Source organism: Triticum aestivum, chromosome 5A (genome assembly GCF_018294505.1).
Source record: "Triticum aestivum cultivar Chinese Spring chromosome 5A, IWGSC CS RefSeq v2.1, whole genome shotgun sequence".
NCBI classification, from domain to species: domain Eukaryota; kingdom Viridiplantae; phylum Streptophyta; class Magnoliopsida; order Poales; family Poaceae; genus Triticum; species Triticum aestivum.
This window is the reverse complement of record NC_057806.1, coordinates 35,007,127-35,151,305: the sequence shown is the minus strand read 5'-3', so window position 1 is coordinate 35,151,305 and position 144,179 is coordinate 35,007,127. Positions and strand designations below refer to the sequence as shown.

The following is a 144,179-nucleotide window of genomic DNA, read 5'->3' as shown; positions in this document are numbered from 1 at the left end:
AGGGTGTGGGCCCCCTGGTCTTCATCTTTGGCGAGGATGTTTTATTATTTTTTTCTAAGATGTTCCGTGGAGTTTCAGGTCATTCCGAGAATATTTGTTTTCTACACATAAAACAACATCATGGCAATTCTGCTGAAAATAACGTCAGTCCGGGTTAGTTCCATTCAAATCATACAAGTTAGAGTCCAAAACAAGGGCAAAAGTGTTTGGAAAAGTAGATACGACGAAGACGTATCATTCTACTATCAAGACATATCACCAGCTCATGAAAAACCACTGCCAGGTTATCGCGTGGAGCGTCTTGATTCTAAGTTTGTGCTCCTTGACAAGCTTACTGATGTTGAACGCAAGAAGCTTATCCCGTCTGTCAAAAGGATTCAAGCCTTATTGGGAAATGGCTTAACTGGAGTTGACCTGCTCCATTGCGGGTCATCCGATCCAAGTTGATGTATAAATATGGCGGAGGCCCAAATGATTCTCTGCGCCACAGCTCTGTCCAACTAACTGAAGAAGACATTGTTGCAATGTCAACCATCCTCGTGAACGGTAAATACGAGGACTGCAGTAAGGTTGGATTAAACCCCTTCTGCAAACTTAATCTGGCACCAGAGGTGAACCCCCTTGACCTCTTTTTTTTGTTTTCTTCAGTAGTTAAATACTTGCATGGCTTTTTAACCTGTTATTTGCTTACAGGACAAATCTGATTTCTGGAAGGCCAAATATGATCATGAAGCTGCCAAGAAGGCTAGAGCCACTGCCATAACCGCCAGGAGAATGACCCAGAAGCCCAAGAAGAAGAAGATTGCATCTGACATGTTCCAGCTGGATGATGTTTCTGAGTCGGAGGAAGCACTTGACTCCCTTGGCCAGTTTTTTAACAACCTTATTGACACTGACTATTGCCAAGACGACACGGGGGCCAGCCAGATTGTAGAAGAAGAGGTAACTATTTCCTCCGACTCAGCCCCTTTGCCAAGACAGAAACTTCAGCTGGTAACCCAGAAAGTAAGGTTTTCACACCCTTTGGCTTATTTGGACCCTCATTTTCTTTTGAAAAAGCAGCAACATGAGAGCCGCCATCAAGCTCGGACTAATGACGACAATGAACTGCCCTACGACTTACAAAAAACTCCTCGAAAACGCCAGAATGTGGTTTCTTTCACCTTTGTCTTTTGCTATTATCCATGAATCTATTTACTTACTCTCTTAACTTTATTTTACCTTTGCAGGAGGTTTCTCGCTCTTCTGGCGACTCGTCACAAACTCAATTTCTGGCTTTCAAGGCTGCCCCTGGGTAAGGAAAATCATCTTTCTTCTGCATCTTTAAAAGTGCATCATTATACTGATTGTCTCATAAAACCTTTTTTAGCGGTCAAGAAAAGTCCATAAGGTAATATGACCCATTGTTCAAGTTCTTGCTGACCACAAAGGGTCCTTCCCAAGGTGGTGATAGCTTGTGTGCATCAGACTGATCCTGGATAAGCCGGAGCACCAGGTCACCTTCTTGAAAGGTTCTGGACCTAACCCGGCGGCTGTGATAGCGGCGCGGGTCCTGTTGATAAATTGATGATCGGGCTGCTACCAAATCTCGCTCCTCATCTAACAAATCAAGTGCATCTTGTTGGGCTTGTTCATTATTAGCTTCAACGTAAGCCGCCACGCGGGGCGAGTCATGACGAATATCACTAGGCAGGACTGCTTCTGCTCCATAAACCATGAAGAAAGGCGTATAACCCGTAGACCTGTTAGCAGTGGTATTGATTCTCCATAGCAATGATGGTAACTCCTCTACCCAACAACCCGGCGTCCATTGTAAAGGAACCATAAGCCGGGGCTTGAGACCTTTTAAGATTTCCCGATTTACTCTCTCAGCTTGACCATTGGATTGGGGTGAGCTACTGATGAAACATCAAGCCGGATATGTTCATGTTGACAAAATTCCTCCATAGCGCCTTTGGACAGATTAGTACCATTGTCAGTTATAATGTTGTGTGGAAAACCAAAATGAAAGATCACCTTTTTCATGAACTGAACTGACGTGGCTGCATCACACTTACTAACCGGCTCTGCCTCAACCCATTTTGTGAATTTATCAACTGCCACCAAAAGATGTGTCTTTTTATCCTTGGATCTTTTGAAAGGTCCAACCATGTCAAGCCCCCAGACTACAAACGGCCAAGTGATTGGAATCATCCGCAATTCTTGAGTCGGCACGTGCGCTTGTCATGCAAATTTTTGACACCCATCACACCTACTGTCGGTGTCAAAACCGGTGGATCTCGGGTAGGGGTCCCGAACTATGCGTCTAAGGCGGATGGTAACAGGAGGCAGGGGACACGATGTTTACCCAGGTTCGGGCCCTCTTGATGGAGGTAATACCCTACGTCCTGCTTGATTGTTCTTGATGATATGAGTATTACAAGAGCTGATCTACCATGAGATCGTAGACGCTAAACCCTAGATGCTAGACTATGGTATGATTGTATGTTGTCCTACGAACTAAACCCTCTGGTTTATATAGACACCGGAGGGGGCTAGGGTTACACAAGGTCGGTTACAAGGGAGGAGATCTACATATCCGTATTTCGTAGCTTGCCTTCCACGCCAAGGAGAGTCCCATCCGGACACGGGAAGAAGTCTTCAATCTTGTATCTTCATAGTCCAACAATCTGGCCAAAGGATATAGTTCGGCTATCTGGAGACCCCCTAATCCAGGACTCCCTCAGTGGCCCCTGAACCAAGCTTCAATGATGATGAGTCCGGCGCACAGTATTTGTCTTCGGAATTGCAAGGTGGGTTCTTCTCCAAATCCTGAATATCTGCTAAGTAGTGTCCAAATCCCATAAATGTTGGACTTCTTGGCTTCTGCTCCCAATAAGGGCTATCTTCCACGTGTCGAGTGAATGCGAGGAGCCAGGGCGTTTTTACATTCGCCCCCCTAGCCAGGTAAATAAATCATCTATTAAAGGGATGGGGATTCTTGGATCCAATCCACACCATCCTCCCACGGCGAGAATCCATCGGAGCGTGCTCGGAAAAATCCATCCATCATGGTCGGCCATCGCAGCTCCTCCTCTCGCTCCCGTAGCCCTAAGCCTGGTGATTGGGAGAAGTGTTCCATCCCGCACAACCGATTAGTAGAGCTGCAGACCCAGGGATTTCTCCCTCCAGCGTATATGGTCCCCATCCGAGCCGGGCTCGCCACCTATAATGGCGGGGAGCAAGCGGAGAGCTTCCCCAATCCCTCCAAGGGGGAGCAGGTATGCCTTGTCCCTTACTTACTAAGCGGACTTGGATTTCCAATCCATCCGTTCCTCCGTGGACTCCTGGAGTTTTACGGCCTCCAGTTGCATAATTTCACCCCTGCTTCCATATTACACATCGCCAGTTATGTTGCCCTTTGTGAGCTGTTTCTGGGCTGCGAGGCTCATTTCGAGCTGTGGAAGAGGCTATTCTTCCTTGTGCCCCGTACACAGGAGGGGTCACTTTATCAAGTGGGCGGAGCCGAAATATGGCGCATCGCCGAGACCGGATACCTGTCCGGTACCCCGAAAGACGTCCGAAGACTGGCCTTCGGAGTGGTTTTACATGGAGGACGTCCCCCTTCCGGACCCTGTTCGGTGGGGTCTTCCTGAGTTCAACAATGCTCCTCTGAAGAAACGCCGAAGTTGGCGCCCACGAAGCCCCCACGTGGAAGACAACGGAGAAGTCCTTTACCTCATGGACTAGATTAAAGTTCTGGCTCAATCATGATTGATGATAATCGAGGTTATGTCAATATGCATAATGCGGGGGGTGCAGCCACTTCAATATCAAGGGCACCCCCTGTGGTGTTTTAACGAGGAAGATGATGCCACCCGCTGCGGGCATAAGGGACCGGACTCTGTTGCTGCCTTAGCAAAAATTCTGTCCGAGTTGTTCAAGGGAGAGGAAGAGGAGTTCATCCATATTAAGCCACGGGATGGATTCTCCATGTACAACCCTCCAAACTGGGTGAGTTGTCACTCTTTACTCCCAACCTTCCCGCATTCTTCGTCGTAGATACTCACCTTTTCATTTCACGGCAGGAACTGCGAAAAGCTGTAAGGGAGGTCAACAGCCCACCTCCACAACTGGAGGACCCTAGCCGGGCTGAGGGAGTCCTGGATTAGGGGGTGTTCGGGTAGCCGGACTATACCTTCAGCCGGACTCCAGGACTATGAAGATACAAGATTGAAGACTTCGTCCTGTGTCCGGATGGGACTTTCCTTGGCGTGGAAGGCAAGCTTGGCGATGCGAATATTCAAGATCTCCTACCATTGTAACCGACTCTGTGTAACCCTAACCCGATCCGGTGTCTATATAAACCGGAGGGTTGTAGTCCGTAGGACATCAACTCCATATACAACAAGCATACCATAGGCTAGCTTTTAGGGTTTAGCCTACTTGATCTCGTGGTAGATCTACTCTTGTACTACCCATATCATCAATATTAATCAAGCAGGAGTAGGGTATTACCTCCATCGAGAGGGCCCGAACCTAGGTAAAAACATCGTGTCCCTTGTCTCCTGTTACCTTCCGGCCTTGACGCACAGTTCGGGACCCCCTACCCGAGATCCGCCGGTTTTGACACCGACATTGGTGCTTTCATTGAGAGTTCCTCTGTGTCGTCGCCTTTAGGCCCGATGGCTCCCTTGATCATCTATAATGATGAGGTCCAGGGTGAGACTTTTCTCCCCGGATAGATCTTCGTCTTCGGCGGTTCCGCACTGTGGGACGATTCGCTTGGCCACCTGGAGCAGATCGAAAGCTACGCCCCTGGCCATCAAGTCTGGTTTGGAAGCTTAAACTACACGGCTGACATCCGCGGAGACTTGATCTTCGACGGGTTCGAGCCACGGCCAAGCGCGCCGCACTATCTCGAGGGGCATGATCTAACTCTGCCTCCGGACAGTGTCCTGGAGGCCGCACACGCACCGGTTCCCACCCCTAACTCGGAGCCTATTGCGCCAATCGAGGATGAGCGGTTGGACGTCACCTTGGGGGCTGCGATCTCAAAGGCGATCGAGCCGAACGCCAGCCCCGCACTCTGCATGACCCGTGACTCCGAGGATCCAGACTCCTCCCCGGACTCTGAACCCCCCGCGCCTCGGCCAAACGAATCCGATTGGGCGCCGATAATGGAGTTCACCGCCGCGGACATCTTTCAGCACTCGCCTTTTGGCGACATCCTGAATTCTCTCAAGTCTCTCTTTTTATCAGGAGAGCCCTGGCCGGATTACGGTCAGCGAGGATGGGATACGGACGATGAAGAAGTTCAAAGCCCACCCACCACCCACTTTGTAGCCACTATCGACGATTTAACCGACATGCTTGAACTCGGCTCTGAAGACATCGACGGTATGGACGACGATGTAGGAGACGAACAGGAACCAGCACCTGTAGGGCGCTGGAAGGCCACCTCGTCATATGACATATATATGGTGGATACTCCAAAAGATGGAGATGGCGATGGAACAGCGGGGGATGACACCTCCAAGAAACAGCCAAAGCGCCGGCGTCAGCGGCGCCGCTCTAAATCCCGCCAAAGCAAAAATGGTGATTCCGGCACGGAGATAATACTACCCCGGATAGCACCGAAGAACACCCACCCCAGCAAGATTCGGCACAGGAAGATGGAGAAGCTAGCCCTCATGAGAGAGCGGCAGACCGAGAGGTCGAGGATGATAACTATATGCCTCCCTCCGAAGACGAGGCAAGCCTCGATGACGACGAATTCGTCATACCATCAGACCCCGCCGAACAAGAGCATTTCAAACGCAGGCTTTTAGCCACGGCAAGCAGCCTTGAGAAAAAGCAGCAATAGCTTAGAGCTGACCAAGATTTGCTAGCTACCAGATGGACTGAAGTCCTTGCGGACGAAGAGTATGAACTCGAACGCCCCTCCAAGAGTTACCCAAAGCGCAGGCCGCTACCCCGATCAGAGGAGGAAGCACCTACATCACCAGCGCACGACATGGCAGACCGGCCACCTCGCGGCCGTGACAGAGAGGCCTCTCCGCCCTCCACCCAAGCCATGCCCCGACGCCGCTCAACTAAGGCACGGGAAAATGCGCCAGACATGCGAGACGTACTGGAGGATAAGGCAAGACAAACAATATCGATCTACGAATCGCGCAAGCGCCCTACGGCACGTGACGATGATCTTCACTCCGGATACAACAAATCCGGCCGGGCCGAACACAACAGACATAGCTCTTTCGAGCTGCGTCATGATATAGCCCAGTACTGAGGCGCCACACACCCGCTATGCTTCACGGATGAAATAATGGATCAAAAAATCCCAGAGGGTTTCAAACCCGTAAACATCGAATCATACGATGGCACAACAGATCCGGTGGTATGGATCGAGGATTATCTCCTTCACATCCACATGGCACGCGGCGATGATCTACACGCCATCAAATACCTCCCGCTCAAACTTAAAGGACTAGCCCGGCATTGGCTTAACAGCTTGCCAGCAGACTCAATCGTTTCTTGGGAGGACCTGGAAGCCGCATTCCTCGACAACTTCCAGGGCACTTACGTGCGACCACCGGATGCCGACGACTTAAGCCACATAATTCAGCAGCCAGAGGAATCGGCCAGGCAATTCTGGACACGGTTCATAACAAAGAAAAACCAGATAGTCGACTGTCCGGACGCAGAGGCCCTAGCAGCCTTCAAGCATAACATCCGCGACGAGTGGCTCGCCCGGCACCTGGGACAGGAAAAGCCGAAATCTATGGCAGCCCTCACGACACTCATGACCCGCTTTTGCGCGGGAGAAGACAGCTGGCTAGCTCGCAGTAACAACTTATCAAAGAACCCTGGTAATTCGGATACCGAGGACAAAAGTGGCAGGACACGTTGGAATAAGCAAAAACGCCACGTTAGCAGCGACAGCAATGAAGACACGGCAGTCAATGCCGGATTCAGAGGCTATAAATCCGGTCAGCAGAAAAAGCCATTCAAAAAGATTACTCAGGGCCCGTCCAGTTTGGACCGAATACTCGACCGCTTGTGCCAGATACATGGCACCCCCGAAAGGTCAGCCAATCACACTAACAGGGATTGTTGGGTGTTCAAGCAGGCAGGCAAGTTAAGAGCCAAAAACAAAGACATGGGGCTGCACAGCGACGAGGAGGAGGAGCCCAGGCCGCTGAACAACAATGGACAGAAGGGCTTTCCCCCACAAGTGTGGACGGTGAACATGATATACACAACCCACATTCCCAAGAGGGAGCGGAAGCGTGCGCTACGGGACGTATACGCGATGGAGCCAGTCGTCCCAAAGTTCAACCCATGGTCCTCCTGCCCGATCACTTTTGATCGAAGGGACCATCCCACTAGCATCCGTCATGGCGACTTCGCCGCATTGGTTCTCGACCCAATCATCGACGGATTTCATATCACAAGATTCCTCATGGACGGCGGCAGTAGCCTGAACCTGCTTTACCAGGATACAGTGCGGAAAATGGGCATTGATCCCTCAAGGATTAAGCCCACAAAAACGACCTTTAAAGGCGTTATACCAGGTGTAGAAGCCAACTGTACAGGCTCAGTAACACTTGACGTGGTCTTTGGATCCCCGGACAATTTCCGAAGCGAAGAGTTAATCTTCGATATAGTCCCGTTTCGCACTGGCTATCACGCCCTGCTCGGACGAACCGCATTCGCAAAGTTCAATGCGGTGCCGCACTACGCATATCTCAAGCTCAAGATGCGAGGCCCTCGAGGAGTAATCACGGTCAATGGAAACACCGAACGCTCCCTTCGTACGGAGGAGCACACGGCGGCTCTCGCAGCGGAACTACAAAGTAGCCTTAGGCAATTCTCCAGTCCGGCCGTTAAAAAGCCAGACACTGCCAAGCGCGCGAGAAGTAACCCACAGCAGGACCACCTGGCATGCTCTGAGCAAGCGTAGCAATGCGGCCCCAAACCCAGCTCTCGCGACATAGCGAAACCAGTGCCTCACGTACATAACTACGCCCTTGAAATACCATGGGCACAGGGGAAGGGGCACAATAACGGCACGCCCAAAATACGGCTTAAAACGTACTAGGGGCTGCCGGATTCCTTTTTTTTATTTCTTTTCTTACTTTCAGGACTCCATACTTCGGACGACCTGTTCGGCAATTCGACTGCCGCACAAATGATGCAAGATCCAGGGAGGCACACAAGCCATGCCGCATTATGGAACTCCCAGGTGGTCTCTGTTACGAGCGGTATACCTGTTTTGAATACAATTCCGCGGCCTGCCCCTGGTCAGGACATGTTAAATAGTCCAATATCTTTTTGCTTATCGCACTATTTGTATCATTCAGCTTTGACAAATAGCCTCTCTATAAACAATGCATAGCTTTTTGTCTATTTTTTGCATTATCCTTTTTTCACATATATGTTTATTAAATGACATGATTGCACCCGTACACCATGGTACGGCAAACACGCCAGGGGCTTCAGTACCCCTCATTATGGTGTGAGAAGTCCCTACACTTTCACAAGTGCGGCACCCCGAACTTATAGCACTATATGCATCGGCTCCGAATCATGATTTGGGTCAATAGTTGGGTTTGCCCGGCTCCTATGTTTTGGTGCCTTACGTTCTGCTATATCGGCTAAGGTAGCACTACGAGAATCACTATGATTGTGCCCCGGTTCAGCTGGGTTAAGCACCTCAGTGGAGAAAGCTAAAACTGACTGTCATGATGAGGCGAGAGACCGGTCGCTGTTCGAGAGGTTTTTCGAGTCCCTAAAAACTTATGCCGCTTCGAGCGAGGAGCTGGCTTTGTCCGGCCAAGGCGTGGATAGCACCCCGAACTCGGTCTTCCGAACTAGGGGCTTCGCCAAAATTTAAAATTATAGAGTTCTATGGCTAAGTGAGAGTGTTCAAGCATTATAGTCCGATTGCCTGGTTCGTTGTGTTGAGTGCCTCCCTCGAAGGACCCAACTATGGGAAAAAGAGCGCTTAGGTTTATCCCGAACACCCCAGCACTAGTGGCATGGGGGCAGAAGCCGACGACTGGCCATCTCTCAATTTTTTGATAAACAGCCGCACAGAAAGTAATATTTTAAATTCAATAAGCATTGCTTAGCGCATATGAACAAGTTTTCAGCGCACAGGATAAACACGAGCGAGTTCATTCAAAAATAACATCCTTGGTACATTCATCTGCCACAAGGCGGGCACCTGCAAGAACATCCTTGTAGTAGTTCTCAGGCTTGCGATGCTCCTTCCCCGGCGGCAGCCCGTCCTTCACAAGCTTCTCACCGTCCAGCTTACCCCAGTGCACCTTTGCACGGGCAAGGGCCCGACGGGCACCTTCGATGCAGATGGAGTGCTTGATGACCTCGAGCCTCGGACATGCCTCCACCAGCCGCCGCACCAGCCCGAAATAGCTCCCAGGCAGGGCCTCTCCGCGCCACAGCCGAACTATGAAGCCCTTCATGGCCTGTTCGGCCGCCTTGTGGAGCTCGACCAGCTGTTTCAGCTGGTCGCTCAAGGGCACAGGGTGTCCGGCCTCAGAATACTGAGACCAGAACACCTTCTCCGTCGAGCTGCCCTCTTCAGCTCGGTAGAATGCGGCAGCATCGGATACGCTGCGGGGAAGATCTGCGAATGCCCCTGGAGAGCTCCGGATTCGGGTAAGTAACAAGTAGTTTACTTTTATATTTCTGCTTTGCATAAAGAATGCCTTACCCACTGCTATCTTCCTCATCTCCCGCAACTCTTGGAGGGCCTTTTGGGCTTTGGCCTTGGCAGACTTGGCAGTCTCAAGGGCCGTCGCGAGCTCGGATGCTTGCGCCTTTGACTCAAGCTCCAAACTCTCATGTTTTTTCATGAGAGCCTGAAGCTCTTACTGTGCCTCGCCGACCTGAGTCCCAAGTCTATCTCGCTCGGTGCGCTCCGCGGCCGTTTTCTTTTCGGCCTCAGACAGTGCCTGCTTAAGGGTCGCCACCTCAGTCGTGGCCCCTATAATAAGTAGTACAATCCTGTTATTTTTTTTGCAATCACGCCTTTTTATAGGCACTTTCTCTGTAAGGTATTTCTTACCTTCTTTCTCCTCGAGCCGCCGCTTGGCAAGGCCGAGCTCTTGCTCGGTCCGCTCGAGGTCCTGCTTCAGGACACCCACCTCCGCAGTCAGTGCGGCGGTGGATAGCAGTGAAGCCTGCATACGCATATTGACTCTTTTTTTGTTAGACTCCTGCGATATTTAATAGATCCTCTATTCAGTTTTCTTTCCGGACGTCAAACAGAGCATCGGGGGCTACTGTCTATGCGGTAATATTTTTACATATTTTTACTTACATTGAAGCCTATTAGAAGGCTAGCACAAGCTTCAGTCAGTCCGCTCTTGGCGGACCGAACCTTCTAGATCACCGTACTCATAATAGTACGGTGCCCCTCGTCGATGGAGGCGCCGTCAAGCACCTCTAGCAGATTGTCCGGCACCTCCGGTTGGACGGAGGCCGCCGGCTCAAAAGGCTTGCTCCTCTTGGAAGGAGTTCGCCTACCGCGGTCCGGAACTGTGGAAGATTCCGGCGCGGTGTCCGGCACGAAGCCGGACTTGGAGCCCTGGGGGGCCTTATCCCCTTCACTACCGGAGTCCGGGAGGTTGCCTTGCGGCTCCTCCGGGACCACCTCCTCCTGCCCCGGAGCTTGTCGCGACACCACTTCGGCGTCGTCTACAGTGCGGGGGGAGATAGCGGGTGGAACTGAGTTCACATCCGATGAGTCCAGGGAGCCGCCCGACGATTCGTTGAATTCGGCCCGGGGCAGGCTGCATAATTACGTTCGACATTAGGGAAAGCTGTGCAACAAAGGAACATCATGAGTTACTCTGATATCCGAACTTACGATTTTGTCGGACGCTTGGCCCTGTTTGGCCACTCCTCTTCGCCCTCTTCGGCGTCGGGGGAGTAGTCCGGCGGAGGGGTCTTCCTTTTCCTAGACCCCTCGGCCTCCCCCATTGGGGCGGCCTTCCTCTTCTCTCCTTCCTCCACTGGGGGGGAGAGTTTTCTTCTTCCTCCTCCTCGTTTTCACGGGAAGAGGGCGTCTCAGACTCGTCAGATGACGAGTCCGACACCACCACGTTACGGGCACTCTTTCGAGTCCCCGTGGTCTTTTTCTTCTTGCACTTCTTCTCCAGCACCACATAAGGCGCCGGAACCAGCAGCTTCACTAGTAGAGTTGGGGCTGGGTCTTCGGGCAGCGGAGCCGGACAGTTAATCGGTCCGGATATCGCCTGCCAAGCCTGTCAAAGGTAAGGGAGTTTAGATCCCGCATAGAGTCAAACTATGAAAAAAGCTCAACATCCTGTAAAAGGTGAAGGTAGCTTACCTCGCTAGCGTGACGCTGCGAGCTGTATCCGCGGTCCTTGGAAGCGGATGCGGGAGCCTCGACGCCCTTGAATAGCACCTTCCAGGCATCTTCGTATGTCGTGTCGAAGAGCCTGCTAAGGGTTTGGTGCTGCGCCGGGTCGAACTCCCACAGATTAAAATCCCGTTGTTGGCACGGGAGGATCCGGCGGACGAGCATAACCTGGATTACATTAACAAGCCAGATTGGCTTTTTCACCAGGGACTGGATGCATGTTTGCAATCCGGTCACCTCTTTTTCTTCACCCCACGACAGGCCCGTCTCTTTCCAGGACATAAGCCGCGTGGGGGGTCCGGATCGGAACTCGGGGGCTGCGATCCATTTTGGGTCGTGTGGCTCGATGATGTAAAACCACCCGGATTGCCACCCCTTTAGGGTCTCCACAAAAGAGCCCTCGAACCATAGGACGTTGGCCATCTTGCCATCCATGGCGCCTCCGCACTCCGCCTGGCTGCCGCGCACCACCTTGGGCTTGACGTTGAAGGTCTTGAGCCAGAGGCCGAAATGAGGGCGGACGTGGAGGAAAGCCTCGCACACGACGATAAACGCCGAGATGTTGAGGATGAAGTTCAGGGCCAGATCGTGGAAATCCAGGTCGTAGTAGAACATGAACCCCCGGACAAATGGGTGCAGTGGAAAACCAGTCCGCGGAGGAAGTGGGGAAGAAATACTACCCTCTCATGGGGCCTTGGGGTGGGGAGAAGCTGCCCCTTTTCGGGAAGCCGGTGCGCGATGTCCTTAGACAGGTATCCGGCCTTCCTTAGCTTCTTGACTTGGCACTCCGTGGCGGAGGAGACCATCCACTTGCCTCCCGCTCCGGACATTGCTGGAGAAGGTTGAGGTGGGAAGTGCGGGCTTGGGCGCTGGAGCTCGAGTGCGCAGGAGATGGATAGTCAAAGGAGGAAGAAGGCATAGGTAAAAAGGTGGATCCTTATCCCCTTATATGGGCGGATGCGATTATGCGTCCCCACCAGCCTAGTAAAACTCGCTTGCCTCCCAAGCGCCGTGATAAATGGCGCGGTTGGGTTACCCACGTCCGTATTGATGAGAATCCCATAAAAGGGGTACATGATCTCTGCTTTGACAAGACGTGCCAAGGAAACCGCCTCGCAAAACGTGCTAAGGTGGAAAAGTAAAAACGATTCGAGTAAAGGACTTGGCCGTAGTGTGATGACGCACTGCGGAATACGTCAGCAGATTTGATTTGTGTTAATATTATTCTCTCTATGGCAATATGTGGAAACTTGTTTTGCAGAGCCGGACACTACTCTTGGTGTTTACAATCTTCTGTGAAGGACTTGGAGGAGGAACCCACCTTGCAATGCCGAAGACAATCTGCACGCCGGACTCATTGTCATTGAAGCCTGGTTTAGGGGCTATTGAGGGAGTCCTGGATTAGGGGGTGTTCGGGTAGCCGGACTATACCTTCAGCCGGACTCCAGGACTATGAAGATACAAGATTGAAGACTTCGTCCCGTGTCCGGATGGGACTTTCCTTGGCGTGGAAGGCAAGCTTGGCGATGCGAATATTCAAGATCTCCTACCATTGTAACCGACTCTGTGTAACCCTAACCCTATCCGGTGTCTACATAAACCGGAGGGTTGTAGTCCGTAGGACATCAACTCCATATACAACAATCATACCATAGGCTAGCTTCTAGGGTTTAGCCTCCTTGATCTCGTGGTAGATCTACTCTTGTACTACCCATATCATCAATATTAATCAAGCAGGAGTAGGGTATTACCTCCATCGAGAGGGCCCGAACCTAGGTAAAAACATCGTGTCCCTTGTCTCCTATTACCATCCGGCCTTGACGCACAGTTCGGGACCCCCTACCCGAGATCCGCCGGTTTTGACACCGACACGGGCCCTCGATCCCAGACTCGAAGAGTATCCGGACATATTGGTGGAGCTGATAGACAGGCAATTCTATCAATTGAGTTGCGATGACGCCATGGTGGCCGTAATGACCGACTATCCTGGACTACTCCCTGCATCGCACGTAAGAAAAAACCACAGTCTCAACTCCCAAAAAGGATCCCCTTTTATGCACTTCACCTACCGTACACATACGGTGTTTTACACGGAAGGCCTTTGGGACACCATGCCGAACCCGCAGCAACTCGCCAACAAGGGGCCCCAAAGCTGGGTAGGCCAAAAAGGAAGGTGGTCAGGACGGAGACGCCGGCGCAGAGGTATGACAAAAAACCTTGCTCCATGGTTGTCGTCTTTCTTAAAATATAATGATGTCCATGTTTCCTAGCAGAAAAAACGCTCGCCAGACTATATCCGGAGAGCCTTCGGATCAAGCCTCGACTAGTCGGGCTCCAGGGCCGGACATAGAGGCGGAAGCTAATGCGGGGCAGATGCTGGATGTTCCTCCTACAGAGGTTGCGGACAGATTATCTGCTACAAATTCCGAAGTGGAGAGTGCCATGAATCATAGGCGTCGCCAGGCCGTACTCTGTGACGCTTTTTTTCTCCCAAGAGGTGTTCGATGCCTTCAACTCAGGAGATGCGTACATCCGTGCTGCTCAAAATGATCTTGCCAGAGCCACGAACCAGTATGTAAAGGATATACGGGTAGGAAAATCTGACAATTATGTATATCAGTAGCCCATGAGACTTGAAATAGTTGACGCAACTGATTTAAGGATCATTATTTGTGCAGGTTCTTACAGAGAAGAATTCCCGACTGTCTCAAGAGCTGGAAGAGTGCAAGGCCCAGCTAGGGGCCGCTGTTGCTGTGTTGAAGGAGTCCGGGAAGGGCCCCTCTGGTAATACTTGTTTCCATTGCAAAGAATACAGGTACCCGGTAGTATACGGCATGCATGCAAATCTAACAATAGATGTTGCAGATGACCCCGGAGTGAATCCGGAGGCCGTGGCGGTGAATGCGGTACATGCTGATCGACAGCTAAATGCTGGCAAGTGCGTGCTTAAGTGAGTCAGGCAGGAGAAAAATAATCTCCAAGACGCCAATATCCAGCTGGGCGTAGAACTGAAAGATGTCCGAGCCCAGCTTGCGGACTCCGTGAAGGAGAATAAGCGGCTTTGGCGCGGCATTTTTAGTAAGTGCTTGAACGAACTTTTAAAGGAGTTCGGCAAAGAAGCCGGCTAATAGAGTTATGTCTGCAGGTATGCTGACGGGTCGTCTCGCGGAGGAGATGCCCGGGTCTTCGGGTGATCTTCTACTAGAGCTCTCATAACTGCACGAGCAAGTTCGGCGGGTGATGCAGGGTATTGCCCAAGCCTTGTGGCCGTCCACGTCCCCGCCAGGAGGCGTGGGGGAGCTGGTAGAGAAGCTCAAGGGAGCGCGGCGGTGCTTCCGATTATGGAAGATATCAGCCTACCGACAAGGTGCAAGGGAAGCCTGGGCTATGGTAAAGACGTGATATACCAAAACGGACCCAAACCGCATGGCCGAGGTCGGACCCATGGGGCCCGCTGGGAAAGAGATCCCCGTCAGTTTAGTGTATGATCAAGTAGAATTAGCCGCAAAGTATTCCCAATGGGATTGTAGGATAGACAGCTTGTTGGATGGTATAGAAGAAGAATTTAATCAGTCTCAGTGACTGTGTACTTCAAATGACATATGTAATGTCCCTAGCCGGATTGTAAATCATTTGTCATGGCGGACCATTTCGCTTCGACCTCAGGACCCGATAGTCCAGAATGTATCCGAATACCCGCTCGGTTATGTAGAAACCGGGGTATGCATGGAGACCGGGCGTAGGGGACATAAGTGCTTGAACAGACAAGTACCAAACTAGCTATGTTATATTACATGGGTTGTAAGAAACATCTTCCAGGGAGAATAGTTCCATTAGGGGTTCCTTTCCCTGGGTATGCATGCCCTAATGTGCATGTCCAAACTGCGAACAAAGACGCAGGCTATAAACATCTGGGGGCATGTGTCAAATTTAAATAAAAGTCATCTTTTATTCACCGACCGAATATTCTCTTAAGAACACTAGCTTTCAGCTTCACCCAGTCTGAGGTACACATCTGGCTGACCCGGCAGTAACAATCGCAGAGGTGCTCCCCTTATGCCCTAGCCGAATTAACGGGAACGTAGGGCATAAATACAAGAGCCAGGCAACCCAGCTTGGCCAAAACTTAAGTCATATCGATGCATATAATGGCAAAAAAGGTACATGCAGAAGAATAACACATGTGCGGGGCATAAAGCTCGGAAAAATAATTAGATTATGCTTCTGTATAAGAAGCCCCCAGGTATAATGAGCGCGTCTAGCGCGTCAAGATTGTGTAACCAAGACACAAGTTTAGCCCTTTAGGGCCTTGAAGAGAATAAATAAAAAAAGAGAGAGAAAGAGAGAAAAGACAGATATGCAAAAAATTGAAGGAGGTGAGGAGACGAACATAGAGTCCGGCGCTAGGCGTAGAATCCTCGGAGTCTGGCTGCGTTCCATGGGTTTGGCTAGAGTCGATTATCCAATGCATCCCGCAGACGGTACGCTCCGCTGGTCAGAACCTGTTCAGTAATGAAGGGACCTTCCCATTTGGGCTTGAGCTTGTTCTTTTTCTTCTTCGGTAGGCGTAGAACTAGTTCACCAACGTTATAGGCTTTGGCCCGTACTTCTCTGCTTTGATACCTTCGAGCATGTTCCTGATAGAATGTGGAACGGGCTTTTGCCACGTCGCGCTCCTCCTCCAGGGTGTCCAAACTGTCATGCCGATCGAGCTCGGCCTCTTTTTCTTCGTACATGTGCACTCGAGGTGAGTCATGAATTATATCGTAGGGAAGAACCGCCTCTGCGCCGTACACCATGAAAACCAGTGTGTATCTATTAGTGCGATTCAATGTGGTCCGTAGCCCCCATAGTGTGGAGTCGAGCTCCTCTACCCAGTGCATGTTTGATTCCTTTAAGGACCGCACTAATCTGGGTTTAATGCCGCTCATGATAAGACCATTCGCTTGCTCGACTTGACCGTTAGTTTGCGGGTGATAGACAGAAGCATAATCGAGCTTGATGCCCATGTTGCGGCACCAAAGTTTCACTTCGTCGGCTGTAAAGTTTGTGCCGTTGTCAGTGATGATGTTGTGAGGGACACCGTAATGGTGTACGACCCCGGATATGAAGTCTATCACTGGTCCGGATTCAGCCGTTTTGACAGGTTTGGCTTCTATCCATTTGGTGAATTTATCCACCATGACCAGTAAGTATTTTTTTCTTATGGGTTCCCCCTTTAAGGGGTCCGACCATATCAAGCCCCCAGACCGCAAAGGGCCAAGTAATGGGGATTGTTTGGAGAGTGGTAGGCGGCATATGGCTTTGGTTTGCAAAAGGCTGGCAATCAGCACAATGTTGGACCAGATGTTGCGCATCTGCCCGGGCCGTCGGCCAATAGAAACTTGTACTGAAGGCCTTGCTTACAAGGGCCCGGGCTGCGGCGTGATGGCCGCCGAGTCCGGCATGGATTTCTGCCAAAAGCTTCCGCCCTTCCTCTTCGAAGATGCACCTTTGAAGGACTCCGATAGTGCTTTTCTTATAAAGCTCTCCCTCGTGAACCTTGTAAGATTTAGATCGCCGCACTATGCAGCGTGCCTCATTTTGGTCCTCGGGTAGTTCCTGCCTAGTTAGGTAGGTCAGGAATGGTTCTGTCCACGGGGCGATGACGGCCATTATTACGTGGGCTGAAGGTGTTATTTCGATGGAAGAGCCTCCGATTGTGTCAGAGTGTTCGGTATCTGGTGTTGTGGCCGGGTCCGGACTATTGTTGCCAGTGTCCCCTTCCCATACCACGGATGGCTTAAACAATTTTTCCAGGAAGATGTTAGGTGGGATAGGGTCGCGTTTAGCGCCGATACAGGCAAGGATGTCTGCCGCCTGGTTGTTTTCTCGAGCCACGTGGCGGAATTCAAGCCCCTCGAATAGAGCTGACATTTTGAGGACGGCGTTGTGATATGCCACCATTTTCGGATCCTTGGCATCAAAGTCTCCATTTATTTGGGATATTGTGAGGTTCGAGTCCCCACGCACCTCCAGGCGTTGAATGCCCATGGAAACTGCCATTCGGAGACTGTGTAATAGGGCCTCGTATTCGGCTGCGTTATTGGAGTCTGTATATAGTATTTGGAGTACGTATTGCACTGTATCTCCGGTGGGGGACGTCAGGACGACGCCAGCCCCCAGACCAGCCAGCATTTTAGAGCCGTCGAAGTGCATGATCCAATTGGAGTATGTGTCGTACTCTTTAGGGAGTTCGGCTTCTATCCATTCGGCTACGAAATCGGCCAATACTTGCGACTTAATGGATCGCCGTGGTTTATATGTTATGTAGAACGGGAGGAGCTCGATAGCCCATTTGGCAATCCGGCCCATGGCATCGCGGTTGTTTATTATGTCATTGAGTGGTACTTCGGAGGCCACCGTAATTGAACACTCTTGAAAGTAGTGTCATAATTTTTGGGATGCCATGAATACTGCGTATGCTATCTTTTGATAATGTGGGTACCATGATTTGCATGGAGTGAGGACGGTGGATACATAATATACCGGCTTTTGAAGTGGCAATTTATGTCCGTCCATCTCTTGTTCGACGACGAGCACTGCGCTTACAAGTTGGTGAGTTGCTGCTATATATAATAGCATTGGTTCGCCGACATTTGGCGCGGCCAAGATTGGGTTGGTGGCCAGGATGGCTTTTAGTTCTTCCAATCCGGTCGTGGCTGCGTCTGTCCACTTCAAGTGTTCGGTGCACCGAAGAAGGCAATAAAGGGGGACTGCCTTTTCTCCTAATTGGGAGATAAAGCGGCTTAAAGCCGCCACACATCCAGTTAACTTCTGGATTTGCTTGAGGTCAGTTGGGATAGCCAACTGTGACAAAGCCCGGATTTTGGCCGGATTTGCTTCAATTCCTCTGCTGGAGACGATAAAGCCCAGGAGCTTTCCGGTGGGTACGCTGAAAACGCATTTTTCCGGATTGAGCTTAATGTCGTATGTTCGGAGATTGTCGAACGTGAGCCTCAAGTCGTCTATTAAGGAGTCGACATGTCTGGTTTTAACGACCACATCATCGACATATGGCTCCACTGTTTTGTTGATCTGCTTTTCCAGACATGTCTGAATCATGTGGTGATACATTGCGCCGGCGTTTTTGAGCCCGAAGGGCATTGTGTTAAAACAGAAGGGGCCATATGGGGTGATAAATGCCGTTGCGGCTTGGTCGGACTCCGCCATCTTAATTCGGTGGTAACCGGAGTATGTGTCGAGGAAGCACAATGAGTCGTGTCCTGTGGTAGCGTCGATAATTTGATCGATGCGAGGGAGGGGGAAGGGATCCTTTGGGCAAGCCTTATTGAAGTCCTTGAAGTCGAAGCATAGGCGCCAGGATTTTTCCTTCTTTGGCACCATCACCAGGTTTTCTAGCCAGTCCGGATGCTTTATTTATCTAATGAATCCGGCCTCCAGTAATTTGGCTAGCTCCTCTCCCATGGCTTTTCACTTAGGTTCGGAGAAACACCGAAGGGTCTGTTTGACCGGCTTGAATCCTTTTAGAATGTTAAGGCTATGCTCGGCCAGCCTGCGTGGGATTCCTAGCATGTCTGAAGGATGCCAGGCGAATATGTCCCAGTTCTTGTGCAGGAACTCCTGTAGTGCGGCGTCTACGGCGGGGTTTAACTGTGCCCCAATGGATGTTGTTTTTGTTGGGTCCGTTGGATGGACTTGGAATTTGCCTATTTCATCCGTTGGTTTAAAGGAGGCAGACTTGGATCTTTTTTCTAGTATCACGTCATCCATGTTCACTGTGGAGCGCAGCGCGGTTAACTCCGCCGCCACAAGGGCTTCGGATAATGCCTCGAGGGCTAGTGTGGCTGTTTTGTTCTCGGTGCGGAGTGCTATGTCTGGATCACTAGCTAGAGTGATGATTCCATTGGGTCCGGGCATTTTGAGCTTCATGTACCCATAATGGGGTATGGCTTGAAAAATCGTGAATGCCTCCCGCTCTAGAAGGGCGTGGTATCCGCTACTGAACTGGGCCACTTGGAATGTGATTTCCTCGGTCCTGTAATTCTCCGGAGTGCCGAATACCACATCTAGTGTGATTTTCCCAGCGCAACGTGCCTCCCGACTGGGGATGATTCCTCGGAAGGTCGTGCTGCTTTGCTCAATATGGTTGATGTCTATTTCCATTTTTTGAAGAGTCTCCTCATAAATGAGGTTCAATCCGCTGTCGCCGTCCATGAGCACTTTAGTGAGCCGAAAGCCGTCCACAACTGGACTGAGGACCAAAGCGGCTGGTGCTCGGGCTGTTCAGAATTTAGGTTCGTCACTGGCATTGAAGGTGATAGCCGTGTCGCTCCATGGATTTATTGCTGCCACGTGGCAGACTTTGGCAAGGCTGTGGAGTGTTCGCTTATGCCTATATTTGAGGCGAAGGTCTCGAAGACCATCAATACCGTATTGTTATCCACGGGAAGGTGTTCTGAGGTATTTTGGATGAGGAGATCCTCACCGCTCTTGGCCACCTGCCGGAGTACCCAACATGCTCTAAGGCTGTGTGTTGATATGGTATCCGTTGTACTATGAATTTTGCAGGGCCCGTTAAGCCATCCCTCCAATACGGTTCCACGCCCTGTAGTGGGCTTTTGCTTCTTTGTAATTGAGTCGGGCGACTTATGAGAGTGCACCCTTTTAGTTCGGACTGGGGGTTTTGTCAGAGCTGGATTATCCCAAAATTGTGTTTGGGTTTTTCGGGCACTTTCCATTGCACAGTATTTCCATACTATGGCTGCCAAGTCAGCGAAGTGTGCTATGATCACGGCGACTTATGGCGTTGAGGATTCCCTTGTCTGTGCAATTGTTGCAAAAGAACGAAATTGCGTCTTCCTCGCGACAGTCCTTGACCTTGTTCATTACAAGGAGGAATCTGGCCCAGTAGTGATGTACTGTCTCTTGGGGCACTTGCCTAATGTGGGAAACATTGTTTGTATCTGGGTGGGTGGGTGGATTTAAGTCCAGACCTTGACCCAATCTGAGATCCCGGGGCAGGGGAGTTTCCGATCTTGGAAGTTCGGGCTCCGGGATGTTGCCCCGCGAGTTCGGTATGCAACCTGATTCTAGGTTCAGGGTTAGGGCGATGTCCTCCCGTGAGACGGTATCCGGCTCGGAGAGCTCGGGAATCCGGACATAGTTTGTCCTCGGGATAGAGGGAGAATCGCCACATTGCTCCTCCACCACCGCTATCTGATGGGTGACCGGCGGAGAGTTAATCTCCCTTTGGTCGGGTTTAAGCCCGATCCGATCGTAGTCCGTAGCGACTCCCAAAGCGGCAATGCGATCCAAGAGCTCGTTCAAAGAGGAGAGATCCATTGGATCCATCTACTCGGCGAATTTCGAGCCGATGTGGATGCTATTTTCGATGAGCCGAGAAGTCATCGTCGGCGCAGCGGCCGAGCGGGCGGTCATGACGAAGCCGCCTATTCGGAGAGTTTGGCCTACAGCCAGAGCTCCTCCAGAGGTGATGTTGTCCTTGACAACGAGACGAGCCATCCCTCCTTATGATGATGACATAGTGGAACTCTCAATGAAAGCACCAATGTCGGTGTCAAAACCGGCGGATCTCGGGTAGGGGGTCCCGAACTGTGTGTCTAAGGCGGATGGTAACAGGAGGCAGGGGACACGATGTTTACCCAGGTTCGGGCCCTCTTGATGGAGGTAATACCCTACGTCCTGCTTGATTGTTCTTGATGATATGAGTATTACAAGAGTTGATCTACCACGAGATCGTAGAGGCTAAACCCTAGAAGCTAGCCTATGGTATGATTGTATGTTGTCCTACGGACTAAACCCTCCGGTTTATATAGACACCGGAGGGGGCTAGGGTTACACAAGCTCGATTACAAGGGAGGAGATCTACATATCCGTATTGCCTAGCTTGCCTTCCACGCCAAGGAGAGTCCCATCCGGACACGGGACGAAGGCTTCGATCTTGTATCTTCATAGTCCAACAGTCCAGCTAAAGGATATAGTCCGGCTGTCCGGAGACCCCCTAATCCAGGACTCCCTCACCTACTGACCAGATCCTCTGCATCGGTGTGAGCCATTAGCCAGTAAAAACCATGACGAAAAGCTTTGGCCACAAGAGACTTTGAACTGCCGTGATGGCCACAATCCCCTTCATGGATCTCACGAAGAATTTCTTGACCTTCTTCAGGAGAGACACAACATTGAAACGCTCTAGTGAAATTGCGATGATACAACTCGCCATTAGAAATTGTCATTGACTTAGACCGCCGAGTTATCTGTCTAGCCAAGGTCTCATCCTCTGGCAACTAGCCCTGGGTCATGTAAGCCAAAAACAGTACTGTCCAATCTGGAATGACATGAAGAGTCGCCACCAACTGTGCCTCTGGGTCTGGAACGGCCAAATCTTCCTCTGTGGGCAACTTAATAGAAGGGTTATGCAGAACATCTAAAAAGGTGTTAGGCGGCACCGGCTTACGCTGAGATCCCAGCCGTCTTAGAGCGCCAGCTGCTTCGTTCTTTCTGCGGTCAATGTGCTCCACTTGATAACCTTTGAAGTGTCCAGCCACAGCATCAACCTCACGGCGATAAGCCACCATGAGAGGATCCTTGGAATCCCACTTGCCTGACACTTGCTGAGCCACTAAATCTGAGTTGCTAAGGCACCGTACCCGGCTTAAACTCATTTCTTTAGCCTTGCGAAGACCATGGAGCAAAGCCTCATATTCTACTGTGTTGTTAGTACAAGGAAACATCAATCGCAACACGTAACAAAACTTGTCACCTCGAGGAGAAGTTAAAACAACTCCAGCCCCCGAGCCTTCCAACTGTCTGGACCCATCAAAATGAATCGTCCAATATGTGTTGTCTGGCTTCTCTTCAGGTGTCTGCAACTCCGTCCAATCGTTAATGAAATCAACCAGCGCTTGAGATTTGATCGTGGTACGTGGCACATACTTTAAACCATGAGACCCAAGTTCAATGGCCCACTTGGCGACTCGTCCTGTGGCTTCTCTATTTTGAATAATATCTCCTAAAGGAGCAAAGCTAACCACAGTGATAGGATGACCCTGGAAGTAATGCTTGAGCTTCCGGCTTGCCATGAACACCCCATAAACAAGCTTCTGCCAATGTGGATACCTTTGCTTAGATTCAATGAGCACCTCACTGACATAGTAAATCGGCTGCTGAACCGGATGTTCCTTGCCAGCCTCCTTGCGCTCCACAACAATGGCCACACTGACAGAACGTGAGTTAGCGGCCACATATAACAACAGCGGTTCTTTCTCAACGGGAGCAGCTAGAACCGATGGCTCAGCGAGCTGCCTCTTCAGATCTTCAAAGGCACAATCAGCAGCGTCACTCCAGACAAAGCCATCCGTCTTTTTCATCATCTGATACAACGGCATAGCCTTCTCACCTAACCGGCTTATGAACCGGCTTAAAGCCGCGACACGGCCGCCGGCCTTTGAACGTCATTGATGCACGCCGGCTTAGCCAGAGATGTAATTGCCTTAATTTTCTCTGGGTTAGCATCAATGCCTCTGTTAGACACCAAAAAATACCCAAAAGCTTGCCAGCTGGGACTCCAAGAACGTATTTGGCCGGGTTAAGCATCATCTTGTAGACCCGGAGGTTATCAAAAGTCTCCTTCAGATCATCTACCAGAGTTTCCTTTGCTCTGGATTTAACCACTATATCATCCATAAAAGCATGAACATTACGCCCAATCTGGTCATGAAGACAGTTCTGCACACATCACTGATAAGTCGCCTGGGCACTCTTAAGCCCAAAAGGCATAGATACATAGCAGAAGGCTCCAAACGGAGCGATGAAAGTTGTCTTCTCCTGGTCCTTAACTGCCATTTTGATTTGATGATAGATAGAATAAGCATCCAAAAAGCTCAGACGCTCACAACCCGCCATAGCATCAATGATTTGATCAATACGAGGGAGAGCAAATGGATCAGCCGGACAAGCCTTGTTTAAATCCGTGTAATGCACACATATACACCAGGTGCCGTTCTTTTTTAGTATAAGTACCGGGTTAGCCAACCACTCTGGGTGAAAGACTTCAACAATAAACCCAGCTGCCAAAAGCCGGGCCACCTCTTCTCCAATAGCCTTGCACCTTTCCTCATTAAACCGCCAAAGAAACCGTCTGACCGGTTTAAACTTTGGATCAATGTTAAGAGTGTGCTCAGCGAGTTCTCTCGGTATACCCGGCATGTAAGAAGGCTTCCATGCAAAGATGTCCCGGTTCTCATGGATGAACTCGATGAGCGCGCGTTCCTATTTTGGATCCAAGTTAGCTTTGATAATGAACTGTTTGGATGAGTCGCCAGGCACAAAATCAATCATCTTGGTATCATCAGCTGACTTAAATTTTAGCGTCGGCTCATGCTCCAAAGTTGGCTTCTTCAAAGACGTCATGTCCACCGGGTCAACATTATCCTTGTAAAACTTCAATTCCTCTGTTGCACAAATAGACTCGGCGTAAGAAGCATCGCCTTCTTCACATTCCAGGGCTACCTTCCAGCTTCCATGCACTGTGATGGTGCCCTTATAACCCGGCATTTTGAGTTGCAGATAAACATAACACGGTCGTGCCATGAACGTAGCATAAGCCGGCCGTCCAAACAGAGCGTGATACGGGCTTTTGATTTTAACCACTTCAAAAGTTAACTTCTCAGCCCTAGAATCATACTCATCCCCAAAGGCTACTTCCAGCTCAATCCTACCAACTTGGTATGCCGACTTACCAGGCACAACTCCATGACAAACAATATTGGACGTTTTAAGACTTTTGTCAATCAACCCCATGCGACGGAACGTCTCATAATAGAGGATATTGATGCTACTGCCTCCGTCCTTGAGAACTATAGTGAACTTATACCCAGCAACCTGAGGTGCCACCACCAAAGCCAGATGACCCGGATTATCAACCCGGGGAGGGTGATCTTCCCTACTCCACACAATAGGCTGCTCAGACCATCTCAAATAACGTGGAACCGCTGGTTCAACATCATTCACAGCCCTCTTATGAAGTTTCTGGTCCCTTTTGCACAAACTGGTGGTGAATACGTGATACTGCCCACTGTTCAACTGCTTTGGGTTACTCTGATACTCGGACTACTGTTGATGTTGATTACCTTGGCCGAATTGCTGATTATAGCCGCCCTGACTGCCTTGAGGGCCCTGGCCGTGAAAGCCGCCACCACCTGAGCCGATGCCCGGGCCATGAAAGCCGCCACCGCCTGGTCCACCGACAGGTCCATGGTTACCATCAAACATGTTAGAATTCTTAAACGCCTTCATGATTGTACAGTCTTTCCATAGATGGGTAGTTGGCTTCTCCCGAGTGCCGTGTCTCGGACAGGGTTCATTTAGCAGCTGCTCGAGGGTGGGACCTGGCCCACCTGACCAAGGAGGCGGCCTCCCCTTGTGCCATTGACTGTTGCCCTACGCATTGGTGTTAGCCACAAACTCCTGACCACTGTCAGCCTTACGTTTATTAGCTCCTTGATTTCCCAGGTTATGCTGGTGACCCTTGTCGTTGTCGTTCTTCTTTCCCTTCCCTGTCTTCTCTTCATCAGATGCGGGATCCTCGGAACTATCAGAATCGGCGTATTTGACCAAAGCCGCCATCAGCTGGCCCATGTCATTACAATCACGCTTGAGCCGCCCCAGCTTCTGTTTCAGAGGTTCAAAATGGCAATTTTTCTCCAACATTAAGACCGCGGATCTGGCATCCATCCTCTCAGATGAATGTATTATTTCCTTGACCCGGCGCACCCAATGACTTGTGGATTCACCTTCCTCTTGCTTACATTTAGTCAAGTCCACGATCGACATGGGTTGCTTACACGTATCTTTGAAGTTCTGAATGAACCGGGCCTTTAACTCCGCCTATGAGCGATGGAATTGGGTGGCAACCCTTTCAACCAAGTGCGAGTTGTTCCATCTAACATCATACTGAAGTACTTGGCCATTGCTGTGTCGCTGACCTCCCGTAACTCCATGGCCATCTCATAACTTTCAATCCATGCCCCGGGCTGCAAGTCGGCTGTGTAATTAGGCACCTTACGAGGCCCCTTAAAGTCCTTTGGTAAACGCTCATTATGTAGAGCCGGCACCAGACAAGGGACACCTCCTGTCTTGTGGCCATACCTGCCTCAACAGAGGTCACTGGATAAACCAGAAAAGCCAGGTGAGCCGCCAGCTCAGCTGCCTGTTGAACCGCCCGCTCAGCCTCTTGATGGATCCTCTCCTGGTCCACTAAGTTAAGAGCTCCATCCTACGCCGGGTCATGCCTGCGTGGTTGGTTGCGGCGTTGGCTGTTACTTGACATGGCCACTGAGTCCATATGCCTGCTATAGCATGGGCTCCGTCTTGGGCAAGGGGTTGAATGGATTCTGTCTCGACTATAAAAGTACGCATCCTACTGTGCTAGAGCCGTCTGAAGAAGTTCTCTGACCCTTCATGTTTCAATCGCCGTTGGAGAGTCGCCTTCCATTGGGAGAGCCGCCAAATGAGCCGACGCATCGATCAGATTCTCCAAAAGGGTTATAAAAATGACCCGGTGGTATTGGTGTGTAATGAGGCGGAGCAGTATTCACACGAGGGGGTTCCATGGCCCGCGGTTGAACCAGCGCCCCGATCCCGGGTGTTGTGATCCGGTTTGCCTCCGGCAGGTTACTGGGACCAGCACCCGGTGTGTGGAAGAGGTTTCTAGGATCATAAGTCAGAGGCAGACGTGATTGAGCCTTTTAGTGCCTTCTCCTCATGACCTTGTTTGATGCGTTTAGATCCACCGATAGCCGGAAAGTCTCTGCTTGAAGCTGTTGAGCACGAGCATCCAGAGCCACCCGCTCTGCAGCCATCCTTACGTCCTCCGCTGGCAAATTTTCCTTGGCTTGTGCTACCTCCCGACGTAACCGTGCCACCTCTGCATCGTGCTGAGCTTTGTCTGCCGGTTCAACCACGGCAGTCAACAAGGACGTCATCCTATCCATGAGATCCATCAGCACCTGAGCCGGCGGGCGCACGGGGTCTCCTGACCCGGCGGTTGCCGATCCGGTGGTTACTGCCGCCACGGCCATAGAATTCTGGTCGGGTTGAGTGCCATCCATCAAAACTCTGGCTCGATTCGGCGGCTCAAAGGGGTCCAGAATACTGCTGCCATTGGAACAGCCCCCAAGCCCACCATCTTGTAGTTGATACCAAGAATCTATCTCGCATGTGGATGACTCACTGTCGGAGTAGATGGTCGTCTCACCGCTGTCCACTAACTCTTCAGAAAGTTCCCCTCCATGGATGCAACCCACGAAGGCACGCCTCGGGGCGGGTTGAGCCCGGGTGGGTCTCGCGCGCTGAGCCGCCTCGATGAGGTTGGTGCAGATGTCCGGCTCAGGGCCCGACTTGTCGATCCGGCCGATGAAGACGTGGATTCCTCCGAAGGGGACCCGGTACCAGTACTCGATTGAGCCGGCGTCGGGGCCCCAGTCTGCGTCATCAATGTAGAGCTTGCCGCGATGACTCTTGGTTATCCGGCCCACAGTGTATCCCTTGAGCCCTTCGAAGCTGCCCTTCAAGAACTCAAATCCACTGTGCGCTGGCCCCACAGTGGGCACCAACTGTCATGGAATTGTCACGGCAGATGTCCTAGTGAAAGGACTTAGTCATGGAGCCATCGCAACTAGGAAGCTTAAAGGGGTTAATCGGGACAAAGGACACGAGAAGGTTTATACTGGTTCGGCCCCTTACGGTGAAGGTAAAGCCTAGTCCAGTTGTTGTGGTATTGCTAGGTTTTGATGACCAAGGAGCGAAATACGCTAGCTTGGCTATCGATCTGTTATTTCTTGCCCTAAGCCGCCGCCCGGTCGTCCCCTGATATACACGGGTTGACGCCCTGCGGCCTACAGAGTCCCGGCCGGCTCATACAACGTGTCCGGCTCGGTGACGTCTTTTACATGCCTTACTTTACAAGTATTAACATACATGGCGGTTTACAATTATGGGCCTTAAGCCGCCTCTGGGCTTGGGCCTGCTAACATTCTTATAACGAACCGTCGCCTTGTATACTCGTCGGGCTTCTTTGAGTAACCCGCCATTAAAATTGACCCGACCCCTCCTGGGAGGGTCATACCTAGTAGTTATATCCCCAACAGTTAGGTAGTTCCCCTTTTTATAACCTAAGTACTAGCACTAGTACAAATACCTGCATAGTGGGAACACGTTCAGGTTTGGTACGTACTAGTAGGTGTGAGCAGGCTTGCACTTAATTGTAGCACTAGTACTTTCGAATGTGATGGGAACAAGGTAAAGATAAATTGATGGGTTTTGGTTTCGAGGCCTGAAACGGCTCCCAATGAGTTTAGTGGAACATAAATTTCAAGTAGACTACACTGCTCAGATGCATAAATATTATGTTACTGTCAAAAATTGGCACAAAATACAAAGGAGACCAATGTAAGTGCTACTAGCAACCCATGACTTAACTACTCGCATGCACGCAGTGGAGTAGTAATGTCTTTCTTCCGCCTTCACGTCCACTCAATTTGCATGCGATGTATTAATTGACCATCAATGAAGTGAAGGACTTTACACGCGTCAAATTATCACATGGGGTGGATCTTGGTACAAAATTGCGTTCGCCCGTGTACCCGCGTGTGCGTGCGAGCGAATGAGTGCATGCGTGGCGTGCGTGCACATCTTCGCTTCGTGCATGTACCGCCAGTGTGGCTCAGGGAGGACGAGTATATTCTTACATGTGCCAATCACGTCATTGTGATCAATCCACACAAGGATGTTGCGATAACGCCTCCACATGTGCCACATGGCTTCATGAACTGTAAGACACTGTGTAGCGTGCCATTGTGTTTTGCACATACTCGAAGTACTAGTAAGGTACACGTGCATTGCACGCGTCAGATTTTGCAACCAAATTATGAATAAATACCACACTATAGCATGTAAGCTCTGAGTCATATATGCCTGATGTAGACCTTCGTTTAATTCTTATAGTTCATCTCATTCAAAATCAATTATTTTTATAAAAACCCTAGGGCCTCTTTGATTCGTAGGATTTCCAAAAAGAGGGAATAGGAAGAACATGGGATTAGAGTGGAATGTCGTCTTGAATCCTACAGGATTGTACGAGTGTTTGATTGTGCATAGAAAAAATACATAATTATTTCAAAGAGGTTTGAGTGGATGGGATGTTTCCTATGAAATCTAGTGCAAATGAATCATATGGAAAAATTCCTATGGTTTACAATCCTACGAATCAAGCAACCAAGATAGGAAAAAATCCTAAGGATTAGAAAACAAATAATGGAAATTCAACTAGAAAAAAAGTTTGGGCAGTTATGATACAGAAGATTCTAGAACAAAGGAGAACCACTATTGCTTTGAGATTTGTGCATTATGCTTAAGTTCAACCATGTAGTCTGCTAGATTGTACATGTGGCAAAATCCGGTGGGGGGCTAGAAGATGGTGTGAGTGGCCAAGTGGAGGGATACTATGAAGGAGTGCACAACTGCGAGATCGATATTTAGAGAGAGGGGGCGAGAACGTGTGCTATTGCGCAGTGGCGGAGCCATGAAAAATGTCCCATGAGCTAGGGGGCCAAGCATTGCTAATCCTTTACGAGGAGGGCCAATTCATCAACTTAAACCATTTTTACCAGCAATTGTCTAATGATCACATTCATATTAGCCTCGATATATAGTGATGTTAGGGGGGACCTTGCTGCCCCCTGTCTTCGCCATTGTGCGCGTGTCTGAGAGATGATGCGGAAGGCATGGATGATGAGAGGGGGGCGTTGGATATATAATTAATGTGGGTGTATTAGCTATATATGTAACCCTATATAGAGAAGTATAGATTGATCGATGTGGACGTGGGAAAGAGGATGAGACCTCACTAGATCTATAGATTGATCGGTTTATGTGGAAAACTATGAAAGACCTAGCTATATACACACACACATAGAGGAACATCGATCATTGTGCATGCACATGAGAGATAAAGAATGCCCGATATGATGGAGAGGGGGATGTGTGTGTGTGTGTGCCTTCATGGGAGACCGACCTGAAGAAAAAGATTGCATGTGTGCGATGGATAATGCCGACTGGTAGTGTGTGTGCATGCATGCATGAGAGAAAGTTAGTGCTACAATTATAAAGAGAAGACCAATGTGTGGGTGTAAAAGACTAGGTGGGGTCATAATCAATGTAAAGTTGAATTCAAATATTTGAATAAGAGAGCATGATGTTTGAAACCCATGCATGCATGAATATAACGGAGATCTGCGCGGTGTGGTTTGGAAATGAGCATGTCATAATGTATACACATTGAACAAGGTCGGACTGGTTTGAATTTGAGATACCGATGGCAGACATCGTTTGGCCACATTGCATCCGTGCATGGACACACTATTCTAATTGGAGATGATGGGTGGCTTTCGCATCACATATCTATATATATACCCCTATTTATATTATATTTTTTATATAGTGTGCGGATAACTTTAACTTTGAAAGATGGTCGTTGGATTAGGCCAATCTGATGGTGCAGAGCTGGCAAATTTGAGCACTACTGGCCGTTGGATATCATCTAGATTCCACCAGATTTTGCCACAGGTACAATCTAGAAGACTCTATGGTTGAACTTAAACATAATGCACAAACCTCAAAACACAAGCACTTTTTCTTTGTTCTAGAATCTTCCGTATCAAAATTGCCCAAATGTTTTTCTACATGATTTGTTTTTACTTTATGCCTTACAACGCACAATTCCATGAATCTTAAAATAGATTAGCTTTCTTATAAAAACTAGATGATTTTGAATGAAATGAACTATAAGAATTAAACGAACATCTACATCATGCATATATGACTCAAAGCTTACATGCTATAATGTGGTATTTATTCATAATTTGGTTGCCAAATCTCATGCACGCAATGCACGTGTACCTTACTAGTCTAAATGGTGTCTGTGTGTGTTGTGAGTGTTAAACACATTGTACGTAGTATATCATACTAGTCTAAATTGTCTTTTTTGGTACACGTTAAGCTTGTTCTTCCGAAATTTCAAGCCACGCCTTGTTATGCCGAAATATCAAGCTAGTGTCTCTGTCTATCCTGCTGCGAAACTCCCGCCTCTTCAACCCACGCCTAGTTACCCCGAAATATTTAAGATAAATCTTTGTCTCGTTGTGCTCCGACAACTCCCTCCATCTCAACCCACGCCTTGCTATTCAAAAATTGCAACGCGCGCGAAAACTCCCACCTCCTATGAAATCCCGACACGCGAAATGCCTGTGATACCCCTGAGCCGAAAGAACCGCCTCAAATCGGTGGGGGTACTTTCATAACTTACCCCACATTTCAGACAAGCGCGTCCCTAAGCCATGGTTCCCCACTCTCATCCCATCCACCCACCCATGCGTACACCGAGGCTGGGAAAACCCGCGAAGCCCCACACCCTCCTTCATTCGCCACCCAGCCGGAGCCTCTTCCCCGACGATGTCATCCACAACAACACCTCGACGTCCCTCATCCACCATATCGGATGAGGATCCGTTGTCAATATGGTCGTCCCGCCAGTTCAGCCACCCTGTCCTCCACCTCTAAGGAGCTGCCCTGACGTTCCCTCGTGTTTTGCGCCACCTCCATTTCCACACCGCCGTCTTCACCTGCACCACCAGAAGAGCATCATCATCACCGTTTCCTCGGATGAAGCCGCGGCCTAATCGGCGCCACCAAAGAGGTTGTACACTAATCACTGCATTTTCTTCTTGATTCGATCTCACGGTGTTGCCGGCGCTCGGTCCCGAGCCGACACGGCGCGGCTCCATCCACGGCGGCGGCGGCGGCCACTTCCTCCACGGCATCGCTCCCTTGGCGGCGACGTCCACATCAGTAGGAGCTGCTGCTGCTTTATCTCTCGCTCGCGCTGCTGGTCTGCTCTTTCTCTTGGTCCACTGCCTTGTCTGCTCTTGCTCTTGCTCGCGCTACTACTCTCGCTCTTGCTCTTGCTTGTGATGCTACTCCAATTTAGCTACACTTCAGTCGACTGAATTGACTTTTGGGTCAGTCGATTTTCAAGGGTGGGGGGCTCGCTAGAGTTAAGGAAGAACCAGCCGCATCGGGGAGGGGGGCTCGCCTGAGAGGTACCCCACTATCTATCTTAGGGTCCAGGGTGGGGGCGATGGTCTCCGGCGGTGGTGGGGTGATGGCATGGGGATCGCCGGAGAAAAAGCTCGGAACAGGGGGCCTAGAGGGATGGCCGGGGCGGAGGCGGACCGGCGGTGGGGAGTGCCTTCGGGGCGGGCGGGGCGGTGGACCACCGGCCGCGGGCAGCTGTTTGGCCGGTGGTGGCTGGCGGCTCAGGGGGGTGGAGGTTGAAGATGAACTGCAGGCCCTTGATTTCGTATCCAACGGCTGCAAAATCGACTGACCAGAGATGAAAAAGTCAGTCGACTAACGAGTAGCCTCACCTCTAGTGCGTTTAGTTTAGACAGTAAAATTCAGTTTCGACAGCAAAATTCAGCTTCGACAGTCAAGTTCAGTTTCGGCAGTTAAATTCAGTTTCGATAGTTAAGTTCAGAGATGAGCGGCTGATGTATTTTACATCTAGCACTTTGTGGTTATGTATTTTACGTCATCTATTCGAGATGCTAGTAGAATTCCACTCAGGTTAACGTTGTCTCTTTTGTCCTGCTTCGGCCTCGGCATCGTACAACTCACCGGAGCTGCTCCAATGACGAAACCCTCCATCACAGCGGAGCAGTACCTCGGGCTCCATCTCCAGACGCCTAAGATCTTCTTCCCCTCCTCTGACAGCCAAATCAGCCGGAGCATCCTCACCGGCCAACCCAATCATGCTGAGATCAACATGGCTTCACCAAAGTGGTTGTACACTTGTTGCATATCTTTTTTACTCTACATGTTATATATATTGTCCAATGAGGACATGGAGTAACAGGAAATACGATTATTTTATCCTACTATATGACAAGCAGTGAGGTACCAGGCAACTTAGCTATCCGTGATGGACTCTCTTGAATGCCATCATTATTTATCTCTGTGCGTTTGAGCTATGAATTTGTCGATGGCCCTGGGAGTTGAGCTAGTAGGGTAGTGGCCTGGGTCCAAAGTAATAGAAGTAGCACAAAACATTTTTTAGTGTAGGCTTTCCCTTGCTCAAGCCTGCCTACTAGAATCGCCAGTGCTTGGAAGGAAAGGTGAATGAAAAACATAGGAATTGGAAAGTTTCCTATGGTACTACTTTTCATGAATTTGGTGCACAGGAATGGAGCAAAGGAAAACTGTAGGATTTGTTCCTTTAGTGTCTCCTTGAAAGAAAAACCGTAGGAATGTTAATTTCCACTTGTCCTCCTTTTCAAATGCCTATTCATGAAGCACAAGACTAAGAGATAGTAGCATAATAGCATTATAATCATACATTTTCTTGTGGTTTGACTTAATCTCACCATGCTTCTTTGCATCATGTGAACTTCCAATTCTTGTGAACCAAACACCCAGATTGGTAGAAATCCTGTGTTTTTAAATTCTCTATTTTGCATGTGCATTCCTTTCCTATTCCTGTCTATTTCCTATACCTGCATTGCTAGAATCCTCAAATTCAAACAAACCCTTACACAATTACTTCTGTTACAGATATGTGTCAAAGAAAACCTTGTGTGGTTTGTCCTGCTCCTGCGGTGTTGTGTTCCACCCCAGCTCAGCTGCTCCAACGACGGAAGGGTTCACCATAGTAGGGATCCGCTCTCTAGACTGTCTTTCGCTGCCTCAGACCTTCTTCCTCGCCGTCGGCAGCCACAACAACTGCACTACCATCATCAACTGAGCAGATGACCTTGAGGACTACACGGGTCTGCAAGAGAGGTCGCACTCTTCCATGTATGCTTACGTTATGCATCGCTTAATATGATGGCATGCTACTTTATCATCGTGTTCACCTATTAGACTCTGAGTTAGGTCCAAACTTATGCTGAAACTTGAGTTTTTAAATGGTTGTGGAGTACATATTGGGGCAGCAATCAGTACTATATGTCTACTATCTAGTTAATCTCGGGTGTCTACTATGAGTTTCATGTTGGGTGCAAACAAACATTAAAGGAGCCATTATCTGTATTTTTGAACTAAAGCTATTATCTGCCTGCTATCATTGGTTTTGGGTCTATCCACAGTTTGCTACCATCACTCTGGATTTGTGCATGCACTCCTTACATAATCTCACTATGTTTTATTCCTATGCATGTCATTTATTGTACACAATGGAACTGAACATGTAGAGAAAAAGAGACGAGCCTTGCGTGGCAATAAAATTTCATGCAGACATCGCTCCATGTTGGGTGCAAAGGCAGCCCCCCTCCACCCATTTTGGATCGTAATCAAGAGGAAGATAACTGTTCTGAGGGGGATTCAAAAGCAGAAGACCACTCCTATTTACCCCATGAGGTCTTCGCTCTAACTTGGCATGCTGATGTTGGTAATATCATGCATATGGTGCCTTGCATTGCTTACTGTATACATCAAAGATGTCATCTGCTTAGTTTAGACATGCTTTGTGTCAATGCCATCTGTTTAGTTTCTTTATCGTATATGTGAATCATGCAATGCCATCTTGTTTAGCCACACATTATATATGTGAATTTTGCAATGCCACCCTGGTTAGCCAGTCATCTTATATGTGAATTATATCATGACATCATTTTTTATTACGTGTTAAATTTGTCAACAATTTTAGTACATTCGATTACTCTTCCTATGCATCAGTTGTTCGGGACGATCATGGAAAAATCTGGAGTGGAAACAAGGTCTTCAGAGCAGACAATGCTATCTGACGAAGCGCATGTCTTGCTGGTTACAGATAGCCCCTCAGAGGAGGATTCAAAGACAGATGACCAGTCTTATCCCCCCCCCCCCCGAGGTGCATGCTCTAACTTGGCAGGGTTGTGTTGCTCATATTGTGTGTATGGTATCTTGCATTGCTATGTCATTTGCTTAGTTTAGACATGCTTTGTGTGAATGCCACCTTTTTAGTGTCTAATTACCATATATGTGAATTATGCAATGCCATCTTGTTGCAAGACATTATATATATGTGAATTATGCAATGCTATCTTGTTGCAAGGCCTTATATATGTGAATTATGCAATGCCATGTTGTTTAGCCAAGCGTCATATATGTGAATTATATCATGCCGTCCTTTTTTTGTATTTCTCATTGCTTTTGTCGACAATGTTTGTGTATTCAACTCTCTTCCTATGCATCAGCCATTTGAATTGGTGATGGAGAAATCTGGAGTGGAAACAAGGTCTTCAGAGAAGACAATGCTACCGGCTGAAGAAGATATCTTGCTGGTTACAGATAGCTCTTTAGAGGAGGATTCAGAGGCAGATGACCAGTCCTATTATCCCCCTGAGGTGTATGCTCAAACTTGGCAGGGTTATATTACTCATATCATGCATATGTTGTATTGCAATGCTTAGTTTTTACATCATATACATGATATTGAATGCCATCTCCTTAGTTGACACATCATATATGCGATTTCCCTCTGCTCACTTCCTTAGTATATAAATCATATATTTGAATTATATCATGCCATGATGTTTACATAGACAGCATGTATCTGAATTATGGCATTCCAACCCATTTTCTAAAGACATAATATAGTTATATCATCTCATCTTGTTCACATAGTCATCATATTTTGAATTATGTCATTCTGTCCGTGAATTATATCATGCCATCATGTTTCCATCGACGGCATGTTTGTCATTTATGGCATGCCAACCACTTTCATAGACACATCGTATAGTTATATCATGTCATCCTGTTTACATAGTCATCATATTTTGAAGTATGTCATTCTATCATGTTTAGTTAGCCATCATACATGTGAAATTGTGTCATGTTATCCTGTTTAATTAGCCATCATATATGTGAAATTATGTCCTGCTATTCTGTTTGGTTAGACAACATAAATGTGAATTATTTCATGCCCTATTTTCTTCTCTACTATCCATTGCACATGTCTATCTTACAATGTCTATAAATTCATTTACTTTTCTTGTTTATCAGCCATTTCAATTGGAGGGGGTGATGGCAGTATCTGTGGGAGTAAAAACACGGTCTTTAGAAAAGATCGTGCTACCTATCGATGGAGATAGAACCACGGTGTACTTGCCCAAGAACCAGCCCCAACACACATAACCCAGACTCACGCAGATTGTACCCCTACCCAGTTGGACAAAGAACCAGCTACACCCCTTCTAACCCCAACCCTGGCAGATAGTTACCCAGTTCCCGTTGACACAGCACCGTCTCCACCACAGAGCACCCAAACACGAGCAGTTAGTAAGGCAACTGTAGTGCCCAAAGCACGAGGAACACCACTCCGAACCCCAAGTCAACACTTAAAGTGGAAGAATAATTGTTCTCAGGTCAGGTTCCGTAGCTATGGTTCATACTACTTTGCTCTTGCATCACTGTATTTACTCATACCAACTAATTTCAAATTTGAAGGATGCAATTGAAACTCCAATGACCCAACAAGTATGTTTTAAACCTGCTTCTTTAACGTGTTTGCTGTTGTAACTTGCTCTATGTTGATTTCAGTTTCAATTGAATAAACAGTTGTGTTCTCATGCCATGCACATTACAAGTGTTGTTATTGTTGTGTAGTTTCCCAAACTTATATTCTGTCTATGCTGCTTTGTCTTAAATAGATATGATTCAAACTGTATCTATCTTGATTTGGCAACATCAAATAGAATGATATAGACCATACAGTGACCATACTACATAGATATATGTTTGTTTCATGCTGTTATCCTGTCCACCTTACTACTGAACTGGTTTACCAAAATGAGTTTCATATACTACATTGTAAACCTGTGATGTGTTTGTTTGTTTCTCTTTTAGAACGCGGATAAAATATTGGAGAAGAGTACCCCGTTATGCAATGGTAAAGGAAGTAATACAGATAAGGTCCAAGATAGTGAGACATCCCTGTTGGTCTCCAAGAAAGCTGATAAAAACTATATTGAAGACACTGAGACAACCCCAAAGTCATGTCTTGATGTAGTGTTCGAGTTACGGGCTACTACTGCTGGCACAAGCTCTTCGAACTCGCTGCCTGAATCAGTTCGGCTTCTTGAGTCTCAACTTCAAGTTGAAAGACATCGATCAGATGTTATGCGACAGGAAGCCGAAGGACAGAGGAAGTCCCTGCAGAATTCAGATGCATACTTTCTGGTGCAACAGCAAGTGCTGGAGGATTTAAGCACCAAACAAGAGAAAGTTAATAAGCTTGCTAAGCATCTTGCTAGCATTATGGGTACCCAGGATATTGTTTCTTGAGCTCTTCTGAAGTGGTTTCAGTACTAGACTTGTTTTGATGCGGCATTTATATACTGTTTTGTTCCCTATATTTGCACTGGTGGCGAACTTTGATGCCCAGTGGATGTAATATGTGTAATAGCCATGATAGCCTAGCGTAAGTTGCTTGCTTATTTATTTCCTTATTGTCTTGTTTATTTGTTTTCTTGTAGTCAGTGTAGTTCTTTTTCCGCGGTTTGCTAGTGGCCGCAATAACCTATTTTTTTAAAACTAGGCCACATTAACCATGGGCTACATATTTACTATAGTTAACATGGGCCTCCTATGGGCCATTGAAACAATGGGCCTTCTAAGGGTCGTAGAAACAATGGGCCTTCTACGGGGTGTAGAAACAATGGGCCTTATACAGGCCGTAGACACAATGGGCCTTCTACGGGCCGTATCATCAATGGGCCTTCTACGGGCAGTATGATCGGTTGGCCAAACATGGGCCAATAACAGACCACATTATGGACGTAAATGGGCTAGAGTTGAAATCGTCCTTTCATGGGCCAACCATAACGGGTCGTCGTTAATCGGCCGTATTTGATGATGCTATGAAAACGGCCCAACGTATTAACGGGCCACAAATGGGCCGACTGTAACCACGGGCTGAATTTGGCCCACAAGCAGAAAATGACAGTAATGGGCCGAAAGTAAACGAATGCTGGAAATGAGCCCAAGAATAAATGGGACCTGAGAAGGCCGAAAGATAACATGGGCTGGAAACGGCCAAACAGAATAATGGGTCGTTAATGGGTATAAAGTGATACATTGTTCATTACGGGCCAGTTTTACCACAGGCCGTTAATGGGCCGAGGGTTACTAAGGGCCTCATATGGGCCGAAAGACGTCATGGGCCATACATCGGCCGGAAGTTAAAATGGGCTGGGATTATATTAGACGGCCCAGATGACGCTATTGGGCCTAATTCGGAGAGGCCGTAAATGGGCACTGGGTTAGCAGGCTGTAAATGGGCTATATGCGAACAGGCCATTAACAGGCTTGCCGTGGGCCGGCCTGGCCGCCACCTTTTGACCAAGTCAAACGGGCTGGCCTTTTCACAAGAATGGGCCTCTATTGGGCCGTGCCACGTGTCGACGTATCATAGGCGCTTTGGGTCCAATGAGTGGATGACATATGTCCCAACGGTGAGTCGACACATGTTTCCTCCAGCCGATGATGATTTTTGATAACCCACAAGTATAGGGGATCGCAATAGTTTTCGAGGGTAGAGTATTCAACCCAAATTTATTGATTCGACACAAGGGGCGCCAAATAATATTCTCAAGTATTAGCAGTTGAGTTGTCAATTCAACCACACCTGCAAGCCTACGATGGAATTACTCACGCACGGCGGTGAGCATCATGAAATTGGTGATGGAGGATGGTTGATGATGACGATGGCGACGGATTCCCCTCTCCGGAGCCCTGAACGGACTCTAGATCAGCCCTCCCGAGAGGTTTTAGGGCTTGGTGGCGGCTCCCTATCATAAAACGCGATGAATCCTTCTCCCTGTTTTTTCTCCCCGAAAGAAAATATATAGAGTTGGAGTTGAGGTCGGGGGAGCTCCAGGGGGCCCACGAGGTAGGGGGCGCGCCCAAGGGGGGCAGGCGCACCCCCCACCCTCGTGGACAAGTGGTGGGCCCCCTGGTCTTCATCTTTTGCAAGGATTTTTTATTATTTATGAATAGATGTTCCGTGAAGTTTCATGTCATTCTGAGAACTTTTATTTCTGCACATAAATAACACCATAGCAATTCTGCTGAAAACAGCGTCAGTCCGGGTTAGTTCCATTCAAATCATGCAAGTTAGAGTCCAAAGCAAGGGCAAAAGTGTTTGGAGAAGTAGATACGACGGAGACGTATCAACTCCCCCAAGCTTAAACCTTTGCTTTTCCTCAAGCAATTCAGTTATCAAACTGAAAGTGATAAAGAAAAACTTTTACAAACTATGTTTGCTCTTGTTGTTGTAAATATGTAAATCCAGCATTCAAGTTTTCAGCAAAGATTATGAACTAACCATATTCACAATAACGCATAGGTCTCATGTTTACTCATATCAATGGCATAATCAACTAGTGAGCAATAATAATGAATCTCGGATGACAACACTTTCTCAAAACAAACATAATATGATATAACAAGATGGTATCTCGCTAGCCCTTTCTGAGACCACAAAACATAAATGCAAAGCACCTTTAAAGATCAAGGACTAACTAGACATTGTAATTCATGGTAAAAGAGATCCAGTCAAGTCATACTCAATGTAAACTAACAGTAATGAATGCAAATGGCAGCGCTGCTCTCCAACTGGTGCTTTTTAATAACAGGATGATGACTCAACATGAAAATAAATAGATAGGCCCTTCGCAGAGGGAAGCAGGGATTTGTAGAGGTGCCAAAGCTTGGTTTTGAAATAGAGGTGAATAATATTTTGAGTGGTATACTTTCATTGTCAACATAACAACCAAGAGATGGTGATATCATCCATGCTACACACATTATAGGCGGTTCCCAAACAGAATGGTAAAGTTTATACTCCCCCTCCACCAACAAGCATCAATCCATGGCTTGCTCGAAATAACGAGTGCCTCCAACTAACAAGAGTCCCAGGGGGAGTTTTGTTTGCAATTATTTTGATTTGATTTGCATAAAGCATGGGACTGGGCATCCCGGTGACTAGCCACTTTCTCGTGAGTGAGGAGCGGAGTCCACTCCTCTCGAGAATAACCCGCCTAACATGGAAGATATAGACAGCCCTAGTTGATACATGAGCTATTCGAGCATACAAAACAGGATATTTATTTGAAGGTTTAGAGTTTGGCACATACAAATTTACGTGGAATGGCAGGTAAATACCATATATAGGTAGGTATGGTGGACTCATATGGAATAACTTTGGGGTTTATGGAGTTGGATGCACAAGCAGTATTCCCTCTTAGTACAGGTGAAGGCTAGCAAAAGACTTGGAAGTGACTAGCTAGAGAGCGACAACAGTCATGAACATGCATTAAAGTTAATCAACACCGAATGCAAGCATGAGTAGGATATAATCCACCATGAACATAAATATCGTGAAGGCTATGTTGATTTTGTTTCAACTACATGCGTGAACATGCGCCAAGTCAAGTCACTTAAATCATTTAGAGGAGGATACCACCCTATCATACCACATCACAACCATTTTAATAGCATGTTGGAATGCAAGGTAAACCATTATAAGCTCCTAGCTAATCAAACATGGCACAAGGAACTATGATCTCTAGTTGTCATTGCAAACATGTTTATTCATAATAGGCTGAATCAGGAACGATGAACTAATCATATTTACAAAAACAAGAGAGGTCGAGTTCATACCAGCTTTTCTCATCTCAGTCAGTCCATCATATATCGTCATAATTGCCTTTCACTTGCATGACCAAATAGTGTGAATAATAATAATAGTGCACGTGCATTGGACTAAGCTGGGATCTGCAAGCATTCAATAAACAGGAGAAGACAAGGCAATATGGGCTCTTTTGTCAGATCAACAATAATGCATATAAGAGCTACTTCAACAATTTAATTATGGTCTTCTCCTATCGACCCCCAAAGAAAAGAAAAGAAATAAAACTATTTACACGGGAAAGCTCCCAACAAGCAAAAGAAGAATAGGAAATCTTTTTGGGTTTTCTTTCTTAATTACTACTACAAGCATGGAAAGTAAACTAATTAAAAGCTACAACTAATTATTATTTTTTGGTTTTTCTTAAGGTTTATCAAACACACAAGAAGAAAGCATAAAAAGGAAAATAAACTAGCATGGATGATACAATGAAAAAATATGAGCACCGACATCTAGCAATGAGTGTGTGAACATAAATGTAATGTCGGTGAGAAATACGTACTCCCCCAATCTTAGGCTTTTGGCCTAAGTTGGTCTATGGCCACGGTTGGCCTGGCGGATATCCATAATAATAGTTGGGGTCGTACTGAAATGCAGTGGCTATCGCCTCCTGAGCTGCAACGTGGCGACAAGCGGCCTCCGCCCTCCTCTCGTACTCATCTGCCTCCTCTCTGGTAATAACATATCTTTCTTTTACCTGATAATCAAAGAAGGTAGGAGCAGGGAGAGTAATACGGACAGCAGGGCGTCTATCAAAGATTAAGCAATACTGGAGAGGTGATTCATTCCTCTCGACAAACTGGTGGTGAACCATAGCCTCATAATCCAAATAAGCATGAGGCAACTCAATATTATCTTCACGTATGGCTATACCAAGAAAATCAGCTATTCGGGTTGCATAAATTTCACCAAAGAAATCTCCGTTAAATCTATTAAGATGCAACCTACGTGCAACAATGGCTCCCAAATTATAAGATTTATCTCCTAACACAGCACTCCTAAGAATACTGAGGTCAGGGACACACATGTGACATGCCTCATCTTTACCATTAATGCATCTACCTATGAAGAGAGCAAAATAATGTATAGCAGGAAAGTGAATGCTCCCTATGGTAGCTTGTGTTATATCTCTAGACTCCCCCACAGTTATACTAGCAAGAAAATCTCTAAATTCAGATTTGCGAGGTTCCCTGACACTACCCCATTGTGGAAGTTTGCAAGCAGTGGTAAAATCCTCTAAGTCCATAGTGTAAGAATTTTCATAAAGATCAAACGGGATAGTTGGGGAATTACGTGAAGATGAAAATTCAAACCCCTCACAAAGGAACTAGTGAGATAGTGATATTGGCTGCACTTTTCTTCCTCGAAGCTCACAAGATCAGTGTTACGCAAATATGCGTTAAATTCTTCCTTAATTCCCGCTTGATCCATAAAGTTTTCCGAAGGCCATTCACAAGGACGCACTGGAGCATCTCTTGGTGGTTCTTCATCAGCATCACGCATTGCAAGCATGGGTCCTTGCTTCCTTGAAGAACCACCTTGGTACATTTTCCTAAGAATATTTCTTCCTCTGAAAAATTTCTGAAATTTTTAGTAACTTCAAAATAAAAGTGAACCAAACTCAATAATATTGATAGCATATACTCCTACAAGTGCCTAGAGCCTATATCATGCATCAAAACTACTTTTGACCATATAAATTTGACATGCAAGCTCAAGAATAGTGTCACCTAAGCAGCACAAATTTGCAATGAATAAAGCACTGGAACAAAAACTAATTGGACCAATGGAGGGGTCACATACCAAGGAACAATCTCCCCAAGCAGTTTTGTGAGAGGTGCTTTGAGCAAGGAGATCGAAAATGGCAGCAAAATGAGCTTGGACTCGGGTTTGAGCTGGATATTTGTGGTTGTGGGAGGAAGAAGGAGTGTGTGGGTGCAGGAATAAGTGGAGGAGGGCCACCATGGGCCCACGAGGCAGGGGGCGCGCCCAAGGGGTAGGGGGCGCCCCTGACCCTCGTGGCCAGGTGCCAGCTCCTCCTGCTGCGTTCTCAGTGCCAAATATTCTCAAATATTCCAGAAAAATCATATTTAAATTTCGGAGCATTTGGAGAACTTTTATTTTCGGGGTATTTTTATATTGCATGGATAAATCAGATAACCGACAGAAAAATACTATTTTTATTTTATTTAATATAAATAACAGAAAGTAAAAGAAGGGTACAGCATGTTGTGCCTTCTAGTTTCATCCATCTCATGATCATCAAAAGGAATCCACTAACAAGGTTGATCAAGTCTTGTTAACGAACTCATTCCGAATAACATGGAACCGGAGAAATTTCGAATAACACTATGTTACCTCAACGGGGATATGCACATCCCCAATAATAAGAATATCATGTTTCTTCTTGACAGTAGGAAGAGGAAATTCAAAACCTCCAAATATAATCGATGGAATTTTTCCAATAGAGTTGATACTATGAACTTGAGGTTGTTTCCTCGGAAAGTGTATCGTATGCTCATTACCATTAACATGAAAAGTGGCATTGCCTTTAGTGCAATCAATAACAGCCCCTGCAGTATTCAAAAAGGGTCTTCCAAGAATAATAGACATACTATCGTCCTCGGGAATATCAAGAATAACAAAGTTCGTTAAAATAGTAACGTTTGCAACTACAACAGGCACATCCTCACAAATACCGACAGGTATAGCAGTTGATTTATCAGCCATTTACAAAGATATTTCAGTAGGTGTCAACTTATTCAAATCAAGTCTACGATATAAAGAGAGAGGCATAACACTAACACCGGCTCCAAGATCACATAAGGCAGTTTTAACATAGTTTCTTTTAATGGAGCATGGTATAGTAGGTACTCCTGGATCTCCAAGTTTCTTTGGTATTCCACCCTTAAAAGTATAATTAGCAAGCATGGTGGAAATTTCAGCTTCCGGTATCTTTCTTTTATTTGTAACAGTATATTTCATATACTTAGCATAAGGATTCATTTTGAGCATATCAGTTAATCGTAACGTTGATTCTTTCTTATCATAACGTTGATTCTTTGATTGTGGGTTATCAAGATCAACAGCAGGTTCAATTTCTATATCATTATCATTACTAGGTTGAGCATCATCATGAACATTATCATTAACATTATCACTAGTTTCAGGTTCATTACCAGATTGTGTTTCAACATCAGAGATAGAAATATCATTTGGATTCTTAGGTGTTTCAGTAATAGGTTCACTAGAAGCATGCAAAGTCCTATCATTTTTATTTTTCTTCCTATTAGAAGGACTAGGTGCATCCACATTATTTCTCTGAGAATCTTGCTCAATTCTCTTAGGGTGGCTGTCGGTGTCAAAACCGGCGGATCTCGGGTAGGGGGTCCCGAACTGTGCGTCTAGGCCATATGGTAACAGGAGGCAAGGGACACGAAGTTTTACCCAGGTTCGGTCCCTCTCGATGGAGGTAAAACCCTACATCCTGCTTGATTAATATTGATGATATAGGTAGTACAAGAGTAGATCTACCACGAGATCGAGGAGGCTAAACCCTAGAAGCTAGCCTATGGTATGATTGTTGATGTGTACGTTGTCCTACGGACTAAAACCCTCCGGTTATATAGACATCGCGTAGGGTTAGGGTTACATAGAGTCGGTTACAATGGTAGGAGATCTACATATCCATATCGCCAAGCTTGCCTTCCACGCCAAGGAAAGTCCCTTCCGAACACGGGACGAAGTCTTCAATCTTGTGTCTTCATAGTCCAGGAGTCCTGCTGAAGGTATAGTCCGGCCATCCGGACACCCCCTAATCCAGGACTCCCTCAGTAGCCCCTGAACCAGGCTTCAATGACGACGAGTCCGGCGTGCATATTGTCTTCGGCATTGCAAGGCGGGTTCCTCCTCCAAGTACTTCATAGAAGATTTTGAACATGAAGATAGTGTCCGGCTCTGCAAAATAAGTTTCCACATATCGCCATAGAGAGAATAATATTTACACCTATCTAATCTGCTAACGTATTTTGTAGCGTGTCACACCATGGCCAAGCCTTTATCTGAGTCGTTTCATTATCCCACCTCAGTGCGTCATGCGAGGCGGTTTCCTTGGCACGTCTTGTTAAAGGAGAGATCGTGTCCCTTATCCCGGGATTCTCATCTTAGCCGTTATCTCTACTTAGCTAGTCCTGGTCAAAAAGCGAACTCTCAGAAATAACTTCGTAACAAAGTAGAGATAGTATGTTCGGCCGGAAGATGCCTTACCTGTTCGGCGGCGCGGTTACTACTCAGACCCACGTCCTTGGTGATTTTCGGACACTCCATCTGAGGTCCGAAGAATGACTTGTACATCTCCTCGTGCGTCAGGCTGAGAAAATTTTGAATAGCATGCGGTCCCTCGGGATTAAACTCCCACAGGCGAAGAGGCCGGCGTTTGCAAGGCTGGACTTGACGGACCAGCATAACCTGTATCACTGCAACCAAACTGAAATCTCCATTGAAGAGATCTCGAATGCGGCCTTGCAGTATAGGCACGTCCTTGACTGGACCCCAGCTCAGACCTCTGCTGATCCACGACATCAGCTGTGGTGGGGGGCCCGAGCGGAACACAGGGGGGGCCGCCCACTTGGCACTTCTAGGAGCCGTGATGTAGAACCACTCATGTTGCCACAATTCAGACACCTCTGGGATGGAACCATTGGGCCACGGAGCACCCGTAATCTTGTGTATTAAGGCACCTCCACACGCTGCATGTTGCCCCTCGACCAGCTTCGGCCTCACTTCAAAGGTCTTGAGCCATAGGCCAAAGTGGGGGGCAACCCGGAGGAAGGCCTCGCACACGACAATAAATGTCGTGATATGAAGAAAGGAGTCCGGAGCTAGATCATGAAAATCTAGCCCGTAGTAAAACATCAAACCCCTGACGAAAGGATCCAGGGCAAGGCCTAGACCTCGGAGGAAGTGGGAAACGAACACGACGTTCTCGTTGGGTTCGGGGGTGGGCACGGCCTGCCCTCGAGGAGGCAGCCGATGCAAAATCTCGGCGGTCAGATATCTGGCGTCCCTCAACTTCTTGATGTCTTCTTCCGTGACGGAGGAAGGCATCCATCGGCCTTGAAGGCTAGATCCGGACATGACTGAAGGTTCGTGGCGCCTGACCTGAACTTCGGGCGTTTGAGCTTGAGGTAGGGGAAGGATTCGATTGAGCACGGGAGGGAAAAATAAAAGCCTTGTCCCTTTATAAAGAGGGTGAATATCAAGCGTCCTCTCCGTGTCCATTTGGACTTGCCTATAATCTAGGAATCCTAGAAGTGGTTGGGTTACCCATGCCCGTATTGATGAGAATCCCGGGATAAGGGGACACGATCTCTGCTTTAACAAGACGTGCCAAGGAAACCGCCTCGCATGACGCGCTGAGGTGGCATAATGAAACGACTCGGATAAAGGCTTGGCCGTGGTGTGACACGCTACGGAATACGTCAGCAGATTAGATTGGTGTAAATATTATTCTCTCTATGGCAATATGTGGAAACTTATTTTGCAGAGCCGGACACTATCTTCGTGTTCAAAATCTTCTATGAAGTACTTGGAGGAGGAACCCGCCTTCCTTGCCGAAGACAATATGCGCGCCGGACTCGTCGTCACTGAAGTCTGGTTCAGGGGCTACTGAGGGAGTCCTGGATTAGGGGGTGTCCGGATGGCCGGACTATACCTTCAGCCGGACTCCTGGACTATGAAGACACAAGATTGAAGACTTCGTCCCGTGTCCGGAAGGGACTTTCCTTGGCGTGGAAGGCAAGCTTGGCATACGGATATGTAGATCTCCTACCATTGTAACCGACTCTATGTAACCCTAACCCTACCCGGTGTCTATATAAACCGGAGGGTTTTAGTCCGTAGGACAACGTACACATCAACAATCATACCATAGGCTAGCTTCTAGGGTTTAGCCTCCTCGATCTCGTGGTAGATCTACTCTTGTACTACCCATATCATCAATATTAATCAAGCAGGACGTAGGGTTTTACCTCCATCGAGAGGGCCCGAACCTGGGTAAAACTTCGTGTCCCTTGCCTCATGTTACCATCCGGCCTAGACGCACAGTTCGGGACCCCCTACCCAAGATCCGCCGGTTTTGACACCGACAATAATCCTTATCAGTAACAAAGATAGGTGAAGTAGCAAAAGCAGGGTCATGTTTCATCCTAGCATTTAGAGATTGCTTATTCCATTTAGCTAATAACCTCTTAAGTTCATAACTATCTTTGCAAGCTAAAATAGCTAAAGAAGCTTCTTTATCAAAAACATAACCATTAGGAATAACGAGCAAGTCTTCGTCATCACTTTCATCAATGTTATCAGATTCAATATTTTCATTCTCTCTAACCCTAGCAAGTTGTTCATCAAGAAATTCACCAAGTGGCACAGTAGTATCAAGCATAGAAGTAGTTTCATCATAAGTATCATGCATAGCAGAAGTGGCATCATCAATAACATGTGACATATCAGAACGAATAGCAGAAGCAGGTTTAGGTGTCGCAAGCTTACTCCAAACAGAAGGTGAATCAAGTGCGGAGCTAGATGGCAGTTCCTTACCTCCCCTTGTAGTTGAGGAATAAATCTTGGTTTTTGGATCTCTCAAGTTCTTCATAATGATAAACAGATATAAATCCAAAGTGACTCAAAGAATAGAGCTATGCTCCCCGGCAACGGCGCCAGAAAATAGTCTTGATAACCCACAAGTATAGGGGATCGCAACAGTTTTCGAGGGTAGATTATTCAACCCAAATTTATTGATTCGACACAAGGGGAGCCAAAGAATATTCTCAAGTATTAGTAGTTGAGTTGTCAATTCAACCACACCTAGAAAACTTAATATCTGCAGCAAAGTATTTAGTAGCAAAGTAATATGATAGTAGTGGTAACGGTAGCAAAAGGTAATGATAGCAAAAGTAATGTTTTTGGTATTTTGTAGTGATTGTAACAATAGCAATGGAAAAGTAAATAAGCAAAGAATAATATATGAAAAGCTCGTAGGCAATGGATCGGTGATGGAGAATTATGCCGGATGCGGTTCATCATGTAACAATCATAACATAGAGTGACACAGAACTAGCTCCAATTCATCAATGTAATGTAGGCATGTATTCCGAATATAGTCATACGTGCTTATGGAAAAGAACTTGCATGACATCTTTTGTCCTACCCTCCCGTGGCAGCGGGGTCCTAATGGAAACTAAGGGATATTAAGGCCTCCTTTTAATAGAGTATCGGAACAAAGCATTAGCACATAGTGAATACATGAACTCCTCAAACTATGGTCAGCACCGGTAAGTATCCCGATTATTGTCACTTCGGGGTTAACGGGTCATAACACATAATAGGTGACTATAGACTTGCAAGATAGGATCAAGAACACTCATATATTGATGAAAATATAATAGGTTCAGATTTGAAATCATGGCACTCGGGCCCTAGTGACAAGCATTAAGCATAGCAACGTCATAGCAACATCAATCTCAGAACATAGTGGATACTAGGGATTAAACCCTAACAAAACTAACTCGATTACATGATAGATCTCATCCAACCCACCACCGTCCAGCAAGCCTACGATGGAATTACTCGCGCACGGCGGTGAGCATCATGAAATTGGTCCTACGATGGAATTACTCACGCACGGCGGTGAGCATCATGAAATTGGTGATGGAGGATGGTTGATGATGACGATGGCGATGGATTCCCCTCTCCGGAGCCCCGAACGGACTCCAGATCAGCCCTCCCGAGAGGTTTTAGGGCTTGGCGGCGGCTCCGTATCGTAAAATGCAATGAATCCTTCTCCCTGATTTTTCTCTCCTCGAAAGCAAATATATAGAGTTGGAGTTGAGGTCGGAGGAGCTCCAGGGGGCCCACGAGGTAGGGGGCGCGCCCCCCACCCTCGTGGACAGGTGGTGGGCCCCTGGTCTTCATCTTTTGCAAGGATTTTTTATTATTTCCGAATAGATGTTCCGTGAAGTTTCAGGTCATTCCGAGAACTTTTGTTTCTACACATAAATAACACCATAGTAATTCTGCTGAAAACAGCATCAGTCCGGGTTAGTTCCATTCAAATCATGCAAGTTAGAGTCCAAAACAAGGGCAAAATTGTTTGGAAAAGTAGATATGATGGAAACGTATCAATTTTACACGTAGAAAATCCCTATTGGTCGGGGCTGTTAACAGGTTATCGGATCCAAAACCAGGCCCAATAGCTTAACGGCGTTCTGTTACGGTGGATGCCACGTGTCGGTCACCCTTGACGAAAGCACTTCTGTGACGCGCGATTTATCGTCATTGAAGTGGACACTTCCGTGATGATAATTTTGGTAATGTCGTGGAACACTTCTACGACAGCACAGGTATGACTATCTTGATTCTGTCATAAAATTGTCATGGATGTACATGCATGACAGAAAACGTGACCTACTGTGACAAACACGTGTCATCACGGAAGTGTATTTTTTTGTAGTGTTGGCATAAACACTAATCTATATCTATACCTACTAAGAAAGCAAGGTGTGTTTCTCCTATTTTTTCATCCGTTCACCATCTAAAAGATTTTTTTCTATTCGAGGTGGTACTAAATTTGTGTCCGTTCGTTTATTATAAAAGGAAAAACGCTAGAATTTCATAGATGGGCCGCCCACAGTGTGAGCCAGCCCATTTATTTTCGTACCCACACACGTAAGATGACCCTATTTCTCGCATCGAGCGTGAAATAGTCGCAAATTCGCACAGGGCGCCCAACCTAGGTTGAACCAGTTTCCTTTATTTTGTTCTGTGTTATGTTTCTATTTTTCTTTTTCCCTTTCTTTTTCCCTTTCTTTCATGTATCTTTTGTCAAAAAAAACATGATTTCAAAAAAATCGAATTTTTACAAATGTTTAGCATTTTAAAAAATATTTTGTTTTGAAAAATGTTCAGAACATTACATCTTGGTTGTCATTCCAAAATTGGTTCAGATTTAAAAAAATGTTCCGCTTTTTCTTTGTGTTTTTTCAAAGGTGTTAGAGATTTCCCAATAAAAATAGCATTTTAAAAATGTTCCAAATACGTAAAATATTCTTGTTTTGGTGAAAAGTTTGCATATTCAGAATAATGTCCGAGTTAAGGAAACACATTTTCAAAAATTGTTCCGAATGTTCAAAATATGTTTCCCTTTTCAAAAAAACAGTAATATAAAAATGTTCATGTAATTATAAAATGTTCATGTTTTCAAATAAAATTGTGAATTTCGAACGTTTCAAATTTTGTTGTGTATTTCTGAAAATGTAAAGAATTTATAAAATGTTTTGAGATTTTCAAAATTATTCATGTTCCCAATAATATTTTGTAATTTATATATTTAAAAAAAATCAAATCTGACATTGGAGTATGTTCTGAAAGGTTTAAGTTGGCCGCTGGTTGATAGGACTCGTTTCTTCAAGTGGCTAGCAACACGTAGTTGGGCCTTTGAGGGTATGATTTCGATCCTTCAACTCATCATTTTTTGGATTTTTTTCGCGTCTTACAAACACAAGTCGTCTTGGAGCCTAATAGTGTGTTGGCCCATACATGAAATCATGTGCGTCTCACGCGCTATTTTACGCTACTAGCATCATATAGTAGCCCACACGCAGTTGGCCAAAGAGAAAATTTTGGTCCTTCGCACATGCACTATTGGGCCTCACGCACTCTCATACTGGGGGTTGTTCGAGGGAGCAAATTTTTTCTTGGGCCAATAAAAGGGAATATGTTGGTTTGGCTCGAATAAAAAAATGTGGGCACGTGAGCGCTAAAATAATAAAAGAGAATAAACCCTAATAAAGAAGGAACATTAATGTCTCGTTATGCGCTAAATATGCTAATGAAACGGGATTTACGTCTTACAATTAGTAACCTGTCTGGTTACGCCATTGTACACCATTGTAATAGAGAGTGGTCGAAGCAACCGTGTCTCGAAGGTTGCCGCATAGCTATCAAATGAGGAGGCATACACAACCCGGAGACAGAGGCGGGCCCAGAGGAAAAAAAGACACGAGTTGAATGGTTACCGCCATGCTGACTAACCCTGCCACTATCAAGATCTCATGGGACAAACATGGCCTGCGAGAAGATCACAACTCCTCTCTCGATCGCACCATTGCACCGCCATGGAGATCATTTTTGGTGGACACATCAATTATCTCTCACATTGCTTCTCGCAAAGAAATATCTCTCCTGTTGCAACGCACGGGCATATGTGCTAGTTAAACATAAAAAAACACAACCATAACAGAGGCTAGATGAAATATTTATTACTAAATAGGAACAAAAAGCAAGGAACAAGAACAAAATTGGGTTGTCTTCCAACAAGCGCTATCGTTTAACGCCCCTAGCTAGGCATGATGATTTCAATGATGCTCACATAAAGGATAAGAATTGAAACATAAAGAGAGCATCATGAAGAATATGACTAGCACATTTAAGTCTAACCCACCTCCTATGCATAGGGATTTTGTGAGCAAATAGCTTATGGAAACAATAATCAACTAGCATAGGAAGGTAAACCAAGCATAACTTCAAAACTTTAAGCACATAGAGAGGAAACTTGATATTATTGCAATTCCTACAAGCATATGTTTCTCCCTCATAATAATTTTCAGTAGCATCATGAATGAATTCAACAATATAACCATCACATAAAGCATTCTTTTCATGATCTACAAGCATAGAAAATTTACTAGTCTCCACATAAACAAGATTCTTCGCAATCGGAATAGTGGGAGCATCATAAGAAACTCGAATACTATAAATTGTTTCCACATTAAAAGAGCAATGTTCAGAAAACGGGTAATCATAATCATGACAAGTTTTATAAATATAATCATCACTACTTTTTATAGCATAAGTGTCATCACAATAATCATCATAATTAGCAACTTTGTTCTCATCATAATCAATTGAAACCTCTTCCAAGATAGTGGAATCATTACTAAATAAAGTCATGACCTCTCCAAATCCACTTTCATAATTGTCACAATAAGATTCAACACCCTCCAAAATAGTGGGATCATTACTTCCTAAAGTTGACACTCTTCCAAACCCACTTTCATCAATATAACCATCATAAATAGGAGGCATGCTATCATCATAATAAATTTGCATATCAAAACTTGGGAGGTTAAAACTATCATCTTCATGGAACATAGCATCCCCAAGCTTGGGGCAAACATTAATTTCAGCAAATAAACTATCAAACATGTCATTCTCATCAAACATAGCATCCCCAAGCTTGGGCCTTTGCATATCATAAGCATAATCACTCTCATCATTAATAGTATGGATAGCACCAATAGTATAACAATTATCATCATTACAATGGGTAACAGGAGCAACATCATTTGGGAGGGATACCTTTTTACCTTTACTTATCTGTCTTTTCTTTTTCTTCTTCACATTAAGTATGGGTTTAACCCTCTTTTTGGAGCTCCTTATTAATGAGATTGGTTGAATAGAAGGCTCATCCTCGTTACCTGACTCATCATAAGAAATAATAGGAGGATATTGGGAAGTATTTTCCCTTTCATTAGTATTCTCTTCATCTTCTATTTGTTTTCTTGTCTTTATGTAATTGGCAATATAAGGATTTTCAATGAAATTCACCACACAATAGATATAAATTTCCTCTAGATCAAAATCAAGAACTTTATCAAGGACAAATTCTGGAAGATCCTTAGTTATACGTTTCATTTCTTCATAACCCAGTAGCAAACTAAGTTCATTATGATGTGCAAGGGAAATCAAGTCATCACAATTTTTGGACACGATTCGATCATGAAACATTTTGCATTGGATATTTAAATGACCACGTTCATTGCACCGTTCACAAGGATGGCTAAGAAAATTTAAATTTTCAGCACAAACATCTAGCCTTTCTTGCAACCATTTAGTTTCTAAATACTTATGCCTCTTGTAAATTCTATCTTCCCTATTTGGTGTGTACTTGCAAACCCTATGCACTGCACAAAAATTGACATGCTTATAAGAGACATTTTCATCATGACTAGTGCAATCATCATTAGTACTATGGATATTCAAAGAGTTCATACTAAGAACATTGCCATCATGCTCATCATTCAAAGATTTAGTGCCAAACATTTTAATGCATTTTTCTTCTAACACTTTGGCACAATTATCGGAATCCTTATTTTCATGAAAGATATTAAAAAGATGAAGCATATGAGGTACCCTCAATTCCATATATTTTTTTAGTTTTCTTTTATATACTAAACTAGTGATAAAACAAGAAACAGAAAGATTTGATTGCAAGATCTAAAGATATACCTTTAAGCACTAACCTCCCTAGCAATGGCGCCAAAAAAGAGCTTGATGTCTACTACACAACCTTCTTCTTGTAGACGTTGTTGGGCCTCCAAGTGCAGAGGTTTGTACGAGAATAGCAAATTTCCCTCAAGTGGAAGACCTAAGGTTTATCAATCCATGGGAGGCGTAGGATGAAGATGGTCTCTCTCAAGCAACCCTGCAACCAAATAACAAAGAGTTTCTTGTGTCCCCAACACACCCAATACAATGGTAAATTGTATAGGTGCACTAGTTCGGCGAAGAGATGGTGATAGAAGTGCAATATGGATGGTAGATATAGGTTTTTGTAATCTGAAATTATAAAAACAGCAAGGTAACTAATGAGCTAAAACGGTATTGCAATGCTAGGAAACAAGGCCTAAGGTTCATACTTTCACTAGTGCAAGTTCTCTCAACAATAATAATATAATTGGATCACATAACTATCCCTCAACGTGCAACAAAGAGTCACTCCAAAGTCACTAATAGCGGAGGACAAACGAAGAGATTATGGTAGGGTACGAAACCACCTCAAAGTTATTCTTTCCGATCAATCCATTGGGCTATTCCTATAAGTGTCACAAACAGCCCTAGAGTTCATAGTAAAATAACACCTTAAGACACAAATCAACCAAAATCCTAATGTCACCTAGATACTCCAATGTCACCTCAAGTATCCATGGGTATGATTATACGATATGCATCACACAATCTCATATTCATCTATTCAACCAACACAAAGAACTTCAAAGAGTGCCCCAAAGTTTCTACCGGAGAGTCAAGACGAAAACGTGTGCCAACCCCTATGCATAAGTTCACGAGGTCACGGAACTCGCAAGTTGATCACCAAAACATACATCAAGTGGATCACGTGATATCCCATTGTCACCACAGATAAGCACATGCAAGACATACATCAAGTGTTCTCAAATCCTTAAAGACTCAATCCGATAAGATAACTTCAAAGGGAAAACTCAATCCATTACAAGAGAGTAGAGGGGGAGAAACATCATAAAATTCAACTATAATAGCAAAGCTCGCGATACATCAAGATCGTGCCAAATCAAGAACACGAGAGAGAGAGAGAGAGAGATCAAACACATAGCTACTGGTACATACCCTCAGCCCCGAGGGTGAACTACTCCCTCCTCGTCATGGAGAGCGCCGGGATGATGAAGATGGCCACTGGAGAGGGATTCCCTCCTCCGGCACGGTGCAGAAACTAGTCTAGATTGGTTTTCGGTGGCTACAGAGGCTTGCGGCGGCGGAACTCTCGGTCTAGGTTTCTTTCTGGAAGTTTGGGTATATATAAGAGGTTTTGGCATCGAGAACAAGTCTGAGTCCCGAGGCGGCCACGAGGTAGGGGGTGCGCCCAGGGGGTAGGGCGCCCCCCCCCCACCCTCGTGGTGGGCTCGGGACTCTTCTGGCCCATCTCCAGTACTCCGTGGGCTTCTTCTGGTCCAAAAATGATCTTCGTGAAATTTCAGGTCAATTGGACTCTGTTTGGTTTTCCTTTTCTGCAAAACTCAAAAACAAGGGGAAAACAGAAACTAGCACTGGGCTCTAGGTTAATAGGTTAGTCCCAAAAATCATATAAAATAGCATATAAATGCATATAAAACATCCAAGATTGATAATATAATAGCATGGAACAATCAAAAATTATAGATACGTTGGAGACGTATCAGTTCTCATGGATTACCATGGCCCAGATTACTAAATCTCTACAAGCCGCGAGAAGATGGTTGGTCATACTCATGGTCGGGTCATTCCATGGGGTATATCCCCAACAGCCCTGGTTTGTAATATAACTCCCTTTTGTTTGAATTTGTGTCTAGAGTTGTGTTGTGATATCTTTCCGTGAGTCTCTGGCCTTGATCGTGGATGTTTCCATGTATCATTAGTGATGGAAATATGCCCTAAAGGCAATAATAAAATGGTTATTATTATTATATTTCCTTAATCATCATAAAGGTTTATTATTCATGCTAGAATTGTATTGACCGGAAACTTAAATACATGTGTGGATACATGAACAAACACTATGTCCCTAGTGAGCCTCTACTAGACTAGGCCATTGATCGAAGATGGTTAAGGTTTCCTAACCATAGACATGAGTTGTCATTTGATAATGGGGTCACATCATTAGGAGAATGATGTGATGGACAAGACCCATCTGTTATCTTAGCATATGATCGTTCAGTTTATTGCTACTGCTTTCTTAATGTCAAATACATATTCCTTTGACCATGAGATCATGCAACTTCCGGATACCGGAGGAATACCTTGTGCTATTAAATGTCATAGCGTAACTGGGTGATCATAAAGATGCTCTATAGGTATCTCCAAAGGTGTCTGTTGAGTTGGCATGAATCGAGATTGGGATTTGTCACTCCGTGTATCGGAGAGGTATCTCTGGGCCCTCTCAGTAATACACATCACAAGAAGCTTGCGACCAAAGTGACTAAGGTGTTAGTTGCAAGATGATGTATTACGGAACGAGTAAAGAGACTTGCCGGTAACGAGATTGAACTAGGTATAGAGATACCGACGATCGAATCTCTGGCAAGTAACATACCGACAGACAAAGGGAATTATGTATGTTGTCATAATGGTTCAACCAATAAAAGATCTTCATGGAATATGTAGGAATCAATATGGGCATCCAGGTCCCTCTATTGGTTATTGACCGAAGAGGTGTCTCAGTCATGACTACACAATTCCCGAACCCGCAGGGTCGCACGCTTAACATTCGTTGACGCTAGAGTAGTATTGGGATATTTGATGAGTGGTAACCAAATGTTGTTCAGAGTCCCGGATGAGATCCCAGACATAACGAGGAGTCTCAGAATGGTCGAGAGGCAAAGATTTATATATGTTAAGTCATATTTTGGGTTCTGGAAAAAGGTGCAATTTTTTCGGTATTGTACCGTGAAGCTTCTAGAAGGTTTCGGAGGATTCTGGAGGGGTTCGGAAGTCCACAAGTGGTTCCACCATGACCCAAAGGGCTAGCATGGGTTGCAGGGGAGCCTTGGCCTTATTGGGCTAGGCTCACCAAGTCCTCAAAAGTCCATGTGGCTAGGGAAGGCAAAAAAGGAAGGAGTCCTAGTAGGAATAGGATTGGACTTGGAGTCCAAGTCCTCTCCCCCTTAGCTGCGCCCTAGGTCTTGGAGGGGTTGTTTCCCACGCTCCTCCACCTATATATAGAGGGGAGGGGGCGCCCCAAGAGGATACACCAAGCCCTTGGCGCCCCTTTATGTCATGTTACTCCGTAGTTCCACCGCCTCGTCTCGGCGACGCTTAGTGAAGCACTGTTGGTAGTCCACCACCACCATCACCACCAGGACGTCATGTTGGTTGTGATCCCATCTACTTCTCCTCTCCTGCTTTCTGGATCAAGAACAAGGAGACGTCATCGAGCCGCACGTGTGCTAAACTCGGAGGTGTCGTCTATTTGGCACTAGATCGGTTGGATCGTGATCGGATCGCGAAGAGTACGACTACATCAACCGCGTGATAAACACTTCCGCTTAACAGTCTATAAGGGTACGTAGACACACTCTCTCCTCTCGTAGCTATGCATCTCCATGGATAGATCTTGCATGCGCGTAGAATTTTTTTTGTCTTCCATGCAATGTTTCCCAACAATTAGTGCATGGTCAGGGAGGGGCATCATAGGTGTCTAGGTGTACACATGTCCACCGCCGCGTCGGCTCGCGCTCGCGCGGAACAAGTCCTCCGTTTTCTCACTCTCTCTTCTCATCCTTCCACTCTCCCCCATGCCCTGTCTCCCTCTTTCCCACTTAACAAAACCCCATCCTGCTGGTCGTACCATTGTCGACCGTGATGAGGATGCGGTGTTATAGGCCTCTCGTACCACTTGGTTAGTCTGCATGGTCGAGGGACCCACTTCAGGTTCCAACTTAGGGCATGTTCAGATTGCCTCCATCTTCACAAAACTCCATAGATCTAGCTTCCCTACCGACGCATTTAGTTGCCTGCAACGTTTTTGGGCACTTTGCATGTGTGACTCAGTTGGGCTTGGCCGAGTTAATACACGACAAAAACCATCATCTGCATATTGTTTAGTTGCCTGCATGTAGGCTGCCTGCATCAGGGAACCAATTTTGACATGTCGTTTGGTTTATATGTGTTCCATTGGGTTCATGCACTACACGGTCTTTGGTTGTGCATGGCATAAGGTGTCTTCAGCTCTTCTCATTAGTGATGACCTTGCAACACACAAAATAGACATCGTTTCAGTCCTAGCTAGGAAAAAATGGCAGTTCATCCTAGTTACTAACAAATAACAGTACAAATTGAAAGTCTTATGGCTCAATAGGGAAAATTTCATCGATGTCGAACTAGGGTTACGTCCATCCTTGTCATCATCTTCTTCTGCTGCTTTTTCTTCTTCTGCCGCCGCTGACTCTGTTTTCCCACATAGCCTCAGCCCACTCCAACCATTTGTTCTTCCAGGCCTCATTGTCAAATGCATCCACACCATGATCAAAGCTATCAACGTCATCAGCGGTCACATCTTCCTCCTCTGGCACAAAATTATCGCAACCCCGTTGTAGTATCAAGTTATGAAGGATGCAACATGCAAGAACAAGTTTATCCTGGGTGGGAAAATGTGGAATGGCTTCTAATCCATGATCTTAAATCTACTCTTTAGAGCTCCAAATGTCCTCTCAGCCATAACTCTAAAGCTAGAGTGTCTAAGGTTAGACAATTCATATGCAGTCCTACGATAGTTCCTACCAAAGAACTCGTTCAGATGGTACATTTTCCGGATGGGTAGAAGAACACAAGGCCGACATGCATAGCCAGTATCTCCCACGTAGAACTTACCATCGGGGACATTGATGCCATCAGGTCGGGTTATGCTGCCAGATAGAATGTCAACATCATGGGTTGATCCTTCCCAACCAGCTAACACATATGTGAACTTCATATCTAAGTCAACCACAACAAGAACATTATGGCTTGTGTAGTGATTTCTACTCCTGTATGATGCTGACTGTGACCTCGACACTCTAGTAGTCACATGAGTCTCATCTATTACGACAATGCAATCCTGAAAACGGCCTGGCAAGATGGTGTTATGGCTCTACCAAAACAATATTATAAGCATGTGAAGGCATGAACTACGAGTAGCTCACCTTGAAATGCGGATACCATCTTGGGTTAGTGCGAATCTTGCTAGGAGTTTGCCCAGTTGGCTATGACGAAGCTACGTACCTAGGGTAGGGACACGGACCTGTCCAAAGAGCCCTACCCAAGGACGTCCCTAGAAGAGGTCACCTTTCAATTGACTTGAAGGTATCCCACTCGACGGATTCAAGACACTCGACCAAGAAGCTATCACTCTACCAAGCAGCTATCACTCGACTGCCAGAAGACCTAAAGTCACTCCGCAGGCAAACGGTCGGCTATTAAATAGTCTTTATGGTCATTGTAGCACTTTATTAGGGGCGTTATCAGTAATGCCCAAGCCTTAAATGTACCTTAAACCCTGCATTACTGAGGGCAGGAGAGGGCCGGCGAACTCTATATAAGCCACCCCCCTCCTCAGTATGAAGGGTTCGCACCCCTGTTATCTACACACACATAATCCAATCGACCGCCTCCGGGCACCGAGACGTAGGGCTGTTACTTCCTCCGAGAAGGGCCTGAACTCGTAAACCTTGTGTGCTTACAACTTCCCAATAGCTAAGATCTAGCCTCTCCATACACACCCCCTACATTATTGTCAGACTTAGAACCACGACAGTTGGCGCCCACCATGGGGCAGGAGTCTTAGCGCCTAATTGGAGAAGTTGCGATTTTTCCGATCCCTTTGATCATGGTTTCGTGCGGAGTTTTGGTCGAGGGCCGCGAGATCCGTCTCGGCGCGCTCACCTTCATCGCCGACGACTCCGCCTGGCTTCAGGAGGCGCCACTCGACATCGACGCGCTCCCCGTCCACGGCGCGACGCACTTCCGCGCATGCATTCATGGCGTCCTCCTGCGGTAGCCGTCGACCCAGTACCAGTCGGCTCCCGTTTCGTCTCCCCGCCCTGTCTCCCACCAGCGCAAGCGCTCCAGTCACTCGAGACTTCAGCGGTGGGTGAGGCATGCCGTGGCCCGCCAGTCGGTGGCCCCGCAAGTCGCGGCAATCGAGCCTGACGAATCCCTCTACGGCCTGTTCGACCTGTCGACTGGCTCCATGGAGACCGCATCCGAGTGCGACAGCAGCGACCCTTTGGCTGAGGTCCTGGCGGTCGAGGGGACACACAGTCCCCCCCGGATTCCCTCGCGCTGATGGAGGTGCGGGTGGGGGCGATCCGTCGCATCCCCATGATGAGTACCGTCCCGAACCTCTCATGTCATTGCAGCGAGAGGAGCTTTGTCGTCGGAACATGGACGCACTCCACACTCCTATTGTTGGGGAAACCCCTGAGGCCCGGGCCTTGGAGGACGCGCGCTTGGCTAACTTGGCCGAGCGCACTCGACTGGAGAATCTCCAGCGAATACTCGACGAGCAAGCGCGTCAGCGAGCTCCCGAGTCCAGTCGACGTCAGCAAGCTCCCGAGTCCAGTCGACATCAACTCTTCCCGCCGCCGCAGGTATACCGAACCCCAGTTCAGAATTTGGCCGCCGCGGCCCGTATAGCGGAATCAATTCAGCCCTCCCAGTCAGAGGCTGGCAGGGGCTTGTTGCAGATCAAAGGCTGCTCCGGGCGGCGGGAAACCAGAATTCCGCCGTTTCTCAGTCGCGGAATAGGATCCACAGTCGATCCGTTGCAACAGAAACAGTCCAGTTGGCTCACAACCCGAGATCGCCCCCGAGGCGTGAGGGACGAGGTGATCGGCACGATCAGTACAGGAGAAACGAGCAATATGATCACCGATTCGAGCGTGATGATCGACGTCGAGTGCCAACCCCTCCCCCGAGGAGTGGGTCGTATGCGCCTCGATGGCAAGATAACAGACGCCCTCAAAGTGTTGGGCAGAGGATTCCAGTCGACCCCAGAGACCCAGGCTTTGATGCGAGATCTATCCTCGTTCAATGTTTGGTTGACAGGAACAGGGCTCATAGAGAAGGCCACAACAGAGATGCGCCTGCTAGTAGCAGGGTACATGCTTCAGGGCTGGAGTGTTTCAGTCGAGCCATCAGAGCTGCAGTGATTCCTCCCAATTTCAGGCTGGCGACTAGAGTCAGCAAGTTCACTGGTGAGTCTAAGCCTGACACTTGGCTCGAAGATTACCGAGTGGCTGTTCAGATTGGCGGTGGCAATGATGAGGTGGCCATGAAGCATTTGCCTCTCATGTTAGAGGGTTCAGCCAGGGCATGGCTAAATCAGTTGGCACCCAGCAGCATTTACACTTGGGAGGACCTCTCCCGAGTGTTTGTCACAACCTTTGAATGAACATGCAAGCGACCTACAGGCCTCACAGAGTTGCGGTCTTGCGTGCAGAAGCCGAATGAAACACTGAGGGATTACATCCAGAGGTGGCTCACACTGCACCACATGGTTGAGAATGTGCCAGACCATCAAGCAGTTTGCGCTTTCAAGGAAGGCGTCAAATACAGAGAGTTGAATCTGAAGTTCGGTCGAACTGGAGAGATGTCTCTGAATCGGATGATGGAGATTGCCACCAAGTACGCTAATGGTGAAGACGAAGACCGACTCCAAAGTGGCAAACTCAAATCAGTCGCCCAAGAAACCGGAGGAAACTCCAGTCGGAAGCAGAAGCGGAAGGCCGAGCCAGCCGCTCCCGGGGAGGCCCTGGCCGTGGCCCAGGGAAACTTCAAGGGGAAACCCAAGGGCACCTGGAAGCCCAAGAAAGTCAAGGATCAAGATGGGAATGATGTTTTGGACCTACCATGTCACATCCACACCAAGAAAGACGAAGAGGGTAAATTTATTTACCCAAAGCATACCACTCGACAGTGCCGGCTCCTGATCCAGCAGTTCCAGGGCAAGCAGCCCAAAGATAAGGAAAAAGAGTCGGACAGGGCTGAAGACAAGGAAGACAGTGACGATGGATACCCCCAAGTCAATTCCACCCTGATGATTTTTGCTGATGTCGAAAGCAAAAGTCGACTGAAAGTCATTAACCGTGAGGTGAACATGGTTGCTCCGGCAACACCCAGTTACCTGAAGTGGTCTCAGACTGCCATCACATTCGACCAGTCTGATCACCCGACGCACATTGCCACCCCTGGGAGGCAAGCTTTGGTGGTCGACCCGGTTGTCGAAGGCACTCGACTGACCAAAGTACTGATGGATGGCGGCAGTGGCCTGAACATACTGTACGCTGAAACTTTGAAAGGAATGGGCATTCCGATGTCCAGACTCAGTACCAGTAACATGAGCTTCCACGGAGTCATTCCTAGAAAGAAAGCCGAGTCACTCGGCCATATTGCTCTTGATGTGGTTTTTGGTGATTCAAAGAATTACCGCAAGGAAAAGTTGACATTCGAGGTTGTGGACTTCTAGAGTGCTTATCATGCCATTTTGGGCAGGCCAGCTTATGCACGCTTCATGGCTCGACCATGTTACGTGTATCTCAAACTGAAGATGCATGGCCCCAAAGGTGTGATCACTGTTACAGGCAACCGAAAGAAAGCAGAAGAGTGTTTTCAGAAGGGATCAAAGATCGCTGATGCTCAGATGGCAGTGGTCGAGCTGCAGGAGTACCAAAAGACTGCCGATCCGAGTGAATTGCTACGAGCCAAGAAGCCTGCTTCAGAATCAGCTTTTCAGTCGTCTGGTGAAACAAAGACAGTCCACATTCACCCGACCGACCCCGACGCTGCTCCGACTCACATCTCGACGACGCTCGACTCCAAATAGGAAGAAGCGCTCATCCAGCTCCTCCGTGAGAACTGGGACATCTTCGCATGGAAACCCTCTAACATGCCTGGAGTTCCCAGAGGGCTGGCTGAGCACCATCTACGAGTCGACCCAAAATTCAAGCCCATGAAGGAACATCTTCGACGGTCCGCCGTCCAGAAGAAGCAAGCCATTGGCGAGGAGGTGGCTCGGCTCTTAGCAGCAGAGTTCATCCGAGAGATTTACCACTCCGAGTGGCTCGCCAATGTCGTCATGGTCCCCAAGAAGGACAAGTCACTTCGCATGTGCATTGATTTCAAACATATCAATCAGGCCTGCCCAAAAGATCATTTTCCTCTCCCTCGCATCGACCAAATAGTCGACTCGACTGCGGGGTGTGAGAGGTTGTCTTTTCTAGATGCCTATTCCGGGTACCATTAGATCCGTCTGTATGGGCCCGACGAGATCAAAACAGCTTTCATCACTCCATTCGGATGCTTCTGTTACGTCACCATGCCGTTCGGCCTCAAGAACACCGGAGCCACGTTCATGAGAATGATTCAGAAGTGTTTACTCACTCAAATCAGTCGGAATGTGGAGGCATACATGGATGATATTGTGGTCAAGTCCCGGAAAGGTTCCGACCTGCGGACTGACCTTGCTGAAACCTTTGCCAACCTCAGGAGATATAATATCAACCTCAATCCATCAAAGTGCACATTCGGAGTTCTAGGTGGAAAGTTACTCGGTTTTCTCGTTTCCGAACGGGGGATCGACGCCAATCCTGAAAAAGTTGGCACCATACTCCGGATGAAGCGTCCTGTACGCGTGCACGATGTCCAAAAGCTTATAGGCTGCTTGGCCGCCTTAAGTCGATTCATTTCTCGTCTCGGTGAAAAGGCGTTGCCTCTTTACCGACTGATGAAGAAGTCTGACAAGTTCGAGTGGACTCCAGAAGCTGACGCAGCATTCGCAGAGCTCAAAGCTCTGCTCTCCACCCAGCCGGTGCTCGCTGCCCCAGTCAGCAAAGAACCTCTCCTGCTTTACATTGCAGCCACAGGACAAGTTGTCAGCACAGTGCTTACGGTCGAGCGGGAAGAAGAAGGAAAGGCCTTCAGAGTTCAGCGCCCAGTCTATTATGTGTCTGAAGTTTTGACCCCTTCAAAACAAAGATACCCCCATTACCAGAAGCTTGTATATGGGATTTACATGACCACAAAGAAGGTTGCACATTACTTCTCTGACCACTCCATTACAGTCGTCAGCGACGCCCCACTGTCAGAGATTCTGCACAACAGAGATGCAACTGGTCGAGTGGCCAAGTGGGCGATTGAACTCCTTCCCTTTGATATCAAGTTTGAGGCAAAGAAGGCTATCAAGTCCCAAGCAATCGCAGATTTCATCGCCGAGTGGATTGAACAGCAACTTCCGACTCAAGTTCACTCGGAGCACTGGACCATGTTCTTCGATGGATCTAAGATGCTTAATGGTTCCGGTGCTGGGGTAGTCCTAGTCTCCCCCCGAGGAGATAAGCTCAGATATGTTCTCCAGATTCACTTCGATTCCTCCAATAATGAAGCAGAATATGAAGCACTTTTGTATGGGTTGCGCATGGCCATTTCACTCGGCGTCCGTCGCCTCATGGTCTATGGAGACTCAGATTTGGTGGTTAATCAAGTGATGAAGGAGTGGGACGTCAGGAGTCCGGCAATGACTGGTTATTGCAATGCAGTGCGAAAGCTAGAAAAGAAATTCGAGGGGTTAGAGCTTCATCACATCCCCCGACTGAAAAATCAGGCAGCTGACGATTTGGCAAAGATAGGCTCCAAGAGAGAAGCCATTCCCAGCAACGTGTTCCTGGAACACATTCACTCGCCGTCAGTCCAAGAGGATCCTTTCACAGAAGAAGCCCCGCAGCCGAAAAGTGCCACAGATCCAACTGAAGTTGAAGTTCCTATAGTGGTCGACCTAATCATGGAAGTCTTGGCGATCACTCCCGACTGGACGGTGCCATACATCGTGTATATCCTAAGGAAAGAACTCCCAGAGGACGAGGAAGAGGCTCGACAGATCGTCCGCCGATCCAAGGCCTTCACAGTCATAAAGGGACAATTGTATAGAGAAAGCGCGACTGGAATCGGGCAGAAGTGCATAACTCCAAAAGAGGGTCAGATAATCCTTGATGATATCCACTCGGGGACCTGTGGTCACCATGCGTCCTCTCGGACCATTGTGGCTAAAGCATACCGAGCGGGTTTTTACTGGCCAAGAGCAAATGAGATGGCAAAAGAGATAGTCGACAAGTGTGGAGGGTGCCAGTTCTACTCCAACATGTCACAAAAGCCTGCATCAGCCCTGAAGACCATTCCACTCGTCTGGCCCTTTGCTGTTTGGGGTCTGGACATGGTTGGTCCACTGAGAACAGGCAGAAGCGGCTTCACGCATGTGCTTGTGGCAGTCGACAAGTTTACCAAATGGATTGAAGCTAAGCCTATCAAGAATCTTGATGCCTGCACTGCTATTAGTTTCGTCAGAGGGCTAACATTCAGATATGAAGTCCCGCATAGCATCATCACTGACAATGGGTCAAACTTCGATTCAGACAAGTTCAGAGCTTTTTGTGCCTCTCAAGGCACTCGAGTCGACTATGCATCGGTCGCCCATCCCCAGTCGAATGGACAAGCAGAAAGAGCAAATGGTCTGATCCTCAAAGGACTAAAGCCTCGACTGATGCGTGATCTCAAGCACGCGGCGGGTGCTTGGGTCGATGAGCTTCCGCCAGTTCTGTGGGTATTAAGGACCACCCCTAACCGGTCGACTGGAAGAACTCCATTCTTTCTGGTTTATGGAGCCGAAGCAGTTCTGCCAAGTGATCTTCTTCACAACGTGCCCCGAGTCGAGCTTTACACCGAAGATGAAGCAGAACAGGCCCGGCAAGACGCAGTCGACCTCCTAGAAGAAGAGAGGGAGATGGCCATGATCAGATCGACCATTTATCAGCAAGACTTGCATCGATTCCACGCCCGAAATGTGAAGAGTCGAGCCTTCCAAGAAGGAGATTTGGTCCTCCGAGTGGATCAGCAGAAACTGCACAAGCTTGCTCCTACCTGGGAAGGCCCCTTCATCATCACCAAAGTCCTCCACAACGGAGCATATCACCTCTACAATGTTGATCGCCAGATCGATGAGCCTCGAGCTTGGAACGCGGAACTACTCCGCCCCTTTTACACTTGAGTTCTCCTTTAGACAAGATGTAATAAGAAAAATTTCCGAAGTTCATTTTTATCAAAAACAAGAGTGTTCCAATAATTACTGTCACTTCTGTTTGCATCTGAAATCCCCCAGTGGGTGACTTAGCTACGAATCCGTTTTGCCTAAGTTTGAAAAAATCCTACCGAGTGGAGAGCCAGACTCCCACTCGGGGGCTTAGCTGCAGCCCAGTGCTTGCCTAAGTGTTCAAAAATCCTACCGAGTGGAGAGCAAACCTCCCACTCGGGGGCTTAGCTGCAGTCCAGCACTCGCCTAAGTTCTCCCACAAAGAGACTTAGCTGCAGTCAGCACTCGCCTAAGTTTGTAAAAAATCCTACCGAGTGGAGAGCGAACCTCCCACTCGGGAGCCTAGCTGCAGTCCAGCACTCGCCTAAGTTCTCCCACGAAGAGACTTAGCTGCAGTCAGACACTCGCCTAAGTTTGAAAAATCCTACCGAGTGGAGAGCAAACCTCCCACTCGGGGGCTTAGCTGCAGTCCAGCACTCGCCTAAGTTCTCCCACAAAGAGACTTAGCTGCGGTTAGCACTCGCCTAAGTTTGTAAAAAATCCTACCGAGTGGAGAGCGAACCTCCCACTCAGGGGCTTAGCTGCAGTCCAGCACTCGCCTAAGTTCTCCCACAAAGAGACTTAGCTGCAGTCAGCACTCGCCTAAGTTTGTAAAAAATCCTACCGAGTGGAGAGCGAACCTCCCACTCGAGGGCTTAGCTGCAGTCCAGCACTCGCCTAAGTTCTCCCACAAAGAGACTTAGTTGCAGTCAGCACTCTCCTAAGTTTGTAAAAAATCCTACCGAGTGGAGAGCGAACCTCCCACTCGGGGGCTTAGCTGCAGTCAAGCACTCGCCTAATTTCTCCCACGAAGAGACTTAGCTGCAGTCAGACACTCGCCTAAGTTTGAAAAATCCTACCGAGTGGAGAGCAAACCTCCCACTCGGGGGCTTAGCTGCAGCCCAGCGCTCGCCTAAGTGTTTGAAAAATCCTACCGAGTGGAGAGCAAACCTCCCACTCGGGGGCTTAGTTGCAGCCCAGCGCTCGCCTAAGTGTTTAAAAAATCCTACCGAGTGGAGAGCAAACCTCCCACTCGGGGGCTTAGCTGCAGCCCAGCGCTCGCCTAAGTGTTTGAAAAATCCTACCGAGTGGAGAGCAAACCTCCCACTCAGGGGCTTAGCTGCAGCCCAGCGCTCGCCTAAGTGTTTAAAAAATCCTACCAAGTGGAGAGCGAACCTCCCACTCGGAGGCTTAGCTGCAGTCCAGTACTCGCCTAAGTTTGAAAAATCCTACCGAGTGGAGAGCAAGCCTCCTACTCGGGGACTTAGCTGCAGCCCAGTGCTTGCCTAAGTGTAGGACACAACCTAACCTGCAAATACAAGGTTATTTCGAGTGAAGATCAAGTTCCACTCGACAGATCAAACCATGAAGATATTCAACAAGAAATCAAGTTCAGATAAAGCTTAAAAGGTCCCAGACCTCAGATCAAAGTATTCGAGCCCTCGGCTCGACAGAGTTTAACTGTTACACTTCCGCTCGGCATTCCGAGGCAAATTTAAGGCAGAGTTTAACGGTTACAAAATACACTCGGCATTCCGAGGCAAATTCAAAGTGAAGCATAGAAGTTTTTCATTCCTCAGGAGGAGGACTGGAAGGGGCGACGAACTCGTCCAAATAAATCCCGTCCGCAATACGGGTGGCAGCAGCGATGAAGGTCTCCATGAAGTCTTGGAAGTTGTGCTTCCTGGTGTTGGCAACTTGGAGGGCGGCTAGCTTTTCTTCTCGCGCCTCCTTGCAATGGACGCAGACCTGAGATAGGGCCACATCAGCGCCACATCGAGCAGAAGACTTCTTCCACTCCTGCACTCGGTCAGGGATTCCGTTAAGTCGAGTCATCAGAGACTCGAGATCGTTCTGGAGCGTAGACTCTGGCCAAAGTGCCGTGTCGATCCGCGACATGGCAGCCTTCAGTCGAGCCAAGTAATCTACGACACCGTCAATGCGAGATTCCAGTCGGAGCAGATTCATGGAAGCTTCATCTTTCACCGTATAGTTGATTGGATCCAAACCTGTTTCAATCCGCCCAGTCTCCTCTTCAAAGTTCTGGCAAAGCTCTGCATACACGATCCAAGGATAAGTCAATTTTCATAGACTGAGTCGACACAAAAAAACCAGTCGGAACTGAATGTGCACCTTCAAGCTTGATGTACAACTTCTTGGCGAGGCTCCTCAAGTAGCTCTCCAGGTCGTCCCTCCTGCGAGCGATGCCTTCCATCTTCTCGTTCAGGGCGAGGTTCTCCTTCTTCCAACGTGTGCACTCCCTGTTGGCTTCATTCAGAGCGGTCTTCAGCTTGGTATTCTCTTCTTCTAATTGGCCGGCCGAAGCCAGCTTCTGTTCAGCCAGAGCGATCTTGTCGTCAGCCTCCTTGCGGGCAGCAGCCAAGTCCTGATCCTTCTTCGCCAGAGCCTCGCTCAGTTCTTCTGCAAAAGAAATGATGATTGATTCGGAAACAGCAGAAGGGTACTCAAGCCTAAAAACAAAATCAGTCGACAAAGTCGTCTTACCTACGGCGCCATCTCTGACCTTCTGCAGCTCTGTTCTGGCCAGCTCCGGATCAAGGTTCAGTTGAATCCACTGCTTCTCCAACTCAGTATAGCGAGATGCAAGTTCGCAGGATTTCTGTAAAAAGAAAAGTCAGTCGACAGACGTCCAAGACAATGGTAACGTTTCTAAGACCACAGCCGAATCAAAAATATTTGACAGTAGTCTCGGGGACTACACCCAGTGGGTGCACTCAGCGTGCCCCCACTGGTTCGACCAAAAAAAAGGAAGAGAGAAAGTCGACTGCCCGCAGTCGACCGGATACAGTTCCATTTCGACATGGCCTGACCAGACCGAGTGAAGAAATACAGATACAGTAACACAATGTAAAGACTATAGTCGACTGCCAGCAGTCCACCGTAGTCTCGGGGACTACACCCAGTGGGTGCACTTAGCGTGCCCCCACTCGTCCAAGAATTGGCAAACACACCCAGTGGGTGTACAGATACAGATACAAAAGATCTTCAGAAAAAAAAAAGACTCTTCAAATGATCAAGTGTCGAGTCGACTGACCTGGACGTTGCTCTGAAGAGCCGAACTCGTGTCATAGGCTGCTTGGCTGGCCTCCCGAGCCATCTTCACTTGCTCCATCATGACCCCCGCCTAGCGTATAGCCTCCTTTGCAGCAGCCGCTTGGTCCTCAGGGACGGGGTACGCAGCAAAAAGCGAAGGTGGATCCGCAGTCGACGCTGAAGGCCGCACACTCGACAGAGGGTTGGCGAAAGTCACAGAAACCCGAGTGGTGTCTCCACCATCCCGAGCCATGGTCTCAGGCGCCGGAGTAGGTTGGGGAGTCTTGTCAGCCGACGACCTCTTGTTCCTCCTCATCCTCAGCGGTTCGTTGTCGTCGTCATCCGGGAGGTCGATAACATGAGGAGGGGCTGCAAGAGAAACATTCAATCGACCAGAATTGCAAGAAATGACCAGTCGACTCAAAAGCAGAACGTCAGTAATCGTACCAGGGTTGGAGGTAACAGCATCCCCCATCTCTTGGTCGTCATCCTTGGCGGAGACCTCAGAAGTAGCAGCGCTGCAAATCTCGAAAAGTCAGTCGGTTGGCTCAATGAATCGACCAAGGATCCGTCCACGGTCGACGAAGGAAAACAAGTTTTATTACCCGTAAATGGTAGGGACAGCTATCTTCATCTTGGGCAGAGCCTTGGGCGGCTTGGACAGCGTCGTGCGTGGGTGCTTGGGAACCTTCCCAGTCGGCGTTGGAGAAGAGGTCCGAGGGCGTTTCGACGACGGCCCAACGGAGGCAGTCGCCTTGCCGCGTTCCTGCGCCGGGTCGTGTGCGAGCTTGGATCGCCTCTCCGGGCGGGGGGGTTCAATCTCCTCCTCCTCTTCGCTAGAGTCGACATCGTCGCCTCCCTCTCCTCCTCCGTCAGACTCCCACTCGGCTTGGTCGTCTCCGCTCTCGCCCCCGCTCGCCTCCCCTTCCTCAGTCGCCTCCTGTGCCCCGTTGGGCGTCGAGTACATCTCTGTAGTCGCCTGGGAAACAACAGACAAGACGAAAGTCAATCGACCAACTCGAAGAAGACCAGTGCAGAAAACAAGATTTCAGTCAGAAGCATAAAGACATACCTGATCCACTTCATACGAGTTGTCGAGTGGAATTACCCTTCTGGCTCCTTGGGGGTTGTCTTTGTTCCCCGTGATGCTCGACAGCCACCCCTCCAGCATCTCGTTGGTGACCTCCTCCGGGTGGATCCGAGTGGTGTCGTCGAGGCCCGAATACAGCCACATCGGGTGGTCTCGCGCCTGGAGCGGTTGGATGCGCCTCTGGAGAAAGACCTCTAACAGGTCCATCCCAGTCACACCCTCACGGACAAGCTCAACCACTCGACCGGCCAACACTTTGACTTGGGCCCTTTCCTCCGGCGTCACTTTCAGAGAAGCAGGTTTTTTGGCTCGGTCATGGGAGAAAGGAGGAAGACCAGTCGACTGTCCAGGGGTCACCTGGTCCTGACAGTAGAACCAGGTCGACTGCCAACCACGGACCGACTCTGGGAAAGTAATAGACGGAAAACAGCTCTTCCCCCTCGTCTGGATCGCCAAACCCCCGCACAACTGGATCACCTTCGTCCTCTCGTCACTCGACTTGGCCTTCTTGACCGATTGAGAGCGGCAAGTAAAGATGTGCTTGAAAAGCCCCCAATGTGGACGGCAACCCAAGAAGGCCTCACACATGGAAATGAATGCAGCAAGGTAGAAAATGGAGTTGGGGGTAAAGTGATGGAGCTGCGCTCCGAAGAAGTTCAAGAAGCTCCGGAAGAAAGGATGGGGAGGTAGAGAAAACCCTCGGTCGATGTGGGTGGCTAGGAGCACGCACTCACCGTCGCGGGGCTGAGGTTCGATCTCTTCCCCCGGAAGACGCGCGGCCTCGTGGGGAATGACTCCCCCCTCGACCATGTCGTCGAGATCCTCTTGCCGGATCACTGTCGGCATCCAGTCGCCCTGGATCCAGCCTTTGGGCAGAGCGGACCTTGAGGAGGATCCGCCCCGAGTAGATTTCTTCCCCTTCCCCTGCGCCGTCGCCTTCTTCACGCGTTCCAGGGCAGAGGTCTTGCCCTTCACCATCGTCGCCGGCAAAGTCTCGCACGGGCCTGCTGCGCTGGGGCGAGAACAGAGGTGGCGGAAGGACTTGCGAAGGAAGAAGAAGAAGAAAGGAGGAGAAGAGAGCGCACGGCTTGGAAACCCCGAGCCGGCGATTTATAAGGGGCCGCTCCCGAGTGGCTGACTAGTAGGCCCAGCCTATCCAGTCAAATCCCGCAGCAGACGCACGCGCGGTACGTGGCGTAAAAGGCGATGCGGGGATCGAGGAGCTTCCGCTTTATTGCTTCCGATTACTGCGGCCGCTCCCGTCCTGCGCGCTTCCCAAAATCCGAAATCCCACGACATCCGCGGGCTGCAGAACAACTTGGCAAAACAGAAGACCCCGCTCGCGCCGACGCTCGGTGTGTCACAAATAAAGAAATTCACTCGACGAAAGACCAGGAATGGATCAAGGCGACTGAAAAAGGTTGGCAACGTCATCCGTGACGATTGACCCAACGAAGCTCTCACGTAGCCCGAAAGGCCAGTCGGAAAGTTCTCCAACTCTTTCCCCACTCAAACCTCGATCCATTCGGGGGCTAATGACGAAGCTACGTACCTAGGGTAGGGACACGGACCTGTCCAAAGAGCCCTACCCAAGGACGTCCCTAGAAGAGGTCACCTTTCAATCGACTTGAAGATATCCCACTCGACGGATTCAAGACACTCGACTAAGAAGCTATCACTCGACCAAGCAGCTATCACTCGACTGCCGGAAGACCTAAAGTCACTCCGCAGGCAAACGGTCGGTTATTAAATAGTCTTTATGGTCATTGTAGCACTTTATTAGGGGCGTTATCAGTAACGCCCAAGCCTTAAATGTACCTTAAACCCTGCATTACTGAGGGCAGGAGAGGGCCGGCGAACTCTATATAAGCCACCCCCCTCCTCAGTATGAAGGGTTCACACCCCTGTTATCTACACACACATAATCCAATCGACCGCCTCCGGGCACCGAGACGTAGGGCTGTTACTTCCTCCGAGAAGGGCCTGAACTCGTAAACCTTGTGTGCTTACAACTTCCCAATAGCTAAGATCTAGCCTCTCCATACACACCCTCCTACATTACTGTCAGACTTAGAACCACGACAGGTTACTTGATCATCTCTCCTCTGAGCTTCCCAACAACATACAAGACTTGCCTAAAATACCTGAAAATGGTTTCCATTGATCTCTTGAACGTGTTGTGGATAACATTAAACCTCTGATTACAAGTAGGTTTTGTTGGCTAGCTAACTACTAGTTCCTCCGTTTCAAAATAAATGTCTCAAATTTGTACTAACTTTAGTGCATAATTGTACTAAAGTTTAGACACTTATTTTGAGATGGAGGGAGCACAATTCAAAAAGTACAAAAACAGGGATCTGGACATAGCATGATGAGGAGAGGAGACACATCATACCTTGGATGGAAAAGTGGGACAAGAAAAAAATTACAACTATGTGCTTGCGCACAACCTCCACAACCTCCATATGGATATGGAGCGCGCCAATATATGGCGACTCTGCTTAGAATTGCTCTAAGCTATACATGGAGCTTGTGGGTGAGCACCACCATGTGAGGTGCAAGGCCAACTCCACCGACGATCACCAAAACAGACATTATCAAATGTCTGTGTACACATCTGGACGTGTCTGCGACAGGAATAGGGGTAAAGGTCATCCAACCACAGGCACCAAATACCCGCCCCTATCCTTCAAAAATTAAAATAACTTTTTTCGAAAAAGAAAATTAAAAATAAAATAACTAAAATGAATGACCGCCTTCGATCACTTTGACAAATGTATCAGCCGTGCACACCAATTGCACATCGCCAACCGCGTGTCCGTCTCAGCAGGGTACCTGGTAATTGCTCATCAATCAGCCAACCCATCTTAATTAGAAGAGTTGTTGCAGAAGGCAAGTTTGCACGTACTTGACAGCAAATGTATTATCGGGATCATTCATTCAGGCGATTGATGCCCCCAACAATCTCTCACGAGGCGGTATCTGTACTGAACTGAAGACATTTGCAGAAATAAGCAGAGAGTCCAACACAAACTCTACCCTGTTTCTCTTACAACTCCAAATCCTAAGTTGTAATCTGACCCGAATGTATGTTCGACACAATTACAACAGAATAGAGATTCTTCTAATCAACTCACGGGTTGAAAGGTAGCTAGGCTGCAATTTTATATATATGTAACTGAACTTGAACATGAATTATTCTTTCCCTCGGATTCTTGAATTCAGAAAGTATCATCCAGCAGAACATTGGCATCTTGTCAGCAGCACGAGATGTAAGATCGGATGAACAACAACAGGCTTGGGATACGAAGCATTCTTGAGACAGAACCGTTTCTTCCACTAGTGCAGCGAGTACTTGGACATAAGTCTGTTGAGGTCACTATCACTGGTAACCAAAAACAAAAGTTCCAGTTTCAGTTTCTTTGTGGCAAGCGGAAATAATTTCAATAACATGCAGTTGGAGTATTACATGCTACAAATGGAAACATATCCAAAGATAGAAATAAGGACGCGTTCCACTTCAGTAGTGTGGTTGCTGTGTCAATAAAATGCAGCTCAAAGGACAAGCAAAACGGATGCCTATTCTCTTTTTCTACTTCTCAGTCTTCCGGTACTTATCTAGTGAGTCTCTGAGCCACTGCAATTCCCTAATTTACACCAGGTGTTGCCATGTGTTGGCCACTAGATATGGATATGTTTTGTATGGTTTGTTCGTTGACCTTTCGTGCTGTACAGAGGGCTTCTTTTTGGACGTGTAGTTTCACTAATTGAAAGCAGAATATCATGATTGAAAAAAAGGAAATGAAACAAGAAGAATTAACAGGCTTTGACTGGAGTGTACATTGTTCGCGCATTCAAGCAAAACGGACTTCACATCAGCCTCGTATTAATTAAGGCAAGGCATAGATATGATACCAAGAAGCACCATATTCAGAGCAACTATTGTTCAAGTTAACTTGATATGCCCATAGTACTTCTACGCACCAACCCTTATTCATAGCAAAAAGAGGACAACATATTTTTCTCTTGAGATTGTTAATTACCTTAGTTTGGTGAAGGCCTTTTGTGTTTCTTCTTGCCACTGATGAAAAGCGAATCTCCTGTCATTGGTTCGCACTCAGGAGATATCAGTATGTTCCATCGGTACAGAGCAGTAAATTAAGAGGGTGAGAGTGGCAGGGTGAAGGTAACTATTTTTGCAAAAGGGATGTGAGCAATCTTGTTCCATTCAGGGCTTCCATGTTTCGTAATCTTCTTCTTCAGGTCCGGATGGCATCCTGTAAGACTGAGGGCCTTCAAGAAGGGCAGATATGGAAGTGACTGGAGTTGCTCAGCGTCAAATAGGTACAACTTCAAGAACTTTGCGTTGGAAATAGTCAGGAATGCGAGGGATGAACGGTTCTGTAGCAGCCATCTCTGGCACAGTCACAACAAATATCCGATGTGGCAGAGACTCTTTAGTGGCTCAAGAAGCATCATCACTTTGCATGCGCTCCAGAGATCCATGCATCAGCCATGCACACCAACTTCACATCGCCAACAGCATAACTGTCTCAGTAAGCTACCTTGTACAGTAGTACAGTACTCGCTCATCAATCAACCAACCCAGATTAATTCCAAGGGTTGTTGCAGCACGCAAGTTTGCACGTACTGACTGAAATGTGTTAGCGGGATCATTCATTCAGGTAATTGATTCCCCCAACAATCTCTCACGTACTAAACTGAAGACATTTGCAGAAATAAGCAACGACAGTCCAGCACAAACTCTACCCTGTTCCTATTACAACTCCAAATCCTTAGTTGTAACCTGACCTGAACATATGTTCCACACAATTACAACAAAATGGAGATTCTTCTAATCAACCCACGGGTTGAAAGGTAGCGAGGCTGCAATTTTTTTATATATATATATAGCTGAACTAAGCTGAACATGAATTCTTCTTTCGCTCAGATTCTTGAATTCAGAGAGTATCATCCGGCAGAACTTGACATCTTGTCAGCAGCGTAAGATGAAATATCTGACAAACAAGGAATGATACTGAAGCTTCTTGTGAGCATTCTGTTGAACAACAACAGGCTTAGGATAGGAAGCATTCTTGAGTCAGAACCGTTTCTTCCACTAGTGCAGCGACGACCCGGACATAAATCTGTTGCGGTCACTATCACTGATAACCAAAAAGAGAAGTTTCAGTTTTCAAGAACAAAGATATTTGTTTGCGGCAATGGGAAATAAATGATAGCATGCATTTGGAGTGTCAAATACTAAAATGGTAACATATCCCAAGATATGAATAAGGATAGTTTCACTTCAACAGTACAGTTGCCATGGCAACAAAATGCTGCTCAAAGGAGAAGCAAAAGAGACGACCTTATTCTCCTTTTATAACTCTCAATTCTTTGATAGGGGTCTTATCTAGTGTGTCTGTGAGCCATAAAACTACATAGCTTACACTAGGTTTTGCTATGTGTTGGCCGTTATATATGGATATGTTTTGTATGGTCAGTTTGTTGATCATATCTCGTGCAATGCGGCCATGCGGGGCTGTTGTGCCATTATATATGAGTGTCTGCCATAGCACTTTGCGCACCAACCCTTATTCAGAGGAAGAAGAGGATAACATTGGTTGTCTTTCTTAGGAGATTGTTAATTACCTCAGTTTATGGTAAGCCTCTCTGCTGAATTTCTTGCCCATAAGGAAATGCCAACCTCCTGTCATTGGTTCACAGTCAGATCAGGATCAGTAGGTTTCAGCAGTACAGAGGTCCAAGCAGTAAATTAAACAAATGAGGATCAGAGTGGAAGGGTAGAGATACCTATTTGCACGTCAGGGATGTGGGCAATCTTGTTCAATTCAGGGCTTCCATGTTTTGTGATCTTCTCCTCCAGGGCTGAATGGCATTTTATAATGTTCAGATTCTTCAAGGAGGAGGGGAGATATGGAAGTGATCGGAGTAGCAGAGCATCATCAAGGTATAATGCCTTGAGAGAGCAAAGGTCTTGCATGCTCGGTGGGAGCGATTCCAAGGATTCTGCTTTCAGTATACTCAGGTGTCGGAGGGATGAGCGGTTCTGTAGCAGCCATCGTTCAGGTAAGCTCTTTGTCTCTGAACAGTCATTAATGTGTAAAGTTTCAGTATGGCACAGACTCTTGAGCGGCTCATGAAGCAGCAAGGACGGCAGATCAAAGCTAAGAGAACTTATCCGCAGTGAGTTGCCGGTCTCCACCAGATGCTCTTCTGCATCACCAGAACCAGATAGCTTGGAGATAGCTAAGTCCTGAAGGGATGACAGTGATCCGAGCCCTCCCAGGGACGAGAGATTCTCGCATCGCGTTACACGTATGTTGTGCAGCGACCTGAAACTCTTGAACACATCCGCGGACGGGAGAGATAACAGGCTCGAGCAGTTCTGCAGCTGGAGCGTAGATAGGTTGGTGAGCAGCTGCAGTGACCCAAGTAGTGGAAGTTCCAGGTCACCACACCCGCCAATAGCTAGTTCTCTTACTGACGATGGCACAAGCTTATCTTTGGCATCTCTCATCGTCCTCAACTTTGGACATTGCATTACTGCAAGTTCCTTAAGTTGTTTCATTTCTTCAAATGGTATGGATGCGGACTCCAGATGTTTACAATCAACAAGTCTTAGGACACGGAGAGTTCCCATGTACAGTTTTTGCTCCAAAAGGCTCCCTTCCAACGAAGTTAAATGAGGACAGTTGGTGACCCTTACGTTAATCAACTTAGATGATTTTGACTCGATGCCTTGCCAATAATAGGAAACTTGGTCAGCCAAACATCTTGCATTTTCAACGATATTAGGCTTGGAGGCAGAAGTGGTAATTCCCTCAGTTTCTGGCATTTGCTTACTTCCAAAGTATTAAGGCTTTGAGGTAACAACAACTCCATGGAACTACTCTTGGACATATCAAATGATCGACCAATCTGCCGTAGCTTAGGAAGATTGTTCAACACTAAAAGCTCCAGCAATACTAACTGGCCGAGAGAGGGAATGTAGTCCCAATTTATGCAGCTTATCAACTTGAGTGATATCAAGTTTCTGACAGAGCAATTCTCGATCCAAGATGGAATTTTGAGACCTGGATAACCCTCAATTTGCAATTCTCTGATATTAACATGTGGCTCAAGGTGGTCAAGAACTAAGTTATCTGTCATGATTTGATCAGGTGTCGACCACTCCATAAATAATGAGTTGAGATATTGTTTTTCCTTCAACTTGGCATTCTTAGCTTCTTCCCAATTCTTAATATTCTCAAGACCCTGCAGACCCAATCTACGAAGATCTCTTAAGCTCCCAATTGCACTTATTTGGTTGCATGTTCTTTCTTCTACCCGGTAATTATGTAATTCCTGAAGAGAAGTGAGCCTGCTTATGGGGAAATTACCAAATCCATGCACACCATAGGATACATACCGCAAACGTTCAAGGTTCCCTAAATGTCTTGCTTCATCTATTTTGGTCCCAGAAGAACCATGGTGAAGGACCATCAAGTGATAAAGTCTTGCGACCCCACATATCTTCTCTTGTGGTATCGAACTCACGCAGATATAGCGAAGATGTTTTAAGTTACCAAAATTGACAGCGAAACAGGATGTGCTCCATAATTGTGCACGGAATAGTCGCAGTGATTTTGAGGTCTCAACTATCATTTGAAGTGCGCAAAGAGTATCATTTTCAAGTGGCGGGATAGAATCAATGATAATAGTGCGCAGATTCTTAAAATGGGAGATTTTCTTGACCTCATCAGCAGAGAAACTGTGAATATTGACAATGCATAGGTGTCGGACTGTATACTTCTCATCTTGAAGTTGAACAGGGTCAACTATTCTTGCACATTCACCGGTGGACACATTGCTTGCTAATTCATGCATCAGGTCATGCATTACATAAAATTCTCTTTGTGCCCATATAGGTTTCTTATCAAAGAACGACTTTCTAGTTAGCTAAGCCAAGAATTGTTCTGCAGTATCCTCCAAAGATTGAATGCCACTTGCAATCAATCCTGAACCAATCCACATTCGCACCAACACTTTCTTTTCAAATATATAGTCCTGCGGAAATAGGCAACAGTACCGAAAGCAAATCTGTAGCTCTGTTGGTAAGTGGTAATAGCTCAATCTGAGAACCTCCATAATATCTTTTTCGGTTCCTTTAAAATGTTCCAATCCTTGATGCAAGAATTTCCTCCAGTATTCAGGTGTTATATTGCTTTGCAGATGCTCAGCGACAACCTTCGTTACTAAGGGACATCCTCTCAGTTTCTTTGCAATTTGTTCTCCAATTAACTTCAAATATGAATCTCTTAGATTCAAACCGGAAAAGGCATGATGATTGAAGAGCTTGAGATTTTTATCATCTTCCAGTCCTTGTAATGTCAAGAACTTATCCCTTTCGACTCCCATCACCTTTGCAGCCATGTCTGCTACAGATTGCATTCGGATTGTCAACAGAATTGTGCTCCCAGTCGTGTTCAGTTCCTTAAGAGGAGCAAATAACTTCTCCCATTCATCTCTCTTCTTATCTTCCCAAACGTCATCTAGAACTAACAAAAAATTAATGGATGTGAGTTTCTCTTTGAGGTCCCGTTGTAGTGGTTCCAAATGATCGCTGCTCGGTTTCACGCGCGTAGCGTCTTCCAGTATTTTACTTGTCACCGATGTCGCATCAAAGCTAGTAGATATGGTGGTCCAGATGACCTTAAAATGCTTTAGTACCTCATCTTGCTTGCATATGCTCTGAGCCAAGGTAGTCTTCCCCATGCCACCATGACCAATAACTGAAATAATTGGAATACTATAGGTCCTTCTGACCCTAGTTTCTCCCAATTCATCTGACGTGTTGGTTAGCCATCCAATAATCTGTTCTTTCTCCTTTTCTCGTCCAACAAAAATGGTTGCACTTAATATTGAACTAGTCTGGCGATCATTGTCCATGAGCTTCTGCACTTTCTGCTGACTGCTGGTAGAAGAACCTCCACTGAGATGGTCTGTGAGCTTGAGGAAATCACTAACACCTGTGGCAGCCTTGTCTAAATCATCCACAGATTTCATCAATCTCTTCAGTGTGTCACGGTGACTAATTTTCTTGAGAGTCTTGTTGACAGCAGGGCCAAAAGATCTGACAAACTTGTGCTTCATCTTACCAAGAGGAGAACCCCATTCACTAACCTTTTGGTCCTTGGCCTTCTCCTCGAGCTCGTAGTATTCAAGCTCGTCGATGGCGTCCTCAGCGGCCTCGACCGCGTCCCTGAGCTGCCAGAGCCACGCGTCGAGGCCGCTGCTTTGCTCCCTGACAAGTTCCGGGTTGACGACATCGAACACCGCCTGGATATATGGCATGGCCCGTAGGAGCCGATTCTTCAACTCATCCATGTTTTCGGACTTGCAGTACTCATCGATGTAGCTGAAAGCCTTGTTGACCAAGAAGGATATGGCCGAAGTCGCCACGGATTTCCCTGCAAAAACGAGTGCGGCAGAGGCAGCCATGTTCTTTCTGGGTGTGTGTTTGTGTAAGAGGAGGGCCAGCAATTAGCAAAGGATAATTTCTGCTAGCGCTGGGGCTGCAGTTGTGTGGAGAGGGAGAAATCGCTGAAGCAACTGTTCAATGGCCATACAACCGGTCATAGCCATGAGTCAAGTCGTTGCTAACAAATATCAAGGAAACATCAAAGAAATTTCCATGGTCACCATTGAGCCAGACTGGATGGACTGTAATGCACCAGCAATACCACGAAAATGGGCCTTTCCTCCAAATTTAAGGCAGAAAATGACCCTTTCTTCCAAATTTAAGGCAGAAAATGACCCGGCGGTAGCAAAACTAGAGTTGAAGTTCTGAAGCTCAGCACTGCACTATCTGGTGTTGCTGAACTGTTAACCCTGGCTCGGCTGATCTAGGTTGCCTAACAGAACTACTCCATGGGTCATCTCTGATGGGGCATGGCAAATGCTGAATTTGTAGCCACATCCCATGCACAAAGAGCGATATGCGTACAAGCAGTTGCACATGGAAGATTCACATCATCGTTATATTCACAACCTAGTTGACACGCATCAACAAAGACCATATCACTAATGCAACTGCTAATATAACATGGAACTACCACATCGAAACTTCAGAGATTTGCTCGCACCTCATTGTCTAGCTATGCAACTCTTCTCGCTTTCTAGGCAAGATTGTCACCAACTCACGCTCTTTGTTCCAAGAGTACCGTTCGCATGTTTCTTGCGCCATTGTAACACGATTAGCTAGCCTTCTCTAAACTTGCTTCTCGTATTTCATGAGTCCCGAACGGAGGATCATGTGCCTGGCCTGCCTGAAGTAGTAGTAAGGTCCACATTTGGCCTTGGCCATTTGTGTGCTCGTGCACCCTCAGTACTCGAACAACATACCCCAAATATGAGGGGGGGCACACCATATCCTCCAAGACTAGAGTATCCAGCTATATACCCTGCCCAAGAATGTAGATGAACTACATGAGAAGGTAAAGATAAAAAGAAACGGAACAAAGAGCTAACCCGAAAAGGTTTTATCATTTTAAATACTTCTGATACATGATAGGTAGATCCTAAAAAAAAAGCTAGGTAAGTGATCCTCAAAAATGTTCGTCAAAATAAAAAAAAAAGTTCATGAATTTAAAAAAAATCCCCAGTTTCCAAAAAATGTTCATCGATTCAAAAAATGTATGCTGATTCAAAAGAAAATGCTCACAGCTTTCAAAACAAATGCTCACAATTTCAAAAATGTTCGTGAATTCAAAAAATGTTCATGATTTTTAAAATGTCCTCAAATTTGTAGAATGTTCATGATTTGAAATTTTCACGGTTTCAAAAAAATAAAAATACAAAGCAAAATAAAAGACAAACATGAAAAAAAAAAGAAAAAATGAAAATGAAAAAAAAAGAACGAAAATGAAAAAAAAAGCATGAAAAAAACGAAAGACAAAACAGACAAAAAAACCTGTTTGAGAAGGTTCGAGGAAGTTTCTAGAACCTTCCCAAAACGGGAAAGAGCTAATGGGCCGGCCCAAATATACGTAGCGGCAAGGGGGAAGGTGGTACGCGCTCGGTCGCCAAGTAGCGACCTACGCGCCAAATAGGGTTGTTGGTGACTATGCTTTACAATACCAGGCCTGGTCACCAACAAAACAACTCTATCCGCTGGCCTTACCAGTATAAGAACAGCCACAATTTAGGCCCATGCCAGGCACCACTTCTCAGGACACTAACTAATCTAGCCCTGAATGCCTCGAACATTTTCTTAAGCAAAATGGCTCCACGGGATCACCTAACAGTAAACATAAAAAAAATCCTCCCAAGTTCAAGAAAGCAGTCTAAAATATATTTGCAGCACACTATGTGTAAATACATACATACAATGGAAAAAATCAAAATAGGTTTTCCCGCATCTTTTGACTTGGGAATGTATCACTTCGCTATTTCTGTGACAGCCAAATAGGTTTTGTGATCCTGAATACGCACCTCTGTGCCACCTCTTATTTCTGCCGGTTGCAGGGACTGCTGAGCAAATGCTTGTTCACTCAGGATGGGCCTGGACTGCTCCTGATTTTCCTGCATATCCAACATCAAAAAATACTTTATTCATACTATGGTTGTGAACCAAACAACACTGGAATTTCAGCAATGATAAGGCTGTTCCACACCTAAGAGCATAAATCCTCTCGAGAAAGAAGAAGGGGGGGGGGGGGGGGGGGGGGGAATCAAGTGCAAATAATAAGTCTCGCTAGTTGCCACAATACACACGATATCGAGTGTGGAGCTTAAGATAATTCATCAGTTGGTCAACACAACACAGTGGCTTAAGCCTAGCTACATAGTGATCACCTGGAACTTGCAGTATAAGAACAGAACATGTATGGCAATGTGTCCATCCCTTACCCCTTCGGCAGTGGCACCGGTTGTGCTGCCGCCAGCCTGAGTAGCTATTTCACCGTCACCTGCTACAACACCTTCCAGCCACCACGACTTGTGATTAGTGGTGGCATTCCAAAAACCTGAGAGGTCATCGACGTCTCCCTGGAGCGTGCCGAGATGAGCATGTATGGTCCCGTCAGCTACAGCTGCTTCATATCCAACGCCCTCTTTGAGTTCTTTCATGGCAATGAACGCAGATCAACAATACCCTTGGATCTTCGACTCAAGATTGCTACGCAATCAGCAGAGGCTCTTTCTTACATCCATTCATCAACTTCTCACACGATTCTGCATGGAGATGTCAAGTCACTCAATATACTGTTGGATGATGAATATAATGCAAAAGTTGCAGATTTTGGAGCATCAGCGCTAAAGTCCCTAGATAAAGATGATTCCATCATGTTTATCCAAGGAACTCTTGGGTACCTTGACCCTGAAACTTTTGTTAGTCACCACTCACCACCTTACTGAAAAAAGTGATGTCTACAGTTTTGGGGTTGTTCTTGTGGAGCTAATGACAAGAAAGAAGGCTCTATACAATGATGATTTTAATGGGAAAAATCGTTATCTCATACTTTTGCATCAATGTTCCACCAGAACAAGCTCAGCAATGTGTTGGACTATGAAATAACAGAAGATGAGGTAATGGTAGTGCTCTGGAAACTAGCTGGACTCACCATGCGTTGCCTGAGCCCACGAGGAGACGAGAGGCCAACCATGAAGGAAGTTGCAGAGCGCCTACAGATGTTGAGGAGAATCAAGATGCAGCTAGTCACAAAGTCAAACCCTACCAGAGTACATTACTCCTGTGGTGGATCATCGACGCCTGCCAGTCCAGACAAGATCAAGTACCAGAGCATGGATACAGCCAAACTAGTACTGGATGTAGACAATGCAAGATGATACATGTATCTTTCTACAATCGGGGTAGGGTAGTAGCAAGTTCATCAGAGTAGTATACCTTGCAAGGGCCCTCCGTTCCATAATAATTGTTGTGGTATATTTACATATATTGGTTAGTTGATATTGGGGCTGTTTGGATGGTCCCCAGGCCAGCCCCGCCAAAACAAGGGCGTGCCAAAAAAAATTGGTGTGGGAATTTGCCGCCGGGAACTCGCCCACAGGCACGGGATGGCCAAATAATTGGCTGAGATCCGAAATTTTGACCCGCACGCCAGCCTGCCGATCAACGACCAATATTTTGGAAGGGCAGCCATTGGCTGTCATCCAAACAGGCCCATTATGCCTATATGTAAGAAGTGTCTGCATCTATGATGTATTTGTTACTCGTATTTATTTTTTTCGTTTCAAGAATATCCAGTAGATCTGCAATATCATTTCATACAAATTTCCTACTTGTTCCAGGACCTGAAATTTGCATCTGTCATGACAAATATGTGTGCTGTGTGTGTGGGTGGGTGGGGGCGACTAGAAATCACACACTAACCCGTACAAAGGGGGGAAACCTACCCGATGCTCTCTTTAAACAGACTAGTAAGTGTGCACGTGCAACGCACGTCTAAATCAAACCATGTCAAAATTTGCGTAAAATTTTGAATTCAAACTTTAGGATGCAGAAATCAGTGGCAATCGAATGGCTGAACAACTTCTCCACAAAGAATGTAAGGATGTAGCCTATTTAGTCTATTCCTACCAAGATTTTGGAATGTTTATTTTCTTGGCAAAAATCAAAGGAACATATGAACATTGTCCTAGTGGACATGGCGTCAATGCAAAGTTGGAACAAGGACACAAAAAAAATAGGAGTCTTCGCAGAACTAAATTAGTTTTCATCTTGGATTAGAGCTGCTTTTTATCTTCAGAATTTGAAGGCTCGACGGGTGCGGTAAAACCACCCATGGGAGCCATAGCGAGCACCGCCTGCGAGCAAGAAGACTCGGAATGTTTTTTGCTTCATTCTCAGTTTATCTCAGCTTCTCATGGAGTGGAACTACAGTTCAGACAAACACTATATATTGTGTATATAGTTGCAGAACATCTATCTAGAAGCTAAAAACAGATCAATAAAGCGTTAGGTTCATGGTAAGGAATTGGAGGGAGTTACATTTTCTCTGTGACATGGATGGCATGCAAGCAACCCGTTCTCTACCTTATCCTTAGCTCCGACAATATTAAACATGAGTTAAAAATGTAGACGTGCTTCCACATCTTTGCAGTACAGAAAAGTTACTCTTCTAGAATGGAAAACTATACAATATAAGGAAATTGGGCATGTGCAGATCAAGGACTATAATAACTATTGTTTCGCAAAGCTAACCAGGACTAAAAAAAGAATCAACACAAAATTTAGAATGACCAAAGCAACCCTTCCTAACTAAGATGAATATACAAGAAATGATACTAAATTAACACCGGATACATAAGTAAGTTTAATGGCTAAAATGAAGGAAATGTGTAATGTCATGACGCTTTCAGTTATTCATGTGCAAATCCAAAGCAAGATCTGATGAAAGCCGCAAAGATTGAAAGTTGTCAGTTGATACAAAATGTGTTGAAAAAATATTGACTATGCAAAAAAGAAATTAATAGAATGTAGCCTTTCTGCACAATTCAACAGAAAGCATGATGCACCTTATTAGAGGAAAAGCAACTACATAAAATCCCGGTAAATTTAAGAAGAGAGATGTCGCTAAGATCTGTTGAAAGATCTTACCAGTGCCTGGAAAGGAGTCAATTGCAGTAGCAGTTGCATAAGAGATGATGCACTGATCTCTTCAGAAGCTTTCTTGCTTATTCACACTTCTTCAGTTCAGCATAAAATACATCAGGATTTAACAATCTGGTTGGTTGTAGCCGATTTTTCATGTGATGTTTTACCGAAATGTTGAAGCTCGGCAATGTTGTTTTCATGCTTCAATAGGTCAGTGTAAAATAATCATGTGGCGGTCAATACTCCATCCCATGTTATTTACAATCTCAGACGATGAAAGCTTGCTTTGTATAGTTCACCAAAGGTTCTAAGTAACTACTTTTTACTCAAAGTTGTGATGTGTACTGATCTCTCTCAATCTTATGGCTAAGATTAACATGATTGCAGAAAGCAACATCAACTCAAATTTTAGTCTGCATTGGAAACCACTAAACAATTTCCAGCAAGATGTTTTTTGAAGGACAGAGGGAGTATATGACTTCCATTTGTCTAGGAATAATGCAAGTAAACCTATACAAAGAGCACACACATATATACATCCATACCTGCTAATTTCTAATTGCTCATGATGTGAAACCAGAGGCATACAAGGTAGAATTCCCATCAAAGTATAGTTTCAAAACTTGTCAGCAAGAAAAAGGATGCGATGGGAAATTAATACGTACTAACTGAGCAACCAAGTGGAACATATATGTATATAATCATCACAGCAGTATTCTTCCTGTAGTGAGTGTGAAGTGATCCTTACTCTTTGTTGCCATGAGTTAAACATGACAAGCGATACTCACTCTTACCCCCACCTGCACCTGCTTCGCATTGTTGCTCGTCCGTCGTGGTCGTACAGCCGCTGTCGCTGCGCGCTACACATGTGTTGTTGTCCACTGATGTGCCGCTGCTCCCCGCCCCAGTCCCCCCCCCCCCCCCCGTGATCCCACAAGTCACAACCATTCATATCCACCGAAACATTAGTCAGTTTATTCACAAATTTTACTTCAAAAAATATTTAAAAATAAAATGATGCCTCATCTTATGCGAAAAATGAAATATCTATAAATATAACTCTATACACTATAGTGTTAATATAAAACTTACATAGCAATAACTTTTGAAACAGATCACTGCACGTGAAAAATCAGATCCTTCCATCTAGGAAGGTGATATCCGTGCCCTTCTTCCACCCTGGCTTGACATCGATAGTCAGGATCTCCTCCAGCGGGATGGTCTTTCTACAAATAGTCGCCATGAGGAATTGGCGTTTAGTGTTTATTTTAGCACCTAAAATCAGTTTGTTGTTCTGTTAAAGACATGCACCCAAAACTGAAACTAATCCAAAATGACTGACCAGGCCAAAAATTGAAGCTGGCTTAAATATTAGTAAGAACCGACCAGGCTGAACTATTGACTGAACCAACAGAGATGTTGCCCTGCTAATAATCTATCTTTAGAATAGATCATGAAAAATGGTGGTTGTCGCTGCATCTACTAAAGAAATCAAACATACCCAAGTGGTCAACTTCACATTTCTCAGGTTTAATCTTGGGAACACATGTACCTTATACTAACATAAATTAATTCAGGATGATAGAGGAAGGTCAAATCCTAAGACGGCTTAAAATTCCCGAAAACTGTCAAAATCAATAATACAACTGAATTGTCGGATGGAACAAAAAAGTAAATTGCATTTATCAAGTTTAACCTAAACCAACTAACAATATCAATATTCAAGAATGTAGTGGCTCTTGATTCTTAATCAGAGATAACAAATAACCACGTGTGTACAATAGAGGGAAGCGAAGCATACTCACATGTGTATCACACTTGAATTTTCTGTAAAAATAAGAAGGGGTAGGGAAAAAGATTGCTTACAAAGATTCATCGGGTAAGAACTGAGCGATGAAAAATTCCCAGTTATTATCCCATATCTCACCATGAGCATCAATACATCAGCGAAGAACATGAAATTGCAACCACAAGCATGGGTCAATACCTATCTTGGTATATCCGTATATGTATGTTTGTACCTGAACATGGTCCTCGCAGTTGGTTCAGATGAAGCTGACCCTTGATTCCGTCCTTGGTGGTGATGCTGAAGCTGTCTTCACCGGCGGCTTGCAGTTTCCATATGTGCGTGCGCTTCTGTACGAAAAATCCATCCAGCTACCTGTGTGTCTGCATCTTCTGTACGAAAAATCAACCCACCGGCGTTAGTTTTCTGGATCGGCCGCTTGTTCTGGGCGTCGGGGAGAAGAGGGTGCCACATCTTGAACCTTTGGGGGGCGAGGGGCTAGCAAGGAGATGAATCGGCCGCTCGCCGCTCCCGAGCCGTCGTCATCATAGATGTAGTCCGAGCCACCGCCGCCTCCACCGCCACCCGACTGCTTCTCCCGGTCAACCCCTGTCTGCTGTGGGGCGGCGGCGGGGAAACCCTGGCGCCCCGATCCAACCCAGCGCGCCAGGCAGATGCGGAAGCACGCTCGCCGGCGAGCACGTCCTAAGCCGCCTCGAGGCCTCTGATTCTCCCCCCTCTCCTCCTCTCCTCGAGATGCGCCTCCGCAGTCCAAACCAATGCATGCGAACGCCACCGCTGCATGCAGCCCTTTAATCACGCGAATCAGTTTTTTTTTTTTGCTCGCGCAGCGGAACGTCTCGTCCTCTTCTATACTACAATTAAACAATCAAACAAGAACTTCTTTAAGCACACCCCACAAAGCGTACATAGATCCAATACGACCGCACGATTAGGCTCACTAAAATCAATTTAACGATTAGCCTTAACCTAAACCATTTTCTGTGTGCACTTAGCAATTTACATTGACTGACCGTACTCCACCGTGGAGGAAAAATATGAAACTCCATGCCAGGGCAATTAGGAAACTAATAATCACGGGTGCATCATATTCTAGGAAACTAAATCAGAGTGCATCCATCCTATTAGGAAACTAATCTCAGACAAATCCATCCTATTAAAAAACTTATCTCGGACGCATCCATCCTATTAGGAAGCTAATCGCGAGCCGCCTGCCACCACCATGCACGCTAGCCACGATGGGGGAAGCGCGAGGAGCTTCATCTTCCTCCAAGAACACACGTGCTGTCGCCGCCATCGTCTTCTATCTGGAGGCCAGGCGCTCTTCTGCCGCTACTGCGACGACTCCATCCACGTCCAGGGCATGCTCTCCGTCAACCATCGGCATCCCCGTTGACTTCACCTCCGTTCGCAACACCCATGCTGACAACAACCCACCACTGACGTCCTCCAAGTCCAAGCCGCCAACTGTCGTCGTCCCTAGCGCGGCACCAGTCTCGGCCGTGGCGCAGGAGGTGTCGTCATTGCCGTTCATGTCGTCGTCCTACTGGGCCGTCGAGGACCTCCTGCAGTTCTTCCTACGTGCACAGTCGAGGGCACCGAAGGTCTATCACAAATCAATCAGGTGAACCTTTAATTTGATTTGGGGGTATTCTGCAATTTGAACGACTAATACTGCACTTTTGGCACTTGGAGGCAGGTCAGAAATTTTTGATCTGCAATTTCATCTATCAACCAATCTTCCTCTGATGCATTCTAGAAATAAAAAATTGGGACATGAAGAAATTGCTATTCCAGAGTTTAATTAATCATTTGATAATTCTTTTGGGAAATACATGTGATCTGGATCATGAAAATCATTCTCATATATACTCCCTCCTTTCCAAAATACAAGTTTTTTTAGAGATTTCAATGCGAACTACATACGGAGTAAAATGAGTGAGTCTACATTCTAAAATATGTATATATATATTCGTATATAGTCCGTATTAGAATCTCTAAAAAAATTATATTTTGGAACAAAGGGAGTAGATATAGGAAGAATGAAACTGATTGTAAAAATGTGTTTGTTTAGACCTATATACTTACAATGCGATTTCTATTTAGACCAAGATTAGAATTTGGCTACATGCATAAGTTTGGCTGGTTGAGAAATTTGAATTCATTATCTGTCATAAAGTGTCTGTTCAGTGGGTGCACGTGCATTACATATTAAATAAGAATCATGAGGCTTCAAGCAATCTAGAATTATAGATTTGAGATTACCTTAGTTGTCGATTGCTGTACTGAAAATGTGTAATTAGATATGGCACGTACATAAGAATGCAGCAATCTTGTCTTACAAAGTAGGATCAAGAGGGATACTGAAGAAGTCAAGATGCAAAGTCTCTATTTCCCATGATTACTTCTCATGTTCATGTCGGCTTTCTTGGGCTTTACTTCGTACGACCATATGCATTATACTGGACCGTATCAAGAGGAAACGCCATCCCCTTGACTAGAATTTCCTTATTTGTGTTTTACGTATGGCGTTGCTTTACCTCGAATTAAGGTGGGTTGCGCCTGCCTAGGCACTAGCTCTAGGGATAGGTTGGAAATCAGAATATATGATTCATTCTTAGAGAAAACTTTACACGCGTCTCTTTAACATAATTGCATAGCAATCCAGTAAATTATGTAAGATTCAGTATGAGGCAAGATATTGTAGATGTACTACTATTTCAGTTACATGATTCTATATATCTAAAACGGGTTACATGACTCTGTAACTGTTGTTAGAGAATATCTCTCGCTGTTCTGTAAAGGTGTGCAATCTCTATTCCGTTCCAATAAAGAGAATTTTACCATACAGAAGGATCCAATGAAGAAACTAATCCGGCTGAGTTCCAATAAATAGATCCTTTGAAGGATCTGTCCTAATACAGCCGCCGTATATTGGTACAGAGAAATCATATAAACTGTATTCAGTCGGATTTATTTTGTTTCATGACAGAGAAACCATATACCTTTCGCTATTTTGGCACATATATTTATTCTTATATACTTGTGCAGTTTCAAATGATCCAACATATATGCAGTCATCAAACTTGAAGACATATTGTTTAAGGCCTTATTTGCACCGCTTCTCTTTCTTTGTCTGCGTGCCTCTTTCCTTCAATAATAATAATGAATAACTTTTTCCGGATCAGGTATTACACTGTTACAAATGTATGCTGAAGCTACTCCTTACGATAAGGAAAAAGAGGATGAATGCTTTCTATCTTCACCAGTTTTGTAGAATGTTCCAAATTGTTGGCTCTTTCTTATTTGAGGATTCAACATGTTCTTTGTAATTTAGAAGCTGGCCTGAATGCTTGATAAGGTTAAGCTTGACAAATACTCTGGAATACTGTTCCTTCCATCTTTATTTTTCTTCCTAACTCATTTCAGTTTATGTACGTACATAGCGTCTTACAGCAGTGTAAGTTAGTATGGTTGCCAACGCATAAACACATACAAAACCGGATAAATACTTTCTATCGTGATAATTATTGGATTTCTTTTAGCCCTTTTACATTTCAATTAGTTCTTGTAAATCATCTTTATTTTATATAGAAGTCGTTGTAGTCACATATCATCTTCCATTTCCTATTATTCATAATAGGTAGCTATATAATTTTGGCAATCCACACAACCAAAAAATATATATAATTTGATCCAAATTAGTACAAGTATATATTTTGCTACGCAGATTAGTAGAATAAAATAAGATTCAAGAATTAAGCATCTTGAACAATATAATTGCACCGTAAGGCAGTTTATACTTTTTTTCCTGGCTACACTCGAAGAGAAGACTACACTACAAGCCTATATTATTGCATTAATAAATAATTGCTGATTTTATTTAAATGAGAATATTTTCCTGCGATTACTCTATGAAGCAACATAACCACTATTGTGTCTCACTTTTGAAAATACAATTTGAGCGACATCAAAGATTGTGTATCCATTTGGTTTATATTTTTAAAAAGATTTATTTTTTATATTATGTGAATCTCACCTGGTTTATGTTTGAGACGTGCATTGCACGTGCATGCTTACTAGTGCTCGATAAATGGCAGAGTTTCGTTCGCTGCTGTAAATTGCTAAACGTACACAGATGAGGTTTAATTTTATATTAACGGTTAGATCTAATTAGGTGGGTCGGATCGTGAGGTGGTAACTTATCTTGATTTTTTCGTGTACATGTTTCCGAGTGCGTTTAGGAAAAAATATGTTTGCTTGTTTAATAGTAGTAGAGAGGCAAAATGTAGTAAAAGAACGCCTATGATTTTGCTAACCAAAATGTAGTAAAAGAACGCACGTACTAACCAAATCAAGCATGATTCGATATACCCCGCAAAAAAAAGCACGATTCGATATATTTTTGCTACTTGCTCAAATTTTAATAAGCTTCCTTATACGGAATAGTTCATGTCTTCGCCTCCACCTCTGCCCCCTCGCCCGGCTCCTCCCAAGGACGATGATGGTCTCCCTGACAACTCCAACCAAGGCACTGATCCACGGTTCACTCAGTCTGAATGGGACGATCTGGCTTCTGATGAACGCGATCTGTTCAAGGAGAACGCCCCGGTGGATGGTGGTCGGAAGGACGCGGCTGGGAGTGTGGGCAAGGGGGACGCCGTGCCCCCTGGCTCGGGTGGCACACCTGTCTCCGGGGCTTGCTCCAACCTTCCTGCCCGCCCGTCATCGCCCTCACTCTCTGGGATTGAAGATCTCCCCCTCCCCCCCGCTGGTCCTACCTCCAAGAAGAGGAAGAAGTCGTCTATCAAGAAGTTCTCTGCTTGGAGTCAGGCCTTGGAGGGCTCGAAGCAGTTGGCGGTGGGTATGTTCCACAGGCTGGATGCTGATCTAGGGGCGGCCTCGGGCCCCTCTTTGGCTGCGGCGTCTCCTTGTGGTGTCCAACCTTCGCCCGTCCGCTCCCCTGCTTCCATGGCCCGCAAGAGCGGCAGGATCTCTAGATTTGGGGAGTGGGTGGCTGACCATGTGGCGCGGCATGCTATGGCCAAGGATCTGCCTCGTCTAGATACGCCTCCCATCCGGTCCCCAACCCAGCCTGCCTTTGTTTCCCCTGTTCGTTTGGTTCTTCCTTCGCATTCGAATGAGCATCTTCTGCATGTCCTCTTGGACGTGGGCATCTCTATTGGTTCTCCCTCTGCTCTTTTGGCTATCGTTCGGGCTAATGAGGTGGCTCAGGCGGCCATCGCCAAGGTGAAAGAGGCGGCCAAGCGGGTCGGGGCCCCACCAGTTGTCGCTGGTGGGTCCGAGGAGCCGTCTGGTAGGGGACAGACTCCTCCTGCCTCCAAGAATCGCGAGGCTAGTAAGCGCGCCAAATCCTGCATCGCCCCATGCAGGTCGAGTCTCCGCATTAAAAATCTTTCCATCAGATGAGATCATTGTTTTGGAATATCTGGGGCTTTGGCGCTAGGGGGCGCAGAGACCAGCTGAGAGACCTTGTTCTTGGGGACAACATTGATATCATTGGGCTTGTCGAGACTCTTAAACCCTCCTTCTCCCTCAATGAACTTGCCGCAGTTGCTGGCATCAATAGATTCAACTGGAACGTCCTCCCGTCCTCTGGCCATTCTGGTGGCATCCTCATAGGCACCAAACACGATGTTTTTTTATTTTGTAACCTTTGATCATGGCATTTTCTAGGGTAGCACTGTCGTGTTGCATCGTTCTCTTAATGCTCTTTGGGAGGTTATGGTGGTTTATGGGCCTGCTGATCATTCTCTTTCCCCGCTGTTCTTGGATGAAATCTTGAGTAAAATTGACTCATGCAATATTCATGTGTTAATTGGTGGCAATTTCAACGTCCTTCGTTCTCCTCTGGATAAAAACACTCCCAACTTCTCTTGGCCTCTCATTGATGTTTTAAATGACTTTATTCGGGACTATGCTCTCCACGAAATCCCTAGAGTGGGTGCCCGCTTCACTTGGACGAATCATCAATCCTCTCCTATTCGTTCGGTTTTGGACTGTGTTTTCATCTGTCCTAGATGGGATTCCATGTTCTCTAGAGAGTCGCTCCGCGCACTGTCCATTGTGGTATCCGACCACGCCCCCCTAATCCTTGACGACGGGATTCAAGTTGGGCTCCCCACTCGTTTCCAGTTTGATGCATCATGGCTGTTAGTGGAAGGTTTCTACGAATTGATCGCTTCTAAGATTTCCTCCTTCCTTGCCTCTGAACGTCGTTCCTTCAGCTCTATGGATGACTGGCACCAGTGTTCTTATTACATTCACAAATTCCTTCACGGTTGGGCCCGGAATCATGCCGCGGACGTGCGTAGAGACAAGCTTCGCCTCACGGACCAAATTGGCTCCCTCGATATGCGTGCTAATGGCCCTGGCCTCTCTGATCATGATTTGCAGGTTCGGTATGTGCTTGAAGAGGCCGTAATGCAGTTCAGGGCCGTCCATGAGGGTGGCCAAGGTGGGCGACCACACAGGGCCCCCTAAAAAACTGGGGCCCCCTAAATCATTAATCTCACGTTAATTATATTGCATGTCAGGCACTAGTCTCATCAGCCAATGATTTATTTCCTTCTCTACGCAACCCTGCATGCATGGGATATCTTACCTATATTATCTCCCTGCATGCGCAGGATTTGTTTCCATCTCTTTCTCTTTCTCCCAAGCAATGTAGTACTACATACGCCATTTATTTCCGGATCTTCCAGCCCATTAATTAAGGAAATCACCATGGAGATCGCTCCATTCGTGGGGCCATTTTCTTTACCATATACTAGTGAAAAATGCTTAATATTTTAGAATTCCCAAAAAATTAATACACACCTAATAATATGAAACAAAGAGTGTATGAATTTTTGAAATTTTAAGGCCCTATTTTATATTCAATGATCATACAATGCAAATGTACAACCTGGATTACTCCACGTGACACGATTCATGACAGCTGATATATGTGACGATGACACATATTACACGAATTGATAGCCAAACCGTAGCATAAAGATTTTTTACCGCCCCAGGGCCCCAAATTTCTGGAGACGGCCCTGATGCAGTTACACCATCAGGCCGAGGTCTACTGGCGGCAGAGAGGCACGGTCAATTGGATCTTGAAAGGGGATTCTCCCACGGCCTATTTTTTGCCATTGTGAACAGTAGACGGAGGCGTTGTATGATTGACAGCTTGCTTATTAATGGCACCAGGGTCTCGGATCAATCCGTGATTATGTCTCATGTGGTAGATTTCTTCTCCTCCCTCCTCTCTGCTAAACCCGATGTTGGGTTTAGACCTGCTCACTCTTTTTGGACGGACCAGGAGAAGGTTTCTCCTGGGGAGAATGAAGGCCTATTGCTACCTCTGTCGGATGAGGAGATTTTTGAGACCATTCGGTCAGCTAACCGTAACTCTGCTTCGGGCCCCGACGGCTTTTCTATTCCCTTCTTCAGAAAATTCTGGCCACAGCTGCGAGGTCTCGTACTCGCTATCGTTCAGGGCTTTTGTTTGGGGACAGTTGACATCTCTCATCTTAACTATGCGGTTCTCACCCTCATTCCTAAAGTTAAAGGGGCTGACAAAATCACTCAGTTTAGACATATAGCCCTCATCAAAAATTTTGCTAACATCCCAGCAAAAGGCTTTGCCACGCGGCTCTCCCCTGTCGCTCATCGGACCCTCGATCCCTTCCAATCGGCTTTCCTTAAGGGTCGTTTCATTCTGGACGACATTTTATGTCTCCACGAGATAGTTCATGATATTCGTGCCAGCGGGACTAAAGCAGTAATCCTTAAACTGGACTTTGAGAAGGCTTATGATTCTGTTAGTTGGAACTTCTTACGTCAAGTGCTTTTGGCCAAAGGTTTCGATGGGGCTGTGGTTCACAGGCTTATGCAGTTGGTCACGGGAGGCCACACTGTGGTTTCGGTCAATGGGGTCACCAGCAACTTCTTCGCCAACGGTAGGGGCCTAAGGCATGGTGACCCGACCTCCCCTCTCCTCTTCAACTTCGTCGTTGATTCCTTATCTCACATCCTGTCGTGGGCGGCGAGCTGGGCACATCACTCCTGTTAGTCCCCACCTCCTTCCTGGTGGTATTTCTCACCTACAATATGTGGATGACACAATTATCATGGTTGAGCTTAATGATGATTGTTTGGCCCACTTAAAGCTCATTCTTCTCTGCTTCGAAGCTCTGTCTGGCCTTAAGATCAACTTTGCAAAGAACGAAGTCATTGTTACTCTCAGGGTTGCACATATGCTCAATTGCTCTCTTGGCTCCTTTTCTTTCAAATATCTTGGCCTCCCTACCTCCTCTTCCAAGTTAGTGGCGAAAGATTTTGCTCCGGTGGTCTCCAAAGTGGGCAACCGGGTTATGCCTTGGAGAGGCAGGTACAATACTCAAGCGGGCAAGGTTGCCCTAATTAATGCTTGCCTCTCCTCCCTCCCTATGTTTCTAATGGGCTTTGATGTCTACTACGCAAACTTCTTCTTGTAGACGTTGTTGGGACTCCAAGTGCAGAGGTTTGTAGGACAGTAGCAAATTTCCCTCAGGTGGATGACCTAAGGTTTATCAATCCGTGGGAGGCGTAGGATGAAGATGGTCTCTCTCAAGCAACCCTGCAACCAAATAACAAAGAGTCTCTTGTGTCCCCAACACACCCAATACAATGGTAAATTGTATAGGTGCACTAGTTCGGCGAAGAGATGGTGATACAAGTGCAATATGGATGGTAGATATAGGTTATTGTAATCTGAAAATATAAAAACAGCAAGGTAACTAATGATAAAAGTGAGCGTAAACGGTATTGCAATGATAGGAAACAAGGCCTAGGGTTCATACTTTCACTAGTGCAAGTTCTCTCAACAATAATAACATAACTGGATCATATAACTATCCCTCAACATGCAACAAAGAGTCACTCCAAAGTCACTAATAGCGGAGAACAAATGAAGAGATTATGGTAGGGTACGAAACCACCTCAAAGTTATTCTTTTGGATCGATCTATTCAAGAGTTCGTACTAGAATAACACCTTAAGACACAAATCAACCAAAACCCTAATGTCACCTAGATACTCCAATGTCACCTCAAGTATCCGTAGGTATGATTATACGATATGCATCACACAATCTCAGATTCATCTATTCAACCAACACAAAGAACTTCAAAGAATGCCCCAAAGTTTCTACCGGAGAGTCAAGACAAAAACGTGTGCCAACCCCTATGCATAGGTTCATGGGCGGAACCCGCAAGTCGATCACCAAAATATACATCAAGTGGATCACGTGATATCCCATTGTCACCACAGATACGCACGGCAAGACATACATCAAGTGTTCTCAAATCCTTAAAGACTCAATCCGATAAGATAACTTCAAAGGGAAAACTCAATCCATTACAAGAGAGTAGAGGGGGAGAAATATCATAAGATCCAACTATAATAGCAAAGCTCACGATACATCAAGATCGTACCACCTCAAGAACACGAGAGAGAGAGAGAGAGATCAAACACATAGATACTGGTACATACCCTCAGCCCCGAGGGTGAACTACTCCCTCCTTGTCATGGAGAGCGCCGGGATGATGAAGATGGCCACCGATGAGGTTTCCCCCCTCCGGCAGGGTGCCGGAACAGGGTCCCGATTGGTTTTTGGTGGCTACAAAGGCTTGCGGCGGCGGAACTCCCAATCTATTATGTTCCCCGATGGTCTTAGGGTATATGGAGATATATAGGCGAAAGAAGTCGGTCAGGGGAGCCACAAGAGGCCCACGAGGGTGGAGGGCGCGCCCAGGGGGGTGGGCGCGCCTCCCTGCCTCGTGCTCTCCTCGTTGATCCCCTGACATGCACTCCAAGTCTCTCGGATTGATTTCTTTTCAAAAATAACTCTCCCGAAGGTTTCATTCCGTTTGGACTCCGTTTGATATTCCTTTTCTTCGAAACACTGAAACAAGGGAAAAAATAGGAACTGGCACTGGGCTCTGGGTTAATAGGTTAGTCCCAAAAATAATATAAAAGTGTATAGTAAAGCCCATTAAACATCCAATATGGATAATATAATAGCATGAATACTTCATAAATTATAGATACATTGGAGACGTATCAGCATCCCCAAGCTTAATTCCTGCTCGTCCTCGAGTAGGTAAATGATAAAAGAAAGAATTTATGAAGTGTGAATGCTAGCAGGTGCACAAGTTTTAATCAATGATAATTTCAATTACCTTTTCTAGCATCATTATATGTCATAACAGTAGCTCATATCATAAAACTTTGCATGATCAAGTAACAAACTATTCACATGTTAAAGTATAGATCATAAACTTTTCTTGAAAACTAACAAACCGTGTTATTAGTCATCAAACAATTACAATTCATCTTATTTTCAGGAAGGGTCTATGTCAGAGCCTTGATTCCGCAAACTTCACATACTCAACTATCATTTAGTCTTCCATGATTGCTACCACTCAAAGCTTATTTTTAGAACAAATAGTATTCATCGAACACAGAGAAAGATAGGGGCTTAATGTTTCGCCTCCCAACCTTTTACCTCAAGGGTAATGTCAACAGTAATAATTCATGCTCAAATATATTTGAATGGCCATATATGCTTAGATCTTTCCATCACATGATGTTTGCCAACTAAAGAGTAGGTCGAAATGAGAAGGAATACTACTGACTCTTGCATAAAAGTAAAAGATAAACCCTTCACAGAGGGAAGCAGGGATTTGCAGAGGTGCCAAAGCTCGAAGCAAAAACAGAGATGAAAATAATTTTGAGAGGTATGCTTTCATTGTCAACATAACGACCAAGAGTTCCAATATCTTCCATACTACATACATTATAGACGGTTCCCATGCAGAAAGGTAAAGTTTTTTTACTCCCCCTCCACCAATATTCACACTCCACGGCTTGTCTGAAACAACGGGTGCCGTCCAACTATCAACATACCCGGGGGAGTTTTGTTTAAATTATTTGCGAATTTGTTTTTGATCTTTTGATCATAGGACTGGGCATCCCAGTTACCAGCCATTTTCTCGTGAATGATGAGCGGAGTCCACTCATCGTGAGAATAACCCACCTAGCATGGAAGATACTAACAGCCCCTAGTCGCTACATGAGCGATTCAGGCATACAAAACAGATTATTATTTGAAGGTTTAGAGTTTGACACATGCAAATTTACTTGGAACGGCAGGTAAATACCGCATATAGGTAGATATGGTGGACACTCATGGAAGAAACTTGGTTCAAGAAATTTGGATGCACAAGCAGTATTCCCACTTAGTATAGATATTTTGGCTAGCAAAGGATTCTAAATAGCAAGCACCACATGTTAGAGGATCCATAACAATATAACTTCTATACAAATATACCCAAGCATAACTCATTATGTTGTCTTCCTTATCCAACTTCAACTAATTTGCCCAGGTTTGAAAATAATTAATGGGGCTCACAATCATAGAAGATGTCCAAGATAGTATATTTATATATGAAATCTCTCTTCCTTTAATATTTTTTCATGAATTGTTCAAGTGACCAATACAATGTTTGCTAACCTTCAAAAAATTTACCACCTCTACTTCTTATATGTGAAGGCATTACTCCCCATGGGAAAGGCATATGAAACATATATAATTTCAGATTTATGACATTCAAATCATTCAACCATTTACTCATAGGATATAAGTGAAGCACACGAGTAAATGACAAACTACTCCAAAAAGATATAAGTGAAGATCAATGAGTAGTTAAATAATTATGTAGCTATGTGAAGACTCTCTCTCATTTAAGAATTTCAAATCTTGGTATTTTATTCAAACAGCAAGCAAAACAAAAGAAACAAAAATGACGCTCCAAGCAAAACACATATCATGTGGTGAATAAAAATATAGCTCCAAGTAAAGTTACCGATGAACGAAGACAAAAGGGGGATGCCTTCCGGGGCATCCCCAAGCTTAGGCTCTTGGTTATCCTTGAATATTACCTTGGGGTGCCTTGTGCATCCCCAAGCTTAGGCTCTTGCCACTCCTTATTCCATAGTCCATCGAATCTTTACCCAAAACTTGAAAACTTCACAACAGAAAACTCAACAGAAAACTCGTAAGCTCCGTTAGCGAAAGAAAACAAAACACCACTTCAAGGTACTGTAATGAACTCATTCTTTATTTGTATTAGTGTTAAATCTAATGTATTCCAACTTCTCTATGGTTTATAAACTATTTCACTAGCCATAGATTCATCAAAATAAGCAAACAACACACGAAAAACAGAATCTGTTAAAAACAGAACAGTCTGTAGTAATCTGTATCAAACGTATACTTCTGGAACTTCAAAAATTCTAAAATAAATTGGTGGACCTTAGGAATTTGTCTAGTAATCATCTGCAAAAAGAATCAACTAAATATCACTCTCCAGTAAAAAGTTTTAGCTAATCTTGTGAGCGCTAAAGTTTCTGTTTTTTACAACATGATCATAAAGACCTCACCCAAGTCTTCCCAAAGGTTCTACTTGGCACAAACACTAATTAAAACACAAAACCACATCTAAGCAGAAGCTAGGTGGATTATTTATTCTTAAACAGAACCAAAAAGCAAGAAATTAAAATAAAATTGGGTTGCCTCCCAACAAGCGCTATCGTTTAATGCCCCTAGCTAGGCATGATGATTTCAATGATGCTCACAAAAAGATAAGAATTGAAAGATAAAGAGAGTATCATGAAGAATATGACTAGCACATTTAAGTCTAACCCACTTCCTATGCATAGAGATTTTGTGAGCAAACAACTTATGGGAACAATAATCAACTAGCATAGGAAGGCAAAACAAGCATAACTTCAAAACTTTAAGCACATAGAGAGGAAACTTGATACTATTGCAATTCCTACAAGCATATGTTCCTCCCTCATAATAATTTTCAGTAGCATCATGAATGAATTCAACAATATAACCAGTACCTAAAGCATTCTTTTCATGGTCTACTTGCATAGAAAATTTACTACTCTCCACATAAGCAAAATTCTTCTTATTCAGAATGGTGGGAGTATCATAAGAGACTCGAATACTATAAATTGTTTCCACATTAAAAGAGTAATGTTCAGAAAAAGGGTAATCATAATCATGACAAGTTTTACAATTATAATCATCACTACTTTTTATAGCATAAGTGCCATCACAATAATCATCATAAGTAGCAACTTTGTTCTCATCATAATCAATTGAAACCTCTTCTGAAATAGTGGATACATCACTAAATAAAGTCATGACCTCTCCAAATCCACTTTCATAAATATTATAAGATTCAACATCCTTCAAAATAGTGGGATCATTTCTTCCTAAAGTTGACACTCTTCCAAACTCACTTTCATCAATATAATTATCATAAGTATGAGGCATGCTATCATCATTATAAATTCAAAACTTGGGAGACTAAAAATATCATCTTCATTAAACATAGCATTCCCAAGCTTGGGACAAACATTAATTGCAGCAAATATATTCTCAAAAACATCATCTTCATCAAACATAGCATCCCCAAGCTTGGGCCTTTTCATATCATAAGCATAATCACTCTCATCATAAATAGTATGGATAGCACCAATAGTATAGCAAACATTATTATCATATTCTTCCAAGCAAGTGCCAAAAAGGTTTTCAAGATCATAAGAAGTATCATTATCTTCCCAATCATAATCATCACAACAAGCAATAGGCATAACGAGATCATCATCAAGTGCATCATCTTCCATAATTATTTTTGATTCATTTTCATGAGGCATAACAATAATAGGAGCAACATTATTTGGGAGAGATATCTTTTTACCTCTCTTCCTTTTTCTTTTCTTCTTCTTCACCACATCATGTGTGGGTTCAATCCTCTTTTTGGAGCTCCTTATTAATGAAATTGGTTGAATAGAAGGCTCCTCCTCGTTACCTGATTCATCATAAGAAATAATAGGGGAATATTGGGAAGTCTCTTCCCTCTCATTAGTATTCTCTTCATCTTGTATTTGTTTTATTGTCTTTATGTAATTGGCAATATAAGGATTTTCAATGCAATTCACCGCACAATACATATAAATTTCTTCTAGATCAAAATCAAGAAGTTTATAACGGGCAAATTCTGGAAGATGCTTAGTTATACGTTTCATTTCTTCGTAACCCATAAGCAAACTAAGTTCATTATAATGTGCAAAGGAAATCAAGTCATCACAATTTTTGGACATGATTAGATCATGAAACAATTTGCATCGGATAGTTAAATGACCTCGTTCATTGCAAAGTTCACAAGTACGGCTAAGAAAATTTAAATTTTCAGCACAAACATCTAGCCTTTCTTGCAACAATTTAGTTTCTAAATGCTTATGCCTTTTGCAATATCTATTTTCCCTATTTGGTGTGTACTTGCAAACCCAATGCACTCCACAAAAATTGACATGTTTATAGGAGACATTTTCGTCATAACTAGTGCAATCATCATTAGTGCTATGAATATTCAAAGAGTTCATACTAGCAACATTGCAATCATGCTCATCATTTAAAGATTTAGTGCCAAACATTTTAATGCATTCTTCTTCTAACACTTTGGCACAATTTTCCTTCCCATCATACTCACAAAAAATATTTAAAAAGATGATGCGTATGAGGTAAACCCAATTCCATTTTTTTGTAGTTTTATTTTATAAACTAAAGTAGTGCTAAAACAAGAAACAATAAGGTTCGATTGCAAGATCTAAAGATATGCCTTCAAGCACTCACCTCCCCGGCAGCGGCGCCAGAAAAGAGCTTGATGTCTACTACGCAACCTTCTTCTTGTAGATGTTGTTGGGCCTCCAAGTGCAGAGGTTTGTAGGACAGTAGCAAATTTTCCTCAAGTGGATGACCTTATGTTTATCAATCCATGGGAGGCGTAGGATGAAGAAGGTCTCTCTCAAGCAACCCTGCAACCAAATAACAAAGAGTCTCTTGTGTCCTCAACACACCCAATACAATGGTAAATTGTATAGGTACACTAGTTCGGCGAAGAGATGGTGATACAAGTGCAATATGGATGGTAGATATAGGTTATTGTAATCTGAAAATATAAAAACAGCAAGGTAACTAATGATAAAAGTGAGCGTAAACGGTATTGCAATGATAGAAAACAAGGCCTAGGGTTCATACTTTCACTAGTGCAAGTTCTCTCAACAATAATAACATAACTGGATCATATAACTATCCCTCAACATGCAACAAAGAGTCACTCCAAAGTCACTAATAGCGAAGAACAAACGAAGAGATTATGGTAGGGTACGAAACCACCTCAAAGTTATTCTTTCGGATCGATCTATTCAAGAGTTCGTACTAGAATAACACCTTAAGACACAAATCAACCAAAACCATAATGTCACCTAGATACTCCAATGTCACCTCAAGTATTTATGGGTATGATTATACGATATGCATCACACAATCTCAGATTCATCTATTCAACCATCACATAGAACCTCAAAGAGTGCCCCGAAGTTTCTACCAGAGAATCACGATGAAAACGTGTGCCAACCCCTATGCATAAGTTCATGGGCGGATCCCGCAAGTTGATCACCAAAACATACATCAAGTAAATCACGTGATATCCCATTGTCACCACAGATACGCACGGCAAGACATACATCAAGTGTTCTCAAATCCTTAAATACTTAGTCCGATAAGATAACTTCAAAGGGAAAACTCAATCCATTACAAAAGAGTAGAGGGGGAGAAACATCATAAGATCCAACTATAATAGCAAAGCTCGCGATACATCAAGATCGTACCACCTCAAGAACACGAGAGAGAGAGATCAAACACATAGCTACTGGTACATACCCTCAGCCCCGAGGGTGAACTACTCCCTCCTTGTCATGGAGAGCGCCAGGATGATGAAGATGGCCACCGGTGAGGTTTCCCCGGCCCCCTCCGGCAGGGTGGCGGAACAGGGTCCTGATTGGTTTTTGGTGGCTACAGAGGCTTGCGGCGGCGGAACTCCCGATCTATTCTGTTCCCCGATGGTTTTAGGGTATATGGAGATATATAGGCGAAAGAAGTTGGTCAGGGGAGCCACGAGGGGCCCATGAGGGTGGAGGGCGCGCCCCCTACCTCGTGCTCTCCTCGTTGATCCCCTGATGTGCACTCCAAGTCTTCTGGATTGCTTTCTTTCCAATAGTAACTCTCCCGAAGGTTTCATTCCGTTTAGACTCTGTTTGATATTCTTTTTCTTTGAAACACTGAAACAAGGGAAAAACAGGAACTGGCACTGGGCTCTGGGTTAATAGGTTAGTCCCAAAAATAATATAAAAGTGTATAATAAAGCCCATTAAACATCCAAGATGGATAATATAATAATATGAATACTTCAAAAATTATAGATAAGTTGGAGACGTATCAGGCTTCTACCTCCTCTCTGGAGGGACGCATGCGGGTTTTGACAAGCACAGGGGTGCCTTCTATTGGAATTCGGCCGACAACAAACGTAAATACAGGATGGTGAAGTGGAAGCTCATTTGCAGACCTAAGAACCTTGGTGGGTTGGGTATCATTAACATAGCTGTATGAACAAATGTCTCATTATCAAGTGGTGGTGGAAGATTATGACCATCTCGGAGAAGCTACCCGACCTCTAGCCCCATGTTCGCTCCTGCGTTGGCTTGCTCCCAATTCTGGCGAGACCTGGTCAAACTCGGTCCAGTTTTTCAATCCTTGGTGAAATTTGTTGTCCACAATGGCAAATCTACCTGTTTCTGGTTGGACTGGTGGTGTGGGGATTCCTCGTTAGCTGTGGCTTTTCTGGTGCTCTTTTCTTATTGTTCAGACCGGAGATCTCCATCTCTGAGCTCTCTGAGAATAACTGGGACCTGAACTTCCGCAGAACTCTCTCCCCTGCAGAGTTGGGAGACTGGCATCGCCTCGTTGCCTTCTTCCTCATGCTCTCGGAGGGCGAGGACTCGGTTGTTTGGCCCCACTCTGCTTCTGGCAGATTCACTGTCAAGTTGCTTTACTCAAAACTGATCTCAGGATCCCCCACCTCTAAGTTTAAGAACATATGGCGCGCTCGTGTTCCTCCTAAGATAAAGATCTTTTTATGGCAAGCCTTTCTCGGTAAGTTGCTTGCGGCCGACCAGATCCACGAAAGAAACGGGCCTGGCTATGATAGATGTGCTTTGTGTGGCGAACTTTAGGATACGGAAGATATTTTCTTTCATTGCCCCCTGGCTAAATTCGTGTGGTGCTGCATCTGAGTCTGGCTCCATGTTTCGTGGAACCCCTACTCCTTTGTTGATCTTAGGGCTCTTTCCACGAGCTTGTCGGGGACCTCTAAATGGTTTTTTTGGGTAGGGTTCGCGGCGATCTGTTGGTCGTTGTGGACTACGAGGAATAAATTTACTACCGAACATTCCTTCCCGGCTAAACCTGTTGACTGCTTATTTAAAACTGACATATTTTTGCAGCAGTGGAGATCATTAACTAGGGATGCTGACTACGAGGCCTTCGACATGATGTCTTCCAAGATTCGGGCTATTGCTTCTTCCTTGGCGCGCAGAGTACCAGGAGATTAGCCGGGTGGTTTCCTTGGTGTGTCATGTGTTCTATGGCCTGCGCGCGTTATTGGGCTTGGGTGTCTTGTATCAGTACTTCGTTCGTACGTCTGTTTGGTGGTTGTTGCTACTTTTTCGGTTGTTGGTGGATGCTGCCTGGTGGCTTTATTTATAAAGTCGGGCTAATGTCCACATAGAATCAGATGAAGTGCCTGAGCCCACCTTGCAGACCGAGCCAAGTTGTATTCCCTCCTTCCATCTATATAGGGTCTAATGCGTTTTTAAAAAACGCCTTTGACTATTGACAAAATTAATAGTACATGACATGCATAATGTGAAAATTATATCATTGAAAAAGCTTCTTTCACATCCGAATTTGACAATATGCTTTGTCATATATTATTGCTCTAACATTTGGACAAAGTTAGCCTCGAAAAACGCATTAAGTCCTATATAGATGAAAAGAGGGAGTATGCAGATTAACCGAGTAAGTGTCACTTTTAGAATAAGGCCAGATAGTAAAGTCCTCGCAACAAAATCTTGTCTGCTAAGCGGGAAGAAAGCCTTAACTGTATCATTTTCCCATTGACAAGTAGTAGCATTGAACAGCATCCACAGTTTGCTTAACTGGCAAAGACAGGATGGGTGACACAAGACCAAGAATTTCATCAGCAACCCATTTTATCCTGACAAATTTGAACTGAAATTTCCATTCCCAATACCCCACCTCACTCCAAGTTCTAACAAATTTTTACCATGCAAAACCAGTTGACTGGTTGTTAGACACTCCCCAACACCCAAACCAAAAACAAATATTTACCATGCAAAACTAGGCAGCAGGTAGCCATGTGTCAAATCATAACTGGACAAGAAATTTGGCCTAGACCAGTTGAAAACTGGTTGTTAGACGCTCCCTAAATAAAAAGAAGGAAACCCAAGAATATGTCAGTAGTCTTGCGCATGGAGCCTGACGTTGAGCCTCCTGAGCCAGATGGAGTGGAGGATCATGTGGAAGACGTCGAACCGGCGCGGCGGGCCGTTGACCATGAAGTGCCGGCGCACGGTCCTCACCCGGCGCTGCATCCGTATGTACTGCCGCGGCGACACGGCGGCGAGGATGGTCTTGAGGTTGGGTATGTCCGCCACGGCGACCCGCACGGAGAAGGCGGGCCAGTTTAGCACGTCGCTGAAGGGCAGCACGTAGTCGTCGCCGATGACGACCGGCACGCACTCGAGGTAGATGGCCTCCACCACCCTGGGGCTGGCCACCTCGTAGCCGCTGGGGCACAGGCAGAACTTGCTCCGCCGCATCACGTTGATGTACGACACGCCGCGGGGCAGGTACTCGCTCACCTGCACGTCGGCGTCCTTGCCCTTCCAGTGCTGCAGGAGCAGTGGCCGAACGGGGCCATGGTCGCCGCCGGCGAAGAAGGCCAGGATGGGGCGGTGCGACGCTGATGGCCCGCCGACCTGATCAGCTATGATGTCGGTCCGGAGGTTGATCTCCGGCAGCGACACGTCCTTGGATGGGTTGAAGCCCTCGGAGGTGTTGGCGTTGCACAGCACGCGGATGGAGTTGGAGAAGAGATGGCCGTCCGCCGACGACACATATGGCCCCTGATACACAATCATACATACGTGCATGGTACGGTTAGCACACCCGAGCTACAGTGAATGAAGTTGCATGTCTTCGACAAACTCCTGAAATGCTACAGTGAGTGAGGTTGCATGCTTACCCAGTCGTGGCAGGAGAGCATGAAATGGTCGGCGCCGAGGCTCCTGTTCCAGTACGGGTACTTGGTGGACAGAACGTCGATGTAGTCCGAGAGAGTCCGGCGCAGCGGCTCCATGTCATGCGAGTTGGGCTCGTAGATCATCTTCACCATCTTGACGACACTGAAGGGAAGGAAGAAGACATGGGCAAGCTCGGGGTCCCTCGTGCGCATCCGGTTCTCCATCTCCATGGCAAATATGAATCTGCCCTCCGATGAATATATGCTGCGGCACGGACCGTCGTGGAACACCGGTGGCTCGCCTTCTTCGTACACGTACACCTTGAACAGCTTTTCCATCTCCAAGTAGCTCCTACGTGCCAAAATGAGCAAACAGCGCCCATGTCAGATGTGTCTTTCCAATACTACTCCTTAGCCATTTCATACTGTGTAATGACTAATGGTAGAGTGTGTAGACGCAAAAGGAATTTGCGTACCTGTGAAATGCGTAGGCATTCCTGTACACCGGTCCAACCGGCACATAATCCCTGTCGGTTAGGGGAGGACGCTTGTCCTTGTTTCGGATAGCTTCCCTTATCACTAAACGAGCTTTCGCGAGACCAAGTTCTACCTTTTCCAGTTTTACATCCACCCTCCCCTGCATTAATGGCACCCTTACTTCAACCGTGCCGCCCGGGCTAGCAGCATCGTCAAATCCACTTTCCTGCAACACAATATATATATATATATATATATATATATATATATATATATATATATATATATATATGTAAGTAACTCGATAGGCCCAGTCCAAATCATTTTACAACAACAAAAACAACAAAGCTTTTCAAGCCCAGTAGTTATAGCGTTGTTGTTAAATTAATCATGCTCTATACAAACACAAGTGTAACATAGCTGGTCACTATAGGGAAACTTTACTTTCTGAAGATTGTAAACCCACTAATTGACAGCTCTAAATCACGCACAAACAAAAACAGGGGTCTCAATTAGAAGTTTCCACTTTCGGGTGCAATGCTCACTGCATAAGTAACACAGATCATCCTTGCAACAGCCAGATCGACAACGATGCGAAGGAATCAATTCGGCATGCCATTTGAGTTGTTTATTTCAAGCTTGTGCAAAAATAGCGTGAGGGCAAGTTCTAGCCGACTTGGATCAAACCGTCGAAACCCCTAGCCTAGTTGTGTGGTCCTCTCGCAAATCTGGAAGTGTTTCCATAACTATGTGCCTTCAAGCCAAGCCCATGCATGGAAGGGACGAAAATGTCTTTCTTCACTCACAAAGGAAAGAAAGCGGAATGCGTCTTTCTCTCTCTCTTAGAAAAAAAGGAAAGAAAGCGGAATGCATCTTTCTTCTTCGGTGTATATGCATCTAAATCATGAACTAAACTATCCATGGGACTTTTATACGCTGCAGTTCATTTCTCATAGGAATAGAAAACAATTATTGCGCTCCAAACGGGAGTAAGAAATTGACAGGAGGAAATTCCAGGATGGCGTGAAGAGACTGGCTCATGTGGCAGCGGCGCTCGCGGACAGACCTTATGCGCGTGGCAGGCTTCTGCTGGGAGATGGTGATGGCATACAGATTGGTTAGATCATGATAGTCTCATCTTAGCTTAGCCTTATATCCACTGGGGTTTGATGCCCGCTGGATCGCTCCTTTTGGTGTTGATTATCCTATCCTCTCAAGGCTAGATTCTAGTCAGGTTAAATCTGTAGCGAGCTTTGGTTGATTGTGTCGTCAGGTTTTCGCCCCACGGCTGATAGTCCGCTTCAGGGTTATCATGCAGTGGGTTTCCTGGCGATGCACCAACCCGCTCTTCCCTTTTCAGTCTCCTTTGCTTGGTAGTTGGTCTTATTCGGCTCGATGCTCATTTTGCGTTGCTCTCCAAACAACAGTAACAGACTGATGTATTTCCGTTGATTGCAAAATTAATGGAAAGGGGTGTGAGCCCGGTTGGGAAACGGGAGTAAGAAACAAAGCGATATAAAGACAGTATGTGCAGATTTCCAATGTCAAGTTTTTTTAAAACCAATTTCCAACATCAAGTCGGCAAACCCCCATATGAACAAAATCTGAACTATTTCTATCTACGCAGCGCTAGGCGCCGGCCGACCGGTTCAAGCTCCAGATCGGCCGCGCGATTAGGTCAGCTCCAGCCGTGCGACAGCGGTGGCCGTGGATGCGCCGTGGTTTGTGAGGAAGATGGGGTAAGGTGAGAGAAAGCGATAGGTTAAACGCCCTGGTCAACGACGGCGGATAAGCAAAGGGAACGGTGCCACGCGAGGGGGCACGTGGCGAGAGAGCAGCACCGCACCCGAGGGCGCGAGATCGGCCGCCCGGAATTAACTGGTTTCAACAGTGTACTGCTGTAACCCATACGTATGTCAGTAGCAAACCACGACAAGAAAACGCCGCTGCGTGAGAAAACGTTGCGTCGCGCGCATGCATGGCTTCCACGCACCCAATCGGCACGGAAACCCAGAAACCAGTTCCGGTTCACACACACGGCAGCAGCAGAGGTAACTTGAAACGAGCAAGGTGAGAAATAATTTTACATTAAAGTTTACTCGAGAAAAGAAATCCGTACCGGAGCCGGCGCCGGCGCCGGCGCGACGGAGACGTGAGGCGGCGGGTCGCCGACGCTGACGACGGAAGCCACGGCCGGGTGGCCGCCGGCAGCGTCTTGCTGCCGGAAGAGCACCGCCTTGACGCTGCTGTTCTTGCCGCCGGCAGCAGCGTAGCTGGAGGTCGCGAAGAGAGGGGCGGCGCCCCCATTGCTGCCACCCCTCGCGGTTGGCCTCAAGGAGGAGAGAAAGGAAGACGAGGAAGAGAGGAACCAGGACGAAGCTCCGGTCCTGGGATCCAAGGCGACCACCAGGAAGGTCACGAGCGCGAGGCAGGCGGCCACGGCACACGCCACCTTGCCTCCGTGGCCATGAAGGCACGGCGAGGAGGAGGGGGGAGAAGCTCTCATGGCCGGCGGCTACCTCCGGCTCCGAGTGAAGGCAAGGATGCGGCCGGCGAGCATGACAAGCAAGCTACCTCTCCTGCGGATCGCGGCCGCACCAAGCTACTGGCTCAGGGTGGCGTATTCGAGAGATGGAACTGGATGCTAGGCGCCTAGGCTCTGCTGATGCTCGCCATCGAGGAGAAGAAAAGGATGAGAGTTTGCCTTCTTCGCTCGCAAAGGAAAGGAGCAAATAAAAGCATAGCATCGGAACTATAACACGGCCGGCCCCACAGGATTTACCGAAGCCACATGGCTTATCACCGTGCTCCCACAGGATTTTTGACCCAGATCCCTTCACTTACCCCATTTTGCATTTAGGTCCTTAAACAGTTTACAACTTTCACTAAAACATGTTTTAAACTAAAACTTCCTATAGCAACAAGAAATAAACAAAAAAAATGCACAATGCAACACCTAAGATGGACGAACATAGGGACACAGCGCATGTAAGCTATGAAAACGGTCTACACAAACATAGGGGGTCGCCATGGACCACCCACGTCGAATGGGTCTCCACGCCAAAAAGTGGAGAATATTAAATATGTTGTCAATATATGGCGTATTATCAATATGCACCCAAAAAACCAGCAATGAAATTCTGCCTCGAATCTTGAGTGAGATATGATTATCATAAGAACAAAATAAATGCTAAATCTTACCAACATTAATGAATTGACTAGTATTTTACACATTAATACACGATCAAATATAGCTTTTGTATCTTTGGTGAAAAATATACTTCATATATTAGTATCGCGGAAAGAATAAGTCATATTTCACACCTTTCTACGAGAATATCTTTTAATATGTTTGGAGTGCTTTGAAACACCGGCAAACCAGTAACAAAAATAATTTACCGAAATAAATGTTCACAAATGAAAAAAATGTTTGTGAATTCAAAAAATATCCCTGAATTTCAAAATATGTTTATGAGTTTGAAAAATATTAATGACTTCCAAACAAGTGTTCAGAAGTTTGGAAAAATGTTCATGAATTTCAAAATATCTTCTTGAATTCTAAGAATGTTCAATTTTTGAAAAAGTTATAAGATTTTCAAAGAGGTTCATGAATTAAAAAAATGCACATAATTTGAAACTGGCTTCACTAATTTTCCATTTTGGGGGAGTTATAAAAAGAAAATACATAAAATAAAACTAAAAGCATAGAAGAAAAGGGAAAAGGAAAAAAGAAATAAAGAAATAAATGAAAGAAAACAGATAGAAAAACATAGAACAGACTAATAGCCCGGCCCATTCGCGCGGGCAGGGTGTGTGTTTGCTTGCTATCCCTTGACCCACAGAATTTACACATTAATACACGATCAAATATAGCTTATGTTTTTTTGGTGAAAAATATACTTCATATATTAGTATCGCAGAAAGAATAAGTGATGTTTCAAACCTCTCTACGAGAATATTTCTTAATATGTTTGGTGTGCTTTCAAACAGTGGCAAACCAGTAACAAAATAAGTGACCGGAATAAATGTTCATAAATGAAAAAAATGTTTGTGAATTTCAAAATATGTTTCTCAGTTTGTAACATATTCATGACTTCCAAAAACATGTTCATAAGTTTGAAAAACAATGTTCATGAATTTCAAAAAAATGTTCAAATTTTAAAAATGTATATGATTTTAAAAAACGTTCATGAATTAAAAAATTACACATGAATTGTAAAGTAGTTTACGAATTCTTAATTTTTTGGCAATTTGATAAAAACTAAAAAAATGTAGAAACTTAAAAATAAAAACAGAGAAGAAAAAAAATAACAGACAGACAAAACACAGAACAGACTAACGGTCCGGCCCATTCACGCTGGAGGCTCGAGCCGGCCGACTGGCACCTCATGCTGCCTATTTGAGTTTTGAATACATGTCTATCGGCCTCTTTTTCTCTACATGCCCGACTGACTTTTAAGGCACAACTGCTCCCATGGAAGAAGGAAGTGAGGCCCACAGTCAGTCAGCACCACTTCTTTCTCAATGCCTCAACGTATTCTATTTGGGATCAGTATTCTCCGTTTTTTTAGGGTAAGCAACTATTTTATTTAAGCAAAGTCAGAGACTTCGTCTGCAGCTAGTCTAGCTAGAGTGTGAGCCGCCCTATTTGCTGACCTTCTCCTCCAAGAAACTTTGCATCCCTGCCAACCACTCATCAGAGCCTTGATGTCCTCCACAATAGCGCCTACCATCTAAAGATTTCTCCTCGCATCGTTGATCATGCACACGGCCTCTTTGCTATCCATCTCCACATGCAGCCGCTGAAAGTTAAGTTCCTGCCCAAACTGCAACGCCTTTCGACATGCCAGTAACTCAGACACAGCTGGTCGACTCACATGAGGGAATAGATGAGCAAGTGCACCACAAAAGACTCCATGATGATCGCGAAAGACAACCCCTCCACCTCCATCGCCCGAGCTTTTGCCTACAGCTCCATCAACGTTCGCTTTAATCCACCCCTGCTCCGGCGGCCTCCACCTGTCCACAGGTGGCGCAATAGTAGCCTGTGGCTTCTTCGGCACCGCATTGTTCCACTCATCGATGAAACGTGAGACCGAGGCTGCAACTTCTGAGGCATCCTGAATCCGAACGCCCTCCCTCGTAGCGTTCCTTGCCAGCCAAAGTCCATAGGTTCCTTGCATAAACAGCTCTTTCTGCTCCTCCTGCGCCTCACCAATCCATGACCTAAGCCACCGTCCCAAAGCCTGGTTGGAATCAATCTCCACTGGCGGAGCCATAGTCTCGACACTCCTCTTCTTTGCCAATTCCTGCCAGAACACTTGTGAGTGCGGACAGCTCCAGAAGCGGTGGACCAACGTCTCTTCCCTTCTGCAAGCAGCGCAAAACACGCCCGGCTTAATGCCGGCGATACAATTCTGACCCAGTTGCCAGACCGTTTGACAGAAGCCTCCAGGCATGGATTTTAACCTTACTTGGGACATGGGTGCTCCATAGGGCCAGCCAGTTTTTATGAGTGTTTACCGACGACGACCCTTCTGTCCCGCCAGATTTTGCACGCCTTAAGCTCACACTACAAGAAATATGTCAACTTGTGACCAACACTATTGGTCACTGAATGGTCACTGTTTTCAATTTGTGACCTTTTTGTGACCAAAAACATAAGGTCAAAAGCTGGCAGTCATAAACTGACTATAGCGACCTTTCTTCTGGAATGGTCGTAGACATTTATGACCAAAATACGTCTACTGTAGTGTTTTGGTCACTAGCAACCTCCCCAGGCCACGTAGGCATCCAGCGTGGCAATCTGATGTGGCACAAGATTCAGCCCGGTCCAATTCGATTTTCTACATGGGCCTAGCCCAACAATTCGGCCTTTTTAATGTATTTTTTTCCTGCCAGTTACATGGGCCAAGCCCATTTCAGCCTTTTATTTATTTCTGGGTCGGGGCCTTTTAACTTTGTTTGGGCCATTATATTTTGGGGCTGGTCCCATGTCATCTTCTCACACATTAGGCCCACTTGACAGAAAATTCAAAATTGCTCAGATTATTCTCATAAGTGGGTCCCACAAGTCAGGTTTCCATTGCACTCATTTTCAAATCACATACATAATCAATATTTCAAATGGAACAGTACAAATGTAGTTCATCAAATAACACTAACTAAGTCTACTACAATCTGTACATAGTCTATTACAACCCAAATATGCCTACTATTACAATATAACAATATTTACAGTCTATTACAGTCAAACAAAAGAGACGACTCTTTGCTGAGTAGGGCTATCCGGCTTTGAACTTCAAATTTCATAGACCTCTTGTTCGTCAATTGCAAGCACCATGCACCTTGGTTGGACATGAAGTGCTTGTCCTCGGTTGCACCATGCACCTTTGATGAAAGAGCTGCGGCTGATCGCTAAAACCTGTGAATATCAAAAAGATCTATTCAGTACAAAAAGTAAATCACGACAATATGTCAGTAGTAATAAATACAGAATCTGAACAAAAAACTACTCCCAGTTAGAATTATTTTTGTTTTGGTAAGGTATAAGAGCAGCAGGTAAAGATAACATGAACAGATTGTTTGATCAGATAAGCTATATGATTGTATCAACACATGTGTAATGCATGGTACAGGTCAAATCCATGATATGAGACATAGATAAACCAGTAGTCTAAGATTAAAAATTCTATAGTCTAAATCAGTAACAGTTTAACAGTCTGTAGTCTAAGTTTCCAAGCTTGTCTACTAAAGAAATTGTATCAACTTAACAATTAGTCATGCATAAGTGTTTGACATCAAAAACATACAGAAGTGCATTCTCGAGATTGACAATTAGGATGCATGCTCTGAACATACAGAAGTTCTACAGAGCAGCAGCAATGGCATCACAGTTGAGTTGCCAGACCAAAACAAAGTCATGTATGTATGTATGTAACAAAATCAGCCAAACTTAATATGCATCATCAGCTGATTAAAAGCAGTGGATAATAGTATAGTTCATCAAATGATATGGGCAGCTAGCCAAGTTTCCTAATGGGAAGAGCTCACAAGAGCAGACAAAGAAATGTATATTTTAAACTAGACTAGATTGCAGGGGGGAAAGGAGACGGGATGTGTGGCGTTACCAAGGTAACACTCCTAATTTTTCTCATGAAAGGATCATGATAGACACAGGCAGCTACCAACAGGAAGAGGAAAATGGAAAATGCAGGCTACATGACCGAGGTTCTACCAACAAGAACCAACCAAATTAACCCAGCAAGTTAGTCAGATGAGGCAAGCAGCCCAGATGCATAAGGGTGGATTGTTCAGTTCACTTCAGTTCAAGCTACCTAGAAGAGAATGTCAGGACAACCGGCTGGGTTCACTTCTTGTGCACCCTACAGTCTGGGGAGTTTGGCTGCATGCGTCTGTGTTGTTGAAATCGATGGCTAGGCCGACCGGGCTCGTGTCCTTCAGGCTCGACGACTTGCGCTTCTGCTGCAGCACCAAGAATGACATTGTTAATGTAGTCAAGGTAGCCAGACAGTAGGGTAATTCAGGTTTCGACTAACAGTTGTACTGCCTGTGCTGTGTGTGTACCAGATTAAATTAAATCAGTAAACACTTGAGCTTTTATGGTTGGGTTGGTTGGTGCTTTTACCTTGGTGGAATTGCTGGCGGAGTGCTTCCTTTCGGACCGATGTTTCTGCTCCTTCTCCGGTAAGCACAGTAGCGTCTTGTTGGCTTCATCAACAGCTCTTTTCTCCTCGAATAACTTAACCTTGAATTAAACATGCAAAAGAAACTTCAAACTGTCAAGACTACAATAGTGTTGCATGAAGCAATGTTCACTGAGAGGGCGATAAGTTGCAGGTACAGAACATAGGTGTTGCAAGTACAAGAGTGAGATAACATGTTACCTCCTCTGCTTTTTTTAGGTTGGTCTTGAGTATCTTCTTGTCCCTCTGCGGCGCTTGCACTTGTTTAGTAAGCTGCGCATGAGTAAGATGAATGTTGGAGGACCAGGTTGGTTAAACAAAACTGCACTAGTAATTATACAAAGCAGCCACCGCAGTAGCATACAGGAGTATCATGCAAGCAAGCAGAGTGTTCAATGATGGTGATGGAGCTCTACAGTTGATCCAACACAAATCACCTGATTGAAGGTGATGGAGCTCTACTACAGTTGACAGACCAAAAACAAACAATGTAACAAGACCAACTAGTCAAACTGAATATGCATCAAGTGATTAAAATCCATGGAAGATATAATTAGTCATCAACTGACACAACTAACTAATTTTCCTTTCCCAATGGCAGAGCACACAAGAGCAGACAGTAAATCATATCCAGAATGTAGCAATCAGTGGATAACAGGAGCCATCAAGCATGAAATCGACTGATAATATGAGCGAGGAAAGGGATACGGGGTGTGGTGATGTTACTGACGTCGGGGGCGTCCCTGAGGCGCTTGCGTAGGTCGTCGCTCTCCCAGGAAAGCTCGTCGCATGACTCCATGGCGCGCTTGAGGTCGCGCTCGTAGAGGCCGCACTCCTTCTCGAGCCTGGCTGGGCGGCGAGCTGGTCGCGCGCGGCCGCCATGACCTCCTTCTCCTCCACGCAGCGCCAGATCCCCTCCACGTTCATCGCCGACTCGTTCTGCACGCATGGCACGGGGCCGTTCTGATCCATCAGGCATTCTGGCAAACAGGTATAGTGCGCGAGTAACCGCCACAGCAGAATGGACGGGGGAGGGAGGAAGGGAGGCGGACTGACCCTGAGGAGGTCGATGCATTGGGCGGCGGCATGGAGGTCCTCCTCGAGCACGAAGACGCGGTCCTGGAGGCAGCCGCGCAGGTCCTACGAGACGGCGAGGTTGAGGCGGAGCGAGCGGTCGGGCACGGGGAGGCAGGGGCATACTTTGTTTGGCGAAGCACTCCACCCACACCGCCGGCGAGCCACTGGTCCAGCTGGTGGTGGTGTTGCATGATGGCTGCGCCCTGGACCGGATCTGGTGCTGCACCTCTAGCCCACGTATCCAGAGCTCGATCGCCATGGCTGTACCGCGGGCTAGGGTTTCGGGTGCTTGGGAAAGAAGCAAAAGGTGGGGGGCACCGGCGGTGGTGGGGTAGAGGAGAGGGTGGGGGTCTCCGGCGGTCTCGGACGAGGTGAGGGGCGCGCGCGAGCGGCAGAGGGGCGGGTGGCGCAGGGGAGGGGAGAAAGGAAGGAGAATAGAGTGAGGGAAGAAAGAAAGGAGGCGGCGCGGGGGGGGGGGGGGGATGGAAAATGTGCAGAGGACTCACGAGATCTAGGGTTTCGGCTTAGGTGGGCTTCGGGTGAGGACAGCCGTTGGATCCGGGAGCATCCGACGGTGATCCATCCACGATCCATGTGAAACGCCCACGGACCAATCAAAATGCAATACACGCGTACCATGTCATGACCATCTAAATTGGTCACAGTTAACTAAAAAATTGGTCATAGTTGACTAAAATTCATTTTCTTTTTTTCAAGTGCCCAAAATGAGTTTTTTTGTGAAGGACCTACCATATATTTGTTGCAATATTGGACCAAATCATTTTTATAAAATAGTAGGCCATTTATAATGCACGATTTACAAAATGGTTGGGTGTCAAAATTTTCAATCCACCTCTCGTGAAAAAGACAAATTTCCGCCGATTCAGCTGGAAGCGGGTCAAATTTGAACGGCAGCTGCCTCATAGTTTGCTATTTATTTTTTCCAAAAGTCATTTCTAGGTATATAAGTACCTATTTAATCAGAGAAACACCAAAAAATTCCAAGATTCAACCACTAGCTAGGAACGGTCATTCCCGTCGTTTTGACCGCATTTTGAAACGGGCATAAAAATTTCAAAAAAAATCAAAAAATTGGGAAACTTTCGCATTGTGTCATTATATGTGGCCAAGTTCCCAGGAAAAATAACAAACTTGTAATACGGCAATTATTTTAAAAAAAGTTCTCAGAAACGAGCTATCACGTGTGGAGATCAATGGCTTTCAAGCCAAATGATCAATCTTATGGCCACATTCGTGGCATAGTTTGTTCAAATGATCTCATATTGTGCACAAGGGTGCATATTGGAATGGCAAACAATGTTGCCTAAGGAAGTTTTCATTTTCTTTGCACGGAAAATCCATTTTCCATTTTCCGAGTGCCCGAATTGAGTTCTTTTTGTGAAGGATCTACCATATATTTGTTGCAAAATTGGACCAAAACATTTTTCTAAAATACTAGGCCATATTTGATTCACAATTGACCAAATGGTTGGGTGTCAAAAGTTTTGATCCACCTCTGGTGAAAAAGACAAATTCCTGCCGATTCAACTGGAAGCGGGTCAAATTTGAACTGCAGCTGCCTCATAGTTTGCTCTTTATTTTTTCCAAAAATCATTTCTAGGTACATAAGTATCTATTTAATCAGAGAAACACCAAAAAAATTCCAAGATTCAACCACTAGCTAGGAACGGTCATGCCCGCGGTTTTGACCGCATTTTGAAACGGGCATAAAAAATTCAAAAAAAAATCAAAAAATTGGGAAACCTTTGCATTGTGTCATTATATGTGACCAGGTTTCCAGGAAAAATAATAAACTTATAATACGGCAATTATTTTAAAAAAGTGTTCTCAGAAATGAGCTATCACGCGTGAAGATTTAGGGTTTTCAAGCCAAATGATCAATCTTATGGCCACATTCATGGCATTGTTTGTTCAAATGATCACATATTGTGCACAAGGGTGCATATTGGAATGGCAAACAATGTTGCCTAAGGGAGTTTTCATTTTCTTTGTACGAAAAATCAATTTTTCATTTTTCGAGTGCCCAAAAGGAGGTTTTTTGTGAAGGACCTCCCAAATAATTGTTGCAAAATTGGACGAAATCAATTTTATAAAATACTAAGAAATATTTAATGCACAATTGAAAAAATGGTTGGATGTAAAAAGTTTTGATCCACCTCTCGTGAAAAAGACAAATTTCCGCCGATTCAGCTGGAAGCGGGTCAAATTTGAACTGCAACTGCCTCATAGTTTGCTATTTATTTTTTCCAAAAATCATTTCTAGGTACATAAGTACCTATTTAATCAGAGAAACACCAAAAAAATTCAAGATTCAACCACTAGCTAGGAACGGTCATTCCCGCCGTTTTGACCGCATTTTGAAACGGGCATAAAAAATTCAAAAAAATCAAAAAATTGGGAAACCTTCGCATTGTGTCATTATATGTGGCCAAGTTCCCAGGAAAAATAACAAACTTGTAATACGGCAATTATTTTAAAAAAGTGTTCTCAAAATCGAGCTATCACGTGTGGATATCAATGGCTTTCAAGCCAAATGATCAATCTTATGGCCACATTCATGGCATAATTTGTTCAAATGATCCCATATTGTGCACAAGGGTGTATATTGGAATGGCAAACAATGTTGCCTAAGGAAGTTTTCATTTTCTTTGGACGAAAAAACCATTTTCCATTTTTCGAGTGCCCAAAAGGAGGTTTTTTTGTGAAGGACCTCCCAAATAATTGTTGCAAAATTGGACCAAATCATTTTTATAAAATACTAGGCCATATTTAATGCACAATTGACAAAATTGTTGGGCGTCAAAAGTTTTGATCCACCTCTGGTGAAAAAGACAAATTCCCGCCGATTCAGTAGGAAGCGGGTCAAATTTGAACTGCAGCTGCCTCATAGTTTACTATTTATTTTTTCCAAAAATCATTTATAGTTACATAAGTACCTATTTAATCATAAATACATGGTTTGATGGCGATACGTCGAGGTTTGGGCGGTGGCCAAGGCCCCCAACTCTAGAGCGCGTAAACTCGCATGCCCGACGCGTGGTCACCGCGTGACCGTGGCGTTGCCATGTGTTCTGGGCAGCCTAGGCATGTCTAGTGGGTTGGGCACTCCCCAGGTAGGTTCTAGGAAGAAAATTACAACATAAGATTCTCACGAGGAGACCGATCGATGCTCAAACATGAATTAGCAGCCAAGTGTTTGATTAGCGGTACGGGAAATGCACATGGCCAATGGGCGTGAGTTTTTGCTGAGGATGATCATCTACTAAGAAGAATGTCTTCGCAAATTTTCAGATCAAAAGGAGGATCCTAGGTGGTACTTGCTTTGCAAAGTACCACACTGGACAGAAATATGAATGTTGAAGCTGGGCTCAAAATAATGAATGGATTGAGCTGAAATTTGGTGGAGGATGATTATTTGGGCATTGGAAAGCACCGTAGAAAATTGATACCATTTGGACATGCCAAAGTGGTACTTCCTTCACAATGCTCTTCTATGGACAGAAACTTGGGAAAACTAGTGAGAGAAATTGGATGAATGAAATGAGCTCAAATTTGGTGTAGGTAAGTTACATAGGTATGGTTATGCCTTGGTAGATTTTCAGATCATTTGGGTAAGCCTAGATAGTACTTACTTCACAAAGCTTCTCTCGAGGTAGAAACTTTGGAAATTTCCTGAGAAAGATTTACTAGGAAAATGGAGCTGAATATTATCATGTGGCAATGATTTGGGTATGGAAGAGTGCCCAAAGAGTTTGAGGTTAATAGGAGGGGTCTAGATAACACTTGCTTTGCAACGTGCCAATCTGGACATAAAATATAAATTGAACCTGGGCTCACATAGATAATTTTCCTGAGCTGCAATTTGGAGGAGGGTGATAATTTGGGCATATGAAGGAACTGTATAAATTTCATGTCATTTGGATATATAAAAAAGGTACTTCCTTCACAATGCTTCTAGGTGGACAAAAACTTTGGAAATTTGCCGAGCAAGATTTGCCAGGCAAATGGAGCTGAATTTTGTCATGCGGCAATGATTTGGATAGGAAAGAGTGCCCAAGAATTCCGAGGGCAATCAAGAATATATAAATAGCACTTCCTTCATAAAGTGATGTTGTGAACAGAATAGGAAAATGAATATTGTTGAATTATTTTTGAACTAGGCAAGGAAGTATTTTTACATATTTGACGAAGATATGACCCAAAGAATTTATGAGATTTTTTTGGGAATTTTCAGAATGACAGAAATATAGGTTGCTTCACAACCTAGGGCAAAAATTGACACATGGACATGACACATAGGCAAAACTGATGAGGTGGCGCCAAGTCATACCAATCCACCACAATTGACAAGGTTATGACCATCTATATTGGTCATGATCAGCTAGAAATAAAGCAGCGGACTAGTGCTATCTGCTTTATGACCATTTCGTGTAAGGAAATTACGACCTTTCTGACCAAAATAGTCGCAATGGTTTAGGGTTTGGAGCCCCCCGAACAGCTTTTGACCAATTGGTCTAAAATGGTCATAGATTTATGACCAATTCTTCTAGGGTCACTGACAGAAGGTCATAAGTTGACATATTTCTTGTAGTGTCATAGCAAGGTGGTAGGCAGACCTAACATTGAACTCCCCAGATTTTGCGTAGTTCCAAGCTTGAAAGTCATGAACCCCAAGCCCACCCACTGGGATTCGCTTTATATCTGCAGCATCATCAGAGGAGAACATAGCATCAACAACCGCATGATCCCAGTCATCACCACCAGCCGAGAGCAGATCCGCTACCCTAGTTATACCATGCAGGAAAGTTTGACCCAGTGGTCATAAAGAACCCTTCCGAGGGATCCAATTATCATGGTGAATCAGGATGTCAGCCCCATCACCAATCCGCCAAACTAGCCCCTCCTTCAGCAAGTCACGCCCATGGAGGATACTCCGGAAAGTGTATGATCCGCTCGGGGGGCACGTAGCCTGCATTATGGAAGAGTCTTTGTAGTACCTCGCCCTCAAAAGTCTTGCGACGAGCGAGTCCGGCTCTTACAGCAGCCGCCAAGCTTGCTTTGCTAACAATGCTGGATTGAAAGCTTCATAATTCCTGAAGCCCATACCACCGTCCCGTTTTGGAAGGCACATCTTGTCCCATGCTACCCAATGAACCTTGTTGTCACCATGAGTTGACCCACACCAGAAGTTAGAAGAGATCGTAGTCAGGTTCCGGCACATTTTCTTTGAGAGTTTGAAACAACTCACGGTGAACGTTGGAGTAGCTTGTAGCCCAGACTTCGCAAGAACTTCTTTAGCCGCCTTCGAGAGACCTTGTCCTTTCCATCCCAACACTTTACTGCGAGCACTCTCCCTGATAGGCTTGAAAGAACCATCTTTTGATCTACCCACCACAGTTGGTAGGCCCAGATACTTCTCACTGAGTTCTTCAGATGTGATACCAATAATCCCCTTCAACATGGCCTTGTTATTTTCAGCACATCCTTTCCCAAAAAAGATAGATGACTTCTGTAAATTTACCCGTTGCCCAGAAGCTCGCTCATAGCATTGGAGGATATCCCTAAGGGTCTGCAGATTATCCTATGATCCTTCCAAGAAGACAACGTTGTCATCAGCAAATAACAGATGAGTCACATGGGGGCCAGTGCTCCCAAATGACACCCCTCTAATCCTCCTGTCCTGCTGAGCTCTCTTTAAGAGTACATAAAACCCTTCAACATAGAACAGAAACAGGTATGGAGATAGGGGGTCGCCCTGCCTCAGCCCTCTGGATGGCAGGAACACATCAGAGAGACCCCCATTGAGCTTGACAAAAAATCTGGCAGTCCAAACACACCTCATAATCATGTCCACCCAGACCTGATCAAACCCAAACCTCAGCATCACTTGCCCCAAGAAAGTCCACTCCACTCGGTCATACGCTTTCATCATATCAAGCTTTGCAGCACAAAGGGGCTTTTTCCTTTTCCGATGCCTAATTGCATGCACACATTCGTACGCCACCAAAACATTGTTCATGATGAGCCTCCCCGGAACAAAAGCGCTTTGCTCCTCATAAATCATGACCGGAAGGATGCCCTTAAGCCGATTTGCCAACACCTTAGCTACGATCTTATAAAGCACATTGCACAAGCTTATGGGGCGAAACTGAGATAGCAACTCCGGAGAACTCACCTTGGGGATCATGACAATGACAGTATCATTAAAAGTCTCCGGAGTTGCACCACCCGCAAGGAAGTCACGAACAGCAGCACACACATCCCCTTTCAGAAGAGACCAGTGTCTCTGGTAAAACAAAGCAGGCAGGCCGTCCGGCCCCGGTGCTTTAGTAGCACCCATTTGGAAAAGAGCACACTCAATCTCCTCATCAGTTATTGGCGCAGTAAGCTCCGAATTCATCTCCGTGGTTACCACTTCTTCCATCAGCCCCAAAATCTCGTGTGCACCCGATGAGCCATCCGAGCTAAACAAGTTGGCGTAGAATGTCGCAGCCATGGACCTCATCTCTGTGTCCGTAGTGCACCTACTGCCATCCGCCCTCTTTAAGGCACGAACAGTGGTCTTCCTCTTTCGATGCGTCGCTCGGTTTTGGAAGTACCTGGTATTCTGGTCCCCTTCATGCAGCCACCCCACTCTAGATCGCTGCTTATACATAATCTCCTCTCGCTCATACAGTTCCTGCAGCTGGCCCTCCAAGTCACGTACCTCCAGTGAGGTACCCGAGGTTAGAGCCCGATTTTTAGCATCCTCAAGGTCAAGCTTCAGCTTTTTAATTTGACGCCGAACCGACCCAAAGACCGTCCGGCCCCAGTGTTGCATCTCAGCAGTCATCGCTTGCAGCTTTTCACCCATCATCATCGCTCCCTGCTCGCCAGAAGTCGCATTATTCCATGCAGAGGTAATCATCACATCATAGTTCTCATGCCTAGCCCACATTTCCTCATACATGAATCTCCTTGGGCCACCCGTATTAGCATCAGGAGCCGTCTCCCGAGCCCTAACAATAATTGCATTGTGGTCCGACTCTTCAGTTATTATGTGTCCAACAGCCGTGTCGGGAAACATTTGAAGAAATCCATCATTGCACACAACCCTATCTAATCAAACCTGAATATTAGCCGGGCCGTCCCTTTTGTTGTCCCAAGTAAAAGGATACCCGAAGAAACCAAGATCAACAAGGCCACAATCAGCAAGGCAGTCCCTAAACTTATCCATTTGCGTGAAACTTCTCATGTCACCTCCATGTTGCTTGGTCAGCAGAAGCGCTTCATTGAAATCCCCAAGACATATCCACGGCTGATCATCTTGCCTTCTCAGATATCGCAGAGCTTCCCAAGATTTATCTCTTAACTCCGTGCGCGGCTCACCGTAGAATCCAGTGATCCTAAACAGCTTACCATCAAACACCACCGCTGCATCAATGAAGTACTGACACCAGGGTCTAACAGTAACTTGAACATTGTCACGCCACCAAAAAGCAGTACCCCCACTTTTGCCACAACAGTCAACTGCAATCCCATATCTGAACCCAAGACTCCATTTGATCTTCTCCATCGCCCTCGCTCTTTTCTTTGTCTCGCTTAAGAACACCACCGCTGGGTTGTATGACCTAATCAGGTCTTTGAGTTCACCCACTGTCGAGTCCAACCCCAGTCCTCGACAGTTCCAGGCCAAGATATTCATTGCTCTCGGCGGCCCCGCCTCGCGGGGTCCGCCACTTCTTCATTGTGTTCTGAGATACGATCAAACACAGACGCCGTTTTGCGTCTTGTCTCGCGAATGAAAGTATCACTAGGAGCATGCATGTCCTGATCCCCTTTTGCAACCCAAATCTGCTTGGTCCCCCGCTTACGCCTTCTAGATCCTACCAATGAGCTAGATGGGCCACCAAACTGATGATCCTCCTCATTTCTATGCTCTCTGACATAGTAACCCTTGCGCCTCTGTCTATCCTCGGGCATAGAAAGGTTCTCATGCATATCGGGTCGCCCATGCATATTGGGTCGACCATGCATAGTGGGTCGAGCAAATCTCGCCTCTTTGTCCGGAGCCCTGTGGCCCGAATCCCAAGCATTCCCAAAGCCATCCGCATATTCTCTATTCTACCCGTGCTCCCATTTGTCCTCATATCCCTCCCTACCAGAAGGCCAGTGCCTCTGGGAACTCTGTTCGACCAGCTTATCACGCATTCTATCCTCCCTCCTCATCTCCAAACCATGCCTCAGGTCTCCCCGGGAGCGACCAGGCGCGAAATCATCCACCATAGTATCCGAGTTTTTTCTGGAGCTCCCGCCAGTGCGGTGCTCAGCAGAACCCACAAAGTCTTTAGTAAGATTTCTCTTTGTCGGAATATCTCTGATTTGCGGGCGGTCAACACCAAATGAGTTAGCTTGACTGTTTGTCAGTATTCTCCGTTAGGTCGATGTTTTTCGATCAAATGCACACCCTCTGATGGTCGCTGTTTGAATCCGGGCCGGCCCAGGTAGCGCATGCTCCATCTTCCAGTCTTGGGAACATTCCTAGGCTTGCTTTTTTGTTTTTCCTTCATTTGTCATTTTTTTTGTTTTGTTTTTTTCATTCTCGTTTTTGTTTTGTTTTCATATTTGTTTTTTCCTTTCTTTTGTTCCTTTTCATTTATTATTTTTGTGAACATTTTTAAAAAATTATGAAAATGTTCATCGAATTTGACAAAAAAATCATCAAATACAAAATGTGGCCATTGAATTCGAAGTTTTTTTATCGTATTAATAAATATTTGTCATACTGCAAAATCTTCATCCATTTCAAAATATGTTCATACATTTAAAAAATGTTTATACAATTCAAAAAATATTCTTGAATTCAAAATCTATTCATCAAATTAAAAATAATATTCACCAAAATCGGAAAAATATTCATAAAAATGAAAATTCGTTCATCAAAATACAAAAAGTGTTCATTATCAAATTGACAAATGTACATTACAAGTAGCACGCACACACACACATGTACAAGTCGGCTTGTCGGTCATTCTGATCATTTTGGCCCACATGCCAATCTCTGACATGTTCCTCAACCTCTCTCTTTCCTGAAATCACCCACGGCACGAGAGAGCGCTTCGTCGACATGCCAAAGACATAATGACAACACACATACAACTAGTTTTTCTTGACACTTGGGTTCAACTTGGCACTTACTCTATCTTCATCATTATTGCCACTTGGGTTCAACTTGGCACTTACTCTATCTTCATCATTATTGCCACTTGGGTTCAACTTGTCAACCTCCTTTTGTGTGGCCGCCCACTTTTGACAATCTTTGTTGATTGTCGATCACCGGGAGCGGTCAATCCCACTCTTGTTGTGTAGATCAAAGTGTTCCTTCATCCGATTTCAATAAGCATCTCTACTTTGATCACCTCCAATGAATGGATCCCTTGACACTTGAAATCCCGAACTTTTTTAAAGAAGCAAAAGAACAAAAAATGAAACGAAAAGAAGAAACAAGGGAGCCCGGCCCTGCACCCGGGCCGGGCCAAGTTACCTTGTTTTCCATTGCACGGGTCGGGGAATAGGAGGTCCCTGTTCTATTGGCATGTGACTATGGGCAATCCAGTTAAACAGAATATTTTAATCTATTAGGTTTGGTTTTCAAATCTTTATTGATCAAATTCGGGTTCCGTTCTTAGAAAACCGATATTATTAGGTTTGGCTTTTAAATCTTTAGTGGTCAAATTTGGGTTCCGATCTTAGAAAACCATATTATTATAAGCAGTATAAACTGAACCGAAATAAACCAAATGCCACGAGGAAAGAATTAGGTGTCAGCAGTACATTTCATCGGATGAGTGAACCTCAACCTATACCTCAAAACTGAGATCGTCTTCCCTGTGCAACATATGCACCTGCACGCGCACAGTGCCATACGAAAACGAGAAAACAAACAAAAAAAATGCTCGATACAACAGCGAAGATGGCCGAACATAGCGACACAACGCATTACGCATGTAAGCTGTGGAAACGGTCTACACAAACATAGGGTTTGCCATGGATGGCCCATGTCGAATGGGCTTCCACACCAAATATGGAAAATAATAAATATGATGCCAAGATATGGCATATTATCAATCTGCACCAAATAACCATCAATAAAATTCTACCTCAAATCTTCAGTAAGATATGATTTTCATGAGAACAAAATAAATATCGCTAATTTTACCAACACTAATGAATCGAGGAGTATTATACACATTAATACATGATAAAATATAGTTCATATATTTTTGGTGGAAAATATACTTCATATATTAGTATCACAAAAAGAATAAATGATGTTTCACACCTATCTACGAGAATATCTTTAATATATGTTTGGTGTGCTTTGAAACACAGGCAAACCAGTAATAAAGTAAGTGACCAAAATAAATGTTTATGAATTAAAAAATGTTCGCTAATTCAGAAAATATTCATGAATTTCGTTATATGTTGGTGAGTTTAAAAAATACTCATGACTTTAAAAAAATGTTCATAAGTTTAAAAACAATGTTCATTTTTTAAATGTTCTATGTTTCAAAAAATGTTCAAAAATTAAAAAATATATAAATGATTTTAGGAAACGCTCATGAGTTTAAAAAATTGGGCATGATTTGAGAAAATGGTTTACAAATTTTAATTTTGTTGGGAATTTCAAAAAAGAAAATACAGAAAATAAAAATAAAAACAGTGAAGAAAAAGGAAAACAAGAAATAGGAAATAATGAAAGAAAATAGGCAGAAAACACAGAACAGACTACGGTTTGGTCCATTCATGCGATGGGGTGCGCGTTTGCTATCTATCCCTCGATCCGGGTGGGGAATAGGAATCGCCCTGGTCAAGGTTGGAGCCGGTCGACCGGCGCCTAGTGTTGCCCATTTGAGTTTTGAATACATGTCTAACGGCTTATTTTTCTCTACATGCCCGAATGACTTTTAAGGCACATCTACTGGACGAGACTTGCCTGCTCCCCCGTCGTGTGCCCATCCGTGCTCCCGTCTACGTGGCTTGATTTGATTGGAGCAAAATAAGGCCCGGCCCTACCCCTTAAAATCAGGGGGGGAGATGATTAGATTAGAAAGAAAAAAGGAAAAAAGACAACCGTAGGATTAAGTGGGAGCACGGATGGGAGCACGGGGAGAGAGCAGACAAGCCGGATCCACATCTACTCCCATGCAAAAACAATTTAGGCCCATAGTCAGCACCATCTCTTTGGATTCCTATTCTCCGTGTAAGTCAACATTTGCCGATCAAATGCACCCCCCCCACCCCCAATGGTCATTTGAATTCAGGGCGGCCCAGGTATCGCATGATCCCTCTTCCGGTGTTTGGGAACATTCTCAGACCGGCTTTTTTGTTTTTCATTTTTTGTTTTTTGTTTATCTTTTTTTTGTTGTTTTCTGTTTTTCCTTTTCGTTTTTTCTTTTCTTTTGTTCATTTTCTTTTTTTCATTTCCGTGAACATTTTTTGTTCACAAAAGATGTTCGTCGAATTTGAAAAAAAAAGTTCATTGAATTCAAAGTCTATTCATCATATTAATAAATGTTCGTCATCTTCCAAAATCTTCATAGATTTCAAAAAAGGGTCATCCATTTCAAAATATGTTCATACATTTAAAAAATTATCATACAATTCAAAAAAAAACATGAATTCAAAATTTATTTATCAAATTAAAAAAAAATATTCACCAAAATTGGAAAAATATTCATATAGATGGAAATTCGTTCATCAAAATACAAAAACTATTCATCAAATAAAAAAATGTACATCTTTGGAAAGCATGAACATTTTTTTAATTCGTGACTTTTTTTTGAAATACCTAACTGTTTGAAATCCCAAACGTTTTTTAAAAAGCAAAAGAACAAAAATAGAAACGAAAAAAAGAAACAAAGGAGCCCCCCCACCCCTCCTGAATAGGAGGTCCCTGTTCGATTGGCATGTGACTATGCGCAATCCAGTTAAACCGAATATTTCAATCTATTAGGTTCGGTTTTCAAATCTTTAGTGATCAAATTCAGGTTCCGTTCTTAGTAAACCGATATTATTTGGTTCGGTTTTCAAATCTTTAGTGATCAAATTCAGGTTCCGTTCTTAGTAAACCGATATTATTAGGTTCGGTTTTCGAATCTTTAGTGATCAAATTCAGGTTCCGTTCTTAGAAAACCGATAATATTAGGTTCGGTTTTCAAATCTTTAGTGATCAAATTCGGGTTCCACTCTTAGAAAACCGATATTATTAGGTTCAGTTTTCAAATCATTAGTGATCAAATTCGGGTTCCACTCTTAGAAAACCGATATTATTAGGTTCAGTTTTCAAATCATTAGTGATCAAATTCGGGTTCCGTTCTTAGAAAACTGATATTTATTATAAACAATATAAACTGAACCGAAATAAACCAAATGGCACGAGGAGAGAATTAGGTGTCAGCAGTACATTTCATCAGATGAGTGAACCTTATATCCCAAAACTGAGATCGTCTTCCCTGTGCTACATATGCACCCGCACAGGCACAGTCGCCACACGCTTTGCGCTGCCATGAGCCATGTGTCCGTCCATGCACGCCTCAGATCGGCTCACACGCTCACGAGCTTCTTGCCAAGGATCATGTCGTCCGTGGTGAAGTCGGCCTCCTTCCTGAAGGTCCCGCGCCCGAAGTCGAGGTTGTAGGAGTCCGTCAAGCCGTCGAGGAGGTCGTACTCCGGTGTAACCCCGAGGTCCTTGCTGGCCTTCTCCACCGACGCGAAGAAATGCTGCCATCGTTGCATCGTGCAGTGTCAGTCAGCAACACTACAATAGTTGTACTTTTTCAGAGCAGGATGCAGAAGAAATACCTGGTCTCTGAAGGGGAAGGCCTTCTTCTTGCCGAAATCGAAGTCCTTGGGGTTGTAGTGGATGATCTCCGGCTCAGGGAACCCTCCAGCCTGCATTGCATACCAAACACCAAGCAAAAGAAAAAGTATAGTTAGATTTTTTTTTTGCGAATAGTTAGAAACTAATTAATTGCCCAGATATGGAGTAGTAGTTTGCAAATGAGGAGCGGTTTGTCATTGATGACCTTTGCGCATGCCCGTGCTAGCCCGTCGAAGGTGACGTACTTGCTGCCAGAGATGTTGTACACCTGCTTGCTCGCCTTGGGGTTGCCGAGGACCTTGATGAAGGCCGTCGCCAAATCCTGTTGCAAACCAGCACAAGATACAGAGGATGGCTTCTAAAACATCAAGCACAATAGCGATTCACAGCATGTCAATGCACCGACCTTGACGTGGCCGAGCTGGGTGATCTGGTTCCCGGCGTTAGGGATGGGGATCGGGCGACCAGCCTTGAGCCGGTGGAAGAACCACTCCTCCACGGGGTTGTAGTTGAGAGGGCCGTAGATGTACACCGGCCTGATGGACGTCCAGTTCACGCCGCTCGTCTCCAGCAGGCTCTCCGTCTCCAGCTTTCCCTTGTGCCGGCTTTTCGGGTCCACGGCGTCGGTCTGCCGGATGGGTATACATACGCTCGCCACAAGTCAGTTATGGTGGCGCCTTTATGTTGACATTCATGTGAGTGGTATGGAAATACCTCAAAGTGTGGGAGCAGGTCTGATTTAAGGTAGACTCCTGCCGATGAGCAATAGATAAACCTGAAAATAGTGCCAGAATGCTAGATAGTTCAGGGCACTAAAATTTGCAAAACGTCTTGTTTTGAGTGAATTGCGAAAAACCACCACATTTGGGGCTTCATCTGCGGAAAACCACCAGGTCACTAATTTTTTGCAAAAATCACCACGAATTCGGTAAACATTTTGCAAATCGCACTATTCAGGTGATTTGGCTCATTTGATCACTTTCTGACAAGTGGGACCAGATTGTAAGGAGCTGACTAGGCAAAGTTTTGACAGACACACCCCTGAATTGTAAAAACAAAAAACAATCAGGCCCTCCTCCGCCCCCTGCCTCGATCCTGTCTGGATCGGGAGAGGCCCCGAGCTGCCAAACCCCCGCGCCACTCCGGCGACCCCCCCCCCCCCCCCCCCACCGTGCCGGCTGGCCCCAAGCCGCTACGACCGCGGCCCCACCCCTCGCGCCGACCGGCGCCAAGCGGCTACGACCCCAGCCCCTGCCCCGCGCGGGCCGGCCCCAAGCTGCTACGACCCCGGCCCCGCTCCTCTCCTCGGTAGCAAGCACGGCGGCCCCAAGCCGCACGGCGATGCACCCACGCCTCCCTTTCTCCTTCCTCCCTCCTCTCTTTCCCCGGCCGGTGGCGCGCAGCCCCGGAGCAAGCAGCGGCGGCAGCGCAGAACACCAGAGCAAGAAGCGGAGCACAGCACGAGCACAAGCAGCAGCAGCTGCGCGGCGGCGTGCAGCTCGGACGCATCACCGGAGCAAGCAGCGACCAACGATGGTGAGCTCCTCCGCTGCCTGTGCGTGGCGTGGACAGCAGCACATGAGCGCGAGGCCATGGCCGAGCAACCGCCCGGCTCCAACCGCGCGGCGGCGCATGGGCCCGACCCCGCCGGCACCGTCGAGGAGCTCTCCGCAGGGATCTCCTCCACTGCGCGGCCGTCTGCACCGACGAGGTCGGCCTCGCCGGGAACGCCTCCTCCTCTCCTCTCTCTGGCAGTTGTGCAAAAGAGGGGCTGATTGCTTTTTCTTTTTAGATCTAAGGGTGTGTGTGTAAATGTTATGCCAAGTCAGCTCCTTACAATCTGGTCCCATTTGTCAGAAAGTGATCAAATGAGCCAAATCACCTGATCAGTGCGATTTGCAAAATGTTTACCGAATCCGCGGTGATTTTTGCAAAAAATTAGTGACCTGGTGGTTTTCCGCAGATGAAGCCCCAAATATGGTGGTTTTTCGCAATTCACTCTCTTGTTTTGCATCCGATCAAGTAACCAGCTTACTGTTCCAGGTTCGGCAACGCTTCTAGTATGGGGGATACTTCAGTGGCCTCACGCCCTGAAATACCATGACACAGAAGAGTTACAACATTTGGGAGATATCAGATGATAGTTTCAGTTGGGGAAATGCCATTTTGCATTTCAGAAGCAATCTTCCAGTGCTATAGTACTAATTGACAGAGTAGGGCATTTTGGAGACCGAGCTCCATGGAACCCTTTAGTTTGAAAAATTCAAAATTCATAAATTCCAGTTTCAAAAAATTCTGAAAAAAATACACATGTATGCAAGGATGTAAAGTGTATGTGTGAAAAAAAATTCAGGATGAAATACCTTGAATTACGGGCTGCATAAAAATGACAAAATTATGGACTTTAAAGATGAACAGTACGTATGCTAAAAAGCCCCAGATTTGTCTTTTTTGTGCAGCTCACATTTTAATGTATTTCGACCTGAAAATTTGCACACATGTACAATTTGTATCTAGGTATATGCGTATTTATTTTCAGAATTTTTTGAATCTGAAAATTTTGAATTTTGAAGTTTTCAAATAAAGGCCTCCATGGAGCTCGGTCTCCGTTTGGCATTTTCGTGTAATTGACAGGCTTATTTGCACCTGGTTGGTAGTTATGAACAAACATTAGTGTGGTACCCGAAAGATCTATCTATTTAGTATGTTGTAGCCTGATAGCATTCAGGTCAATGTGGTCGCATCTAATGAGCAAAATGCTGCTCTTGGCGATGATGGTTGAAGGACCAGTTGCCCGGCTAAAGGGATCTAGGAGACTGTTGACCACGCTGACATCTTCAATATCAGGGCGGATAAAAATCACAGCATCATCAGCATAGAGCAAAGTTCTATGCTTAACAATCCGCGAACCAAAGGGAACAAGGATGCCTTCAGACCAAGCAAGATTAAACCGGCAAGCAGAGCATGAAAAGGAGAGGCGGGAGGGGATATCCGTGCCGATGGTTCCTCCTATGAATGATGTACTCCGAGAAGTATCCCTTAACCAAGTTTCAGTGCTCGCCAAGGATAACAGATTGTCGATCCAATTTCTCCATCGCAGACCCCTACGCTGCGAAGCTCCGAGTTCCGAAAGATAGACTGGCAGCACCCTTGAATCTCCTTAGTTTTTTCTAGACTGCTGATCCTTACATGCTTGTAACTACTCCGTGTAATTTAACTTCTGTGCTTAATCAATGAAATACGGCGCTGCTGTGTTAATAAAAAAGTGTATATTGAGCTGTCCGGTTTACCATTAATATCATAGACGACGTTGAAGCCCTTAGCAGCAAGGCTGGTTTTCACGAAATCAAAGTCTTTCCTATCACCTTTCAAATGCAGCACCTACACGCAAAAGGCATCCTAAATATCACGATTGTTATGCAAATAAGGCTGAACAAGTGACACAAGGACAGGATAGGAGGAAACGCCATACCTTGGAAGAGAACTCTGCATACTCTGCATCTGATTCACCTGGCAACTGCTGGGTTATGGGTGCCTTTCCTCTGGTGAACAATGTCACCTGACAAAATTCATCTTTTTTACTTCATGTAAACTCTCAAAACATTAAGGGTCGTAATAAAATAATTAGCCCAAGGAGCCATTCTTTGGATCAGAAATGTATGTCCAGACTGACCTGGTGTCCCTCCTGGACAAGTTTCCTGGAGAGGAAGAGACCAATGAACCTGGTGCCCCCCATGATCAGAATGTTCTTGGAGTCTGCAGCTGCTGCCACCTGCATTCTCGCCCCCCTTGGCTGCCATGACCTTCTCCTATTCTGCCAAAGAGAAAGAAAACTCACAACCATTTTCAGTTTGATCATCTTATCCTCGAACCAAAGAAAGCTTGTGTGTTCTTTTGATCACCTGGGCTGAGATGGAGATGGCCGCGCCGCCAAAGTCGGAAAGAGGGGAAGACAGGAAGAGGCTGCTCTTCAGGGAGACGCTTGCCGCCGCCATCTCTCTCCCCTCTCCCTGAGCTTGTGCTACTGAAAATACGATGCGCAAACAAGAGGAGAGGGCTTTGTTTGCCTGTCCAGGATGGCGGCGGTATATCCCTTGTCTGAAACCTGTGGTTCGGTGCGTGCTAATAGGAATGAAAAATGAGGCGCCAGGGATCGTTTTGGCTTGTGTGGAGGGGGGAGCCCGCCCTATCTATCCTCTGTTGGGTCCTCTCCTCCCATCCGCTCTCGTGTCCACTTAATGGGCAGCAGCATTCTGAATTTCTGATCAACTGATGGCGACATTTGTTTTCTCCTCTCCTCTTCTTCTGGTGTCAGTCAAACATAGGAGCCATGGCGTGTGACGACCTGCCGTCCTCATCCCCTCCGCCTTGGGCCCTTGGCCTCCATCTCCCCCTCCGTTTCCGGCGAGATCCACCATCTTCGCCGTCGCCAGCGACTCCTGCGTACATTGTCCGCATTTCACCTCGATTGGTCAATGCCGAACCGAAAACAAAAATGGATCGGACGGTTTATTAACTGATTATACGAGTACCTGCCTGCGCGCTGCCGGCGGCCTCCGCGGTCTTCCGCTCTTTCCGGATGGTGCGGCGGTGCAGCTAGCCGGCGTCCTGGAGTTCCTCGGCGGAGAGGCCATCGGCCCAGAGTCACCCCCCTGCGGGAGGAGGCACCCGCGCATCCACCGGCCCGGGAGGAGGCACCCGCGCATCCACCGGCCCAGCGTCGCCCCCGTGTCGCCCGCAGATCGCGCCCCTGCCTCGCCACCATCACCACAGCGGGAGAGCCGCTCGGCCTACACCTTGGAGGCGCCAGCAGCCGAAGACTGCGGCGGCGTCTCGCGGCCGACGGAGTTATGGGAGAACTTGCGGTGCGAGGAGCGCGTGGACTGTTGAAGTAAGCCGGGAAAGCTGACAGGTGGGCCCTCGCGCACTAATTGGTTGATTAAGCGTCTACCCTGTATAAATAAGCATCGATGCTTGACAAAAAATTGCTTTATTTCTCTAAACATCTCTCTTAAGCATCTTGCATTGTACAAGGCCTTAGGCCAAGGGAGTACAAAATAAGCTTGATGGAGGCTTTTATTTTGAAAATTTTAAAATTTAATTTTTTTTTAAATAAATACACAACTATACAAGGATGCGATGTGTATTTATGAAAAATTTCAGGATGAAATACCTTGAATTGCAAGATGTACAAAGAAAACAAAATTATAGACTTTAAGGATTAACAGTACAATGCTAAAAGGCCTCAGATTGTCTTTTTTGTGTAGCTCTTAATGTATTTTGGCCTGAAAATTTGTGCATATGTTCGTGATGTATCTAGGTATATGTGTAATTTTTGAAACGAAAAAGTTTAAATTTTAAACTTTTTAAATTAAGGCCTTCATGAAGCTCGGTCTTCATTTGGCATTTTTTGTCATATAGGGATTAGAAAATAAGTCCCCATATATCTAATCGGTCTGGATATTTTAGGCCTCCAACGCGGTGGTTGGACTGGTCTAAACGTCTGAAATCCAATCTCAAATGGGGAGCTCTAGGGGAGTTTAGGCATACTTCACATCAAACGCCAACATACTAGTCCCACCAAGAACCCTACCTGACTCACTCCTCCGGCTACCCGCATTGATGCCCGTCCACCCAGCACGTTGTCCAAGGAGCCTAACCCGGCTATTAAAGCCTGTCCACGCCCCCTCCCTCCAAAACCCTAAACCACTCATTTCTCCCAACAAAAACACATATCTGCGTCGCCGTCACACTCATCCCATCATCATATCCTCCTCATCTCCGTCATGCAAGCTCAACTGGCCGTACCTCCACCGGCATCTCCCACAACAACCGACACAACATCCTGCCCTCCCCATTAGATGGCGTCCATGTTGCTACCATGCAGAGGAGGTCGCTGCCACCAAGGGAAAGGAGGCGTGTGTCGCATGTGTGGCTGCCAAAGCAAAGAAGTGGGAGGGGTGCTCTCTGCTCTTCAATCCTCACAGACCCACTCAGAGTCGTGTGCCAATCATCACGCCGCATATGCAAAGGAGGAGAAGGCATTCGCCGTCTGTCACGAGGCACGAGGTAAAGTCGCAACGTGCAAAGACTGTGAAAGAGCATATATGCCCTTAACCAACTACACTACTAAGAGGGGGTGCACCTTTAACGTACTGTGGGAATTAACTGCACATACACACACAAAAGTGCTCCCACAAACATAACCAAAATATATGAGAGAGGGTCCTCAAATTCACTGATGTCTCACTGTTATATAGATAGCCCGAAACTTTTGGGTCAGATGATGAGTAGATTTTTCATCACTTTTATTCCTTATTTCTAAATAATAGATGTGAGATTTTCTGAATTTTACCCCGTGCGCGCCCCTTTTGCTTGATTTCACCAGGAGTTATGCTAGAGCCATGAAAAGTTTTTACGGATTCTACGTGTGGGATAACTAGTGTAGAGGATTCGTAAAATGTCCATTAGGGTCTGTAGTTCTAGGATTATTGTTTCACCCAGTTTCTCAAAAAGAAGGATATTTTGAAAATTGATTGGAAGACACCTAATTCTAAGTGAAAATATGCCAATTGTCGTCATAACAACCTCCCTTATTTGAGCACTTTACATTTTGTGCACTAACTATTTTGCATAAAAACCCTTTAAATTTGCATAAAGCATAACATTTTCATCCTAACTCCAATTCATGTAAATAATATATGCATTTTCATCAGAAAAATGTGAAGAATCTGAATATGACATTCGCATGCATGTTTAAACAACTTTAACCCACTGACCAGGAGTAAGTCAACTATAATCTTAACATGCACATGGAGTTTCACTTTGGATCCCTCCGTACTTTGGATTTCTACCTCCATTTAAAAATGTCTAGCTTAGTTTTGGATCACCTCAAACCTTTTAAAATGCAATGCATCATCCATGCTTGAGTTGCAATGCTTGTTGTTTATCGTATGCCTTTGTCTTTACTTGCTGGTACTTTTCCTTGTTCATGATAGAGCCTGATACAGACACTGTTTAAGAGGTTGCTTAGGACAACATCCTCAAGGATCTTGTTCATTGCCAAGTTGTTGAGAAAGGCAGGACTTACAACCCCTTGAACAGGTCTTACCCATATTATCTCCCTACTTTGCACTAGGATGATATGATGTTTTAGTGATTGCAACAAAAGAAACTAAAATTCAGATTGTAACTGAAATTAAAAGAAAGTTGATCAAGATTGAAAGTTTTTTTTTTTTGAAAAATCAAGATTGAAAGTAATAATGGGCCAGGATGTTTTGCTAGTGGCATCTCTCCATAAAAGATAATGACCCAATTTTTTTGGACGATTCTCCCAGAATCTTGAGAATCGACCAAAAGAACTGGGTTCTCAAGATTATAGGAGAATCAACCAAAAAAACTGGGCCAATATGACATGGTGAACAAATTGGTGTTGGGAGTTAAATTGCAGTTTTTCTGATTATGATCAAAACACTGGATTCACGGTTGCAATTTTAGTTTTTTCAGAGTAAAATAATTGTTTTACCCTAATTAAGAAGCTTGCAAATGTACAGTTTACGAACAAACTAGTAATTACTAACACATCAATACATCATCACACTAAGCAAATTGACACTTAAGAGCAGTAGCACACACAGGTAGATCATCGGACGCGTTAGTCCAGCTCCGACAGCGGCAGCACGTCGTTCGCCGGCATGTCGTCGCGCTCCCGCGCCGGCAGCACCCACCGGCCGGAGCCGTCGCGCTCGAGCCCCTTGTTCGCCATCTGGCTCCACTTCTCCGGAATGCCCTCCGTGTCGCTCAGCATCGCCGAACGCTTGTTCACCAGCGCCACGTCACGCCGCGGCGCACCGTCCTCCCGCCGGAACTCGCCGGCGGCGCTCTCGTGGCCGTCCAGCAGGTGCAAGCACAGCTCCAGGTTGTGAGACCCCACCGGGTCGTGAGAGTCCTTGAGGTGCGGCGACTTGGAGACGTTCAACGCGAGCTCGTGGCCGACGTGCACGTACTCGAACGCCTGCCGGAGTCCAACCAGCGCCCACAGGCCGCCCAGCACTCCGGAGACGGAGGCCTCGAGAGCTGTCCGGGGGACGGTCGGCACGAGGTCGGTGTTGACGACGACGCGCAGGACGCTGACGTTGCGCGACGAGAGCCCGTCGCAGAAGGCCCTGTTGCCGACGCGCGGCGCGGAGAAGGTGACGGCGCGGACGGGGACGCCCGGGTGCGCCGCCGCGGCGTCCCTGGCGGAGAGCAGGGCCAGCGCGCCGCCGAGGCTGTGCCCCGTGAAGGTGACGTGGACCTTCTCGCCGCGCTTCCCGAAGTAGTCCACAAGCCGATTGAGCTCGTCGGCGACCTGGTCACGGGCGCTGCGCGCGCCGTACTTGGTCCCGGCGTTGCTGGACGTGTACAAGGTGTGGAACCCCTCGGCCACCATGGCGCCGTCGCCGTCGGCGGCGTCGAACGGCACGAGGCCCGTCCTCAGGTCCATGAACCACTCCTCTGCCGCCATCGTGCCGCGCCACACGACGACGACGTCCCGGTGCCCGACCCGGCTGGCCTCCTCCGCGCCGCCGACCGCGACGTACCCGGCCCAGTTGGCGTGGTCGTCCCAGGCGTCGGCGTGGAGCCGCGCCATGAGCCACCGGGGGATATCGACGTCGCAGGTTGTGTAGATGAACGCGGTGGCGACGTACCCGTGGCCGGCGAGCCCGAGGGCCGGGAGCATGCGACGGAGGCCGTGGAGGCAGGTGCCGCAGTTCTTGGACCAGTGGCGGCCGTCGAAGGCGTCGTAGGTGGCCTGCGCGAGGTCGCCATACCTGAGTATCTCCGAGCGGAGGCCGGCGTCGAGCGGGTCGAGGAGCGCCGCATCCCACCCGCCGCCACGGGCGAGCTTAGCGTGAGGGTCGACAGGAGGCGGCAGCGAGGACGTCAGAGGCTGCACGGCAACAGCTATGGCAACAGAGATGACAGTGAACTGGAGGAGGCGCTTGAAGACGGCGGCCAGGCTACGACCGGCGATCGACATCGACGGGCAGGGCTCGCTCGCCGGCGCTCAAGATCGGCCGTGTTGAGTTGTATTGCATTCGCGGCTCTGCCTGTGCATGGTCGTGGTACGGAAGTAGATATAGGCATATACTACTAGGTAGCCAGTGGCAAGCACCTACCGGCGGGGTGAGTCGTCGCTCAGATCCACTTGGTCCCGAGGTCAACGGAACGGCGGCCCAGAAAGAAGACGGCCGGCGATGAGAAGGTCACAAAAAATAATGGACGAAACGCAGTAGCATCATACCACTTGGCATATTTGTTGTTTTATTTACCAAGTTCAGTGACCAAGCTGCACGGTTTTCAAGTTTTTTTTTGTGAATCATGATTTTCAAGTTCGGTGACAAACGGAAAATCATGGGTGGATTACGGGGATCTTTACACTAATTAACCCCCCCCCCCCCCCCAAAAAAATATTCACGGGGGTGGGCCCTGCTTCCTCCTTAACCTCCAATCAAACTATGCCAGCTAATCAAAGACAGTTGAATCCGTATTCATCAGCCCGTGTGTCTAGCATTACTCGAGCGCAATATACCTCTCTTTGGACATAGAGCATTACTGCTAGCAGGAACTGTAAATTCGTTAAACCTCAATCAGTGAAAGATATAACTTACAATCCATTAACATGAACGAGCAAAAAGAAGAAAGGCGCAGCTTCGCTGATGACCTCGCTGGTACAAAGGAGGAGAAACAATGTCGTTTTAAGATAAAGTGGTTGGTTCATGGAGACGGGAACAAGCCTTCGTCGCCTACGACAATGTTAGTGCAATTGTCGTATTGTGTCGCCGAACTCTATGGCCAAGGGGGACCTCCTATCCTCATCCAGAATCAACGGACGCCCCCACATTGGTGAGCATAGGAAGAGCTTAACTCGAGAGTCAGATTGGATAGCATAGGACTACTCAACAAATTAATGCGATGACGACATGGAGGTGTCGTCTCCGTGAAGATGAGTGATACCCACAAGTATAGGAGGTACATTTGTCTTTTCAATGAGCGTTGAACACATTGAGGAAGGGGGGGGGGATTGGTGTGTAGAAATAGCTTGGAATGAACTGCAATTGCTCAGACCCTATGAGTACTATTTTGCTTCAGGCAGAGTTGCAAATAAATAAATAACGATCAAAGATATGCTAGCACTCAAGTTCAACTCAATAACAAGCTAGAAAGTGCACTTACCAAATACTCCCTCCGTAAAGAAATATATGAGTGTTTAGATCACTACTTTAGTGAGTGAACTAAACACTCTTATATTTCTTTAACAGAGGGAGTACAAGTGTTCTCGAGGGTGTAGGAATACATGTCTAATTAATGGATTTCATACTTGTTTGATTTCCATACATGATTCGTTTGCTTTTGCGTGGGTGGAGGCAAAGCTTATCATACCACGAAACACATGTCTACAATTATATTTATCTCTACGATTATACCTCCAGAATAGCATACCCAACTTAGATGGGAGATAATAAGGTAAAATCTAATCACAATTTTATGTTCCAGGGTCCTTATCTGAAGGAAGTATGCCCTAGAGGCAATAATAAAGTTATTATTTATTTCCTTATATCATGATAAATGTTTATTATTCATGCTAAAATTGTATTAACCAAAAACATAATACATGTGTGAATACATAGACAAACATAGTGTCACTAGTATGCCTCTACTTGACTAGCTCGTTGATCAAAGATGGTTATGTTTCCTAACCATAGACATGAGTTGTCATTTGATTAACGGGATCACATCATTAGGAGAATGATGTGATTGACTTGACCCTTTTCGTTAGCTTAGCACTTGATCGTTTAGTTTGTTGCTATTGCTTTCTTCATGACTTATACATGTTCCTATGACTATGAGATTATGCAACTCCCGTTTACCGGAGGAACACTTTGTGTGCTACCAAACGTCACAATGAAACTGGGTGATTATAAAGGTGCTCTACAGGTGTCTCTGAAGGTACTTGTTGAGTTGGCGTATTTCGAGATTAGGATTTGTCACTCCGATTGTCGGAGAGGTATCTCTGGGCCCTCTCGGTAATGCACATCACATAAGCCTTGCAAGCATTGCAACTAATAAGTTAGTTGTGGGATGATGTATTGTGGAACGAGTAAAGAGACTTGCCTGTAACAAGATTGAACTAGGTATTGAGATACCGACGATCAAATCTCGGGCAAGTAACATACCGATAACAAAGGGAACAACGTATGTTGTTATGCGGTCAGACCGATAAAAGATCTTCATAGAATATGTGGGAGCCAATATAAGCATCCAGGTTCCGCTATTGGTTATTGACCGGAGACGTGTCTCGGTCATGTCTACATTGTTCTCGAACCCGTAGGGTCCGCACGCTTAACGTTACGATGACAGTTTCATTATGAGTTTATATATTTTGATGTACCGAAGGTTGTTCGGAGTCCCGGATATGATCACGGACATGACGAGGAGTCTCGATATGGTCGATACATAAAGATCGATATATTGGACGGCTATATTCGGACACCGAAAGTGTTTCGGGTGATTTCGGAGAAAAGCGGAGTGCCGGAAGGGTTACCGGAACCCCCCGGGGAAGTATTGGGCCTTAGTGGGCCTGAGGGGAGAGAGAGAGCAGCAGACCAGGAGGTGGCGCGCCCCCTCCCATGGGGAGTCCGAATTGGACTAGGGGAGGGGGCGCGGCCCCTCTTTCCCTCTCCCTCTCCCTCTCTTTCCTTCCCCTTCCCTCTTTCTAGTTGGACTAGGAAAGGGGAGTCCTACTCCTACTAGGAGGAGGACTCCCCCCTCCTTGGCGCGCCTCAAGGGCCAGCCGGCCTCCCCCCTTGCTCCTTTATATATAGGGGCAGGGGGGCACCTCTAGACACACAAGTTGATCTTCGTGATCGTTCTCTTAGCCATGTGCGGTGCCCCCCTCCACCATAATCCTCAATAATATTGTAGCGGTGCTTAGGCGAAGCCCTGCGACGGTAGAACATCAAGATCGTCACCACGCCGTCGTGCTGACGGAACTCTTCCCCGATACTTTGCTGGATCGGAGTCCGGGGATCGTCATCGAGCTGAACGTGTGCTAGAACTCGGAGGTGCCGTAGTTTCGGTGCTTGATCGGTCGGGCCGTGAAGACGTACGACTACATCAGCTGCGTTGTGCTAACACTTCCGCTTCCGGTCTACGAGGGTATGTAGACAACACTCTTCCCTCTCGTTGCTATGCATCACCATGATCTTGCGTGTGCATAGGATTTTGTTTTTGAAATTACTACGTTCCCAACAGTGGCATCCGAGCCTAGGTTTTATGCGTTGATGTTGTGCACGAGTAGAACACAAGTGAGTTGTGGGCGATATAAGTCATACTGCTTACCAGCATGTCATACTTTCGTTCGGATGTATTGTTGCATGAAGCGGCCCGGACCGACATTACGCGTACGCTTACGCGAGACTGGTTCTACCGACGTGCTTTGCACACAGGTAATTGGCGGGTGTCAGTTTCTCCAACTTTAGTTGAACCAAGTGTGGCTACGCTCGGTCCTTGCGAAGGTTAAAACAGCACCAACTTGACAAACTATCGTTGTGGTTTTGATGCGTAGGTAAGAACGGTTCTTGCTAAGCCCATAGCAGCCACGTAAAACTTGCAACAACAAAGTATAGGACGTCTAACTTGTTTTTGCAGGGCATGTTGTGATGTGATATGGTCAAGACATGATGCTAAATTTTATTGTATGAGATGATCATGTTTTGTAACCGAGTTATCGGCAACTGGCAGGAGCCATATGGTTGTCGCTTTATTGTATGCAATGCAATTGCGCTGTAATGCTTTACTTTATCACTAAGCGGTAGCGATAGTCGTGGAAGCATAAGATTGGCGAGACGACAACGATTCTACGATGGTGATCAAGGTGTCGCGCCGGTGATGATGGTGATCATGACGGTGTTTCGAAGATGGAGATCACAAGCACAAGATGATGATGGCCATATCATATCACTTATATTGATTGCATGTGATGTTTATCTTTTATACATATTATCTTGCTTTGATTGACGGTAGCATTATAAGATGATCCCTCACTAAATTATCAAAGTATAAGTGTTCTCCCTGAGTATGCACCGTTGCGAAAGTTCTTCGTGCCGAGACACCACGTGATGATCGGATGTGATAGGCTCTACTTTCAAATACAACGGGTGCAAAACAGTTGCACACACGGAATACTCAGGTTTAACTTGACGAGCCTAGTATATAACAGATATGGCCTCGGAACACGGAGACCGAAAGGTTGAGCGTGAATCATATAGTAGATATGATCAACATATTGATGTTCACCATTGATACTACTCCATCTCACGTGATGATCGGACATGGTTTAGTTGATTTGGATCACGTGATCACTTAGAGGATTAGAGGGATATCTTTCTAAGTGGGAGTTCTTAAGTAATATGATTAATTGAACTTAAATTTATCATGAACTTAGTACCTGATAGTATCTTGCTTGTCTATGTTTGATTGTAGATAGATGGCTCGTGCTGTTGTTCCGTTGAATTTTAATGCGTTGCTTGAGAAAGCAAAGTTGAAAGATGATGGTAGCAATTACACAGACTGGGTCCGTAACTTGAGGATTATCCTCATTGCTGCATAGAAGAATTACGTCCTGGAAGCACCGCTAGGTGCCAGGCCTGCTGCTGGAGCAACACCAGATGTTATGAACGTCTGGCAGAGCAAAGCTGATGACTACTCGATAGTTCAGTGTGCCATGCTTTACGGCTTAGAATCGGGACTTCAAACGACGCTTTGAACGTCATGGAGCATATGAGATGTTCCAGGAGTTGAAGTTAATATTTCAAGCAAATGCCCGGATTGAGAGATATGAAGTCTCCAATAAGTTCTATAGCTGCAAGATGGAGGAGAATAGTTCTGTCAGTGAACATATACTCAAAATGTCTGGGTATCATAATCACTTGACTCAACTGGGGGTTAATCTTTCTGTTGATAGTGTCATTGACAGAGTTCTTCAATCACTGCCACCAAGCTACAAAAGCTTCGTTATGAACTATAATATGCAAGGGATGAATAAGACTATTCCTGAGATCTTCGCAATGCTAAAAGCCGCGGAGGTAGAAATCAAGAAGGAGCATCAAGTGTTGATGGTCAATAAGACCACTAGTTTCAAGAAAAAGGGCAAAGGGAAGAAGAAGGGGAACTTCAAGAAGAACAGCAAGCAAGTTGTTGCTCAGGAGAAAAAACCCAAGTCTGGACCTAAGCCTGAAACTGAGTGCTTCTACTGCAAGCAGACTGGTCACTGGAAGCGGAACTGCCCCAAGTATTTGGCGGATAAGAAGGATGGCAAAGTGAACAAAGGTATATGTGATATACATGTTATTGATGTGTACCTTACTAATGCTCGCAGTAGCACCTGGGTATTTGATACTAGTTCTGTTGCTAACATTTGCAACTCGAAACAGGGGCTGCGGATCAAGCGAAGATTAGCTAAGGACGAGGTGACGATGCGCGTGGGAAATGGTTCCAAAGTCGATGTGATCGCGGTCGGCACGCTACCTCTACATCTACCTTCGGGATTAGTATTAGACCTAAATAATTGTTATTTGGTGCCAACGTTGAGCATGAACATTATATCTGGATCTTGTTTGATGCGAGACGGTTATTCATTTAAATCAGAGAATAATGGTTGTTCTATTTATATGAGTAATATCTTTTATGGTCATGCACCCTTGAAGAGTGGTCTATTTTTGATTAATCTCGATAGTAGTGATACACATATTCATAATATTGAAATCAAAAGATGCAGAGTTGATAATGATAGTGCAACTTATTTGTGGCACTGCCATTTAGGTCATATCGGTATAAAGCGCATGAAGAAACTCCATACTGATGGACTTTTGGAACCACTTAATTATGAATCACTTGGTACTTGCGAACCGTGCCTCATGGGTAAGATGACTAAAATGCCGTTCTCCGGTACTATGGAGAGAGCAACGGATTTGTTGAAAATCATACATACAGATGTATGTGGTCCAATGAATGTTGAGGCTCGTGGCGGATATCGTTATTTTCTCACCTTCACAGATGATTTAAGCAGATATGGGTATATCTACTTAATGAAACATAAGTCTGAAACATTTGAAAAGTTCAAAGAATTTCAGGGTGAAGTTGAAAATCATCGTAACAAGAAAATAAAGTTTCTACGATCTGATCGTGGAGGAGAATATTTGAGTTACGAGTTTGGTCTACATTTGAAACAATGCGGAATAGTTTCGCAACTCACGCCACCCAGAACACAACAGCGTAATGGTGTGTCCAAATGTTGTAATCGTACTTTATTAGATATGGTGTGATCTATGCTGTCTCTTACTGATTTACCGTTATCATTTTGGGGTTATGCTTTAGAGACGGCTGCATTCACGTTAAATATGACACCATCAAAATCCATTGAGACGATGCCTTATGAACTATGGTTTGGCAAGAAACCAAAATTGTCGTTTCTGAAAGTTTGGGGCTGCAATGCTTATGTGAAAAGGCTTCAACCTGATAAGCTCGAACCCAAATCAGAGAAATGTGTCTTCATAGGATACCCAAAGGAGACTGTTGGGTACACCTTCTATCACAGATCCGAAGGCAAGACTTTTGTTGCTAAATTCAGAGTTTTTCTAGAGAAGGAGTTTCTCTCGAAAGAAGTGAGTGGGAGAAAAGTAGAACTTGATGAGGTAACTGTACCTACTCCCTTATTGGAAAGTAGTACATCACAGAAATCAGTTTCTGTGACACCTACACCAATTAGTGAGGAAGTTAATGATCATGAAACTTCAGATCAAGTTACTACCGAACCTCATAGATCAACTAGAGTAAGATCCACACCAGAGTGGTATGGTAAATCTGTTCTGGAAGTCATGCTACTAGATCATGATGAACCTACAAACTATGAAGAAGCGATGGTGAGCCCAGATTCCGGAAAATGGCTAGAAGCCATGAAATCTGAGATGGGATCCATGTATGAGAACAGAGTGTGGACTTTGGTTGACTTGCCCCATTGATCGGCAAGCAATTGAGAATAAATGGATCTTCAAGAAGAAGACTGACGCTGACGGTAATGTTACTGTCTATAAAGCTCGACTTGTTACAAAAGGTTTTCGACAAGTTCAAGGGATTGACTATGATGAGACCTTCTCACCCGTAGCGATGCTTAAGTCTGTGCGAATCATGTTAGCAATTGCCGCATTTTATGATTATGAAATTTGGCAAATGGATGTTAAAACTGCATTCCTGAATGGATTTCTGGAAGAAGAGTTGTATATGATGCAACCAGAAGGTTTTGTCGATCCAAAGGGAGCTAACAAAGTATGCAAGCTCCAGCGATCCATTTATGGACTGGTGCAAGCCTCTCGGAGTTGGAATAAACGATTTGATAGTATGATCAAAGCATTTGGTTTTGTACAGACTTTAGGAGAAGCATGTATTTACAAGAAAGTGAGTGGGAGCTCTGTAGCATTTCTGATATTATATGTGGATGACATATTATTGATTGGAAATGATATAGAATTTCTGAATAGCATAAAGGGATACTTGAATAAGAGTTTTTCAATGAAAGACCTCGGTGAAGCTGCTTACATATTGGGCATTAAGATCTATAGAGATAGATCAAGACGCTTAATTGGACTTTCACAAAGCACATACCTTGAAAAGGTTTTGAAGAAATTCAAAATGGATCAAGCAAAGAAAGGGTTCTTGCCTCTGTTACAAGGTGTGAAATTGAGTAAGACTCAATGTCCGACCACCGCAGAAGATAGAGAGAAAATGAAAGATGTTCCCTATGCTTCAGCCATAGGCTCTATCATGTATGCAATGCTGTGTACCAGACCTGATGTGTGCCTTGCTATAAGTCTAGCAGGGAGGTACCAAAGTAATCCAGGAGTGGATCACCGGACAGCGGTCAAGAACATCCTGAAATACCTGAAAAGGACTAAGGATATGTTTCTCATATATGGAGGTGACAAAGAGCTCATCGTAAATGGTTACGTTGATGCAAGCTTTGACACTGATCCGGACGATTCTAAATCGCAAACCGGATACGTGTTTTTACTGAATGGTGGAGCTGTCAGTTGGTGTAGTTCTAAACAAAGCGTCGTGGCGGGATCTACATGTGAAGCAGAGTACATAGTTGCTTCGGAAGCAGCAAACGAAGGAGTCTGGATGAAGGAGTTCATATCCGATCTATGTGTCTACCTAGTGCATCGGGTCCAATGAAAATCTTTTGTGACAATACTAGTGCAATTTCCTTGGCAAAGGAATCCAGATTTCACAAGAGAACCAAGCACATCAAAAGACGCTTCAATTCCATTCGGGATTTAGTCCAAGTGGGAGACATAGAAATTTGCAAGATACATACGGATCTGAATGTTGCAGACCTGCTGACTAAGCCTCTTCCACGAGCAAAACATGA

At 45.7% G+C, this 144,179-nt stretch overlaps 3 protein-coding genes, 1 long non-coding RNA gene and 1 pseudogene across 4 annotated transcripts; all 5 read right to left on the bottom strand.

Moving 5' to 3' along the window:
- Positions 1-73,503: 73,503 nt before the first annotated feature.
- Positions 73,504-84,357, bottom strand: LOC123102149 (putative disease resistance protein RGA1; annotated as a pseudogene).
- Positions 84,358-84,405: 48 nt separating this feature from the next.
- On the bottom strand, positions 84,406-86,062 carry LOC123106460 (uncharacterized). Its single transcript, XR_006451351.1, has 4 exons — positions 85,736-86,062; positions 85,490-85,646; positions 85,335-85,354; positions 84,406-84,694 (listed from the first exon to the last, which is right to left on the bottom strand). It is a non-coding gene; the product is annotated as an uncharacterized lncRNA (long non-coding RNA).
- Positions 86,063-103,457: 17,395 nt separating this feature from the next.
- LOC123106459 (probable glycosyltransferase At5g03795) lies at positions 103,458-107,720 on the bottom strand. The gene is made up of 4 exons (XM_044528618.1): positions 107,163-107,720; positions 105,043-105,269; positions 104,570-104,918; positions 103,458-104,450 (listed from the first exon to the last, which is right to left on the bottom strand). The coding sequence occupies exons 1-4, from the start codon at positions 107,547-107,549 to the stop codon at positions 103,779-103,781; spliced, it is 1,635 nt and encodes a 544-aa protein (XP_044384553.1). The 5' UTR covers positions 107,550-107,720; the 3' UTR covers positions 103,458-103,778.
- Positions 107,721-126,240: 18,520 nt separating this feature from the next.
- Positions 126,241-130,919, bottom strand: LOC123102148 (chloroplast stem-loop binding protein of 41 kDa b, chloroplastic). Its single transcript, XM_044523445.1, has 10 exons — positions 130,612-130,919; positions 130,383-130,523; positions 130,182-130,268; positions 130,000-130,090; positions 128,745-128,799; positions 127,424-127,484; positions 127,116-127,337; positions 126,915-127,031; positions 126,691-126,780; positions 126,241-126,609 (listed from the first exon to the last, which is right to left on the bottom strand). Exons 1-10 carry the CDS (start codon positions 130,702-130,704, stop codon positions 126,433-126,435), a joined length of 1,134 nt encoding a protein of 377 aa, XP_044379380.1. The 5' UTR covers positions 130,705-130,919; the 3' UTR covers positions 126,241-126,432.
- A 3,444-nt stretch (positions 130,920-134,363) lies between these two features.
- On the bottom strand, positions 134,364-135,731 carry LOC123106458 (phospholipase A1-Igamma1, chloroplastic-like). The gene has a single exon (XM_044528617.1). The coding sequence runs from the start codon at positions 135,729-135,731 to the stop codon at positions 134,364-134,366; it is 1,368 nt and encodes a 455-aa protein (XP_044384552.1).
- Between the last annotated feature and the right edge of the window lie 8,448 nt (positions 135,732-144,179).

Bases quoted from the DNA above. Each gene is read 5' to 3' on its own strand.
- LOC123106459 (XM_044528618.1), bottom strand. From the start codon at position 107,549: ATGAGAGCTTCTCCCCCCTCCTCCTCGCCGTGCCTTCATGGCCACGGA. The intron at 104,919-105,042 runs GTACGCAAATTC...TTTGGCACGTAG, and splicing joins AATGCCTACGCATTTCACAG to GAGCTACTTGGAGATGGAAA. The intron at 104,451-104,569 runs GTAAGCATGCAA...ATTGTGTATCAG, and splicing joins TGCTCTCCTGCCACGACTGG to GGGCCATATGTGTCGTCGGC.
- LOC123102148 (XM_044523445.1), bottom strand. From the start codon at position 130,704: ATGGCGGCGGCAAGCGTCTCCCTGAAGAGCAGCCTCTTCCTGTCTTCC. The intron at 130,269-130,382 runs GTCAGTCTGGAC...GAATTTTGTCAG, and splicing joins TTGTCCAGGAGGGACACCAG to GTGACATTGTTCACCAGAGG. The intron at 130,091-130,181 runs GTATGGCGTTTC...TTTTGCGTGTAG, and splicing joins ATGCAGAGTTCTCTTCCAAG to GTGCTGCATTTGAAAGGTGA.
- LOC123106458 (XM_044528617.1), bottom strand. From the start codon at position 135,731: ATGTCGATCGCCGGTCGTAGCCTGGCCGCCGTCTTCAAGCGCCTCCTC.